The sequence below is a fragment of the Chionomys nivalis genome, chromosome 4, assembly GCF_950005125.1.
Source record: "Chionomys nivalis chromosome 4, mChiNiv1.1, whole genome shotgun sequence".
Lineage (NCBI taxonomy): Eukaryota > Metazoa > Chordata > Mammalia > Rodentia > Cricetidae > Chionomys > Chionomys nivalis.
In genome coordinates, this window is record NC_080089.1 from 83,869,984 (window position 1) to 84,014,162 (window position 144,179).

Sequence of the window (144,179 nt, forward strand, 5' to 3'; positions counted from 1 at the left end):
TTGTCCTGAAAAACAAATGTGATTAAATAAGGCAACCAGAAAAATATTTTCTTTGTTCTGCTGAGAAAATTCGACAGAGCCTGAGGACCCCAGCCAGCCTGGCCATTAGGAATCCTGGCCAAGGCAGGAAAGCAGCCATGCTTACCCTGTCTAGCTGAAACAGCCATAAGACATTTCTGGCCTTTTTCTGCTCCTTGGATAGAAACAACTGCTATTAGCTTCTTTAATAGTTCTGGAGAAGATGAACTCCATCATCTCTGCACATACTAGAGGAATCAATTTTTCTCTGATGGAGCTAGCAATGCTTCTTGTGGAAAAACTATTTTGTCATAAATTTTAAAGAGCACACAAGGAGAAACAATTTGCTAGCTCCAGAATGTACAAAGAAAAAAGAGGGGAAAAATCGGAAGGGAGCATAAGGGAGGCCATCGGGAAATGGGAAGATCCACTAACCACATTCATTCTGAGGACAGTGCTAAGCGGGTGCCGACTTCACGCTCAGCATTTGAAGCACACATGTCTCTTGATAAAAGCAAAAGGAATGAAATTATAAAGCCTGACAATGTCATCACCATAAAGAGCTCTGAAAGTTACTGTCTTAAAATAAGCGCCTCAGAGGCCTGGATAGTCTCACCCACACAAAAGCAATTTTTTTTTTTCTTTTTGTCATCTTCTTATTTAACTACGCTAATCCCCAGCGAAGCAAGCATGGGGTTCCGATGAAGTGCAATGTTGTGAACCATGACATTTAACAGACGAGCAAGCTGTTCCCCCAAATGAGCCATGGCTCTAAGACTGGGCAAAAAATAGCCTGAAATGAATCACATAGCGTACAATGGCACAAGAGATGATTCACCAGGTCCCCAGGAAAGTACGTAGGAGTGACTGGCTAGTGTACTCAGGGTAACACAGTTCCAACGGGCAGAGATGATTGGTCTGTACCACACTGAGCTTGGAGCTGAGGGGGTACCACCGGAAGTGCTGTGATGGACAGGGCCTGACGGAACGGCTCCTCCTGGGATGATGAGCACTGCTCTGGCGGCTTGTCTTCTGAGGCAGACAGGGCCCACTGCACTACACCCTCTGAAGTGTGTGCAGAGGGCTGCACAGCTGGCATCAGATCAAACATCCAGGATCATTTTACTTGTAGGTTACCTACAGGCAGCACTCCTTCCCCAACGTTAAATCTAAACCATCCCTGTCATTTCAGGTTCTTGAATGAAATCTGTTTCTCACAGGATGTCTCTCTCAGTCTTGGAAATAGTATGTGAGTCCCCTACCAAATGGAAACACCTATTTGCATAACTCCTTCTCTTTCTACACACACGCATACACACACACACACACACACACACACACACACCGAGAGAGAAACAGAGACTTCTTTAAAGAAAAAATATCTCAAGATGCAAGTGATAAAGATGTGTTTCCCAGGACTGTAGGGGGTGGGCACAGCAGCACATGAAAATAGCTCACGCTAGAGGTGACTGCTCACTGACTCATGAAAAAGCCCCAGATACTGGTTCCCACAGTTATCCCTTAGGGAAAGAGGGACAGAAAATGTGGTATGAAACATTCCCAGGCAATTACAGCTTCAGTGGATTTAGAGGAAGTTGGAACTGCCTTTCTAGACGGTCACCATGCAATAGCATAAACAAGGTGATAGCCCCTGCCTAACTAACTCTAACAGAAAACATTCAAAATGCACCCCACACATACACAGAAAGCCGAATCCAATGAAAATGCATTGATAGGCTGTGAGTCTACCCTTCTTAGCTTGAACGTCAGCCAACTTTACTTCTTGATGCAACTTAAAAGCAAAATCAATATTGTGATTATTACTATCCACATCTCAACTATAGGTTCCAAAACTATTTTAAGAAATTCGAAAGCAAGTATAAGCAAGTCCCAGGAAGAGTTCCAGTTTGAAGCCCAAACATTAGCACTCTTTGTAACTGGTAAATGAGCATCTTGCTCACATCCATTATAACCCACAGGCGCACCACATCTTTAACTCTTCCCATATGTCCTGGGCTTGCATGGTGACAGTACTGCTGCTCAGCACACTTTTTCACTTCATCTCGAAATAGTCAGAGAATCAGATGCTATTTCTGGCATTCCAGGAAGGACGCCTAGAGTCTGTGCAATTAGCTAACCGTGCTCGCGAGCATCTACAAGTGCAAGGAGAGGTTAGCAAGCCTCGTTTGCTCTGAGGGATCTCCTCTTGCTTCACAATGAGGCTCAGAAAAAGAAGATGACCAGGCACAAGTTCCCACAACCCTCCTGTAAGGCAAGCAGTGGAAAGGCCACCAGGAGCCCTTATTAGTGCCTCCTCAGAGCTGGAAAGTCTTTGAGTCTTCTGGTCCAAAGCATTGAGACTCTAAATGACCAGGCCACTCGGGCTCTTCAGTTTGAGTGGACTTTGAAGTCATGGCATGAGCAGGTGATATTGGTAAAAGCTTCCACTAGATAGTTTATAGAAAGTAGCAGAAAGTCACAGAGGAGAAAGCTGGTTCTTGGAAGTCCTGAAGTCCTACATCGGAGATTACTTTAGTTGTCAAGATGTAATCTTCTTAAAGCACATAGACAATGCTGTGGCATAACTAATTCAGAACAAAATAAAACTGTAGTCTTCCTGGGATTCTCCTGTGCTTTCACCCATGGTAAGTATTGCTGAAACACCTCAGCCCCTCACACCCTTTTTGATTTAGGCCTTTTCAGCTAATGGATGCTTTCTAGGAAGGCAAGCGTTTGTTGAAACCTAGTTTGTCAGCAAGTTCTGGGGTAGGTACATTACTATATGGTTATATTATCCCTGCAATGAAAGGCATTTGCGGCAGGAGATCAATTGCACAAATTCATCTAGAGAATGCAATCATGCCCATGCAATAAAGATGTGATGTTATCCAACCAAACCATCCCACACTTGCTCCTTCCTAAGCACGGCCGTGCAGATTATAAACATCTGTTGGTGGGTTTAGTCAAGTAAAGGTTATCTCGGTGAAGGCAGGTTAACGAAGCAGTTCATCACCTGCCTGATTGTTGGTCTGTTTTTTTTTTTTTTTTAAAGATTTACTTTATTATTACTCATATGTATATGGTGTGCCTGTGTGTAGCCACATGTGTGTGGACATCTTTGGAAACAAGAAGGGGGCATCCAATCTCCTGCGGCTGGAGTTAGCAGGCAGTTAGTTGTGAGTTACCTCATGTGGGTGCTGGGAATCAAACCCACAGCTCAAAAAAAAAAAAAAAAAAAGAAAGAAAAAAGAAAGAAAGCAGCAAGCACTCTTAACTAATGAGATTTTTAACTAATTTCCACAGACCCTTAAAGTCTTCATTCAACGCTCAGAACAGATTGGTGGGATTCCTGGTGAACTGCGAGAGTGCAAGCAGAATTCCTATTTTCTGTTTAGTTAAAACATACAGCGGTTAGCAAAGCCTGACAATGCATTCCCAGTTACTGAGATAGTGTAGATTTGTAGGCAGGTCATAGAATGTGCCTATCTGTGCCAGGTAGAAAAGGAGGCACCACTCTTAAATATATTCTCTTCCTAATTTAAAAAAAAAAATTCTGATCTCTTCAATCAGTGTTGAAATTTCAGTTCTTCTGACAGCAACTTCTAATACCGGCTCACAAATTACACACTAAACTTGGTTCCTTGTGCTGTGACCATGAAGGACATTGATATTCAGTAACGTATCACACACACACACACACACACACACACATCAAAACACAGTGACTGTACTCACCAGATGTGGTTTTATTCCACCTAAATATAACCTTACATTAGTAGCTTTGCTATATAAAGAAGTATGAGAACTCTGCAGTCACTTCTTAACTGAGAGCGTGTGGAAGGGACGCCAACGTAGGGTTCCTGGGGAAGGGCAAAGGGTTGGTTTGCTTTGTGCTCTGACCTCTGTGTGACTTACCTCATCTTCCATCACCGCCAAGTCAGTGACCATCTAAGAATCTACTCACTTCATCTTCTTCTGAAAGCTACCTATAGGATCGGAGTCTCACTGACCTGCACAGGCCCCATTGGCTCAGATTCTCCCTGGAAACATTGCTGGGGTCTGCTTGTGCACACCCCCACCCCGACACCCCATCATCTTGATTCAAGCTAGAGGTATCTGGGAAGAGGGAACCACAACTGAGGCTAGCTAGTCTCTAGACTAGCTTGTAGGCAGGTCTGGGGCATCTACATGATTAACGGTATGAGAAAGCCCAGCCACGGTGGGTAGTGCCATCCCTGGACAAGCGGTCCTGGAGGTATGAGAAAGGCATCTGTCCATAAGCATGGGGAGCAAGCCGGTAAGCTGCACTCTGACATGGCTCCTCCTAAATTCCTACCTCTAGGTTTCTATCTTGAATTCCTGCCTTAACTTCCCTCAGTGAAACTGTAAGATGAAATAAACCCTTTCCTCCCCAAATTGCTTTTTATCACAGCAGTAGAAATCTAAGACGCTGCCTAACCCAAAGTTCACTCACGTGTTTCTTCAAAGTGGCCTTGTTTTCAATACCGGGTCTCTGCTAAGGTTGCCCTTTGATATTTTGATAGTTTCATGTGCATTAAATCTTCTGTTCTCAAAGACTGGCATTAATGGAGTTAATGGAGATAGGGTCCTGATGGTTCTTGCCAACCAATATCAAGAACTGAGCCCTGTCCCCATTTCTTTCCATTGCTTATGCATCAAAGTTTTCAGAGTGTAGGAATGCAGGGACCATTTCCATCTCAGAAGTCGCAGTCTCGTGCCAGCAAGGGCTGAAAACAATCCACCCACAATGTAAGGGACGTAGGTTGAGATCTGGTTAGCTTCCAGTATTTTCCTATCACAACTAATCTAAGAACATCCATGAACAAGTTTTGTGTTAGTATAAACTTTTATAGTTAAGTGCAACCATTGGTCACAAGCTCGGTTTTCCGGAAGAGCTGTACCATTTTTTTCATTCCCACCAGAAAATAAGAAACCCAGTCCTTCCAGGTCCGCATCAACACTCGGTGTTTTTCACTATTTCTCCTTTTAGCCATGGAGGTAGGTGTACAATGATATGCCACTGTGGTTTTAACTGCTATTTTTCTGCCTGCTAATGAACATGTTTTCATGAGCTTACCTGTCAACTCTACCCCCTCATATGGTGAAATAGCAGTTGTTTTCCCCTATTTTGCAATCAAATTGTTTTCATAGCGGAGTGTGTGTGTGTGTGTGTGTGTGTATGTGTGTATTTAGGCCTGGAGCTTGTTGTTCATATTTAGAATGGAGCCTTTCACTGCCAAACATTTTCTACTGGTTGAGGTAAGTCTTTGGTGGCCAGTTTCTTCCTGAGAAGAAACTAAGGATGCATTTCCATGTGCTTGAATAAGGGAACTGGGAGAACATTACCGAGGAACAGGTGGACATGAGGGACATGCAAACTCAGCAGTTTCAAAGAAAATTACATGATAAATGCACATGAAAACACCCAACTTAACAGTGAATTATAAATCATGAGTATTTTACAGATCTTTTGTATTTTAATACAAAAAATCTTTTGCATTTTAATACAAAAGAGATGGAATTATTTTCTCTTACAAAGCAGTTGCCCTCCAATATACCACAGGTCAAGTCTTTCTCCGCTGAGAAACCAGACTGGCTGCAACTGTGATCCGTTTCACCAACTGCCATGTTCTTTATCTGAATCAGCAATATTTCATACTCTGGTCAAGTAGGAATTGTGCATCCAAGTTTGCCAAGTGTAGGAATGCAAGGACTATTTCTCTAACTCAGAAGTCACACTCTCCTCCTCTGGCTGCAAAAATAAATAGAAGACTGAGAATGCTCCCCCTATCACACTAAGGATTGCGGTTGAGTTGCTGGCTGGTGAGATGAAGACGAAAGACTGCAGAGGATGTGCCTTGTTCAGGTAGAGGCTCTGGGGAACCGTTTAGTGTGCAGAAGGGTTTCTAGTTCAGGACGTCAGAGAAAAAACCATCTTCAGACTTCAGTTAACAATCACCTCAGAACAAGGAAAAGAGGATGGGGATAGGTTTAGCTTTGATACCCAACACTGGCATAGCTACTCAGAACTATCTTTAACTCCAGTTCCAGGGCTCTGATGCCCTCTTCTGGCCTTTGTGAGCAATATAAACACAGTGTACAGACAGAGATGCAGGCAAAATGCTCACATATACAAATAAATAAATCCTTTTAAAATGAGAGTAGAAGGATTTTGAGATCAAAAGTTTGAGTTTATTTTAAAGACTATAAAATACAATAAAGACATTATAAGGAAAGCATAGGACAAATTAGAGAGGAGATGAGGAAACAGAGTGATAGAAGCCGAGACCTGCAAGTGTACAGAATGGAGAAACAGAGAAGCAAGGAATGTCCACAGGCTCCGCCTCAATGATTTGGGTAGATGACTCAGGCACAAGGAAAGAATAGGAATAGTAGAAATCTCATTTCAACACAAATCAAAGGCTGGAGAGGAAACAACGAGAAACAGCTAGAAAAATGAACCTCCTGTGCCTAGGAGCTGGGTGGGTAATGCATACAGGACCAATGTGGCTTTGATATCTGTCACAGCTTGGCATTATCTTCAGAAAGGACACCTAGACTTGAGCACACCTCAGATCATTGTTTCCAATTTCCTCTTAGAATATAGCTCTGCTTTTTCCTGAAAACACCTCTGCACTGACAAATCTGGAAGTCTCTGAACTATATAATTGCTTTACTAAGTGGTGTTTTATAATTCTTTTTCTTGGCTATAGATAAATGACAGTTTCAAAGAGACAGCCTGCTGTAGTTAGAGAATCATATTACAAAGAAGACATATTTCAAATTGGCCATTTTTTGTGGTGTGGGATGGGATGTCCTTCTGTATATGTGCTGTTTTTATTGGCTAATGAATTAAGCTGTTTCGGCCAGTAGCTTAGCAGAATAGAGCTAGGCAGGAAAACTAAACAATGCTGGAAGAAAAAAGGCGGAGTCAATGAGAAGCCTTATAGCCACCACAGGAGACAGATGTCTCCACCAGAGCCCACCGTAACTTTGCTGCTCGCCACCACCTCATAGTGATGCACAGATTAATGGAAATGGGTTAGTTTAGGATATAAGAGCTAGCTAAAAATACGCTTAAGCTATTGGCCAAACAGCATTGGAAATGATAGTTTCTGAGTGATTCTGGTCTGAGTGTCTGGGAAACAAATAAGCATGCCTCCATCAACATTTCTGGACTTCACTTTCTTCGGGACACAAACTGCCTACGGTATATGAGCAGAGCTTCTTTAGACCTAATATTGTAAGAAATGGACCTCAACCCCTCAACCCATCTTTGAAAAAAAAAAAAAAAAAGCACATGCACCATGCCCTCCAGGAGAGCCACAGACAAACTGCCCACCCAAGGCTGGGCTTCAGACTGCAGTTGTCTCTGGGGAAAGCAGGATTTTTTTTTTTTTCTAAAAGACATGTCTAGAATTTAAGAGATACAAATTCTAACATTCTGTCAACAAACTGACTTGATTTGACTTGTAGTTTCTTGATTTCACAAACTTTAAGCACATCTACTGCTGGTACTCATTCCCTCACCCCAATACTTTGTACACCATCATCTTTCTAGACTCAAACACAGGGCTTGTGAGTCTTAAAAGGCCTCTCCATCCCTGTGATCACTTCAATTGATGCATCAGACTTTCTTCAGTTCTACTGGATTTTCTTGAATCTATACAACTAGAGATGGATGGGTTACTACAGGAAGAAAGTACTGTTGGGAAAAACTACCATCATCCTCCTGGGTTTTCAAGGCAATATAATAACTGCCATCTTCATGGACTCATGAAAACTACAGCTCACAGCAGGGCTTATCTTTCACTTTTCTTGCAGGACAATTTCTTCCCATATGGAATTTTATACAGTGGCTCACTATATAAAACAAACTATAAACTACAAGCAATTTGGTCATGGCCAATGACGTCATAAAGCTTCTTTACTGATATCTGATGGAGGAAGGTCATTGGTTAAAAAATAAAGAAACTGCTTGGCCCTCATAGGTTAGAACATAGGTGGGTGGAGTAAACAGAACAGAATGTGGGGAGGAAGAGGAAGTGAGCTCAGATGCCATTTCCTCTCCTCTCTGGGGCAGACGCCATGCTCCCCTCTCCCGGGTAGATGCAGGGCAGCTCCTCTCAGAGGCAGACGTGATGCAGCCAGCTGCCAGGTCAGACATGCTGAATCTTTCCCGGTAAGACTAGTGCTACACAGATTATTAGAGATGGGTTGATCGCGATATGAGAATTAGCCAGTAAGGGCTAGAGCTGATGGGCCAAGCAGTGTTTAAAAGAATACAGTTTGTGTGTTGTTATTTTGGGGCATAAGCTAGCCAGGCTACCAGGAGCTGGGGCGGCAGGAACGCAGCCCGCAGCTCCCACTACAGATATCAAAAAGACATCGTAAAATTCATTTTTTTCTCAAGTTACTCAAACATACCGAATAGAAAACAGGATTTTTAGCAGAGTAAAAGTATGTGCTGCCTATCAGTGTGGCACATAAGGGAAATAACTAGGAATAGCCAGAAATCCTTCCCTCGAGCTGTCAATCTAGGGCTACATAGGACAACAAACACACATTCGTAGTGAAGTAGATCAGGATTACCTTTTATTGCATGTTTGCTTACACATCTGCTGCTTTATGGGTTGAACTGAACTGAAACACTGAGTTAGTTTCAGCCAATTTCCCATCAACTGAAATCAAGCAGTGAACTGCCTACATATTCCCAGGGATTCTTTCCCAGAACTCAGGCACTAACATTCTCATTTTATCTATAGACTAAAGCACACATTTTAACATTGTTTTCCTTTTAATTTTAAACACTCAATAACAAATCAAACAGCATACTATAAAGAAGATAATCAAAGTTTACATGTACACATATAATCCAGGCTCACAGAACTTCTGATTACACAGTACTAAAAAGTAACAATAAACAAGCACTCCGGCAAACTATTCGGTAACCCTATGTCTGTTTTAGAGAACCTTAACACTTTAGGAAGCTGATTCTTTCACAATCAGCCATTCATATGGCCTCTGTGCTACCTTCCCACCCCAACAAAACTTCATGAATCCAAGTCTCCCAGAGAAGCTTTGATTGTTGACTAAACTGTCCAGAATAATTAGGAAGAACAGCACTTCACCAGGTCCAATTTCAAAGAGGCCTAAAAAATTAATAGCCCAATGAAAAGGCAACAATAGACACATCTACTGTGCAAACGGAACATTCTGGCTACCAGTGGATCAGAAGTAATGACTGAGGCTCCTGCCTTAATCCCATCAATGTCTTATTTAAAAAACATAAGTGGTAAACTCTTCTAAATTACTCCATACTCTCAAATGAAAAAAAATTTTAATGAATCATACCTAAACTTTATACTTCACCAATATTTTCCTTTGTAAGATAATGTAGAAGAAACAATCCAAGCAATCTTAGCTTAACGTTTTTCCTGACACATCTTCACATAAAAGTTACTAAAATCACAATTTCAAAAAGTTTCTCATTAGTTATACAAACATTATAAACTACAGGAAGAAATCATATCCACTTTTGCTCTGATGAAAACAATGTGCTACCAAATATGCAAGAATGCTTGTGCATGGGTTTTCTTCGTGTCAGTGTAGCGACCACGACCCCGGGGGCAGCGTCCTCTCTCCAGTAAGCTAGCACCCATGCTTGTTCCACATAGGCACGGCCAGAGGCCCCTGTGGTGTCCTTTCAACGACGACAAACTCTTCAGGGTTGCCAAATGCCTCATAGAAAACCAGCAAGTCTTGTATCGCATGCTCCTCAACCTGGGAGAGAGAAGGAAAGAAGATCGGCTTCCTTCTTTTGGAACAGAACAGATTAGTGGGATTAGTAGTAGTCCGACTTCCTTGGAGAGCTGAGGCTTCACAAAGATACCACACGGCAGAACGGAATCAGAAACTTTCCTAGTCCCTCAGCCTTGCTAGAATAATCAGCAATTATTATTCGACCTCTTAAAAATGTTATGTGTGAGTGTCCAAGTGCATGTTTGTGCACCACCTGTGTGTATGTGCACTGTCCTTGAGGCCAGAAGAGAACTTCTGAACTCCTCGAACTGGAGTGAAATGGTTGAGAGCTCACCGATACTAGCGTTAAGAACCAAATTGAGGTCCTGTAGGAGAGGAATACATGCTGCTGAGCCATCTGCCAGTCCCTCAATTTGAATCTTAAAGTTAAGAGAAAAAAAACTGGATTTCTTTCTGGGATCCACTTATGCTGGCGGCTTTGCCCTGTGAGGTATTTTTCTGCTACTGCACAATCCTCTACAACTTGCTGTTGCGCTCTCCAGGGTCGTGAGGCTTATCTTTTCCCAATCTGCCTCTCTCATCTTTCACATATGTCTGTAAAATCTTTCATTTCTCAAATAAATTCTCTTTTCCATAAATTAAGCCAAAGATAATCTATTGTCTATAATCTACAAGCTGAGGTAGAAACTGAGAAGAGCAGCAAACACCATCCAAAGAGTCCAAAGCATTGTCAATAGTAAAAGTAGAAACCTGATCACCATGTGCTAGTTCAAATCAGCCTGCATAACTACAGACCTAGGACTGGAATGAGGAACAGTCCTCAGCAAGCTGAAGCTGAGAGGGTGAGCACTCACCTGAATGAGAGCCAAGGGTTTCTCCCGACTTCTGATGAGCGCGGCTTCTTGTTGCCGCTCTTCTTCTACAATCGATGCGAACGTGACAGGAGCGATGGCGGCAGGAGCAGCCGGCGAGGAGGACAGCCAGGGGCTGGGAGAATGACAACAATGACTTTGATTTGTGTCCTCAGAGTTTTCACACGAAATTTCCTATGAAATATTATTTAGCTGTCCCCCCCCAGGGATTTATTACACATAATGCAACTTGGAAGCTTCTGCAGAAATTACAGAATGGTGAGGTGAAAATACAGAAAAGGAAAATTATTATTTTCCTTAAATAAGAGCTACAGGTTAAATTTTAGAAAATTCTAAAAAGAAAAGGTGTAACAGAAATGATAAAATTAACTCTTGTTTTAGAAAAGAGAATATTCAAACAATACATCCTAGTAACTTCAACTACCCAATTATTCATTTCTTAAATATATATTTGTGTCAATGTGAAACACTGGCCTAGCTTTTGAGGCCCACAGGTAATCAATTTAGCTTACTTGGGACTCTCTAGAACTGGAAAATCAGAAACATGATTGTTTTCTAGTCCTGGAGTTCCATGAGTTGCACATCTGTAAAATAAGTTCCAAAAACTGGGATTAAGGATTTCAGTAATAACTTAGCAAAACTTCTTACTAATAGATACAGCAGAGCAGTAAGCTCCTGACACAGAGACAAATCACCATCTGCAGTCAGGCCTAGCTTAAGGACAAATAAAAAAACAATCTACAAAAAACTGGACCACAGGGAAAGCATCGTAAGAAGCAGTCTTTTCCTAATGATGTACATATATCATTAAGTATGGTAACCAGGCACACATGAGAAATACAAAGGCCTGTGTGAACACTTATCACCGAGTACTAACACACTGTGACATGCTGCAGATGACAGACGGAATGGGAACTAGTACACGGTCTGGAGCAGTGAGCACAAACAAGCCTCACCCTCTGTAAACTGCCTTGGTTGTGGAGCTTTATCACAATAGAAAACTAACTGATACTTGAAGGTATTGCCTGCATTTGCCCTTTCGTTGTGTTGTAGCACACTAGCAAGCCAGTTCTCTAGCCCTGGTCTGACTTGTGAGACCTTCCCTGGGACTTAGCCAAGGAAAGTTGCATTTGATCTCCATCCAAGTTACTTCCATCAGAATACAGACTATTTCCCATTTATCTTACCCTCTTGTCTAGATTTGAAGGTTTAAGAGTCTGTGATGAGCTGGGTGGTGGTAGTACACACCTTTAATCCCAGCACTCAGGAGGCAGAGGCAGAGGCAGGAGGATCTCTGTGAGTTCGAGGCCAGCCTGGTCTATAAGAGCTATTTCCAGAACAGGCTCCAAAGCTACAGAGAAACCCTGTCTCAAAAAACAAAAACAAAAGAGTCTATGATGGCAGAGCAGAGATGGTGAGTAGAGCAGCAAGCTAAGAGCTCTCATCTTCCATCACAAACAGGAAGCAGAGAGGGTGCAAGAGTGTACTAGAAAAGACCCCAGTTACTCTCAAAGCTTGTGTCCAATAACATCCTTCCACCAGCAAGGCCATGCTTCATAAGCCTCACCAAACAGTATCGCCAAGTGGGCACAAGTATCCAAACGCTTGAGTCTATTGGAGACAACTCATTCAATAAGCACATCTCAGATGCTGAAAATTATCCTGGTGGTTCTGGGATTTTTTTTCAAAATTTATTGACGCTTTCAAAGATGCACAAATAATGTAGAGGCAAGAATTACTTAGCTGTTAAGTAACTACAGCAAATCAGTAGTTACCAACTATTAAAGAGAAATAAAGGATAGATATAATCAAAGTGCAACATAGTTATATATGGAAATGACACAAGGTAACCACTATTTTCTACAATTAATATTTGCAAATAAAGGATTAAAAAATCCTTTGTTAGCTTTGCTGGCTAACAAACAAACTAACTAACTAACTAACTAAATAAATAAATAAATAAATAAATAAATAAATAAATAAATAAATCTAAGAAGGTTTCAGACCCAGGACCTACAAAATCAATGTAAACTAAAGCTTTAAGAGTAACAATTGCACATAACATTTCATATTTTACGACAAGCCTCAGTGGTTTACGACAGGACTGTATGGCCCTTACTTCATTCGTGATTACATTCAGAAAGGGCCATGATGCTATGCTGAAGCATCAATCTGGGAACTGTAGATATAGTGCAATAGAGAGCACTTAGCTAGAAAGTCCCCAGAAAAATTTAAAAAGGCAAACATAACTCTTCCTACTAATAATCTTTAATGGCTAATTAAATTAAACATTTCTTTAGTCAAGCAACTTGGGAGTCCATCAAAATTCATTATAAAATATAAAAAAGCTATTAAATAAAACACCTAGAATTTTTAAGAGTTCTAAGCTTTCAAATAATTTAAAATTATTAAGCTTCAGATATTAAAAACAAACCAGACACTCCAATATATAATCTGTACATAATTAGCCTTCTTAAAAAGAAAAAAAACACCAGAAGGTTATCTAAAATATTCTTTAAAGATTTTTGTTCAGGCAGCCTACAGAATGGGAAAAGATCTTTACCAATCCCACATCAGACAGAGAGCTGATCTCCAAAATATACAAAGAACTCAAGAAATTGGTCATCAGCTGGGCGGTGGTGGCGCACGCCTTTAATCCCAGCACTTGGGAGGCAGAGGCAGGCGGATCTCTGTGAGTTCGAGACCAGCCTAGTCTACAAGAGCTAGTTCCAGGACAGGCTCTAAAACCACAGAGAAACCCTGTCTCAAAAAAAAAAAAAAAAAAAAAAAAAAAAAAAACCAAAAAAAAGAAAAAAGAAAAAAGAAATTGGTCATCAAAAGAACAAATAATCCAATTAAAAAAATGGGGTACAGACCTAAACAGAGCACTCTCAACAGAGGAATCTAAAATGGCTGAAAGACACTTAAGGAAATGCTCAACATCCTTAACCATCAGAGAAATGCAAATCAAAACAAGTCTGCAATTCCGTTTTACACCTGTAAGAATGACCAAGATCAAAAACACTGATGACAACTAATGCTGGAGAGGTTGTGGGGTAAAGGGAACACTTCTGCATAGCTGGTGGGAGTGCAAACTGGTACAGTCCCTTTGGATATCAGTATGGTAATTTCTCAGAAAATTAGGAAACAACCTTCCTCAAGACCAAGCAATACCCCTTTTGAGTATATACCCAAAGGATGCTCAATCGTATCACAAGGATATGTGCTCAACTATGTTCATAGCAGCATTGTCTGTGATAGCTAAAACCTGGAAACAACCTACATACCCCTCAACCGAAGAATGGATAAGGAAAATGTAGTACATTTACATTATGGAGTACTGCACAGCAGAAAGAAATAACATCTTGAAATTTGTGGACAAATGCATGGATCAAGAAAGCATCTAATCTACATGGAAAGTAGAAAAAGACAAGATCTCCTGAGTAAATTGGGAGCGTGGGGACCGTGGGAGAGGATAGAAGGGGAAGAGATTGGAAGGGAGGAGAGCAGAGAAAAAGATATAGCTCAATAAAAACAATAAAAAAAATAAAACACTGCCGGGCGGTGGTGGCACACGCCTTTAATCCCAGAACTCGGGAGGCAGAGGCAGGCGGATCTCTGGGAGTTCGAGGCCAGCCTGGTCTACAAGAGCTAGTTCCGGGACGGGCACCAAAGCTACAGAGAAACCCTGTCTCAAAAAACCAAAAAAAAATAAAATAAATAAAACACTAAAAAAGGTTTTTGTTTAAATTAAAAAGTACTGTCAATTTTAGATGTTAAAATAACTAAGCTATTTTTGCTTAGATAATATCTTTTTATTTATAAGATTTTATATTGCTTTATTTTAAAAATTTACCTAATATTAGAACTAATATAATTACAATTGTAATTTTGTTCTGGAGACAGTTTTTATAATGATTAGAAACACAGCACACATTCCCAGTACAGAGACAGAGGGTTAATTATGTGAAAGGAAAATGAAAAACAAACAAACACAGCGAACAAAAACTAAAAGACAAATACAAAATCCTTCCCTTCTGCATTTTAATATCCCCAGATGACCACTGCCTTTCTTTGCTTGCCATTGCCTTGGGGGCAAATAATTTTTTCAGTCACATTTTGTACAGTTACGACCTAATGTGTTGTGTGCAAACCTTCCTCAGCTGAGTCCCATTCTAACCCCTGGGACCACCAGCATTCCTGTCTTCCTGCTTTTCTCCTACTATTTCCTGTTTATGCTGTCTTTTCTCCTACTTTTCAATTTCTTCCTTAAAAATCTCAGCCCACATTCCAAAGCCTGTGACAGTAAAAAGGATACATAACAACATGGCCTGTTTCTCTGCTGCTCCCCTGGTCACACATGAGAAGACAACGGTTAAGGCTGCAGCAGCTGGAGCGTTTGCTCTTCCTAGACTTCCGGTGTATGTGAGCTCCCTTCTCCGTGTCCTCTTCCATTCTGCTGCACCACATCGCCACTTCACTCTGCCTTGGCACTTAACTCCATGTGTATGCACTCCTATTTGTTAACCAGACTTCAAATCCAGTAAGGGCTGGGCCTGCATATTATATTTTTATATATGCCCAAGAGAAGCCAGTACAATGCTATGCCCCTACCAGGTATCTCATAATTTGGTGAGTATTTTGTTTGCCTGCAGTGTTTTATATGTCCTTTTTGAAAAAACTTACTTGTGAATTTCATGTTTTCTATGGCTAAATAAAACACGAAACACAACCTATGTTTTTTTCCATATCCTTATCAACGAGAGTCATCTATATAAATACTATATAAATACTAGTTCCCACATCAACCATCAGGCTATTGACATATGATCTTTCAAGTCAAACTTCCAAAGTCATAGGACAGCACATACTTCTCACAGTTAAGTCCCAATGTGACAGCACACTCTAGTGACCAACTAGCAAACTACAGATCCTTAACGTTTTCTGAGTTCCATGACCAATGGCAACTTATTCAATGAAGAATTTCAATCCTAGTGTACTGTTAGTATTCAAAATGTAAAATACTATAAAAAAATAAACTTCATTTTTATACTTTCAAATTTGTGCATCAGAGATACCCAATAAAATCCACTATATTCAAAACAAATATTACCTGAAAAGTTACAGTTTTCATTCATTTATTTATTCAATCCAAAATACCCATTAAATACCCACTCTAAACACGTATGAGCAACGACTAGCAAAGACAGACATCCTTGCTTTAATAATACTGATATGCAAACAAATACAGCACACGTACATTAAAAATAAACTGGCTTACACCTTTAATCCTAGCACCTGGGGAGGCAGAGGAAGGGGCAGGTAGTTCTCTGTGAATCTGAGAATGGTCTGAGCTACATATCAAATTCCAGGCCAGCCAGAACTCTATAGCAAGATCTTGTTTTCAAACAAACAAAAGAATCACTAGCAACAACCATAATTCATGTAACAGAAGAATGGCAGAAATATGTAACAGAAATTGACTCACCAAAGCAAGGAAGACCCTCTACAATACCCAACTGAATAGACTATGAGGTGGTGTAGGAGGTTCTTCTATCATGTGTTGCTTTCACTGGTTGAATAAAGAAACTGTCTTGGCCTTTTGATAGGGCAGCACTTAGATAGGTGGAGTAGACCGAACTGGATGCTGGGAAGAAGGGCAGTGTGGCAGACGCCATGAAGCTCCTGCCTGAGACTGATGCTGGTTAGAATCTTTCCCAGTAAGCCACGACCTCGTGGTGTTACACAGATTGGCAGAAATGGGTTAGATCAGGATGTGAGAGTTGGCCAATAAGAGGCTAGAGATAATGGGTCAGGCAGTAATTTAATTAATACAGTTTCTATGTGATTATTTCAGGTTTAAGCTAGCCAGGCGGTGGGACACAGTCCGCAGCTCCTTCCACAGCAATGAGGAGTTGAAATCACAAGTTAAGGTGATATAAAGGATAGCTGTGAACAAGAAAAAGTCAAAGATACTATAATACAGAGATTATTTCCTAAGACAAAGTGAAAGAAGCCAAGCTCTGTAGATCCATATTAAGAATTTTAGCTTTTGCTGGGTGGTGGTGGCACACACCTACAATTCCTGCACTCAGGAGGAAAGGCAGGTGAGTGTCTGTGAGTTTGAGGTAAAACCAGAAACACCCAAAGTTTGATATTTGATACATGGAGGTGGGCTGTGGTAGATACACAAAGAGACAAGCTTCAGCCACAGTGGTGAGATCTAAAATAATTATAACAAGCAAAAGTCGGATTTTATGAATGACGCATCCTCCATGGTCTCCACTGCTGTGAAGGTCCAGAGAGTATACAAGCTCTGAGTTGTCAGTGGGTAACTGCAAGGGCAAAGGGGCATGCGGCAGATTCTGGAATCAGTGATTGTATTCACTCCTGTGTGTATATGTGACCATGTCATGTGTGTGGACATATATCAAAGCTTCAAACTGTAACTTTAACATAATATTTACTATAAGCAAATATTTCCAAAACCACTACCAAAAGTAAAAATGAAAACAGAGAAAGAGGAAACGAACTTGTTAACTTTAATCCTGAATGTACAAGAAGCTATAGTGCCTGCCTTATACACATTTAACATCATTTCAGAACATGAAGCCATCACAGACTATTTTAAGGTAGAAAATATATTAGTTTTAAATGTATTACCTCACAACATTTAGGGCCTGAGAGTTTTCAATTCCTTTAAAAACAACTTTTTTGACATGATCTCCTAAACCATGGCCAGTAACAGGTTTTTTTTCTCCTGGTAAGAAATCCCAGAATGACTTGGATGAAGGTGAGGGTAGAGAAGCCCTGCAGAGAAAGCAAAGATCATGTTAAAAACACTTTGCAGAGGAGCATTACAACCAGACAATATATAGTACAAAAAAACAGTCAAAGAATGTAAAAACTGATTTCATAGATTTTTCAGCAAAAACATGTAAATACAGATCAGTTTCACAGATTTTTTTTTCTCCTACAGCTATTTATTCAAACACAGCTTCAATGTACATGGTTGAAAAGGACATGATACACTTAATCTTTTTGTTTGTTGTTTTGTTTGTCAGTTCAATATAAGATCATTTTGAAAGAGGGAACTTCAACTGACAAAATGTCTCTATCAGGCTAGCCTGTAGGAAAATCTATGAGGGTTTTCTTAACTAATAATTGATGCAGACGGGCCCAGCATACTGTTGGACTACCCTAGGCAAGTACTCCTAAACCAGGGGGCGAAGTCAGTAAGCAGCTTTCCTCCATGACCTCTGCTCCAGTTCCTGCCTCTAAGATCCTGTCCTGACTTCCTTCAGTGATGGACTGTGATCTGGCACATATAAATCAAACAAATCCTTCCCTCCCCAAGTTGGTTCTGATCACTGCTTCAACACAGCAAAAGAAAAACAAACTAAGATACAGAAAAACACTTTCATTAAATGACTATTCGAAGAGTATGCAATAAAATAAGAGGGGAGGATATACTCAAAATTTTTACAATTATTTAATTACAAGTTTCAATGTGGCATTGGAATTTTGTTGATTTTGCACCAATGAAAATTATGCCATAAGAGAAGGGAATTACTAGGTACCAAAGCTGGAGATAAACTCTAGATGTTAAAAATTAGTCATGATACTAAAATAGCTACTATAGTTGTGCAATAAATTTGTGTTTGGGGTATGTACTGGCTAGCTTTTTGTCACATTGACACAAGCTAAAGTCATTTGAAAGAGAGACTTTTAACTGAGAAAATGTCTCTATAAGACTGACCTATAGGCAAGTCAGATACTTCATTGATTCATGACTGATGTGGGAGGGCACAGCCCACTATGGGTGGTGCCAACCCTGAGCAGGTAGTCCTGGTTTGCATTAAAGAAAAGCAGGCTGAGCAAGCCAGTGAACAGCATTCCTCCCTGGCTTCAGCTTCTGCCTTGTGCTCTCGCCCAGACGTCCCTCAGTGACAGACTGCAATGTGGAACTGAAAGGAGAGATAAACCCTTTCTTTCCCAAAGAGCTTTCGGTCGTGGTGTTTACCATAACAGCAGAAACCCCAACTCTGACAGATGAATTAAATGACATAAACATAACTCAGCAGAGGAAAAAAAATGAAAAAATAACAATGGCATTTCAAAAGTGAAACACAATGTTCAAAACTGGTTTATTTGAATGGACACGCACTAAAAGTCAATGAAGGATAGAAATCACTGGAATTGATGACTGTGAAGAACAGATGACTGACATTAATTTAAGTCAGTTTTGGTGAGTTATGAGACATTAAGTGGCTAACCTACATAATTAGAGAACCAGAACCAGCAAAGATATACAAAAGGCAAAAATGTAAATCAGACAATAGTCAAACCTTTCCATAACTGGTAGGAAACACAAATCCCAACGACAAATGCAAAAAAAAAAAAACCACCCTTAGGCAAACTAAAAATTGCTTTATATTAAAGATAAAAGGAAAAGTAGGGGCCCAGCACACTTAACCTAGCAGGCAAGAGATCCTGAGTTTGACAGCTAAACTGGGAAAGGGGCGTATGTATGTGTTTGGTGGTGGTGGCCATGGGAGTGCCCTGAATGCAGACAGAAATACAACACAATATGAACATGGCTAGCTTGTTTCAAAAACAATGGGAGTCCAAAGTAGAAAGAAATCATTAACACACCAAGAAAAACAAAAATGTCAATCTAGCCTATATCTCCAAAAAGTTTTGAAGCCATGAACAGGCCTTAACTGTGTTAGATAGAGGAGCAATAGATAATACGATGCACCACAGGAATTACAAAAGTAACAAGAAAGTACTGCAAACAACCCGATGGAGAAAAGTATGATATTTTACAGGGTATGGGCAAATATACTAAAAAAATAAAAACAACTATTACCAAAGATTAAAGGCTCATATGTCCAATAGAAATAAATCTGAAGAACAGGCTAAGTGGAAGAAACCATAAAATGCACCTGTTTCAATTCTACTGAAATTACATATTATATACCAAATACATATATTCTAATTATATTTTGTTATAGATTAAATAAAACTAAACTACCAGCAACAAAGAAAATTACCAGTCATTGACTCTGAGAGGAGAAGGGAACAACAATTATAAAAAGGAGTCTAGTGAGAATATTCTAAGATAACAGTAATGTCCAGTAATTTATAAAAACAATAATATATAATTAAGAAGAGGGCTTTATTTCAGAAATAATAAAAACACCCACCAAAAGTCAATCAATGTATATAATTCATCATACTAAGATGACAGGATGAGGAAATCCCACAAAAAAATCCTATGATCCAGTCAAGAGAGGCTTCACAAACAAAATCCTTAGGTGTGTGTATATATGTGTGTGTGTGTATATGTATGTATATATGTGTATATATATATACAAATCATATATATATATACACATGTATATATATATATATATGATTTGTACATTATTATAAAAACTGCTGGGAAAAAAAAAACCTAAGATTGCTATGTTCACAATTCGGAGCATACTAAATTGTCAATCCTCAAATTGATCTGCAGATTTAAGATAATGAGTAAAAAAAAAAGTTCATAAGTCCTTTCTTTATTTGTTTATATTTATTTTTGACAAAATTCATGTAAACATGTAAAAGACAAAGTAAATAATTTTGGAAAAAGTTTGAGAACTTAATGGTCCCCCATTTCAATGCTGACAGACACTTCTCATGTTGATGGAGTAAAAGAGGAAGAAACAGACCTAAGAGAACTCAGTAACGAGTCTAAATTAGATGTAGTGGTATTTCATTTGTATTTTAATAAAATCTGCCAAAAGAGCAGAGAATAAGACAGCCCCACTGATCACTTGTACAAACAGACAGTGGTGACACACACCTTTAATCCCAGTAGTCACACTAGTTTGACACAGAAACCAGGTGGTAGTGGTGCACGCCTTTAACTCCAGCCCTAGAGAGGAATATAAAACGGGGGAAGACAGCTCTCACACACAGTCTCATCCTGAGATTCCTGGAGGCAGGGTCGCCATTTCAGACTGAGGCAGAGGTAAGAGCCAGTGGCTGGCTGTTTGGCTTCTCTGGCCTTCAGGTTGAACCCCAACATCTGTTCTTTGGGTTCTTATTAATCGTGCTACAGTTAGACCCATTCACCAGCACATGCTGTGTCCACAGTTAAAGTCACTTACTTTAAGTAAAATCTCAAGCAGTAGGAGACAAAAAAACTTCTTTACAAATCTAAATTGGAACCATGAACTAATAAAGTATTTGGGTTAAAAAAAAACACTTTTGTCAAATGCTTTTTCAGCATCTAATGAAATGATCATATGGTTTTTTTCTTTCAGTTTATTTATATGATGGATTACATTGATAGATTTGCGCATGTTGAACCAGCCCTGCATCTCTGGGATGAAGCCTACTTGATCATAATGGATAATTTTTCTAATGTGTTCTTGGATTCGGTTTGCCAGTATTTTATTGAGAATTTTTGCGTCGATGTTCATGAGTGAGATAGGCCTGTAATTCTCTTTCTTGATTGGGTCTTTGTGTCGTTTTGGTATCAGGGTAACTGTAGCTTCATAAAATGAATTTGGCAATGACTCTTCTGTTTCTATATTGTGAAATACATTAAGGAGTATAGGTATTAGCTCTTCTTGGAAGTTCTGGTAGAATTCTGCATTGAAACCATCTGGCCCTGGGCCTTTTTTGGAAGGGAGGTTTTTGATAACAGTTTCGCCTTTGCTGGAGAGGATGTGGAGTAAGGGGTACACTCATCCATTGCTGGTGGGAATGCAAACTTGTGCAACCACTATGGAAAGCAGTGTGGCGGTTTCTCAGGAAATTTGGGATCAACCTACCCTAGGACCCAGCAATACCACTCTTGGGAATATACCCAAGAGATGCCCTATCATACTGCAAAAGTATTTGTTCAGCTATGTTCATTATTTGTAATAGCCAGAACCTGGAAACAACCTAGATGCCCTTCCATGGAAGAATGGATGAAGAAAGTGTGGAATATATACATATTAGAGTACTATTCAGCGGTAAAAAAGAATGACTTTTTGAATTTTGCATGCAAATGGATGGAAATAGAAAACACTATCCTGAGTGAGGTAACCCAGACCCAAAAAAATGAACATGGGATGTACTCACTCATAATTGGTTTCTAGTCATAAATATAGGACATTGAGCCTATAATTCGCGATCCTAGAGAAGCTATATAAGAAGGTGAACCCAAAGAAAAACATACAGTTATCCTCCTGGATATTGGAAGTAGACAAGATTGCTGGGCAAAAATTGGGAACTGGGGGGGGGGGATGGGGGAAAGGGGAGATGGGGAGAGACAAGTGAGAAGGGGAGGATGGGGAGAGCTTGGGGGATGGGATGGTTCGGATAATGGAATGATGGCTATGGGAGCAGGGAAGTATATATCTTAATTAAGGGAGCCATTTTAGGGTTGGCAAGAGCCTTGACTCTAGAGGGGTTCCCAGGGGTCCAGAGAGACCAACTAGGTCCAAGGAGAGAGAGCCTGAAATGGCCCGATCCTATAGCCATACTAATGAATATCTTGCATATCACCATAGAAACTTCATCTGGCAATGGATGGAGACAGAGACAGAGACCCACATTGGAGCAATGGACTGAGCTCCCAAGGTCCAAATGAGGAACAGAAGGAGGGAGAACATGAGCAAGGAAGTCAAGTTGCAAGGGGGGCACCCATCCACTGAGACGGGGGTTAGGGGGGGAGGGCTGATCTATTGGGAGCTCACCAAGGCCAGCTGGAGTGAAAATGCATGGGATAAAACCGGACTCTCTGAACATGGTGGACAATGAGGGCTGCTGAGAAGCCAAGGACAATGGCACTGAGTTTTCATCCTACTGCATGTACTGGCTTTGTGGAAGCCTAGCCTGTTTGGATGCTCACCTTCCTAGACCTGGATGGAGGAGGGAGAACCTTGGACTTCCCACAGGGCAGGGAACCCTGACTGCTCTTTGGACTGGAGAGGGAAGGGAAGGGGAGGGGAGGGGGGAGGGGGGAGGGGGAAGGGGGAGGGGAAAGGGAGGCGGGGAGGAGGCGGAAACTTTTAATAAAAAAAAATTTAATAATAAAAAAAAGAAAAAAATTTTAATAATAAAAAAATTTAAAAAAACACTTTTTCAAAAAAAATTAATCTGGATTTGGCTTTATCATAAATAACTTGTCCACAACACACACATACATACACAATACAAAAATCCAAAGTCCATTTAGAAAAACCACCTTCATTTCCTTTGTAGCCTTGGCCCTAATCCATACACATCTGAAGGTAGGGATGGCACAAAGGACAGGGACATGAGGGACTGGGAGCATTGTTGAAGATCCTGGCAATCAGCTTGCTTATAAATACAGGAGCTCGGTAACTCCTGCTGGCACAGCACAAGCTGTCAGATTCACTCACGAGTCTAGGAATTCCCACATGTAGTAAACAGCACACACCCTGCCAAGTTCTTTCCAGACAAAAACAGTTCCCTGCTTAGGGTAATAAAACTACTAAATAAGAGCAGTTACAGAATATCTCAAACTCGCACTCTCATTAGCCATGCACAGTAACCACCTATAAAGCAGCTAATGCGGCGGTCTAAGCAAGCCCGGCCCTTTCCACTGGTTATGCCCAGATTTAAAACAGTGTCTTGTTTCCCACAATTTTGCTTTCCGAACTCGGGCGTTGGTTATTATCCATTCTAAAAGCCACAGAAAATTTATGGAGAAATATTTGCAGAAACTTATATCCATACAAAAATTAGTCAGGATTTTGTTCCTTAGCCCCAGTAACTTTAATGAATAATAATTTTCAGGTCAAAAAGGCTAAATAACTGCAATTATTTTATATAAGCTAGCTCAAAAGAATTTACATTCAGACATCACACCAGGCCACACAGACTATATATTTTCCACAAGGTGATAGTGAAAAACATATTTCTCCAAGTAAAACATTTGAAAACGAGAAGTGCCCAGATCGCACACACACTCAAAGTTTCACAGTAGTTTTATGATTCAATTGGCTGGAACTTCGTTCAAAGGCAAAACCCCATTCTAGCTAGCGTTTTCCATGGCCACACCTAACTGTAGGTAGCAAGGGCACAACTATATCCTGGGAACATGGAGAATGACTTCATGCATTGTGAACACTGCCCCAACCACAGTGTTAAGGTTTAGCAGGCTCATTTGTGCTTTAGTTAACTGCACATTTTACATTAATCTAAAAGACAAATATAAAAATATCTACAAAAGTCAAACCTTATTAGGTGAATCTACAGATAATGAAATGTAAGTAGCTAAAAAATATACCACCATCCTACATTCATTCTATAAAGCTCACCTACAAGGCAGATTAAAATGCTAACTTTAGATTTATTTTCTACTTTTCTAAACAAGAATATAATTTAAACTCTGCCAATTATTTTTTAACTAGCATGTAAAGGGATGGCGTCTCAGCAGTAGTCACCATACATTACATATATGTTTTCACAGCTCACGTGTCTCACTCAAAAATGAAATTATGTATTATATTGAATAATGTGATTAACTGTACTTTATGTATTTTCTACATAATTAACAATTAAAATATATATCAAAAGCAGCATATTAAGTTTATTTTTGTCTTAAGCTCAATTTAAGCTTTACAGACATATACTAATTCAAGAAAGAAAAATCACAATATTTATTTCAATTTATACTAAACATGCCTCAATGTTCCTAAACACTAAACTTTAACTAATTATTTTATATAAATGCATTCTTTAAATTTCTAACAAATATTTTCTGATCTATGCCAATAACAAGATAAAATGCATATAACGTCACAGGCTGCTAATAATATATTATGTATATTATTCTAAATAGATATCTACACATACATACTTGCATATACATTTTAAAAGTTATATCAGCTTAGTGTTTAATGAGTATAAATAAAAGCAATGTATAATAAATCCTAAGAACTTCCCAGAAAAGCAGCCTTTGAAAGTTCCTAGGCAGTGCTGCAGTACAGCTCAGTGGCAGAGCACTTGCCTTGCACACCTAAGGCCTAAGTTCAATCTCTAGCACCACGGGGGGAAAAAAGTCTTAAGAAAAAATATAGTTGAGTCTAAAGTTATAAAAGAATATTAAACATAAATCATTTATTTTCAATCATTAATAAATTTAGATACTACTTCTGCTTAGAAGTCAAAATAATTTGTATGTTGTCAGTTATATGAATTGTCTTGATACCTTAAGATATATAAAATTAATCACTCATTTGTTTGTACCTAAGTTTTTCAGTTGTGTTCTCATAAAGACTTTGTAATAAGTATCAGTTATATTTAATCATGGCACAATTATTTTTCAAATATCCACATATTTCTGCCAAATTTAATGGCATTTTTTTCCTCATATTCCTTGAACTCTCCATAATAAGCAATACTCCATTTCCTTTGCATTTTAGAAAGATAGTGCCATGTGCATGGGGTTTTTTAGCTCATGCTGCCAATGATCACGGGGGAAGAGTTGACTAAATTTAAACATCAAAATCTGAGGTTTCAAATACCTCATCGCTTTCCCTAAACATAATTATCAGAACAAGATATAAATGCACAGCAGCCTGAGGTCAGCATGACTGCAGCAGTCGGCAGCTACAAGGACAACTGGTCTGTGTGGAGGAAAACAGAAACTGAATTGGTCGGACAGAAAGAGCCTCACAAACTCCTATTTTCCGGAGAAACCCATCGGACCAGACCTTCTGTGGTGTGGCTGGGGTGCCAGATGTCACCTACCGCAGTACAAGGAAAAGTTGACTTGAAATCACAAGGGAAATGGAAAACAGGAATAATAAGCTGTGTGCTGTGCGTAAAGTTTAAACGGTAAAGCACGTGAAGACCTATGCCAAATGTTGAGAACTGAGCACCAGTGGTCACCGCCTTCAGCTTCGAGAATTCTAGCACCTAAATATGCAGACCTTGTCAGTAGAAGCAGAAGTTGCTCATTAGAAAACTAAGATCTTGGAAATAAGGGAAAGACATCAAAGATCATCAACATATGTGGGATCCCAAAAGGGAGACTGTAAGGAATCATACAATTATACACGTAGGCACACAGTATATCCAACTGGAGCAGAAAAGCAAAAGAATCAACATACTAATACAAGACATAAAAATGAACCATAACAGAGACCTCTGAAGCAAACAGTAGTGCTAATCAAACACTATTTTTAACTTTTTATGAATGAATCATACAGTATGGCTTTTTGACTTCCCCTATCAATATATTGCTACATGGTTATATTTAGTCACACTCCCTCCCTTTCATTACTCTGCATCACTGTACTTTTTAAAAATGTTTAGCCAAACATCAATGAGAGATGACAAAGCTGTTATCGGGTTTTAGTTACTGCAGTACTGACAATTTGGACATTCTTGCAGTGTGTATACAGTGTATACGTGGATATCTGCTTCACACACAGCAAATGGGAGGATCATTTACACACTGAAAGGACTGATCGCAGAATCTGAATCGGGAGTACTATATAAAGGCCAAAATCTACCACAGCAAATGAGACAGACCACGGAACATAGGTGCCAAGAAAGCTGTTGCCAGGAAAGATCCTGAAACTCCCTGTCCTTGTTTGCTGCTGGCTTTTAAAATAAGTTAACTGATGCCACTGCGAAATCCATATTATTAAGCTCAAAGTATCCTCAAGTATCTAACAACCCCTCTCACATACAGTAACATCTAGAATCCTGACAGCAGTTTTTAAACCCGGTTTTGCCTGTGTTTAGAGAAACCCCGAGTGCTGCAACAGGCCCACATCAAATCTCCAACAGCTCTTAGCTGGTTTTCATAGTTCCTGTGCCTTTGCTTCCCTCCTCGCTGGCCCTGATTCACACCTATTGCTCCTCTGGAAGGCAGACTCAGAGCAAAATCAATTTTTTGCTATTCTCTTCAAAATAATTTCTATTTTCAGTGGTAGAAAACAACAACCAGGAACAGAGTGACAGTCATGAACACTGACAGAATTCTCCTGTCCCTATCCCACCCTGCCCTCTATCCATGTACCTTTCTCTTAAACTGGGTCCCAAGCATTATGATATGAGCTTCCAAAAAGGGAAACTAGAAAGGAGGCAAAGATAACATTTTACACAACTCATCTTTGGAGATGGTTGCTAGCAATGTGACCACCATGGGAAGATTGTGATGGTGCAAACTCCCAAGGTGCAACACAAAGTCAACAGCACTGCTCGAACAACTGATGGCTGCTTCAGCTGTACTATGGGAAGCAACCAAGAATGTACACAGAAGGACCAAAGGACCATATTATCAAAACTCAAGTTTGCCGTTGTCAAGTTTTAGTGTATTTGTTCCTTAAATTGAAACACTAAATCTCTCTTCAACAGAAACTACAGAATGGCAAGAATGACATCCAAAAGTAAAACATAAATCCACAGTTTTGAAACCATGATGTCTGTCAATACATCTAAAATTATAATAAAACAAACATCTTTTAGAAGTCTGTACTGTACAAGTTCCAACACTTAAGTTAAAAAGCAACAAGGGAAATGAAATATTTAGAAGGACTTTAGAAACACATGCAGGGGAACTCAAAAGCCAAGGGAAGACGCCTGAACTTTAACAATAAGAGCATACCATGCATTCACAGGCTTGGGGGACTTTGAAGGAGCTGTCAGAACTGGTTCCAAGGTATTTGTTCCTGAACTATTTTCTTTGGTGGTCAATGCAATCATTTTCCGTTGCCTCTGAGAAAGTTTGACTCCATGAGAAATAATTTTTCTAAAAATTAAATTAGAGTAAACCAATTATTTCTACTGGCTTCACTGCTTCTAAGAAATTTCAGTTTCCTAAGAAATCATTGTACTTGAAACAAAAATCAAACCTCTTAGCATTAATGTCTGTTTAATCAAGATCATCATAACATGTTTTCTATTAATTTTCAATTGTTTCAGTTTATACTGCTGATGATCAAATAATGGTTAAACATGAACCCCCAGAATACCATATTTTTCACAAGACCCCGCATTGGACTTGTGCATTTCTGCAGTAATGAGACTTTATGATCACTTCAATGACAACTGTCTACTAGCCTTCTAGCATGCAACACCCCACTCCACTGCATTAGTGCATCAGACCAACTCAGTCATTAGCACACAGCTGGCAAACAGCACTGAGGCTGTTACCTATCAGAGATAGGTACCTTTATAATCATTACATCAATTGTATAAATATAAGAGTAAAGACCTAGTATGTCATTCCAATTCTGTAGGACAGAATACAACACAGACATTTGTCTTAATATTTTTTAACCAACCCTAAGTTTGACTTTGGTGCTGCGCCATATTTTTGTCTACTTTCTTCTGTTTCCATGATGGTTCTGAAATCCACAACAGGAGGACTCACAGGACTAAAAGACAAAAATAAATAAATAGATAGATAGACAAACAGATGGATAAAAAAGCATTCATTACTTATAATGCCCAACACCAAATTTAACCGTACCTGTAAATTATATGTAAGACTGATGATAATTAATTTGTAGTCTAGGTAATAATTTTGTTAGCTTCAACCAACCTCAAAAAAGGTATTCTAAATGACAGCTACTCTCATAGATACGTATATGATTACTTTAAAGTCTTCAAGTTGAGCAATAACCTAAAATTATTCTAATAAAACAAAAGCCAAACAAAAGGAGTCCTATGTCATCTAAATTAGGCAAAAGAACTCACTAAATTCTAATAAAAATCTTATCCTTAAAGATAAATGAAGCTGAAAAATCATTTCATTTTCAAAAACAAATGAAATACTCACTACCATCTATTATTAACAAAAACAGGCATTTTTCAGAAAATATGGCAGTGCTCAACAATACTAAAGAACTCCCTCCCACTGGAGGGCGGGCAGCTGCACTGTAAGGTAAAAAAAGAGATCCTGGGGCTATAGGAGTTGCACTGTTAGAGGAAAAAAATTCTACAATCTCCAAAAGTAGCTTTTGTTTTATTAGAATAATTTTAGGTTATTGCTCAACTTGAAGACTTTAAAGTAATCATATACGTATCTATGAGAGTAGCTGTCATTCAGAATACCTTTTTTGAGGTTGGTTGAAGCTAACAAAATTATTACCTAGACTACAAATTAATTATCATCAGTCTTACATATAATTTACAGGTACGGTTTTAATACAAGTGAAATCTATGATATAGCTAAGAATAATTTATATTATATATTCAAGACTCATATATCATTTATTTTCACTAAGAAATTCTGCTACTAGATGTTTTAAGTCATGGCAGGAAAGCTGTACCCATAGCATCTTAGCAATAAGGTTGTCTATGCAAGGCCTGCATAATGACACTACCAGGACCCAAGCCAACATGGGCAAAGGAAGTTTTAGAAGGCTCCTCCTACAGGCAATCGATGGCTGCTGAGAGCAAGGGAATCAGTTTCCTCTAGGGACAAGCTCCCTGATAGGCTATCCAATCCCAAGCTCTAATCACATGTACATATGAGGAAAACTAAATGAACTCAGTAGTTTGTGTGTTTATGTACATATATAAATACATACATACATATGAAGCAATAATAATTACAAAGCTAGAGATCATGAGTTTGAACATGAAAGGCAGGAGGAGTTGTTGAAGAGTAGTGGAAATACGCTAATCCAGTACTGGTGTCTGAAATTCTCAAAATAGTAACAATATAAATTTAAAAATTATAAAATATCAGTATTAAAAATGTTTTAAAACAAAGTCTACTATTATTCTCACTAGGCAATACTTCACATTGATGTAAAATGCTGGTGTACACACTAATATCGAGAATCCTATAACTGCTAAGGACTTTGTGAACATACATGGTGCTGAAACAGAGAGTCAGTCTCACTGTTGACTTTATACCAGCTATTCTTTAAATGTTTATCAAAATAATTAAAAGATGGTTCTAAGTATCACACAACTTACATATCACTGAAGATATTATAATAAATTATACCTGGAGGAGGGAAGGCTGGAAAGCAACTTTTAAGCATGCAGATGATTTTCTCTGTATAAATTAATACTCTTCATTGAATATATTCACTTGGCTAAAACTATACAGCAATCTCTTAGAGAAGTAGAGTAGGATGAAAACCATATCCGTAGTGGCCACACCAGGTTGCGACTCGGGTAGGTGATGTTCCCTCTCTCTCCTGTCCTCCACTACAACTATCTGACTGCACTTAAGACCCACTCCATGAGATGGAACATACGTGACACTGCTTGGGTAGCTAAAAACATAACACTTGATAGGCCACAGGCCTAGGGAAAAGCCAAGCTACTGTCCTGCTAAATGAACAATAAAATGACTCCTTATGGCATTCTGCTATACTTATACATGAGTGTCAGCCATCAACAGAGAAGCTTCCTCCTGCAGCAGATGGAAACAGACAGAGACCCACAACTGGACCATGTGCAGAGAGGAGACTTGGAAACACCTAGTCTTAAATGGCATGCCCTAACCAAAGCTTCCCCCTGCCCTGCAGGTCTACAGGAACCATGTGAAAGAGGAAGTAGAGATCTTTTAAGAGTCAGGGGGAATGGAGGAGAGCAAGGAAACAGCATCTTCCAGACATAACGGAATTGCTGCACAGATGAACTCACGGAGACTATGGCAGCATGCACAGGACCTCCACAGGTCTAAGCCAAAGAGCGTCCCAGCAGTGAGAGGGGAACATAGGCATGATCTCCTGTACTTAACTCAGAAAGTATCTCCAACTGACAACTGCTTGCTAAGCAAAAAATAGTTTTCTCCAATGGAGTCTCATTAGGGAAACAAATCACTCTTAAGCACAGACCCCCAAAACCAGCAGTACATGACCAACACAAATGAACCCAATAGCACTTTGTAGACGTTTTGCCTCATATTGCTTTGTTTGGGCATCTTTTTTAATATTTCCAAACTTTTACTTATATTATTATAGTTTATGATTTTGTGTTTTTATGGCTTTTGGATTTTGGGTGTATCTGTTATGTGTATTTCCTGTGGTTTTTCTTTTTTGTTTAATTCTGTTGAATGTTTTTTTGTTGCCTGTTTGATTTCTAAAGAAAGAAAGAACACACGCATGGAGTTGGATGGGTAGGGATGTGGGTGAGAATCTGGGAGGAGAAACCATGACCAGAATATATCATATGAAAAAAAAATTAAAATAAATAAATAAGAAAAAAGAAAATCCTACCTGCAAGAGCCAGCAACCCAACTGGAAGAGCCTGTAGTGTCGACTCTGTTACTGGGAATGAACTGGGGAGCAGATTTAGATGTCGGTGATTTTTCCCATGGTTTGAAATCTTCCCTAGCACATGCAGGAGGTGTACCATTCACATACGGTTTAGCTCTCCCCTGTGAAAAAAAAAGAGAGCCTAAGTCATAATGGCAAGCGTCTAACTTAGTAGTTTAGTGTGTCTAGTCAGCGACACCCAATCAGCTAACACTTGCCAGTTGTGTTTCTAGGCCCAGCACTTGGCCAGCTCACCCTCATCACTTACTACAAGCTGCTAGGAACACAGGAAAGAAAGTCCACACCTTAAACTTCTACTCAGACAAATAGCAAACAAACAAAAATACAAGCAGTATATATATGAAGCAGTAATATTAAAATTCCTATTTTAGAAATAAAATCCACTTTAGACATAAAAATTTGGTACAAATGCTTTATAATCCACTCTAGGATGTAGTATTTTAAGTAATAAATACTACAATAAAATAATATTGACACTTCAAAGGAGTCTTGAAGTCACAGCTATTGCAAAAGATTCAACTTCCTTCCACTCACTGTCCTGCAGATTAACCTTATGAGAACAACAATTTCCTTCAAAGTTCTGCGTTAAACCCGAACACTTTGTAAGAAGAACAAATTCATAGTCTCAGAAACTCCTAGATGTTCCAATATGTTTTGTGAATACGGCAAAGGATGCACAAAAATGACTCAATTTCTAAAAATGTAACTGTTTTCCTTCCTGGAAAGAAAACTGTGGAGCAGGTATTTAAAGGTGTCCCAAGAAAGCCTCCTCAGAGCTAAGGAGGACTGCGGCAGTTGAAAAGTCATTCAGCCAGCAGCCCAGAGGAACAGGAGAGAAACGACAAAATTTGAAACCAAGCTTACTATCAAAATTATTTTTCTCTTATAAATTTTATTTTAACAGCCACTTCCTAAAATGTTTCTAGAATTTAGCTACAAATATACCTTTCAGAATTATATTCAACATTCAATGTTATATCAATATGTACAGCATCATTATATTTTATATGCAAAAAGATTAGAATCATAAAGGATTAAAAACTGTACTAAAATTTCTACAATTAGAATAATCATATAACTTATAAAAAACATACATTATACATATTATTTTTAGTTTTTTGTTAACACCAGGGAAGTATGAGAAAATCTGAGAGAATATAGTGAAAACGAAGGTAAAATGTAGGCGCATCCAACATGGTGTTAAGGAAACAATGCTTTATCATACCAACCTCGACCTTATCCGAATGGAACCCTGCTATAAAATCAGGTGACTGTAAATCTCTGGGACTACCCACTCCTGCATAGCTTCCTTCAGAGTCTGAGGTCAACAGTTCTGGAAGAGACTCCACAGAATTGGTCTTCCCAGACTTTAATAATCCTAAAATATAAAATAAAATAAAGTAAATAAATGTTAAGCAGACATATTAAGCATATATGCATTTCACTCAGTGAGCCAAAATGAAAGCAAGAAGCTTATAGACCCAGACCACAGCAACACTGAAATGATACTCACTACCCCAGCAGCACCTGCATAAGTTAAGGAGATACAGGCATTACGTCGAAGATCAACATGGAGGAGACAGCAACACAACTGTGGCTCATCCTGTCTCTAAGAACTCATCAATAAATCTCAACAACATAGAACTCCACAGGATCTGCTTTGAAGAGACTTAACCTCCTTCCTCAAGAAAGGTGAGAAGGGAGAAGAGATGATGACTGACTCCACAGCAACCTGACCCCTGCTGTCCCATTTAGCTATCAAAGCCACTGTGCCAGCAGTCAGCCCATGAGCACAGGCTCCTACTGGTCCCACTGGCAGCCTGACGAAGGGTGGTTCCTCAGTTTGTTTTCTATACAAAACAAAAATCTGTCATTTGAAATTTTTAATTAGCTTACCCCCTGAAAGGACCTAAATGCCTTTGTTATCCCTATGTTCAGGTTCACAACGAACATAATACAAAGTAAACTTCTGCTTGATTTCAGGTGATAATTCACACATGTCAAACTAATTAGAATCTATATAGCATGCCCAAAGAAACTTGAAGATGCAGGCATTATCTAAGCTGTAAAAGCTATACAACTGATTAAAAATAAAGTGTGCTGTCTCTTACACATTCAGAAAAGTGCTGTCCCTTTAAGGAGCTCACCAGACACATGGTAGTTCTCTTCTGTTGTTCATTACTACAAACAGTTTGGCAATGACATTCAACCTTGCCCCTACTATCATAGGTATTTTAACTAAATTTTTATTTCAGACATTACACTTAAAATTGTGTGCTTTACAAACCCATTAAAATCAAGAAAATCAAATAATTGATAGACATGGCGGGCAATTATTTTTGGTCAAAACAAAACGCTTTAACAGGACCATTTGTCTAATTTTCAGGATCCGCATCCATGTTAGGTCTCCACACAGTCATTTCTGATGACATGTGCCTTGTGCTCAAATCTTCCTTTTGGTCCCCAATTAACTTTCACCCTTTCACCATTATCTGCTTGGGCTGCAGAAATCAGGCAACATCAGAATGTATATGGAACTTGGCTCAAGAGAACAAATACTATCTGTTCCTTCTGTCATCATCACAGATCTTCACAGGCTTTCCAGATTATTTCCTGAACACAGCAGATGTTTTAAGATCTGTAAGTGTTGCTTCTTGACTAGAGGGCAGGCCTCAAGGTCCCCGCCAGGGAAAGCTGGCCCTTGCTGCTGGGGCTGCAGTCTCTGCTGTGATCTGCTGGACCTGCTCTGCCTGCGCCCTACTTCCATTAGTCCCTGGCTCATTGGGGCATCCAGGAGTTCCTGTGTAGGTGCCGAGAAGTTTCATCGGGACGGGTGAGTGTGTGCTATCCTGGGGCGGACTGTCCAGGTAGAGAGCACAAACACCCCTCCCCCAGCTCCTGCTGCAGGGCTTGCTCTCCTACACACCCGCCCCCACCCCCACCCCCAAACCTGCCTTGTCTGCAAGGTCCTTAGCTGTGGAACAGTTTCCTGCCATTTCACTAAGGCTACCAACCCAGAGCAGTGAGTTCTTGACTAGAGGGCAGGCCTCAAGGTCCCCGCCAGGGAAAGCGGGCCCCTGCTGCTGGGGCTGCAGTCTCTGCTGTGATCTGCTGGACCTGCTCTGCCTGCGCCCTACTTCCCTTAGTCCCTGGCTCATTGGGGCATCCAGGAGTTCCTGTGTAGGTGCCAAGAAGTTTCATCGGGACGGGTGAGTGTGTGCTATCCTGGGGCGGACTGTCCCGGTAGAGAGCACAAACACCCCTCCCCCAGCTCCTGCTGCAGGGCTTGCTCTCCTACACACCCGCCCCCACCCCCACCCCCAAACCTGCCTTGTCTGCAAGGTCCTTAGCTGTGGAACAGTTTCCTGCCATTTCACTAAGGCTACCAACCCAGAGCAGTGAGTCCCTGACCAGAGGGCAGGCCTCAAGGTCCCCGCCAGGGAAAGCTGGCCCTTGCTGCTGGGGCTGCAGTCTCTGCTGTGATCTGCTGGACCTGCTCTGCCTGCGCCCTACTTCCCTTAGTCCCTGGCTCATTGGGGCATCCAGGAGTTCCTGTGTAGGTGCCGAGAAGTTTCATCGGGACGGGTGAGTGTGTGCTATCCTGGGGCGGACTGTCCAGGTAGAGAGCACAAACACCCCTCCCCCAGCTCCTGCTGCAGGGCTTGCTCTCCTACACACCCGCCCCCACCCCCACCCCCAAACCTGCCTTGTCTGCAAGGTCCTTAGCTGTGGAACAGTTTCCTGCCATTTCACTAAGGCTACCAACCCAGAGCAGTGAGTCCCTGACTAGAGGGCAGGCCTCAAGGTCCCCGCCAGGGAAAGCGGGCCCCTGCTGCTGGGGCTGCAGTCTCTGCTGTGATCTGCTGGACCTGCTCTGCCTGCGCCCTACTTCCATTAGTCCCTGGCTCATTGGGGCATCCAGGAGTTCCTGTGTAGGTGCCAAGAAGTTTCATCAGGACGGGTGAGTGTGTACTATCCTGGGGCGGACGGTCCCGGTAGAGAGCACAAACGCCCCTACACTAAGGCTACCCAACCAGAGCAGCGGGCAGGCCTCAGCAACCCCGAAAGGGAGCGCAGGCACCTCCAGCTTGTACTGCAGTGTCGCCTGTGTTCTACTGGACCCCGCCCGACCCCTTGCATTCGGCCTTCTTTACGCGGGTCATTGGAATACCACGCATCCATGTTTTGGTGTTGAGGAGTTCACCTGGAAGGGAACGGTTCCTGCCCCTACACTGAGGAGATACACCTAGAGAGTTAGTCACAGCAAAGACTGGTCCAAGACATCAGGCCTCTCCTGGCTCCATTTGAAGGAAAAGATGGGCAGGCGCCAATGCAAGAATTCCCCCAACAACTTGAAAGGCAACGTGACATCACCAGGATCCAGGAATCCCGAAATGAGAAGTCTAAACCCTAATACAGAAGAATTAGAAGAATTCGACTCAAAAGTGAATTTTATGAAAATAATAGAGGACCTTAAACAGGAGGTGAAAAACTGCCACAACCAATTAGAGATTACAAACAAAAAGGTAGAGGAAATGAATAAATATCTCAAAGATACCCAAGAAAACCAAGAGAAACAAGAAAAAGTAATCAAACAGGTAAGGGAAACGGTTCAAGACTTGAAGAACGAAGTGGAAGTAATAAAGAAAACACAAACCGAGGGAAGGATGGAGATGGAAAATTTGAATAAACGAACAGGAACTACAGAGACAAGTACCACCAACAGATTACAAGAGATAGAAGAAAGAATCTCAGACACTGAAGATACCATAGAGAAAATAAACACTCTCATCAAAGAAAACAGCATAACCAACAAATTCTCATCACAAAACATTCAGGAAATCTGGGACACAATAAAAAGACCAAACCTAAGAATAATAGGGATAGAAGAAGGAGAAGAAGTACAGCTCAATGGTCCAGAAAATATATTTAATAAAATTATAGAAGAAAACTTTCCCAACCTTAAGAAAGATATTCCTTTGAAGGTCCAAGAAGCATACAGAACACCAAATCGACTGGATCAAAAAAAAACATCTCCTCGTCATATAATAATCAAAACACAAAACATACAGAATAAAGAAAGAATAGTAAGAGCTGCAAAGGAAAAAGGTCAAGTTACCTATAAAGGTAAACCTATCAGACTTACACCTGATTTCTCTATGGAAACCATGAAAGCCAGAAGGTCCTGGATAGATATACTGCAGAAACTACGAGACCATGGATGCAAGCCCAGACTACTATACCCAGCCAAGCTTTCGTTCACTATAAATGGAGAAAACAAAGTTTTCCAGGATAAAAACAAATTTAAACAATACGTAGCCACAAATCCAGCCCTTCAGAAAGTAACTGAAGGAAAATCACAAACCAAGGAGTCCAACAATGCCCACAATAACTCAGACATCTAAAGACCCTTCACCAGCACAACTTGAAGAAGGGAAACACACAAACTCTACTACCAAAGAAAAGAAAGAAAGAAAGGAAAAATGACCGGAGTTAACAACCACTGGTCATTAATATCACTTAATATCAATGGACTCAACTCACCTATAAAGAGGCACAGGCTAAGAGATTGGATACGAAAACAGGATCCAACATTCTGCTGCTTACAAGAAACACACCTCAACCACAAAGACAGACATCTACTCAGAGTAAAGGGCTGGGAAAAGGTTTATCAAGCAAACGGACCTAAGAAACAAGCAGGTGTGGCCATACTAATTTCTAAGAAAGTTGACTTCAAACTAAAATCAATCAAAAGAGATGGAGATGGACATTTTTTACTCATAACAGGAACAATTCACCAGGATGAAATCTCAATCCTGAATATATATGCCCCTAATATAAAAGCACCCACTTATGTAAAAGAAACATTACTAAAACTCAAGGCAGTCATCAAACCACACACACTAATAGTAGGAGATTTCAACACTCCTCTCTCACCAATGGACAGGTCAATCAAACAGAAACCTAACAGAGAAATAAGAGGATTAAGGGAGGTAATGAATCAAATGGACTTAAGATCTGTAAGTGTTAAGAACAGTATGATGATACTGTTGGTGTCTGTCCTTACCTTGTTTGTATCTTATTTGAAGAAGGATTTCTTTGCTGTTTTCCTGCCATGTCTACCAGGCTGAGCTAGCTAGCCTGTGTGATTCAATGATTTCTGTCTGTCTCCCATATCCTAGAAGTGCACTGGGATTACTTATGTTCCTGCTCTGCATCCAGCTTTGACTTGTGTTCTGAGGATTATAACTCAGGTCCTCACTTTCACAGCTAATGCTTTTACCCACAGAACAACTCCCTTGCCCATAAGACTTTAACACACATATAAACACACACACACACACACACACACACACACTCTCTCTCTCAATCGAATCATACTATGTAAATCCAATCAAGTATCTATTTCTTCCTTAAGTCATGAGGTAACTGAAAGATTCCCAGTTTCCTAACTGTCCGACCACTTATCCAGAGGTAAAGCCGTCAACAGAGAATACAAAAATCACAGAACGTTATGCCTGGAAAGACCCTAAAATGTATCTTTCTCATTTCTAGATCTCCTGATTCTGACCTTTAATGCTTCATAAATCAGTCTAGGCAGATAATCTCTCCTATTAAGTAATGTGGGAGTCTCCTCTGTGTGTTGCTTGTATTGGTTAACGAGTAAAGAAACTGCCTTGGCCTGATAGGGAAGAATTTAGGTAGGCAGAGAAGACAGAACTGAATTCTGGGAGAAAGAAAGCAGAGTCAGAGTGATGCCATGGATTCACAGCTGGAGGTAGACGTGCTGAAACTTTTCTGGTATGCTACGACCTCGTGGTGATATACAGATTGATAGAAATGGGTTAAATAAAGATGTAGGAGTTAGCCAATAAGAAAGCTAGAGCTAATGGGCCAAGCAGTGTTTTAATTAATACAGTTTTTATGTAGTCATTTCAGGGCTAAACTAGCTGGGCGGCTGGGACAAAGAAGCTGCCAGGCTCTCCTTGCAACAATTAACTATCTTCTGTGTTACTTAAACCCATTATTCTTAACATTATTTCCTTCAATTGTAACAAACATATCAAATACTTCACTGGTAAAATTTAAGCCACCTTTTCCCAAGGAACACAGGTCAATACATAGGGCAGAGTGCCTGTAAATGCTGTGACAGAAAACACACCAGGTCATGTCTGGCTGCCATATGTGGGCACACTACTTCCTGAAAGGCCATACTGGAGTCTCCTTACTTGTGGTCATACTAACATTTTGTATAGTTTAAATATAGATAAGATGAATCTAGAATATGGGACAACATATAAAACAACTAGCCTCAGTGTCTGAGAAAACAATACAAAACAAATAGCATGGAAGACACTGTTCTAGCTAAGAGATACTAACAAGCAAAGGCAGTGCTAACCTTGATAGAACAAGAAACAGTGGTTGAAACAACACTCTAAAAACAGTTTGTTGAGTAACTATGGAACTCTGAATGCAGAAGCTAGCACTGGGTAAAGCTATAGTACTATGTTAACTATCTGATGCTGGTATTGGGGTTTTAGAGGAGAGTGTTCTTAAGAGTTTTATTATAATATTTATGAGAAACAGTGTATCTAGAGAGTATTCCAGGCAGATAGGCTAAAAACAGCTCTGTCAGCATTTGCATTGTGTGTGGAATGTTTAGAGGACAATGGTGGGCAACAAGCAACTGTGCTTCTTACAGAAGATGCAATTTATACAGAGCTGCAATGCAGGAACACTGCCTGGCATGTATGAGGCCCAGGGTCAGTCCTCAGAACCACAGAAAGGAAAGGGTGAGGGGAGAGAAGGAAGAAAATGTGGCAATAAATTAACAGTGAGTCTAAATAGTGTTCATATGTTGCATGTGTGTGCCTGCATATATCTTTTATATTTTCAGCAACTAATAAAAAATTTTAAATTAAGGCTGCAGATGGACCAGCAAGTAAAGGTTCTTGTGATTGGTGAATCATGATGACCTGCATTTGATCCCTGGAGCCCACATAATGGTGAAGGACAGAAATCACTAACAGTTGTCTCTGACCTCCACACACAGACCAAAAATATACTCAAACATACTAACCTGCTGATGGTGGACTCTGAATAATGTCTGAAAGGTTGTAGCCTCCAGAACTGTCAGAACGCTTCCGCGGCTTCTTTTTAGCTCTTGTTTTTGCCTTCTTGAACATTGTTTCCCTAGAAAATGCAAACATAGAATCAAAGGCAAAAAGAGTTTGATCAAGCACAAACTCAAAAGGCAAAGGAACCCTCAGCTTCACCAAGGCAAGATTGAGGACACACATCTGTACCAAGAGGAAGTGAGAACTGAACTGCATCCTGGCTACAAGAAGGAAATCTCAGGTCAAGGAGATTTCTATTCATAATAAAACCTTTACCAATAAATAAATGGAACAGCACTGTACACAGTTACATGAACTATAATCTTCAAATAAAAACATTCTGTGCTGGTGTGTGTGTGTGTGTGTGTGTGTCTGTGTGTGTGTGTTTGTGAGATGCATGCTTGTTTGTACAATGTGAAGGCATCAGGGGTCCTACTCTATCACCTTCTACCGTATTCCCTGCAGACAAGATCTCTCACTAAATCTGGAGCTCTCGATGTTTGCTTGTATTTATTACTTCACACTAACACCTAGGCCCCTGCCTTGAGTCTGCAGCCTGTCTGGCCAGCAAGCCCCAAAGAACCTCCTGTGTCTCACCTCTCAGGGCTGTTGGACTATGAGGACTATGGCCAGCTCTGGGTTTTAAGGGTGGGCTGAGGTCCCAGCTCAGATCCTCAGGCTTGTGCAGCAGTGTTCCTTCCCATGGAAACACCTCCGCAGCCTTTGTGGTAGTTTCTCTACAGTATTTGAGTGAATGTTTAATTGTTTGAATTAAATACTATAAATCAGGAAAGGAAAGTAGGTATCTGTGAGTGCAACAACTGTCTTATTTTAATGAAATATTTAATATCTCATTATATACTACAGTTCTGCAAGTCAGCTGTGAATATATCATTTTGTGGTAGTTAATGAGTTATTTAACTCAATGTTAATGAACTTTATAATTTAATATTGTGTGTTATACATTTTAGGACAATATGTGTAACTTCTACTGTACAAAATGATACCACATCAGGAAAAAGTTTAGAAAGTAGAAGAATACTTCTAGAACTCAAGAATTTTTCCATGAGGTACAGAGCTGTTTGTCTAGCGTAGATGACTTTAACACCCAAAGACTTCACCTACCAAGTTATTTGTCCCACAGAAATAAGTAATTCTATGATGTGAGCTGAAAATATTAATAAGGTATTAGCCTAAAATACTAATTAGGCATTTATTCTATGCAGAGGTTGTCAAAATTGTTAGAACCACATCTTGTTGATGGACTGACTCCAAATCTCAATCTCTGTGGCTCACTGTTGGGGTCTGATTATGAAATATCCTCCCACAGACAAAGTGGCCCCAGATGGAGTAAGGCTCAAAAGCAGGGTCACAGGAAAGACTTTCATAATAAGGAGTCCGATTCCATCAAAGGATTAACAAATTTATGAGTTTACATCTATTCAGAAGTAAGGTTCTAATAGGAGAAATAAGTCACTGGAGCATTTCTTGGAAGAGTGTATTGTGTCCTGGTCCCTTCTCTCTCTCCTTGGCCTTACGAGGTGAGCAGTCTTGCTCTGCCATGCCAGCTGGCACTGTCGTGATACTCTCAAAGGTGCCAGCTGGACATAAACAAATCCTCGGAAGCTGGAGGACAGAGCAAACCCTTTAACCTTTCACAGATTTTTCTTGGGGATTTTTTCACAATGCCAAAAAGCTAGAGGAGTGACCATCTACTGAAGCAGTCAGGGTCTACAAAGGACTCCTGAGAAAATGTCACCCCATCTCTGGCTGCTGCATTCCTCTTAGGATGCCCTCTAGTCCAGCCTGAGTACAAACATGTAGTCTTCTACCAAGATGGAGGAGAGACAATGACTTGGCTGAACGGGGTTCAGAAAGGGATGGACCCATCTGTCCTAATCTTCATGAGCCCGGCTGCCATGAACATCAAGCGTTTCCAAAACAATTTCAAGCATTGTGCCGTCATTACGCTAGAGCCACTGCTTTCCAGCCAACACCAGGCTCATCTCCTGACCACTGCTGGCACCTCTGCTGTTCTTCCACTCTAGTGCAGCAGCATGCCTTTTTAAATGCCTTTACCATAACTCCAGGAGGTTTGGAAGAGAGCATTAAGACAAAAGCACTTGACTAACCTGTATGCCTATTTGAAGGCTACAGTATTTTTATACTTACATGTTAAACAGTTTAGATTTAAAATAACAATCATGTATAATTACTTTGTATTATCTCAAAACAAAACTGCATATTCTTACTTCCTATAAGAGAAGTTATCAATTTATAATTCCAATATTAATATAAAATGTCAAATTCCAACAGGGTAAGGAAGAAGAGAAAGAGGGAAAGAAAAAAGAGAACAATGCTTACGAGTGATTTGGTTCCATATTTATTTCTTCTTTGAAAAAGACATCTCCATCCTCTACTTGCATGTAGCTAATATCTGGTCCGTCTTGGTATGGTGTGATGACTCTTCTCTCCATTGCTGGAATCTACAGAATGAAATATAACACTTTTTAAATACAAAATTTGTGAAGACTTATAAAAATTGATAAAATGTACCACTTATAATGTCAGGTGGTAACATTAACTAGGAAAAAGTCTAGGATGCCTAACAACTCAAATACAATGGGGAAAGTTTTTTAATAGATTCAATAAAAAGTGTATTACATAAAATTGTTGGTGGTGGGGGCTGAAAGGCAGCTCTGCTTTCTTTAAGTGTAGACTAATCCATCTCTCAGGAGTCATGTGACTCCATGCTTTGTACTGTTCTGACCTTTCTAACTAAAACTTTAAAACAGCAATTTTTATTATAAAGAAATTAGATGTATTAATTTTATTATGCCTCAATTTTGATTTTCACACTTATCTGAGACTTGAAAGAAATGCTAGGTTCTAGTTTCTAAAAGTTAATATATTTGCATTCACTATGAAACTATTCCATTGTCATGTCTGGTCTAATACCCTGTTTTTAAAGGTAATTCCATAGCTTACAAAATCTGTACTGAGAAAACAAAAATATTACCATTTTTCGGTAAAATATGGAAAGATCCTTCAAAACATCCTCACTTAAAACATCAAGAGACCTGAAAAACAGAAAGTAAAATTCTAGCTTAAGACTCAAATTTAGCAGCTATCAAGATTTCCAAGTATGTTTATTTCAAATTGTCAAATAAATAACAAAGTTCTTTTTCAAGTTTACATACACTAGCTATAAAAATTCCTTTTGAAATAGGTATAGTTATATGCTATAAATTTTAGGTAACCAGCAAACATATTATATAAATATCTTGATAAAACTAAAGCAAGTCTTTGGAATGGGAACAAATATAATCTTTTCAACTGCAACATGATACCAGATACTCATTTCTCAACCTTCTTCCCTAACTGTACAGACCAACTGTGTAAAGAGTGCTGCAAAGACAGAACACTGCCTTAAGCACCAGGGCACCCAGGTATCCAGGGTGTCCTCGCATTATCACTGCTCTCAATTACCTCCACGACCAAGAGGACCTCACTTTGCTTCTGAGTCTTAACATCTTCCAGAATAAAATGAAATTTGGATTACTTCAATTATATCCAACATGAATTCAAGTCTCACAGGTTCCAGAAAGTATTTTAGGCATCAGTGAAAATTTAAAACAAGGTTTACATCCATTTGTGTGTGTGTGTGTAGTTGTTTTATATATACAAAGTAATATGTATACATACACATGCATTATGTTGTTTTTAAAGCTATTTCTACAACTAGTACAAAGCAACTTTCATATGCAAATTTGTACCGTAAGTTTCAGCACCTGTAGGATAATTACTTACATTAGGTTGCAATGCTAAGTAAATTTTGTTACAGTCCTCCTTTTAATATTTCTGTACGTTTTGTTTTTACTTTTAGCAAACACATACCTGATTAAGAACACTTAACTTGACCTACAAAGTTATGCTTGTCAACTCATGCACAATCACTCAGAGACATCACCACAGCAGGTGCTATCCCGAAGTGACTCAGAGGAAACATCTGTCTCAGGATAACAGAAAACCATGTGATACAGCATTTTCCATTATATTAGTTTTGAAAATATTGGTATTTGTTTTGTTTTTTGGTAGCCTCTTATCTGACCAACTGAATGAGATTGATTAATTTGACAATACAGAAAAATAAACCTGCTCAAGAGAATCACTAATGTCAGAAATGAAACTAAATCCAGAAATCTAATCAGCTTCTAATATATTTTTTAATTTAATTTGAATTTTAAAAATTTAATCACAAAAAAAATGCTTAAATGGAAACAGAATTGTCTTTCAATCAGTCCTAGCTGGTGATTATTAAGACCATTCATGATTCATCTCAAGAGAAAAACAGAGCCCTTTATTTCAGTGTTTAAAAAAACGTTAAATAAAAATCATGTTGAATTTGCAAAGTGGGTGGGTAAGTTGTTATCATTAGCTTTGCTTTATTCATTTCACTGTTGCTGCTTTGATACACATTTCACTATATAGCCTTGTCTGTCCCAGAGTTTGCTATGTAGACCAAGCTGACCTTGAACTCAACAGAGATTCACTTGCCTCTGCCTTCAGAGTGCTAAGATTAAGAGCATGCACCGTGTCATTTGCTACCATTTGTAATGACCAAGATTTTCTCAGCTCTTGCCACCCAAATTAAAAAGGACAAAAATTCTCCAAGTCTTCTCATTTGAAAACAAGAATATTAAGAAAAACTAAGTATGTGAAAATTAATCAGTCTATGGACCATTTTTAGAAAAATGTCCAGTATATATAAAATACTAAATATTAATTATTGTAACTTATCATACAAAATAAAAAACTACATATATATGTGTGTATATATAAAATTATTATAATAAGTAGTATTAGCTACTACTATTATTATTATTGAAATAAAACAAAGAGAAGATAAATTATCTTAAATATCTTAAAATGCAAACTGACACTAAAGATTCCAATTCCAAAAATCTTCGCTCACAAATGTAGTCTCATTTTTCTGACCACTGACTTAGCAGTGAGAAGTAATATTTTATCTTCTTTAGGTGCAAAATTTTTCATTAAAAACAAAAGAATTCAAGTGTAAATAGGCCTGATACACATACAGAATCCTAATGAGTAGGGAGCATAAAACTGTCCTGGGCCACATAGCCAAAACCTGCCTCAATAAAAAAAATAATTTTTAAATTATTGTTAGAAACACTGGAAGTTTCCACGGTACCTCTAATCTTGAAAGTGATGGTTCCTTAGCATTTGTCAAATTCTTCCCACCTTGGTAAATATATATTCAATTTTAAAGTCCAAGTGCATCTTTTATTTATATACAAACATCTGCTGGTGCAAAAATCATATAGCATAGAAACCCAACCAACCTTGCTTCAAGTAAGGCTGCCATATTCAGCCCTATGAACTGTAAACAAGACAGTTTCAACTGCTCAGCATTGTACATTGCTGCAAACTCCAGCAGCATAGCAGCATTCTTAAGGGTAACTACAGAGAAAAGAGATTTGCAAAATTAGATGAAAAGGATTTATTTTAACAAGTGAAATACTTGCATTTTAAAGTTACACAATTTAAACATTTAAAAAAAGAAAACTATCTCTAAACAAAGAAATGAATACTGAGATGAATACAGAAATGAGTTTTATTACGGTATGCTAAAGTAAGTTTAACTGACTGGTTTCGAAGGGAAGAAAGCTTGGACACACAAATTTTAGAGAAAACAAAATACAGAAGGGGGATTAGTGTTAGCTGAAAGCAAATACATAAGAACTACCATTCTTCCCCACAAAAGCCTTGGATATTTTTCACTTTCACCAGTGAACACTCCTTTCCATTCATGTAGCACAAGCATCTTCTCTAACACTAAAAAGACCGGGGGGCATGGCAGTGCACATCCTGTAATCCACACTCAGGCCGAGGAGGGCTTCTATGCATTCACCAGTCTGGGCTACATACATAGATCTTGTCTCAGAACTGACAACTACAAACTAAAGAGGCATTATGACTAGAAGAAACTGACAGACATTCTAAAACTTAACTGATCTATAGTATTGTCCATGCCAGTGCATAAGACTACACAAGAGCCCAGGATTCCTAATGCTTCGTGATGTTCTATGGGACACATTATTCTGCTAGAAACCCTCTAAGAATATTCCATCTGCTTGTAACTACAGCTACCTAAAACTCTCATCTTCTTCTTATACTAAGGTCCAGTCAAGAGAAGAATAAGCTGCTTTCTACAGTTGGTCTTCAGTCTTCTCCCATTTCATTTTTCTTTCTCCCCCAAACTGTCAAAAGTTAAAATCATAGTCAATAACAGTCGCAGTCTCCCTCTGCCTAAGCTAAAACTGCAACCAAAGATGAAATCATCTCAGAAAATGAAAGCAGATCACACAAAAGCTCTCTGTGAACTGCTCATGTGGAAATGATGTGTGCAATGACTAAACACACTTCCATGGAGCCCTTCTGCTAGGAATTCATCACCAGTTAAAGCAACTTTGCAGCAAAGACTAGGGAAAATATCCAAGGAGGTCAGCAGGGACCACTGAGCGAACGGAAACATCTAGATATATACTGTACAACTATGCCACACTAAGTCCTTTACAGTAGCGTCTTTTCTTGATTATGGAAAGAAAATCAGGGCTATTTTCCTATTGTTAATCAAGGAAAGGACAGTCCACAATACTTAAAAAGACAAGAAAGTCAGGCAAGCTCCTATCCAAAAAAAAAAAAAAAAATTAACAGAACTTCTTCCATATTTCCCAAAGCAGCCTCCCGCCTTTCATATCAGAATAAACAAAATTATCTAAATAAAGACAGGAGAGGAGAAAGGGCATTTCAAGACCACTGTGGCACTGAAAGGATCAGTAACACTGAGCTCAACACAGTGAGAACCAAACGGTGGAAAAATGAAAAACACATGGCCTGCATAGCTAAGTCATTTCTACAGTTTGAAGAAGTGGGGCGCAAATGGCAAACCACACATAAAAATTAATATTTACTTTCTAAGTTGAGTATTTGTTTTTTGTTTGTTTTTGAGGTGGAATCTCACTTATGTAGCTCTGGAACTCTCTATGTAGACCAAGAGCTCTGGCCTGGATCTCTCTACATAGACCAGGCTAACTTCAAACTCACAAAGACATACCTGCCTCTACCTCCCAAGTGCTGGAAATTAAGGTGTGTGCCACCATGACCAACGATCTTGAGTTTTTTGAAAAGCAGACACACATAACAATGACGTTTCACCATAATGGAAAATAAAGCTAACACAATAAAGCAGACTGCATTATTCTGAAGACATGGCAGTTCTAATTCTGATACTCACGTTTTTCAGTCAATGCTCCTTCACAGGCTTCCTTTAATCTCGTTATGAGAAGCTGATCGGCCACTACAAGAACACTACAAATAAAATCCACATTTTGAGACTCTAACAAGAAGAAAAAAAGAAAAAAAATTACTGTTATTCTGTAACCATTTTAACTAGTAAAAAGCAAAAAGTTAAGACATAAAGAGGCTTATGATTCTCTTCTACATGTCAGACAAATACAACAAATTGTGAACTCATCAAATAATCTACACCATTCAAGCGAACAACTAGAAAAAAAAATCCCTAAAATGCCTTGAAATTTAAAGTTCTCTTCCTATTAAAATCCCAACTAACGCAACTCAGAACAAAAGGTTTACTCTGGCTTGTAGTTCAACACACAGTCTATTACAGCAGGGGCAGTCAGCGCGACAGGAGACTGAAGAAGCTGGCGACATTGCTACCAGTGAGAAGAAAGTAATGGATACATACTTAGCTCGGTCCCCCTTTTCTATTCAGACAGGACCCCAATCCAGGGAATTCAGCCCCACAGTGGATGGTTCTTCCTATCTTCATTACCATAATTAGGATAATCCCTAGCAGGCACACATGTCCAGAGGTCGGTCCATCTCCCTCCAGTTAACTCTACATTTTGTTACGTTGACAGTAACATGAACCACAGCTATCCTGCGCTTATACATTCCCACAATGGGACCATAAAATCATCAACCTGAAGAGATTATTTCAGTACAAAAGGCTACTAGAATGTCTGACTTGTTTATGATTTCCCACTCCAGTAAGAAATATTCCTAAAACTAACAAGTAGAGAGTCAAGTACCCTGTGCTTCTGTGGAATACCGCAGAGTCATGTAGAGTCAAGCACTGACTATACTTAGTAGTCTGCCATAAATAAATAAATAAGAAAAGGAAGTTGGGAGGGGAAAATGTTGGGAGATACACAGAAGGAGTTGGAGGGGGAAAGCAAGGTTGAATATGACCATATTTCATTGTACATATATATGAAATTCTCAAGAATAAAAAATTTCAATTAATTAAAAAAACAAAATACCATAAACATAGCCACACACCAAACAACAATCGTAGAAATGTATTTTTTTCCCTGATGACACATTTTACATCAGTAACAGACCTATGATGATGGCACGCAATACTATAAAAAGATATGACAACAGAACAAAATAGGCTATAAAAAAGGCTATAAAAATCTATTTTTGAGTAATAATGACACTGAGTTAGAATGAAACAGGATTGTCCTGACAGTAAAATTCTTCCCTAAAACTAGAAAATTAGAAAATCACTTTTTCTGAACATAGCAAGGGCTGGCTGGACGGCTGAGTTAGTTAAACTGCTTATCACCAAGTGTGACAACCACAGTTCAGTCCCCAAGATCCACAGGGTGGAGGGAGAGAACCAACTCCAAAAATTGATTCTGACCTCCAGCACTAGGGTATCTGACTCATCTAGTCTCTAGGGGAACCTTCATAGACACACACACACACACACACACACACACACACACGAAGTAAAGAAAGAGAATATTTCCATTTAAAACAGTGGCAAAAAAAATTCTGAGAATAATTACTTTGATAAAAGTAGTAACTACAAATCCTATACATTAAAAACTATGGCCGCACCCCCATGCCCTACACTCAGGACACTGCTAAAATGGCAGCTTTCTCATATTAATCTACAGGTGAAAATACTGTACAATATGAAAATGGTGACAAGGGCACAATTTTAAATTTTAACAAACAACAGATATGTACTTTAGAAATGAGTAATTTATTGGATGTGAATACCTCAATTTTCAAAAAGAAATATACATATCTTTTTAAAATATATTATTCATTTCAAATATATAAATAACAGGTATATATTTTAAAGTCTCAGTTACACATCAAGTACACAAATCTTCAGAATCTCACTCTCAGTCAAACACATCTGAAGAGACCACCCAGATCTCCTCATGCAGACTGAGATACTTCCTACAAGATGCGTCTATTGTCAGAAAACTACCCTACTATGGACACTTGCCTTCTAACACAATTTGGTTCTCCCCCGCTAGACTGTGATTTCTTGCAAAGAGGGACTTTTCACTTTAAAATATCTGTGCCGAAAAACTAATGGCATAATGAACCCCACGAATGTTCGCTCAGAACCACAGCAAATTAGACTCACAATTAAAGCATGAGTTCTGCTCAACAATGGGAACAAGTTAGTTTCTTCACGAACTTCCTTTTAGTCCACCTGTTTCACTGCTGACATGTTATTAGAAGGGAGAAAGTTCATAGAAAATTTGTCAAAAATTACACTCCTTGTATTCACAATCCTAACATAGAGGAAGTTAGAGAGATGAAACTTCTAACACTAATTTTAACTATAACACATGATTCTAAAAAGAATGATTCAGGGCAATGAAAATGTAATTTTTCTTATTATTTGTAATAATCTGTTACTTATTTTAAATTAAGCTTCTAAAGACAATATAAGAGGGGGCTATGGTTCATGTAGACTTTATCATTCTCCTATTATAGCAGAGCCAGCTAAATTTCCTTGTGTTCATACCTTTTATGACCACAGCTTCATCAGTATAGAGGTAGTCAACAATAACTCTCAGAATCTCAGACTGTATTGGCATTTCCAGAGCTGCACATCTGGAGGCCTATGAGCGCATAAGACAAAATCAACTCATTAATCTGAAACAACAAACTACTACCATATTGTTAGATGATTTACTAGTATGAAAACTTTGGACAGGAAATCACATCAAAGACCCTTGGAAGAATTTATAAAATACAAATCTAAAATAAGACACTTAATTTTAAAACATAACATTAAAAAAAGGGACATAGAAAATTCAGAAAGCAAGACACACAAGGACAGTCCTAATGTGTGTCTCAAAAATGGTGATGAGATTGTGATGTTTTTAACAGCTTTACGACAATAATTTTATCTTCCAAATGCTGGTATTTTCTAGAAAACTTGAATACACATAATGTAACATAAATGAAATGTAGAACTAATCCAAAATACCAAGTTCCAATTCTGAATGTTTTATATAGAACACCCCCACCCCAATCCCCAGGATATGCAGGAATGCCTACACTCTACACCTCACCTCAATCCAGGAGCTGCTCAGCATGCTGCGGAAATATTCTGGAAGAGAAGCGGTGCAGTGAGAAGAGGGGGACAGAACAAACACAGGACTCAGTCGCTAACAAGACTCCACCTACCAAGTCTGGCACAGAGCACACATTTATGACAGGGGAATTCCTTTCCATCCACAGACTTCATGGTAACATCATGGAGAAATGAACTGAAAAAAAAAATTTAATCAAACAAAGATCAATTTTCTGCATATTTACAGAGGGATGAAAAAGTCTATGGATTTGGCTTAACTTTAATCTTAGCAAAATGTTGGCAAGAATATATACACTACAAATACACATGTACCTCACCTCTCAATATCTCAAAAAAGACAATAATAGCCAAATCATTTTTAATTTTTTTAAAAGAGAACTGAATACTAAAACGTCCCCCTTGATTATCTTTTTAATTGTAGGCAAGGAATTAGTGACAATCAGTGGCACACTCAAAGCCCTTTATTCTATTATTAAACAGCATACTGCACGCCAAGTAATCATTATTTTCTCTTTCTTCAAGACATCACCTATAAAGTACCTAATACAAAACTTTTTAACATGTAGTATATATATTCTGGAAAAAAAACATACTAAACAAAACAATCATAATGAAAATACTTAAACAGCTGAATGGGGGAGGAGGTCTGCATAAAACCCTACTTATAAGATTCACAGTTGAAGAAAAAGCAACAAATAAAATCTCTTTCTTAATCCGAATAAAGAAGAAAGAATGATCTCCTCCAACGACGTGAGCAGGCAGTGTCTGTCTAGATCGGTGGCTTCCTAAGCCTCCCGAAGGGGCAGAGATAACCGGCGTCTCCCTTCTCCTGACAGCTGCAAGGAGCTCTACTTCTGTCTTACAAACCAAACCTCTAAATACGCAGGGCTGACCCTCATCTACTAACTTACCATTTTTTCTGACTTAGCTTCAGTTTATCACCAGTTTTCTTCTCAATAACATTAATTTTTTCATTTTCAAATCTGACTCCATCTAACCTATCAAAGAAAAACATAAATTGACAACAGGTGGAGATAGTCTTCTACTAAAACCAACACCCAACAAAAATCTAACCGTCAGGCTTGCAGTTAAACACAGCTACATCATGCTCCTAGAAAGTCTCAAGAAACCTCATTTCAAGCTCTAACAAATCACTCTTCATTGGAATTTAAAATATGCTTAATATCATGGCTGACAAGTCACAAACACAAGCTATCACATGGTCTTTGTGTATTTTCCAATGAAATCACAGTACACAGTCCTCCCTGTCCCAAATACATGACAATGGTTATTCCAGCACAAGCAGCTTCATCTGAAAGCCTTGTTAGAGGAACAGCATATCAGTGCAGGTTCATAATGTGACAGGTGCCACGAGACACTTTAGTAAGTCAACGGCAAGCGTTGATCAACAACACAAGGACTTCACACTGGAGAACGAGGTCGGTGAAGCTGGCCTGTCTGGGGCGAGCAGAAAGGCTGTAGGTCTTTTCAGCACACAACAGGTTATAAGGAACTAAGTCGCGCTCCCTGTTACACACGCACAGCACAGCACCTGAAACCAGCAAACTTTCTGTTCTTCAATTTCAAATGAGGAAGTAAGTTCCTAAGTAGTTAACTGTCCAGAAAACAGCAGTGAGAGAAAGGCGCATATGCATGTACATCTCCCAAAGACAAAAGTGAAAGGAAAGAGAGAAAAGCCAACAACCACTTCAAAGCAGGACTGGACAAGGCAAGTAGACCAAGAACTGTACCTGCTACTCAAATCACTGAGGCCAAATTTCTTTGCAACATTTTGCAACATCCTTACAGGATCATCTTCCCCAACACCTTTTCCCTTTTTGGAAGATTTGTGTTTGTTTTTCTGCCTTTCACTAATTGTGTGAGTTTGGTTGTTTTTGTAAACCTCAAATGCTGCCTTCTGGTTATCATCCGCATGGCAATTCATTTTATTCATATGAGAATCTGAGGAGCCCTTACAGTCTTCTGCCTTTTTGTTCATGAGTATTCTTGGTTTGAAGCCATGAGTTAAGAAGTCACAGGTATCTGTATACATGAACTGTAAGAGGTATTCGAACAAGTCGGGATGGACTTTCTCCACCACAAAGAGATGGCAGCCTGCAGCATCTTCATCTTTCCGGTACACATCAGTCAGTTCTGAAGGAGTACCATCTGAAAGAAACAACTTCTGGAAGAAGTCAGAGCGCACTGCTAACACGTATTTATGAGCAGGGAAGAGTCTATTGCCAACTTGAAATGTCACATCATGGATGTTATCCATTTCATCTGTTTCCCTCAGGAGCTTGCCAAATTCTTCAAAAAAGGATGATGAAGACACAACTGGAATTTCATAAAGGCTAGAAATGAAAAAGAAATAATTACTACTTTGAAGAAAACAAGAAAACAGATTCCAAGCTGATTCCCTTGAGAAGAAATGGCTTACTTAAACTTAGAAATGTCTAATTCTGGCATTTTCTAAATACAAGCATATCACCCCAAAAATGTTAAATATTTAATAGAATATTAAACAACATAACTGAAAACAATAAAAATAAGAAAAGTTTCCAAGTTTTTCCTTTTTTACATAACTTATTTTACAAGTGAAAAAAAGGAACTAAGCAAATAAAGTCACAGATCAAGAATAGTTACTCAAGCAAGTAAAATATATACAATCATTCTACCACCCTGAGTGCTATATGTCTTTAATCGTACCCTGTTCTCTACATTTTATCTATAAGGAAAGTGACTGATGTTCTTGCTTTGCCTTGGACTGGGGGTTTTCCCAGCTTATGACACTTTCAGTGCTAAACTGGAAACCTAAGTAAACCAGAATGGATGGTCACCTGACTCCCGGCCTTCCTCCCTCCCAACAATGCCACTGATGTTCATTTCTCCCTGTACTAATGCAGTCAGAACATGTTTACCCAACATGCGACCACAACACCTCTTTTTTGTCAATTATCACATTTAAGAGACAGAAACTTTTATACCGAAAAAATATTTATAATCTATTCTTCAGAATCTGAGAACCCCAAGTCTAACACGTACTAAAGACAGACCCTTTGTGGGCATATGCATTTTTGTTTTCAAAATCAGGTTATAAACTAGGGGAACACACACTCTCCCCGGTGTAGCCAACATCCCCTCCTGACCACCCTTGTAACACTCATCTGTTGAAGGCCTCTAGAGCTTGGTAACAGCGCCTCAATTTAATTTGCATCAGGAGCTACTGAAAACAGAAGAAGGTCTAATGATTATTCCTTCTAAAAATAAAATGGATTAAAGACAATTATACCTTGTTTTAGGGTCTGACTGTAGGATTGCGAAGTTGCACCCACTTGCATCTGTGCTGACACTAACAGCTCTATGGGCAAAAGGAAGTTTCTCAAGTCGAATTCTTTCATACACACTATTTGTATCAGAGACACAAGACACATCTGGTGAGGAATGATGTAGGTTTGGTAAAATGTCTGCTAAAAAGAAAATAAATGAACTATCATTAATCAAGGCTGCAATGAAATTATTAAAAAGATTTAGGAGTAACTGGAATAAAAAATGATTTGAAAACTGTAAAAGTACACATGAAGTTCTTCTGAAGAACTTAGAACCTCTTCAACACAGATTTGGTGCTGCGTACTCACTACACATACAGACAATTTTCAGTATTGGTCACAATTTCTTCTGCCAGAAAACACCTTCCACACTGCAGCCAAAGTCACCTTTCACACTGGTAACTCTATATTAGCTTTGTTCGAACCTAAGTGTCACCATGAGCTCCCTCCTTTCTCCTTCAGGCACTAGGCAAATACAGGAATGATCACTGTGCAACTGTGATTTAGTGATCACCAATCGAGAGTCAGCAGGACAGAAACGCCCCTACCCTCAATAAGCCAATCTATCAAGTATGATCATACTTTAGAGAAATGACTAAACTAGTCAAATTCAGTCTATAAAAACAAAATATCGAAATGTTTCCAGGTAGACATGGCACTTACAAAGAAATTATTCTGGCTACAGCAGAAAAAATGCTTAGAGAATATACACAAAGACTTTCTTTTTTTTTTTTTTTTTTTTTTTTGGTTTTTCGAGACAGGGTTTCTCTGTGGTTTTGGAGCCTGTCCTGGAACTAGCTCTTGTAGACCAGGCTGGTCTCGAACTCACAGAGATCCGCCTGCCTCTGCCTCCCGAGTGCTGGGATTAAAGGCGTGCGCCACCACTGCCCGCACAAAGACTTTCTTACTTTAATTCCACACACGGAAATAATAAAAGATGATAGGGACTGTAACAATCAGAAGAGGGGAAATAGCAATTAAAAAAAACATTTAAGATAGGAGTAGCACAACTTGGTAACTGTTACATGTTCAGGAAGGGACGGTGGGAGGGGGGAACGACACTGAAGAGCAGCTGAGGGAGTAAGTGGCCATGAATTCTATCTGACTGACCAGAAAGAGTGATGTAAAACTAAAGACTCACAAACCTTACAAGACAGACCTGTGCTCTGCCTACATTTTCAAATGTAGTCTATTTCAGTCTCGTAGACTTTACTATGTTTCCTCTAACACTGTTATTCCCATCCCTATGCTCTTAAGAAACTCACATTACATTAGTTACCTGTCTCAAGAAAATTGGAATAAAAGATGTCTCTTAGCTCTATCAGTTATCAGTGCCTGGGACCAGGGGGCTCATCGCCCACATTTTCATATCATTAAAACCCTTCCCTGGGGCTGGAGAGATGGCTCAGTGGTTAAGAGCATTGCCTACTCTTCCAAAGGTCCTGAGTTCAATTCCCAGCAACCACATGGTGGCTCACAACCATCTGTAAAGAGCTCTGGTGCCCTTTTCTGGCCTGCAGACATGCACACAGAGAGACTTCTGGCCTGCAGACATGCACACAGACTGAATATTGTGTACATAATAAATAAATATTAAAAAAAAAACCTTCCCTGTACCTAGTACATAGCCAATGCACCTTGCATATTACAGACCTCAGTCTGTATCTATAAAGAAATAAAACACAACAAATCAATATTGTGTAAAATTCCTTTTACGTTCTATAATTTTGAGGAGTATGTAACTCTCAGAGTAATCATAAATGCCTGTAAGATATACTGTAAGCATGAAACAACTAATTCATTGGTTCAAGACAACATAATGAAGGACCACGATGTGCCAGAGAATACATCAAATACTAACAACAGAGAGGGGTAGCCATGCCCTGGGTCACGAGTGATCTGATATCTATGGGAGACAGACACACCAAACCACAAAGGCAAATACCACAAACATTGCGGCGTAAGCCTAGTGGTTCCATCACATTATAGACTGACTAGAGTATATAAGCAGTCATATAAACTGACCTTTCTTTTCAGAATTCTTTCTTTTATCTTCAATCCACTTCCCTTTAAATCCTTCCCCGTCCTGTGTGACAAGCAGAATTTCATTTCTATTTAAAGCAATATCAGAGACTGACACCTGGCGTGGATAGGCCCATCGGCACTGCTTCAGAGAACTGCTAAGTGATCTCCAGCAAAACACCTAAAATGAAAGCAAACCACAGCACAATATAAAGCAATACGGCATCAGAACAAGCAAAATTTGAATTGAAAAACAGTGCAGTGCAGTCAAAAATAAAAGTTTTCACACATATTTTTCAAGAATTATTCTTCCACAGAAAAGAGAGATACTTGCAAGCAAAACACCAATGCACATAAAATAAATTTAAAAAAAAAAAAGAGAAATACTACAAAAATCAAGATGATGTTGGAGAACTACACCTTTCAAGAAAGTAGATTAAGCAATATGAAGTACTAAATGTGTCCATGGCACTTCCCCAAAGGAGAAGCTGTTTTCCACATGACTTGCTTGGGGCAAACAGTACTGCTGGAATATTATAGCACACTAAGATGCTAGATCCAACACTAATGTCAGGTAATTACCAAAATCAATCCAACTCACTTTCAAGGATAAAAAGATATACTTAACTGTAAACTAAAACAAGGCCTTAGGTAAAGAAGTCTCCCAGTTTAGGGACTCCTAGCAGCCCTGGGAATAGCACAGAGAGTAGCGTTAAGGTACAGAAGGATCTAAGAGAGGGTGCTGCGCTGTCCTGCAAAACTTCATCTCCAGACACAGTGCCTTTATCTGCTCACAGGCCATGTTCTAAGCTGGAAACTGCTGGCAGAGAAGGGAAGAGCTGTTGACTTGTTTTAAGAAAGGAGCCTACTATACAGTCCAGGCTAGCCTGAGAATTCATGAATCCTGGCCTCATTGTTCTATACACTGGGATTAAAGAGTATCAAGTTAAAACTCATGATTTCCAAAAGACTGACTCTTCATAACCAATTTTTGAAAATAATGGCTACAGCTTGTATTATAAACACACCAGCAGGTGGAGCTTTGCAATTGCATCTTGTGGTGTCTGTTTATCTTTGAGGGGCGCAGTTGAAAAGGGTTTTCTAAGCAGCCCATGCTGCACTCCATCTTCCTATGCAGCCAGCATGGGCTCAGCCTCCAGCGCACTAGGATAGCAGGAAAGCACCACTGTGCCTGTCTGTAGTGTTTCATGAGGGGAGGGGCACTCTGCAGTACTGACAAACACGTCCAGACCTGATTGTTCAACTTTTAAAAGTGAAGCTTCATATCACTATTTACACAATTTAGACCTCACAAAATATCTTATCATGTTATTATTTTATGACAAGAAAACTGGTTTCTTACCCTGTGTATAATTTTATCAGTATTACTAATACATAAAAGTTAAGTATGTGAAATTTAAATATTTAAACTTTATAATACTATTTAAAGCTTAAAATACGTACAATTTATAATTATGAGCCTGTATTAAGTATGTCTTCAAATATATAATTAAAAAATATATTTTAGGTAGGGCTGGTGAAATGGGTTACCAGTTAAAAGTGCTTGCTGCCACGCCTGATGACCTGAGTTCTATACCTGGGGCTTACGTGGTATAAAGAAAGAAAGAGTTCCCCCAACTTTTCCTTAGGCCTCCATAGAAGTGCACCACAGCATGGGCGCACATAAATAATTAAAAAATTAAAAACATTTAAAACTAGTGATTCCATTATGAGATATGTATTGATACATTTCTACTAGGAAAGAAAACTACAGCTAAGAAATAAGACCTAGAAGCATATTATTTATATATTTAATATAAAGGGCATCATAATCTATATGTACATTTACATAAAGTTTTAATCAGGAACAACATTTTTTAATTATGGTCCAAATGTATAATATATTGCCTGTTTACTATTATAAAATAATTAAATAGTATTATTTCTATCTACACCTTTCAATTCTGTTTATAGACAGACAGTTTACACACTAAATAATTCAAACTACTTACTTTTATTTTAATAGCAGTAAATGAAGCTTTAGAATGCGTTTAGCAACAGTCCTGTGACCACTGGTTAGAGACAGTCCTGTGTCAAAGAAGGGAAGGGGCATCGGCAGTCTCCACCAAAGCCAGGCAGTTCACACTATCACATCTCCACAAATCACAGGACTGGCTTTAACATAAATACACACTCACCCTTCCAGCTCCATCCAGAGCAAGGACGCATATTTTCTGATCCCCATTTTCTATTAAATGTTCAGGATCAACCTTGTATTCCATATAACCTCCAGATACAAGAACCTTTTTCAAGTTTAGTTGTCTGAGTGAAAAAAAAAATCGTAAATTAGCATTTTCTGAAGCACACATGCTTAATTTTATAGAAATAACTATTCAAACAATAACTGATAAGGAAAGTAGAAAGATTCTGCCTCTGCTCACTGCAGTTCCTCCCAGGCATCTCTTTCTTCCTACGGTACATCTCTCCTCTCAAAGCCGCTACCTACACCGTGAAAGCCCTACTTCCCTCATCCACGGCCACACGTATTTTTCTGTCTGTCTGATGTGCAGAGCACAGTGCAGAGCCTGCCCAGTGCTACTCTACAGCTAGCTGACCTCTCAGAAGGATACTTGCTTTGAAAAACTAGTATTTTCAAAATTATCATGTAGTAATTTAATCTGTATCGAAACAATTTCTTAGTGAAAATTTGGGACACAATTTAATGTATTCAGCGGAAACTTTAAAATGTTTTATAAATGTTAATTAAAACTACAACTTAACATTCCACAAGCCAACTCTTACCTATTCAATTGGTTCTATGGAACACATGTGATACATTTTCAATGTCAGATAGGGAAGACAGGCTTCAGTAACCTGATGTCTGACTTCAGCTCAGAGCTGGCTTCACGTAAACAACCTGAAGAAGTCACCATCTTATCTTCATTTCATGCATAAGCAATAGCATGTTCACCGTGCTCAAATTTAAATCTGTTTCCAAGAGCTGTTATACTTTTCCAGGAAACAGTTATAGTTGTGCAAAGAATTATTTCCACACTTGCTAGCCCCTACTCTAATGAAATATAATAGAATAAAACATTGCTCAAATATTGCTCTTAAATATCAGTATGAAAAAAAAAGGTTTTCTACAAAAGGGGAATACTTTGGAAAGACCTACGATCACACACTACTGTCAAATCAGATATGGATTAATCAACTACTCCAGACTGACATGTATCAGAAACACAAGATTACTTCAATTATTTTTAAACGCTGCTCTTTGTATCACTCTAAACAACTCACAGGTGACACACTGAGTATGTGTATGAGTGAAAGGTAGAGAGCTACAGCTGGCATGTGGACCCATGTCTAAATTTCATTCTATATTCTTTGATATCGCAAGTAACAGCTAGTTTACTGCATGTTACTATGGCATGCTAAACACAACAGGCTACACTGTACAAGGAGATGCAGCACACCAGTAAGATGTGAAGAGTAAGTCTGGGCAGAGTATTTAAGGTAAACAATTGTTTTTTTTAATTAACAGTGTATAAAATATTAAAATCTGTAGATGACACTGTATTATAAACCAAGAATGAGGATTAGTCTAGTTCTGTGCACCAGATACATTAAAAGGGAAACTGGTGTAGGAGGGCCTTCTGTTTGTGTGTTGCTTTCATTGGTTAATGAAAAAAGAAACTGCCTTGGCCTAGTTGATAGGGTAGAACTTAGGTAGGCGGAGAAAAGAGAACTGAATGCTGGGAGCAAGAAGGGCAGAGTCAGAGAAGCCATGGATCCTCCGCCTCAGACGGACAACAGTTAGAATCTCGCCAGTAAGCCACAGCCACGTGGTGATACATAGTTTAATAGAAATGGGTTAAATCAAGATGTAAGAGTTAAGCAATAATTTAGAGCAAATGGGCCAGGCAGTGTTTAAATTAATACAGTTTCTGTGTGGTTATTTCGGGGCGAAGCAAGCCAGGTGGCTGGGACAAACAAGCGGCCCCTCCTTTCAACAACTAACTTGGTGGGACATAAGTTAAATATGACTCAAAACTATTATTTTATAATTTGCAAACAAAACTTTTCTATGTCCACTGATCCTTGTCAAAAAACAAGAAATCAAAGAAAACTACACTTAGTTATTCCTCCCTTCTGTCATCTCACGAGGCACAGTGTGCACCTAGCAGCTGGAGAGCAGCTGGAGAGCAGCTGGAGAGCAGCTGGAGAGCAGCTGGAGAGTCTTAGACCTTATAATGACAGGCTTCTTTTCCAGAAATATACATACTTCGTCGCCACCTTCTTGCACTGATAGTCTGCAAGTAAGTAAATATCTCCCCTTGTGGTAACACAGACGGTGGCACCATCACTTGCAGCTACCAAAGACATGGCAATATCCTTTTGGTGAAGGGCAGAGACTTGACGAGGGGTAGTGACACACTTTTCTCCATTGGGATCCAGTAAGTGACCTAAAAATTTATACAAATAAGTAAAACCATAAAATACGTATCAAAAGATCAAACTGCAGTTTTCAGATATGGCCATGAAAGATTTCTTACCCAGTTGTCCACCATTCAGTCCCAACGTGTAAACAGCTTCTCGAGTCCACAGCACTGTATGAAACCTGCCTGCTGCTACTCCAATGACAGTCTTTCCTTTCAGGTATTTTGCCTGTATCTGTTCAGAATGACAAGTAAGACTACAGCAGACTAGATATCTAAGGTCTCGTGCAATCTTGTCTAAGACACAGTACACCAGGTAGTAAACAGCCACTGTCTTCTCAACTGCTGGCCACCTCCCAACTAACACTGAGACCAGCTCATCAGAACACACTGATACAGCCACTTTCAGCCACCAGCTTTCAAACTAGTATTGTATAAAACCAAAATCATTACAATTTTAGCAATGTTTTAAAAAATGGTGATTTCTAAATCTGCTATAAGCAGGCTCTCACAATAGCAGCGCGCTTGACATTTTGTCAGGCATGATTTCCTCCCATGAAGGACCACCTTATGCATACCTGGACTCTCCCCACTAGCTAGCTATCATTAGCACCACTATCCCACTCCTTCTGAAACTGTCTTCAAATACTGCCATGTGATCCCTGGGAAACTGAAGCTTCCCTATCAACTTAGGATTCCAAGATGGCCATACTATAACAATGAAACGGAACGCAATCTATTTGTTCTTCCGAAAGAACTACACAAAACTAAACACCCACAAATTAACAGTAAGTTGGAAAATACAGATCTTTCTGAAAGTATCCAACTAGAGACTATACCCAACTATCCTGGAGTAATACTGCTGATCCAGAAGAGAAAAGAGGAAGATTGATGTGCTTAACTAAAACTGTCAATTTATTAATAATTTTAGATACAGAGGATTAAACCAAAAAGGAATTTAATATATAAGACATATAAGCTATAAAGTGTGATACAATAAAAATACCTGTCATGGGTGATGAGTCTAATAAAACAGTAATTTAAAGTACTCCTCCTAGTCCATGTAAGGTTTCTAAATTTCGGGAACAGGCACCTTTTGATGGTGGCCATGTGCTGATTGGAATGGGAAAATAGCGAACTTTGACCCACATACCCTCTTGTCAGCAGGTGCAACATGAGTAGAGACAAAAGAGGAAAGGCTTTTTTCTTAGTGTCTCATTTGTGCAGGTACGGTATATTGATAAATCAAGCTTCAAACTAAAAAATCTGGGACTGGGAGTAAATTAAGTAGTAAAAATCTTATCTAGCTTGCAAGAATCTTAGCTTCACCAAGGACAATGGCACTAGGTTTCGATCCTAATACATGAACTGGCTTTGTGGGAGCTTAGCCTGTTTGGATGCTCACCTTCCTGGACCTAGATAGAAGTGGGAGGACCTTGGTCTTCCTGTAGGGCAGGGAATTTGGACTGCTCTTCAGTATCGAGAGGGAGGGGGAATGGAGTGGGGGGAGGAGAAGAGGAGTGGGGATGAGGGAGGGGAGCGGGGGGAGGGGGCAATATGTGGGAGGAGGGGGAGGGAAATGGGAAACGGGGAGCAGTTGGAAATTTTAATTAAAAAAGAATAAAAAAAATGAGAAAAAAAAAAGAATGTCATTAATTGTGATACCTACCACTGTCAATGTTTCTATTGATCCTCATAACACTAGGATGGAAGTCAAGTATATCACTGATTGTGATATCTACAGTGACTCCACTTGTGGGTTTTGCTTTGTTTTTGACTTTACAGTGGTGTGAAAGCTGGACATTTGGCAGAAACTATAGTTTGAATGTTTGGTGTGGGAGGTCTTTCTGTTTGTGTTGCTTTAATTGGTTAATGAATAAAGAAACTGCCTTGGCCTAGTTGATAGGGCAGAATTTAGGTAGGTGAGGAGACAGAACTGAATTCTGGGAGGAAGCAGGCAGAGCCTGCGAGAGATGCCATAAAGCTGCCAGGCACAGGCATGCTGAATCTTTCCCAGTAAGCCACTGCCACGTGGCGATATATAGATTAATAGAAATGGGTTAACCTAAGGTGAAGAGTTAGCCAATAAAAAGTTAGAACTAATAGGCCAAGCAGTGATTTAATTAAAAAAAAAAAAAAAAAAAAAAAGAATCTTGGCTTCAATCCCTAGCATCAAAAAAGGGAAAAACAAAAAGAAAAAAAATAAATCAAGCCACATTCATCTCTGCTTCTAAACACTTTAAAGTCCAATCTGGGGGCTGCTGAGATGCTCAGGGGTTAAGAACTCACACTGCTGTCGCAGAGAACCTGAGTTCAGTTCCTAGGACCACATTAGACAGTTCACAGCCACCTGTAACTCCAGCTCCAGTGGACTTTTCTGACGCCCAAAAGGCACCTGCCCTCAGGTTCACAGACTCACACACACACACACACACACAAGTAATTTCTTTTTTAATCTTTAAAGTTAACTCTAAGATAATTTAATAAGTGTTCTCCCAAGTGCATAACCTCCCCTGTGCTTTTATTTTTAATTTCAAATGAATGCCAGTTTGTACTGTCATTTTCTTACAGAAAAAGAAAAATACAGGTAGTATAGGAAGCCCTGAGTGCACGAGGTCCTGCGTTAATGTGCATTGCTGACATGGGCAGTCATGTGACAGGCTCTAATTCCTCAGCTGCAAGGAAGCAGCAAAGCCACACCTGGGGGAAGTTCAAGAGCAACGGCAAAGCTTCCCCCAGGAGTTTGAATGTGTTTCTGAACAACTGGACAGTATACGCAAAGGCCAGCAAATACAGCTCCCACCTCTGGATGTTTACAACCTGAGACTGTATACAGAGACCTCTTCAAGGACCAGCTATTCTTGTCCCTGTGCTGCACCTAATACATATGCTGCGGTTGCAGGGTGCTGGTGGTAGTGGGTAAGCACACCACCACTTGATCCCTGCTTTCCTATACATACGTCTATCTGTCCTTTCTTCATTCTCACTACTGCTAGTCAGGATTCCAGGACTCAAGCCGCATAGGTCACATCAGAAAAGTATGTATCATAGCACTGAAGATGAAGTTAACTAAAAAAATACAGTTTCTCCATTAAAAGTTACATCTTTTATCCGTTAAAAAGAGAAGTTTACCTGTCTGGGTACATTACAGCTGGAAGGTGGAGGAATAATTCCTAGTTGGTGAAAAATGTTGAGACCAAATGTATAGACACATCCATCTTCAGTTAATACAACAGTGTGATCCTCGGCAGCTGCCACTTGGGAACAAGTGTGACCAATCAGTCCTTCCACAAGCCGGGGAACCTAGGAAACAGAGTTGACTTTATTTTAATACTGTACTCTACAGTGATTATTTATATAAAAATGTTATGACTAGAAGACTGGCCCTTCCAAAGGCAAAGTCTACATCTCATCAAAGGGCAGGTAATGACATTAAGCAGAATAGCTATAAGACCAGTAGGGTACTTCAGTGAAATAATTCAAGTGAGTTTTAAAACATTTTTTTAAAAACCGTTTATTAAATTTTTTCTGTGTGTGTATGAGTGTGTGTGTGTATGCATAGGCACGTGTGTGCAAGCATGGCACATGTGCGGAGGTCAGAGGAAAACTTGTGGGATTACCTTCTGTGAATTCAAGAATCACTCTCATAATATCAGGTATAGCAGTACCTGTTTAGCCAAACTTTTAAGCCCTACTGTATCCCAAATGCAAAGTTAGTAACGTGAGTAAAAGCAAAAGGAACCTGTGGTGGTTTGAAAGAAAATGGTCCCCAAAGGGAGTGACATTATTAGGAGGAGTGGCTTTGTTGGAGGAAGTGTGTCAGAGGGCTCATATATGCTCAAGCTAGACCCAGTGAGACAGTCTACTTCCTGCTGCCTGCATATCAACATGTAGCAGCTCCTTCTTCAGCACCATGTCTGCTTGCACACTGCCATGCTCTCCACCATGATGATAATGGACTAACCCTCTGAAACCATAAGCAGCTACCTCAATTAAATGTGTTTCATTGTAAGAGTTGGCTTGCATGGTGTCTCTTCACAGCAGTGGAAACCCTAACTAAGATAGAGCCCTTTGCTCTTCAGTATTTTAGGGAAAAAGGCAAAGAATACAACTTCCCTTCAAGATAACCAAACATACACTATTCAATTTTTTGCAGTTACTCATCCTGAACTCAAAGCTCACACCAGCCATTTCCTATCTATTTGACCTCAACCAAATTTTTGACTTTTCCTCATTTTCCTCATCTGAGAACTAGCAATCAATAAATGACTGCTTTCTTAACGTTAGTGTGGTGTACACAATGCAGACAGGAGCGCTTACAGCTGACAAGACTGCTGTGAGGCTCACCGTAAGTACTAACCCTAATTTCAAGTACACCAAATCCTCAAGAAGTGAAAGCTACTAATGTTGTTGCTTTCTTTCCTTTAATAGATGATTTTAAAGAAAAAATCAGCCTTTTCCTGGCATATGATAAACTAGGTTTCTTTCAATTACCTTAAGTTTCAGTAACATAAATACTAACATTTGAATAATATTGTTCACTTTTTTAGATCATGCATATTTTAAGGAAATAAGAACCTATAAAAGAAAGGATTTTATAATTAGTCTAACCTTTAAACTCTTTATATACACATATACATATATTATAAATACATATATTTCCTGACCCAGTATTTGTTATATGTCAAATATTTTTGGATACTTTCACTTTTAAGTTTCTAATTTTTATGCGATATACTAAGAAGCAAATTTCTTAAAACTATTACTAATTTTGAACATTATTTTGCTTTACAGCTAGGGTATAAAAATTAACTAATATTTCCAACTTATGGCTTTACTGATGTCTACTATGTAAGACTCAGTTACCAAGCATGTCTGTTCATCTCCATGGCCTAAGCGTCCACCACGACCATGCCCACAGGTGTAAACCTGCCCTTTCTGGGATAGGAAGACTGAATGAAATTTGCAAAGCACCACCTAAGGAGAAAACAAAACTACGTTATTAAAAGTTTCTTAAAAAAAAATACCCTCTGAAAAGGGGCTGGAGAGATGGCTCAGCAGCTAAGAGTACCGGCTGCTCTTACAAAGAACCCAGATTCAATTTGCAGCACCCACATGGCAGCTTACTACTGGCTGTAACTCCATTTCCTGAGAATCTGATACCCTTATGCCAATGCATATAAAATAAAATTAAAAATTAAAAAAAAAACTCTCTGAAAAAAATCTTTATTTCAATTCTTTAAGTGGAATATTTGTTAATTGTATAGCTAGACAATATGTTTGGGGTGTTCACTATACTATTCTCTTTATAAATGTTCTAAAATAAAAATTAAATTATAATCATTTTAAATTATACCCATAAACACTCCCAGGGGAGGGGAACAAAGAGAGCGATGAAGTGGGAGATTAACACTGGAATGTAAGCTTTTGGTCTTCAATGGCAAAAATAACTGTCCTTTGTTTTCTAGTTTAATGAGGTGTCGAACAGCAAGAACCAAGCAGAGTGTAAAATGGAGAATAAGAATATCAAACAGAATCTGTGTTATTAATAAAAATAGTAGAAACATCGAAGGGTATTTTTAGAAAGATTTGATAATACACAATTCGAGAAGCATTGTGTCCTTTCTTGAATTGTTTTTATCAAATATAGCTTTAATAGCATTATAAGCCTTAAAGAATTTTGTATTTGTTTTCAACCCTTCACCCGCTACTGACACGCGGTTGGCACTCCCATATTCTGCAAGTAAGCAAACTGAAGCAGGCGGACTGCTTCAGCGGGGGATAGAAACAGCAAATTCACAGCAGCTCTAAACACGCCCATGCTTGCAGCTAGCACAGAGGCCACGTTTTTGCTGCTTTCACTGCAGCATTACGTCACTCTCTACACCTTACTACGCTACAACTCCTTCCTTCTTAAGATACACAAAGATGAGAGAGAAAGAAAGAAATCCTAGAATCATTCTCCAGAAAGGCATGGTCCTTTGGAAAATAAGAAAATTATAAGCTGAGCTACAGAAATCTATGGACTACTGAGAGTTCTATAAACACGTGCCTGTCCAAAGTAAAAGAGCAAAATAAAATACTCATTTATTTGTACCACAAATACAATAAAACAAAGTCTAAAAACCAATCCCAAGTTTGTAAAGTTAGAATTTTTGAAAGAAAAAAATTATTTGAGTCAAAACAAAAATATTTGTTTCAATTACATATTCATTTTTATCCCACTACTAAAGAACCCATGATAGCAGAACTTAATGCTTGGAATTTTTGAACAATTAGAAAGGTTCTTCTCTTCAGCTCTCTAGGATCTGTAATGGCTGAGCGTCAATTCATCTGGTGCTGCACTACAGAGCCAGCCCCTTTCAGTGAGTAAAGGCCAGCTCTGCATCTAACTGTGCTCAGTAAACATTGTCAGCCAGCTTCCGCTTCCTGAACTGAATTTACAATCCTCTTCTCTCACACCTGTCCACAGCGCTTCCCTTATTCATGTTCAGTAAATAAAATCTCCTTGATCCTCAACTTCTACTTCCTTTCATTAGCAAATTTTTTTTGTTTTTTTAATGTATTGTCTAAACTTTATACCATCAAGTAGAACAGATTTAATTTTTTATAATGTATATATAATAGGACCAGATAGCACAGTCACACTCTACACTCTAGGTGCCTTAATAGCACCATCATCCCGTCACTGCAGGCATAAGTTCCCCACTCAAGACCACACAATCTAGCACTAACACTAAAAACTCAGAAAAGGAAAACATCTTTCGAATACCATAAATGTGTTCAATCATTAATACCTGTGAACAGATGACTATTTTATGCTACTAGACAAACAATTAAAGGAATGCCGTACCATCGTAAAAACGCCTGGAGGACCTGCTCAGACTGACACATGCTGAGTAGCACTGCCCAAGGGACTACATGGTCGTCATATATTCCACTCCTGCTCTGACAGCTCATCCCCCATGTTCACTACCGACTGACAGCAGGCTCATCAGTCTCAGTCACACTAAGTCCTTTCACTATGGGAAGGTTCGTAGGTCTAGAGACAGCTTTAATGACACCATCATACATTCTCTACATTCTCTAGTCTCTTCCCCTTCCTAAACAAGCTCCTATGCCTAAGCTTTCAAAATTGAACCTTCTCTATAATTAACTTTTTTATTAAAAAACAAATCTTGCTAGTTATGACCCATCAGAGCATGGCTTTCAATTTAAAGAATGTAGCCTTTGTGGTGTTATCCCGAGGCCTAATATGGTGTCATATCATTCAGCGTCCATATAGTTTTTAGTTAAAGACACTAACAATTCTACCAGAAATCATCAAAGCCAGAACTGTCAGAGGAAAGCCAGGCATGCACAGCAATTTTATAAACTGAGTATTCCATTTCAAATATGAGCTAAAGGTATATAAAGACATGTGACCTTACAAGAAGTCAGTAGACTACAACGATCTCCAGGCTACTACTCTGGGTCAGGCAGAAACACAAGTCATGCACAGAGACACACAGATACAAGCACACACAGGGGGTGGGGGATGGTGAAAATTGCAGACTAGAAAAGGCGTGACATTCTAAGTCATGCACTCTGGATTTACCCAAAGGTGAATCGGCTAAACTAATTACTTCAAAACAAAATAGTACCAACAAGGAATAGACACGAATAACAGAAAGGAAAAGAGCAGAGATTAGGACACAATCATCACTATCCAAGAAACTGCTGTGAAGAAGCTTGGAAGCTAGCTTTACACTTAGTTTAAATCTGGAATGTCCTCCAAAGACTCTGTGTAAACGGTTTGGTCCTCAGGTTGGTGTTACTGAAAGGTGGTAGAAACTCAACAAGTGTGGCTGGCAGGAGGCTAAAGATCATTAGGGGAATCCCTCAAAGGGGACCATGGGATAGCAGTCTCCTTTACTTTCGGTGTTTCTGGCTGCTCTTAGAGCAGCGCCTTCCACCATTCTCTCCGGCAGGCTGTGCTATCTCACCAGACCCAAAGACAGTCAAAAAATATGGACTCCACAACTTGATCCAAAACAAATCTTTCCTCCTTTCAGTAAGTCTCAGGCACTTCTTTACAGTAACTGAAAAAATAAAACAGCTCATAAGACAAAGGTGAACTCAAATGATGGGATCTGAGGTATAAAATGTAAAAGTCTTAGCATTAAAGTGAGTACAGTGTGAGCGGCAAAAATAAGAGCTCAGGCTTGTTAAATTAAATGCTTTACAAGACTGCCCAGAGCAAAATGAAAAAGAAGCCTAAGAGGAGAGTGACATGAAAGACAGTCTGAACACACACAGGACAACAGTGGGGAGGAGCACACTGAGGGTGCACACTCTGCGCACATACAGGACGTTTGCAGGAAGTTTGCAGGAGGAGCACACTGAGGGTGCACAGTCTGTGAACACACAAGACGTTAGCAGAAGGAGCAATGGAGGGTGCACAGTCTGCAGAAGTAAAACACAGTGCAGCAGAAGGACAGACAACCATGCAGAAGAGCTTCACATGTTATCAGTGGAAAGGGCACATTCACTCACACTTAAGAATTCAGGATCATGTACCAGAATTAACACCGACCTCCGACACATGACTTGAGAAGTAAATGGCTTAGCACCCCTTACACATACGTCTTACACATATGACTGAAGCTAATGCAGTAAAAACTGTAAGTGGCAAATTCCTAATGAATTTCTTCATTAAGATGTTGTTAGACCTTCAAAAGAATAAAAATGTGCAAAATCCAAGCTAACAAATACTTTATCTTATCTCTCAAAGTACACGGATGATCTTTCAGAATACCTGCTTGACATAAACTCCGCTCCTGGAGAACAGGTCCACCAGCTCTGGGTGATGCTTGCTTTTCTGGCTTCCGTGACCCAGAGTAAAGTTTGTGTTATCGCCCCAAGTATAGACTTCTGTGGGATCTGAAATAAAAGTTAGGATTTTATTCTGTTAGAATTTAAGTGAATGACAATTTAGCCTAACTACAGGAACACAATAATCATCAGTCTACCTGAAATGTGACTCAATAGAAACTAAATTGGCTTGTATATTTATAAGTATGAATCTATTAATACAATGTATGATTCTAGAAAATTCTAAAACTTAGAAAATCCAAAGTAGAGTGAAAGGCTGAACCTGATGTGAATAATCACAGTACTTGGCCCTCACTGAGAGCTAATAAGGTAACATGCAACCTCCAGCTGAGTGAACCATTACCTGCAATGTCTACCTTATTCCCAAGAAATTCTAAGTATAACCTTAGAATAAATATGTGTGTTTATAAAAGTGAGCATAGTATCACTGTTACTACATGTTACTATACAAACAATAACTTTTTTTCTTTTTTAGGGCAATTGAGGAATTGAGACAGGACTTCCAGGGCGCAAGATGGCCTCTGAATTCATTATGTAACAGAGCATGGCCTTGACCTCCTCACCCTGCCACCACAAGTGCTGGGATTACACGTGTAAATTAACACACCCAAGACTAACATTCATTTTTACAATTCACTCTTAATACACAAAATCACAATGATTAAAGAAGGATCCTTTAAACTGATATAAAACTTAATCAAAGGAAAGTTTGTGATAAGTCTTCAGTTTTATTCTGGAAGACTAAAAATATTCTAGAATGAAATTTTGATTGTCACGTACAATGCAGTGGGGGAAGGGCAATGGTTGTGTTCTCACTTGGCTTAGATAGAAACTATGCAATACTTCCATTAATTCTCTTCTCTTCTCTTTTACTGTAAATTCACATTTCTAAAACCAAAAGGGCAAAAAAAAAAAAAAAGTGGAAAAAGTGACATTAATATGTGCAAGTAGGACTTGGGAGGAGGTTCAGTTGCCAAAAGTGCTTGCCACAAAGTGGAGGGCCTAAGTTCAAATCCCCAGAATCCATGTAGAAGCCAGACATGGAGAAAGCATCTGTAATCCCAGCACTTCAACAAGCTGATGAGCAAAACCAAGAAAATTCCAGAAGCTTGGAGAACAGCTAATGTGGGAGATGCCGTGCATCTCAAACAAGGCGAAAGGCAAGAACCAATACTTTAAGTCTTAAAATGTGTGGGTAGCCAGGTGGTGGTGGCACACACCTTTAATCCCAGCACTCGGGAGGCAGAGGCAGATGAATCTCTGTGACTTCAAGGCCAGCCTGGTCTATAAGAGCTAGTTCCAGGACAGGCTCCAAAGTTACAGAGAAACCCTGCCTCAAAGAACAAAAGAAAAATAAATAAATAAATAAATAAATAAATAAATAAATAAATAATAAAAATAATCAACAGATGTGAAAGTAAAAGTCCAAAAGTCCTTTCCAGATATTCAAACAAATAAATCCTCAATATTTTAATCAGAATAAACACTACTAGGAGTTACTAAAACCGCACCTTGCCGAACTATGTGGAGCTATTCTTACCAGTGTTCTTAAACACAACGTGAGTTGGCCTGTCCTTCATTAGAAGATCCAAAGGTGACAGTCCTTCTTTATCTTGTAAATACAAGCTAACACCATGCTACAAAATAAAAATATATATTATCGATTCACTCCAAACCAGTAAGTTCTGCATAAAAACCAAATGATCAACACATTAAAAAGAGAAAAATAACCATGTAATAATTATGTCATAGCTACATACATTTTGCGCTGATATGTAAAAGAACTAAAAATTATAAAATGCTCAATTATTGATAGAACAAGAAAAGAAATAACATTTAAAAGTTTTGGTTTGGTTGTGCGTATGTACACGTGTGTGTTCGCGTGTGCGTGTGTGCATGTGTATGCTGTTGCCCACTGATGTCAAAGTGGACATCAGATCCCCTAGAGTTGAAATTACAGTGAACCACCCAATGTGGGTGCTGAGAAATGAACTCCAGTCCCCTCTTAACTGCTAAGTCATTTCTTAAGGCCCGAAGTAACATTTTAAATCAAAGAGAAGTACATAAGATAGTTTTTCAAGTGAAATACTTCTCCACTGTGGAACGCCCAGTGGCACTACTGGGAGGCAGAAGAACATTTGACAGGTAGGGTCAAGTAGATACTCCTCCCTCTCTGGTCCTGTACTACTGGAGGACTACAGAATGCTGGTTTCCTCCTCTTTGTTGCTCTGTAAATACCCAAGGTGAGTAGAGTGCTCACCACAGACTCCTGGTACTGCCCTAGCACAGACTCAAAGCAATGGGACAAGGAGTCTGAAATCTCCAAAATCACAAACCAAATAAAATTTCTTCATCATAAGGTAATGTACCTCAATCATTTGTTATAATGACTTCAAACCAAACAGATAATGTAGATCTGATTGCACAGAAGGACCTACATCTGGATACGTGTAATTAGGCATGTCTACAGACACACTCACTTTTTACAGTCAGATTTCAAGTCTAAAAACATACAGTAGCAAAGACTGCACAGCAATGGCAGTGTGTGTGTGTGTGTGTGTGTGTGTGTGTGTGTGTGTGTAGTCAGGGTTTGTCTCCTACAATGTGATCATCAGTACCTATCTCTTTCATCTCACCTACCCTGGTCTTAAAAGAAGGGCACTCTGAGAGGTACAACATTCCAAACTATAAACAAGACAAAGGAGAACTCAGTAACTCATATCACAGCTTATTTTGTAGGCGTTACTGCTAGACCCTACTTACCGCAACTATCTCAATCATCCAAAACAGCAAGACTTTGGACTCTTGTTCTCTGGAGCCCCATGGACTACCATACTTCATAACGTATTTATCTTGAATGCTAATGGTACATGTTGAGCAAAGAATATGCCACTTATTTAAGATCAATTCTTTTGTATATATCCCCCAAATGAGTAATTTACAAACTAGCATTGAAGTTTATAGCAGACTTAAGAGCCTGAGTATTTTGTGACAGTCTTCTACAGGCAACAGATGGACTTTATACATGATTTCATCAGAGAGCACTAATGCTCCCGGAAACACTAACATCTGTTTTTGTTTTGACTATGTAGTCCTAAAACAGTGTAAGGTAAAAATTATTATTCCTGGGGTTTAGAGAAAGATAAGATTTCAGATCGATTATTCTAATTAGTTTATAGTTAATCTAGTTTGGTTTTCGTTTACAGGTCTACAGTCACATGGATGTTCTGGCTGTCTCCTCTGTGGAGATCTTTTCACTTACGTTACCACTGTTGGTCTCTATGATGTGCAAAACCCTAACACTACAATATTTTAAAAGCACTTTCCATTTATACTTAATTATTTCATTTTTGCCTATCTCTCCATACTACTATAAAAACTCAGTCAAAAAAAGAGCTCAGTCATGTTCACTGCAATGTCTGTAATGCACAGCTCACTCTATAGCATATATCATATACTCAAAAGATATTTGTTCAAAATACTTTGCAGTTAGTGTGTCATTCAACCCATGCAATTTTGAAATTCTACTAGGTTTTCATAACAATAGGAAAAAAATCAAAGCAAGTTCTTCCAGACCAGTGAGTAAACAGCACTATAAAAATACAACGGCACCAGGCGTAGTGTTGACTTCTGACTGCAATCCCAGCTAGGCAATAGGATTTACAGGTTTGAATTCAGCTTGGGAAACTAAACAGGATCTGGTGTCAAGATTTTTTTTAAAAAAAAAAAAAGACTAAGTATAATCCAGCCAGGGAGGGAGTACTTCCCTACCATTTGTGAGGCCCTAGGCTCACCCCAGGACTACAAATGAAACAATTTAAAGTACACTGCAACAGATGCAGAAGAATCCTATAAACATAAAGCTTTTGGCATTCAATCCCATTATGGAATAAAGGTGTCAAAGCAAAGTCACCTAAAATTGCTACCTTTATTGTAGCTTTATGAAGGCAAAGCGTTTCTGCTAAGGTCTCCTGTATTTGGCAATCAGGGGCTGATAGTATGGACAGTATGGGTGTGTATTTATTGGGAAATTTATTTTGGCATTTGACATAAAATTTCTGTAGTTCTTTTATCAGATGCAAATTCACTGAACCTGCACTTGTGGTTATAGTGTTTTGCTGTCAATGAGTAACACTTAAAGTACTTCAGTGGCCATCAGAGAACTGAAGTGACGCCCTCAATGAAGGACTAGTCCTGCACCCCTTGTCACTGGAAGGAGAACTGCAAGGCCAAAGGAAAGGACAGGCTGAGCAGGTATCTCACAGCATGAGAATACTGAACAGTTTTGGAAGAACATTTTGGTAGAAATGTTTTATCAGTGAAAATTCACTATCTACCAGTAATCAATAAAGCTCTGATAATAAGACAGGCAAGCTAAGCAAGGCATCCGAAGCACAATTTCCTAGCTTCTCAGGAACAATACACATCACACTACCATGAATATCTAAAGCAAATCTAAGTCCAAAATTCAGGCCAAATCACAACTGTTTCAAACGGAAGCCCTAACTATAGACACATGCCTAGCAACCTTTCAGACAGAAGAAAACCAAAGAGCCCTCAAAAGTTCAACAGAATTAGCAGCAATGAATATTCCTGTCAAGGATTCAGAGGTAAGACTGAAGCCAACTGACGTTTTAACTCTTTAGCTTTCCCTACAGGGTGAGAAAAGGAGAAGTGGGGCAGATATGAGGAAGGACTACAACTCCCGTTTTGTAGACACGACTGACACTCCACGCTTGGAAACATATCCAAGATGACTCAGTAAATAGACCACTTACACAATTTAGTTCCAGAAAAAGGATATTACACTACCAGCATACATTAGAAATTATTTTGATAAGAATATGTTACAAAAAAATCCTATGTAAATAATTATTTTTTAAAAATTCAAACAGATGGGGGCTGGAGAGATGGCTCAGCAGTTAAGAGCATTGCCTGCTCTCCCAAAGGTCCTGAGTTCAATTCCCAGCAACCACATGGTGGCTCACAACCATCTGTAATGAGGTCTGGTGCCCTCTTCTGGCCTGCAGGCACACATACATAATAAATAAATATTTAAAAAAAAATTCAAACAGATGGAAATACTAATAGTAAGACTCCTAATTTAACTACCAATTGCTTAAAGATAGAAAGACTTGTTTAGCATCTTCTGGGCCTGCATAAACTTGACAAAATGTATATATAAAGCAAAGTTACATATTTAGAATGCATGATTCAGTATTTACTAGTGCCATAACACTGAGTACTTCTCAAAACACTTCATAATTTGGCTACTCACAAAACAAACCTAGATGGAATCCACTGTGTGAGGAAATTTCATATAAATTAAGCTGATTTTAATTATCAAATTTTTAAACTAAAAGCATTTTATTCTAGTTAAACAAGAAGTAAACATATTATTCAAAACCTTTATTCCTATCCCTAACTGATACTCAACAATCACAACCCTGGTAAAGTAGTCACTGATAATTTTTTTAAACACCTGAAGATATTATTTTAAATTTTTCAGTGGAATTACATTAGACTGAAGTAACTTTAACAGTGGGTTTCGCTGTAAACAAGCAGAAGCCTAACATGAAAAGAAACAAGCGAAGACCTGACCAGTCACGGGCACCAGTTAATCTCTAATGAGGACTCCACTCTGCCTATCTGCAGAAGCAGTTCTCTAAGCCTCTTCGGGTGGGAGCGGAGACTGGACGTGGAAACCTGAGCCTTGAGAACGCTAGCTGCTAGGCAAGTGTTCCACCCCTAAGTGACATCTCCACATTGAACTTCTCTGGTTTTAAGTGCTGCCCAATTCATAAATCATAATTTCATAAATCATAATTTCATAAATTCAAATAAACTGTGTTCAAAGTTTTTCCTGACAGTTACCATACAGTACACATAACATAAAATTGCACAATAGCTTATTATATGTTGTGAGCTTTAATGTCTATTTGAAATTTTACATAAAATGTGCAAATAAATAAGACATATGGGATTTTAAATCTAAAGATAAGTTAGAACAGTAAAAGCATCAAACACATATAAATGTCTCCCAAAAAAATACAACATGAAATAGATTAAGAAAATCACATGCCTGGGGGGAAAGACTTGGTCCTGCCTCAACTTGATATGCCAGGCTTAGTTGACTCCCCATGGAAGGCCTTACCCCCTCTGAGGAGTGGATAGGGGTAGGGGGAGAAGGGAGCAGGAGGAAGTAGGAGGGGAACTGTGGGTGGTATGGAAAATAAATTAAAAAAGAAAAAATAAAAATAAATAACAATTTAAAATTAAAAAAGAAAATCACATGCCTAAACTCCAGCCAGAGAAACAGATCAGTACCCTGCTCTGCCAGCATCAGAGACGCTTCCTCCTGCAGCAGATAGAAACAAATACAGAAGAGACTCACAGCCAGACAATATGCAGAGAGTGAGAGATCTTGGAACACTCAACCCTAAATGGGATGTCTCCATCAAATCCCTCTGCTCAGGGCTCAGGGAACCCTGTAGAAGAGGAGGTGAAAAGAGTCTAAGAGCCAGAGAAGATAGAGGACACCACGGAAGCATGACCTTCTAGACAGAACAGATCAGGCACGCACATGAACTCACAAACATTGAGGCAACATGCACGGGGCCTGCAACACACCAAATGGGGTCCTGGTAGATACATCCCCATCCCTAGCCCAGAATCTAACCCCAACTGACAGTCACCTGCAAATTTGGTTTGCCTTAAGGGAGTCTCACAGGGGAATGAAATTCCCCTTAAGGGCAGGCTATAGGTTCAATAGTAGATGGCCAAAAGAAAATGAACTCAATAGCAACATTGGAGATTCTTTGTCTCATAATGTCATATCCATCATGTCTGGACTTTTTAAATTTTACCTTTATTTTTTAATTTTGTTTTATTTAAATTTTTCTATCATTTTACTCTTCAGGTCCTTTGTGCATATATTATAGACTCTAGTTTGGTGTTTTTTTATGGGATTCCTGAGTGTGTGAACAAGGGGGTCTCTGTTTCTTTGCGCCTTTTCTTGGGCTCTTTTCCTTCTGCTTATTTCGTCTAATCGTACTGTGTTAGTTTTTGTTTTATCTTATTATCCTTTTTTTTCCTTCTCTATACCAGAGGGGATGGCATGAGGGTTTCCCCACTTAGTCTTCTTGTTTTGTGCTCTTTTTTAATTTATTTTTTATTTAAGTTTTCTTTCATCTTACATACTAACCACAGTTCCCCCTCCCTCCCTCCCTCCCTCCCTCCCTGACTGTTCCCCACACCTCCCTCCCACCCAACCCTCCACCCACTCCTCTTATTATACTTTATTTTATTATTATCCCAGAGAAGCCTGTTTGTTTTCTTTCTTTCTTTTCTTGGATTTTTTTTTTTTCCAAGACAGGGACTCACAGTATAGCTCTGGCTAGAACTGTCCAGGTTAGCCTCGAACTCACAGAGATCTGCCTGCCTTTGTCTCCCAAGTGCTGGGAATAAATGATAAACCTGGGATTCAAGGCATGGCTTATTTACTTTAAATAAGAGACAGAAGGGAACTGGATTAGATGGGAGTGGAGACGGGGAGGAGACAGGAGGAAGAGAGGGAGGGGAAACCATAATCAGGATTATAAAGAGAGAAAAATGCTATCTTTTTTTATGGATTCAATTGTAATCTTTATTTTTTTATTTTGAAAAATGCTATTTTCAATAAAAGAAAAAAGTGCATGACTAAATAAGATTTTGAAATAAACTGATACTTACCTTTAACAGAGACCAAACGCAGTCAATATGTCCATAAAAAGTGCTCCTGTGCAGTGCTGTCCAGCCTGACTCCTTGTCTTTCACCAGCAGGTCCACGCCTTTCTCAATAAGCCAATCTAACACTCCTTTCTTCCCGCAGGAGGAGACCAGGTGCAGGGCATTCCGGCCAAAGGCATCCTTGACAGCTGCAGCGTTGTAACAGTGAGTGCAGAGGAAGGCCTTGATCTGGTTCTCACTCCCCTTTGTTACCACAGAAAGGACATCCAGCGCATGCTTCAGGGATCGACATTTTGACGTGCAGTCAGGGGTGGCAGAATCCATCCTAAATGCTTTTATATTGCTTACTCCTTCAGAACAATCACTGAAGTAAATTTTAAAAATGAAAAGGCAAGGACCCAAAGATCTTATTCAGGAAGAATTATCAAGAAGATATGACCCTTTGGGGGTTATAATTTAAATATTCACAACAATTATATAAAACTATATATCTTTGTATAATCTTTTGGCACTTAAATCAAAAAAATTATAAATAGTTCTATAAAGTTCATATCAAATACAAGTTCCTTTTTAAAAAAAAATCCCAGTTTATAAATTATTTCTGAAGTCAAGCACCAAGGGGGAGTGAGGAGGGGCACTCCCCCTCCACACCGTCTGAGCCTTTCAAATATCCATAATTGCGAGGGTGACCTGTAGAAAAACAAAGCAAAAACAAAATCACAAATATAACTCTCTTGAAATATTTTACAACGTAAGCAACTCCACTCTCATTCATTTAAAAAAAAAGGCTATCAACTTTCATTATCCCAAGTATTTTTAACTCTATAAACTACATCCCCAGAAGCTATAAACACATTTACATGTATGATCTTCAAGAGAATATCTTCCTAAAGGTCATCACCTAAAACTACATCATAACTGTTAACTAAAACAACCAATACTTCACCGGTTACTCCATTTTACTTTAGTCATGGTAAGAAATGTGTCTTCTCACCGGAATGGCCCCTTGTCGTGGAGGAAATAATTAAACTAAAGGTATCAGAAAAACTGGAGAGCTATCTGGAAAGAAATAATTTTTGACACTTTACATCTATATTAACATAAATTCTAGATGGCTCGAAGACAAAGATAAAAGAATGAAGCCATGAAAACACAAAAGGGTATTCTTTTAAAATCACCACGTACAAAAATATAATCTGAAATCTCAAAGTATAAAATGATGACAAGATTCAATATAACTCTTAAAGCTACATAAAATGTTAAAGAAAAGTAAGGGAAACCTTCCCTAATATGTAGTGCATTATGTAATCTTTTCCTTGGTATCTGTTCTTTGGTAACAAGGAAAAAAAACAGTTACAAGTCTCTTCCGAGACAGGTATGAGTCCACTGTGCATGCATGGCAAACTTTGGTACATTAGATACAAATATGGAAGAGTCTAAGTATATCATCTTCATACCCACCTGAAACCACAATCAAAGTCAGAAGTCTACCATCTACCTGGCTTTCTGATAACAACTATTCTGATGAGTCATCTTTTAGAAATGAGAGCAACAAACTACTTGGATTCTAGTTCCAAGCCTGTTTCTGAAAACCTATACAGTTTTTAACTGAACACAGTTCCACAAAAACAAACAAGCCAACAAACAAACAAAAACAAAACAACAACACCAAAAACCACCCACTTCAAAATCATAGTTTAAACCTAAAAGTGTCTTTGAAATTTAACTGACACCAAGAAAAAGAACCAATGCTTGAAGTAGTTTAAAATATTAAAGCTAAAATAACAATATTAGCGAAATAGTCAAGTATTACCATTGAAAACAGTTAAGGGTTGAATACTTTGGAAATCAGAAAAAAATAGCAAACTACACTGGTTTGAATGAGAATGGCCCACATGTTCATATTTTTGAATATTTGGTCCCAAGTTGGTGGAATCATTTTAGGAAAGATTATGAAGTGTGGCCTCAGGAAAGACATGTTACTGGGGCCAGTTTTAAAGTTTCAAGACTCTAGCCATTCCCATTATCTCTCTCCACCTCCTACTTGCAGGTAAAGATGTAACTCTCAGCTCTTCTTGCCACTACGCCTTTGCTCTGCCATGGTCATAGACTCTAACCCTCTGAGTTGTGTTGGTCATGGTTTCTTAGCAAAGCAGTAAAACCGACTAAGGCAGGAGCCTAACCAAAGGAACAAATAAATTATCAAGTCTTTGTTTTATATACGACATTTGAAATGCTGACATGAAACAGCTGGCAAAGTACAGTTAGCTAGGTTAGCTACTGGCAATGGCTCAACCCCAACAACTGTCCTGCCACAAAGATTTTAGTCAGCCAACATTGAGTCTTGAACAATGGTTCCCAGGCTTTATATTCATCAATAATTAGGAATATAATTATATTTTAAAACAAATCTAATCACCTACTACCCTAATATATTCCCAACAGAAGAAAGCAGAAAAACACTGCCTCACATGCTACAGTTTTATCAACAGTGATCAACAGTCTCATCCGACTGCGAACCCTGGGGACTAAAGCTATCAGCCTGACAAGGCATTGTTCACTGCTGTAACCATGGCACAAATATGGAATAAACACTTTCTGATTGGACTTAAGGCTTGCTCCATAAGACAGAACTCACATCTGGTACCATTAATGGGGACAATTAATGGTTGGCTAAGTCATAGGTTCTAGCAAAGAATCCTACTATCCTGCTAAATGAGACCACCATTAAACCAACTTCTAAGGACTTCTCATTATATTCATAGATCAGCGCATCTCTCAACCTTTATCAGAGAAGCTTCTTTTAGCAAAAGACAATGATTAACACAGAGACCCACAACTCATCAGCATGCAGAATAAGAGACTGTGGAGTGCTCAGATATTTGATCCCATCCTCCCAAGGCTCAAGGATCACTGTGGATAAGGATGTGAAATAGTTTTAAGAGCCAGAGGTAGTATACAACAAAACAATGTTTTTCTGGGCACAACACGATTGTTGCACATATGAATTCACAGCTGCTCTGACTGCATGCACAGGATCTGAACCCAATAAAGCCAGACAAAACCCTAGCATGGAGCAGGGAGGTAATCATGAAGTTGCTTCCCTAGCTAAGGACAATTGATGGTTAATAGTGAGAAAGTCAGTTTCATCAGGAGTGTGGCTCCTGAGAGGCCACCCATGCTCCAGTAGGTGGCCATGTGCATACAGGCAGCAGTAAGTTGTCTAAAATGGGTTAAAGAAAAAGAAAAAAAAAAAGACGACATTAAAGGAAAAGAGAGAATGGTGATAGGAAGGACAGGGAAGGGATTAGGGATTAAAGGGGAAGAAATGGGGGGTAGTCAAAAGACACTATATGTATATAAGAAATTCTCAAACAAGAAAAAATATTCTTGGAAGCCTAGGTAAAGAGTTTCAGATGAGCAGTAAGTATTTGCGGTAGTATGAATGATGTCTGTGAGCCACCACCACCTGGATTGGTTTCTGCATTGATCTTGTGTAGCCCAAGGTAGCCTGACCTCTAGTGGCTTTAGCTTTAACTCGTCTTCAGGCAATATTTTTTATCAAAATACAAATAATATATCAGTCCACTGCATCTTTACTAATTTAAATGTTACAAGCTACAGATTATGAGTCATAATCAAAGAGAAGTTTTTATAAGTCCAAACATATTTTTTAAACATAAGCATTTACAATGGTTAGGACATTTAAGTCTTTTAATATTGTAATCTAATGTTGTTCTCATATAACATTGAATTGGAAACTTGGTCCAATTCAATATCTTGTTTTAATAAAAGAATATTTGCCCAAAAGTTAAGGAAAAAGTAAGTGATCTGGGTGTTACAAAGAATTACTCCCGTGTAATAAGAAACTAGTTTTTCATTGAAAGTAACAAGTCATACCGACATCATTTAATAGGTATATTCAGTCTAGAATTTTATAATCCAGAAGCATCTTGAAAGTTAAAAATGAGGTGAAATCATTACACAAAAATTAGCATATTGAAAGTCCTTCAAACGAGCTTTATTAAAAATTAAAACCAACATATCCAATTAATTTTTGTCTTGAAGCTGCGATGTGACTTAAGTTCTACAAAAACTTTCTTAGAAAACACGTTTCTAAAAAAGAAGTTCTGTCCACATATACCATGAAGTAGGTCTCTAAAACAATAAAAACAAATGAAAGTAATTCAACCAAGAAGGGCGGAATTGACCAAAAACGCCTGCGATTGTGCATTAGGAAAGTAGTTTACATTATCTATTTAAAAAAAAAAATAAGCACCGCCCTTTTATCAGTATTTCTGACAAACTTCTTGAAAGTCCTGCTTCAAGGTAGAAGGGGAAAGGTGCCACTCAACTTTTGCTCCTTGAAAAACATCCCCTCTGGCTAACACAACTCCAGTTTTCAGACCACGTTAGCACGTCAGATAACGGAGTCATGAACACGGCCAAAGGTCTGGGTTAACCATTTCCCCTCTGAACTAAATCCCCTTGCAATCTGACAGCTACCAACGAAAGGGGTCTTTATCCTATCTCTGCAGAACGGGCACCGTCCCCTTCCACCCAGCAGCAAATCTTCCTGCGAGCCCCGCGTGAACTCAAACTCTGGAAACTCCCACTCAGGCTTTAAGAGACACGGGCGCCTCTAGGAAGGGCTCCAAGGGAAGTGACGCCAGACAGCGCTCGGAACTAGACGGGCAGCGTCGCTGGAGGGCGTGTCGGGCGGCAGGGCGACGTAGCACTTCGTGGGACCAGGCCATTCATTAGCTGGAGGGGGCGGCGGGGCTGCGCTCCCAGGCCACCCGGCCGTGCCACGCGGCGCGAAGCTCGAAGCCACCCCTCCGCGAGTCCCCTCCCCGGGCCCTGCTCCCCCCCGCCGGGCTGGCAGGACGCCGTCGCCTCCGCCCTCACCAGTCGCTAGATGAAGGTGCGCCGGGGGTCTCCGCTGGGAAGGCGCGCGGCCGCGCAGGGACTCATCTTCAGTGAAGGCGACCGGGGACAACGAAGGGAGCCAGGAACCGGGCTGCCTGAGTCGGCTCCGGAGGCGGCTGCAGCGACAGCCGCGAATGCCGGCGCCGGGACGGGGTTCGGGGGACCTGGGCTAGAGCGGGCGGGACTCGGGAATAAGACGGGCGCTGATTGGCTAGAGTTCGTGTATGCCCCACAGTGATTGGTCGGGGCTTGCCCACAAGGCCTAGCGTGGCAGCTCCTCAGCTGTGGCCTTCCCCTAGCGTCCCAGAGGAACTTGACCCTACCGGCCTTGGGGCTGTGGACACAGGCTGCCGCCTTGGTCTCAGAGCTAGTTAGTGACCCTCTCGGTGCCAGACGTCATCCTGGTAGATCTGTCTCCGCGCAGGTCGAGACTCGGAAAGGAGGATAAAGCTGGGATGAAGGAAACAAGGACCAGGCTGGATGCCCAAGCACCCGTCACCACTCTGGAAGCATAGGCATCTTAGCAAAGTTGCCTCCCGTACCCCTAGCACTGGGGTGACTGGAAAACCAGAGGTGTCCTCTCCCCAGGAGTCGGCCCTGCTCCTCTGTGGGCCCCTGTTGTACCCGGGTTGTCTGCGTGTCACTTCCTTTGTCAGAAGGCCAGCATAGCTTTTTCAGATCGCCACTGTGTGACCAGCTGCTAATTTGAATCACATCACTCGGTACCTGAGGCCAGGCTTGCAATAGGTTTTCTCCCTTTAACTCTTAACTCTAAGGCCAGTTTAAAAGTTGGAAACTCGTAAGGAGGAAAACAAACCAATAATAAGTTCAGAATGGGAAACATACTGCTGCTGAAGACTGATAGAGTCGCCTTAGTAAACGTGTTCAGGGAGGAGCAGCATGACTCAGAAAAAAACACCACTAGGAGTTGGTTGAACCTCTGCCATGTTTGAGTTGCTGTATGAGCCACTGGCGCTATTAAACCAAGATAAATTCGGTATCTTCTTACACTGGCTCAGCCTGATTACCTGTTTTGTAGACTTTCTAGGACGTTAAATTGCTAGATTAAAGTAAAGGCGAAATGAAAACTGAGACCTAGCTCCCCGATCTCCTAGTACAAGGACTTTTTTTTCTTTTCCTACTTCCTACTTTGACATGTAACAAAACCCAGTCTGTGTTGTATAAACAATGACTTGAAGCTCTGTATGGAAATCACACACTGACGAACAAAGAAGCCCAGTGATCCAAAACTAATAATGTAAATAAATGTGCTGAGCTGAGTTCACATCTTTTATCTGTCTCTTCCTTAGATCTGAGTAAGTCATTGAGGCTTTCTGGAGCCTTATTTCCTCATCCGCAAAGTGCATTTGACGTGGTAAGACTGTATCGATAGCGTTGAATAGAGTGCTAAACACAGTAATAACACACACACATATGCACGTGCGCATGAGCTCGCGGCTAATTTTATACATAACGTGTGTGATTAGCTGAATTAGTCTTAAGTATTCATTCATCTAGAAGTTGCCATGTCTTGTAAACATCGGGGGTACAAAATGTCCACATAGCCATAATCCTATAGATAAGAATTAAGCGCAACTTTTACAATTATGTAGAAAGATATGCTACAGTACTACAGAGTTCATCTGACTTCCCAAAGAAATGACAAACTAGGTCAGAAGTAGAAGGTAACTAGATGAAAGAGAAAAAGAAAGAACATAGTCATGCCAAGGAATGTATTTGAAGTTGGGGATGGGGCACAGAACTGGTCCTGCTTCAGCAAGTAGAGGAGAAAATATTAGAACACTACTTACAAAGTAAAACTTAACCTGCCACAGAGGTCATGGTGCTGACCAAATTGGGAGATACTCTGACGTAATGTTATTGTTCCTGGCACAAACAGCATAAGTTTCATGTTTTTATACACTGTTGGTCCCGAAACGAGTGCTAGTTCATGGCACCAATAGGTGTCATAAATGTAGTGGTTACAGGTGGCCTGTCAGTTTAGAAACTCCGTGCTAATGAAAACATAACCTTTTACTCTAGACTGAAAGCAAATTACTCAACTTTAACCCGAAGGTGAAAATTAACCACACTATACCAGAAAGTAAATATCTGGCTTACCTTTGGATGAGACAAAAAGACTGTGCTCCAGCTCTTCTATTTTTTTGTTGTTTTTTACCCATCTCTTTTGCTCTCCCCTTTTTTTTATTTTACTGCAGGTTCATCAATATAAGTATTTTTCCCTTTTATGCCTTTGTCTAAACATTTATGGTTGGTTTGTTTTGTTTTGTTTTAACCACTAGGCAATCTTTTTCCTTTTGGGGCCGACTTTTCCTACTGGCATTCTGTTGCTCTCTTTTTATCTTTATAGTATACTTTTAGTAATATTTTTGATTTTATACTATTAGTTGTAAAAGCTTATGTTTTCTGATTTTATTTCCATTCTTTCTCTAATACAGTATTAACTGTAAGTAACTGTTTATCTCATACCAGATTCTACATTCATTTTGCCATTTTCTGTTTTATGTCATTGGTGATATACTACTGAGATTTAATTGATTTTTTTGGTATATTTTTATATTTCACAGTTTGGTGTTGCTGTTCCAATAGTTTATCTTTCTCTCTCTGAGTAGTACGGGGTATTGCGCACTCAGGAGAAGGATTCTCTATAAGAAAATTCTCAAATACAGCTAAAATACATTGAGAGATATCCCAACGAAGGGATGTAAAAACCATAACATAAAAAGACAAGAAACATGAAAAACACAGCAACATAACTCCCTTAGAGAGTCCCCTTAGCAACTATAATTCCTCGATTATTGAATCCAAAGATATTGAAGTTGGTACAATGTCAGCTAAAGGTTTTAAAAGGTTACTAGTAAAAATATCAGTGAACATAAAGAGGATACAAACAAGCAGATGCATTCAATCTTTACCTAGAGAAGAAAGTAAGGGACACAGAGGGGGAAAACTCAACAAAATGGATGAAAAGCAAATATAGATTAAAAAGTAGTGCTAAAGAATAATTCTCACCAATCAACTTAACCAAGCTGGAGAAAGGGATCAGAGATGGAGGGCAAGGTAAAGGATTACTGCATCTAAATATCAATAAAACAAAAATAAATAAGCATAACCACAACATTCAAGGGCTCTGAAATATAGTCAAGAGACAAATCTGAGGAATCTATGGATAGAAGGAACTGGTAGAAAAATTAAAAATCTAGAAAATCTACTCACTGAGATTTTCTCAATTCTAGAGAAAGAAAGGGACGCTCAGACACAAGTAAATTAGAACCATGAGTAAACTTAACCAGAAAAAAACTTTTTCATGACATTTTATACTCATTCATGTTGAAAACAAAAAGAAAATATTAAAAGTGGTAAGAGATAAACTCTAAATCATCTGCAAAAGCAAGCACATCAGAATTGCGTCACTATCTGATGAGCAGCCCTAAAATCCAGAAGAATTATACTTTTCAAGACCTGAAAGGAAAAACTCTCAACCAAAATTGTTACATTTAGGAAAAGTGTCTTAAAATTGATAGAGATGTAAGGATGTACTAAGACAAACACAAAACACTATGGTTCTTTTGTTTGTTTGTTTTTTGGCTTTTGAGACAGGGTTTCTCTGTAGCCTTGGAGCCTGTCCTGGAACTAGCTCTTGTAGACCAGGCTGGTCAATACTATGGTTCTTGATCACCAATCTGCAAATGACACTTTATGAAAATACTATACATAGAGGAGAAAGATAGACTTAAGCACAAGACTAAACACGAGAGGAATAATTTAATGAAGTAAGAAGGAATCTATCATGTCCAACATAGTAACCAGCACACTCCTAATACAGACAGGATTGAGAGATATCAGGGGAGAGGCAGAGAAACCTGCTATGGAATTAACTAGACAACCCAATAAGAAAGTCATAGGATTTAATAAACATCTCTATAATAATTTTAAATATAAATGATCTCAACTCACTAATAAAGAGATGCTGCAGACTAGCTGGCTAGTTTTTTAAAAAAAGATTTGATTAAAAACAACTAGATTTGATTATCTACTCTAAGAAACACACCTCACTGGTAAACACCTAGGAAATCAGAATCAAAGAATGGAAATCAGTTTATCAAGTGAGTGGAAGTTGAAAATAGCCTGGCATAACAGTACTGACATATGGTAGAATAAATTTTCTTTTAAAAAAACATATTTTTAAAGTCTGCTATGTATCAATAAAGGATACAGTTCATCAAGGTCTAAGTACCATCTATATACACACAGGTAAGTGTAGTTCTCACCCTTCATGTAGGAAGTTTTGTTTTGCAACAGATGGAGACCATCACAGAAATTCTCAGCTGGTCAAAATGCAGAGAATAACTGGCTATGGAGTGCCCTGCACAACTGATATATCGAAAGCACAAGGAGTAAGCCGCTTCCTGAGGCTTAGGGAACATCATGGAACAGGGGGTGGAAAGAAGGTAAGAGCCAGAATACCAGAGCATCTGCTATGTATGACAAGATGTTGTATGCATGAAAACTTGGCAACATACTCAAAAAAGAACAGCACAATGATAATTCCAGTTGACACATGAACATGGTCAGAAAAATCTTTCAAGGTCCTACCACTAGATAATTGCTACAGCAATTAATGACTATTAAATGAAGAATAATCAGGCTTATCCATAGATGAGGTGCTGATTGATTTTCTAATCCCAATTGATGAATCCTAACAAATCATACACACACACATGCCAATAATAATTAAAGAAGAGTAATGAGTTTGAGAGGGAGTAAGAGGAGACGTGGGACAAGTTGGAGAGAGTGTTGGGCAAAAATTATGTAAACATAGTACTCATGTATGAAATTCTGAAAGAATATTTAAAAATAAGATAATATAAGATATAATAATTGAAATAGATATGCACCAAACACTGGGGTTCCAAATGTCGTAAAACAAATTCTAATGGATGTAAGAGGCCTGCCAGGTCCCAATACAATAATAATGGATGATTCTGTTCTGGTGGAAGCTTCATTCCAGCCCCTGACATCCATAGACCCAAAGAGTCTGGAATGTTCTAGTGGAAGTTTCACCCCTATTCCCATCCACCATCTCTCTCCAGATCCTGCCACATCTCAGAAAGTCCACCAAATGATAATCCCTCCCCCCAGAAATGCTCAAGACCACTCCCACAGGGTATTTAAACTGCCCTCAGAGAGTAGGCACGTTTTTCTGGTCTTCCTTTCCTGTCTCCTTTCTGGGGGGCTGGGAAATCATCCAGGAGCATTGTATCCATCAAACCTGAGCTTTTTCTAATTGGGTTTGATTTCGTCTGATTTGGATTGCTATGTTGTCAGAGAAGCTTACCAGGGTACAGAAACTTTTCATCTGGAGGTCCCATCAAGGGGCTGGTTTTCCCCTACTGACCTGGGACCACATAGTGGGAAACCACCCTTCTCCCCTACGCCTGCTTTCCACCAGGCTAAGATGAGCTTTCAGCTGGGTTAGTTGTCCTTTCCAACCCATTGCCTCAAAGGCCCAATGTAGTGGGGAGCTGCTGGCTGTGTTCATGCCGCCCCAGCTCCCGGTCGCATGGCTAGCTTATGCCCCAAAATAACAACACACAAACTCTATTCATTTAAACACTGCTTCGCCCATTTCTGTTCATGTGTGTAGCACCCCAAGGTGCGCTTACCGGGAAGATTCTAGCCTACGTCCATCCTGGGTAGGAGCTTCATCGCGCCTGCTCTGGAGAGGAGAGCATGGCGTCTGTCTCTCAGAGGAGCTGCCCTGCATCTGAGCTCACTTCCTCTTCCTCCCAGCATTCTATTCTGTCTACTCCACCCACCTAAGGGATGGCCTATCAAATTGGCCAAGGCAGTTTGTTTATTGACAAATGACCTTCCTCCATCAGCCCAAGGCCTCCTGCACTTTTAGGGGTGTCCCGCCAGGCCCCCGACCTGTTACCAGGACAAAGACATGCCTTGTCCTATAAGAACCCTTCTTCAGATGTTCTGTTTAATGGAATAGTCCACACTACCCTTTTTTGACCCAGAGCCTACCACAGTGGATGTACTGGGTCCCAACATGAACTTGTGAAATGGGCACCTGCAATTTTAAGCTAGACCCCCCAAATGCACTTGGGCTGCCATTTACAAAATCTTTTTAAATTAGGGCTGACACCGTATGTCCCGAAAGCCTGATTTCTCTGTACGCTAAGGCCTGGCCTCTGTATGTTCTTAACAATGGGACACAGCGGCCACCAGAGCCAACTTTTGAATTTTCCATCCTCTGTGACCTTGAAATTTTTGCCAGCATGGGGACAAGTGTACAGAACTGGACAAGTGTACAGAATTCTCATATGTCCATGATTTCTGAGTACTGGGCTCCCCCCGCCCTTCCTTAGTAGCTAGTGTCTCACAGCACTGGTCTTGTTGCCTAGGGTCATGGTGCCTCCAGATTCCTGCCTATCTTGGAAATGGGACCCTAAAAATTCCACCCTGACCATGCTGCAGGAGACACTGGCCCCTCCCTCATTCTTCACCCCCTCCCCGCAATCCTCCCTACCCAATCCCCTCCTTCAGGGCCACTTGTTCCATTCAGTGGTCAACATTCCTCTCATTCCTCCCCCATCCACCCTTTCACCCTCTCAGGGACAAAAGTCAAGGGCCAACATCCTCTTCCTTACCTCCCTACCCCCCCATGCCACGACCACCTCCTGGTCCCCTTCTACACATTGACCTAGTTCTCTTTCTCTCTCTCTCTCTCTCTCTCTCTCTCTCTCTCTCTCTCTCTTTGGTTTTTTCGAGACAGAGTTTCTCTGTGGTTTTGGAGCCTATCCTGGAACTAGCTCTTGTAGACCAGGCTGGTCTCGAACTCACAGAGATCCGCCTGCCTCTGCCTCCCAAGTGCTAGGATTAAAGACGTGCGCCACCACTGCCCGGCTGACCTAGTTCTCTTGAAACCTCCCAGGTCTCTTCTCATACCCCATCTTGCCAACCCCTTGCCCTCCTCTGACCTCTCCTAGAGTTAGCTGGAGCTGATAGAATTGATGGAAATTCATACTCCCTTCCCTTTCAGGACCGCTCACAAGTAGAAATGTGGTTGGCTTCCTTCTCTGCTAAGCCTAATGTTTATATCAGGGAGTTTCGTTATCTGTCCCAGGCCTGTGATCTGACCTGCCATGACCTCTGTGCCATCTGGGTCTCCATTCTCACTTCCTAGGAGCAAAATCGAGTTCTGATAACAGCAAGACAGTATGCAGACCAGAGTATAGCTCAGTTTACTCGACTTGATCTAGCCTACCCAGTGGGAGCCACGGTCCTGGTCACTCATTTCTCAGTCAGCACTAAATATTAGAAAGACATTTTAAAAACTGAGGAAGGTCCCCAAAGTCCCATATAGCAGCTGGTGAAAATGGCTTTTAAAGTTTTCAATGCCCAAGAAGAGGCAATCCTCCCAACAGGCCCAGCTGCAACAGAAGGCTACCCTCTAAGCCCAAGCCATAGCGCCACCCAGAGGCCCCCATAACAAAGACAAGGGAAGCTGACCACAAAGCTCCATTGCACCAGAGCTCAGACCAAGTCAACTCCCCCGGGGAGCCTGTTTCAAATGCAACCTGAAGCCACTGACCTAGCAAGGGTATGCCCTATCTGCAGACTGCCTGGACACTGGAAATCAGAATGTCCCCATGCGGGCTCATCCTCTATGCCACACCATCGAGGTCCAGCCTCACCAACATTGGCACCTGAAACCCTTCCAGCCTTTGAACTACTCAGCCAGGTGGAGGATGCAGCCTAGACTTGGAGACTCCTCTTGCACTCTCTGAGCCTAGGCAGGCAGCAGGTAAATCCATTACTTTTCTACTGGACTTGGGAGCTACCAAGTCTGTTTTGACATTACACTCAGGGCCTACAGTACCCTCTCCGATTTCTGTCACGGGAGTGAATGGTGATATTGCCATGTGCGAGAACAGACCACAAGATATACAATGAAACCCACCTTAAGAGATTTATTAATAAAGAGAAGGGAAAGGAGGAGAAAAAAGGGGAGATGCACAGGCCTGTCTGAAAGCAACACGGTGAGAGAGAGTGAAGTGGGCATATCCACTTTTTAAAGATCGTTTAGCACATGCGCATAGGGGCTTACATAATCACATCATGCATAGATTAAGTGATTACGCTGCACACAGGTTACATAGGGCGTGAGGCCCTAGGCTGAATAGGCAGTTTGCCTGAATGCTGATGGCACATACGAGACCGTGGGAACCAGAAATGCTAATGCCTAGGAAGACTAAGCATTCTGCCTGAATGCTGGTGACCATGGGACCCCGGATGTGATAGAAATAACAACTCACCCTTTTGTTTATTAACAAATAGGGAGGAATTAAGGGTTGCAGGTGAGCAGGAATGGGGGCATCGGGGCTCTCAAAACTGCTTCAAGCTGACTTGGTGGGCATGAGTCATCTCTGGGAGGCTTCTCCTGAGATGGTTGGGTCTTCCCCCTTGTTTGAACTCTGTAGAATCATCTGACTGACAACTTGGACCTGAGAAGATGCTGGCGAGACAGAAGATGAAGTTTAAAAACTTTTCCTTAGATCCTGGTAATTGAGGTAGGAGGGTCCCAAGATGAAGGGGGAGGGGCAATCCCCAAGGGTCCCAAGGTGAGGGAAGGGGATTCTGAGATCAAGGAAAAGTTGAATGATACTTACCTTGAGTGAATCTGACCTGCTCAGGTGGGTCCAATTCGACTCCCTGGAGCATATAAGAATTTTTAAGTTTATAAACGAGATAAGTTTTTAGACACCTTAAGAAGCGACCAAAGGGAATTTAAAGTCCTGAGCTCGTGGCTATGATGATCTAGAGGTGGAATGTAGAGTTTAGTACTCTGCTAGATTTGGGTTAATAGCTTATCAGAATTTTATTGGGTAGTGTTAAAGTTATGAACAGTCAAGAAGGGGGGGATTGCCAATTACACTTTCTAATCTCCGCCTGAAACAAACCATAAGGCACCTGTTTCTTTCCCATCACCATGGTCCAGGAGACACAGGTGACTGATTGCTGAAGGCAGTCAATAATAAACTTGTTATAATCTGTTTTGTGAATCTCTCTTTTTGGGTCTGGGGGTATGAATGTCTCTGGAGTGTTACTGTAACTTACCACCTGGGCATCTCTGATAGTATTTGCACCTCCAGCTCTGTGGCTAATGGCAGTCCCTGTAAAAACACCTGAGTAGTTAATTAGAAATTTGAATATGTCATTAGAGACACAGGGAAATTGATAATGAAGCAGGATGTGTTTGGTAGAGGCAGGAGGGGGAGTCAGGAAGAAGAACATATAGGGTTTCTGATCCAGTAGAGTTGAATGCAGTTGTGGGTGATGTTAGGGTAAAATGCTGCAAGTCCCAGAGTGGTGGCAGTGAGCAGAGGGCCATTAGACCATGCCACAGGTCCCCAAGGGGTGGCAGGCAGCAGGCAGCAGGTCCTGAGAACATGGCAGGCCATGAAGGCAGCTGGGTCACAGGCAGGAAGCCGTGTGGTGGGTAAGAGACCGAGATGAATAGGTACACCATGCAGAATGAAGTTGGATATTTATTTAGTGGGTTATAGAAGGGAAAGGGAGAAGGGGGAAGAGGAGAGAGAGTGAGAGAGAGAGAGAGAGAGAGAGAGAGAGAAACAGAGGCAGAAAGGGAGAAGTGGGGAGAGGGAAGAGACAGAAGCTGCCTCAGAGAGAGAGAGAGAGAGAGACAGAGACAGAGAGAGAGACAGAGACAGAGAGAGAGAGGAAGGGACTCAGGCTAGAAGCTGGGCAGATGGGGAGGGAGAGGGTGTGGCTTGTCTCTTAAAGGGACAAGACAGACCACTACATTCCCATCTATTTTTTATAATAAAAAAAGGCAGGAGGTTAGGCACCACAGGTTAAAGGAATTGGGGTGGTAGATTTTCAAGACTGCTTCCAGCTTATTTGTGACATCGTCTTGGGGGGAATATGAGAAGACTGGGTACTGATCACATCCTGGGGTAGCTGGTCTCTTTGGTCCTGTCCTGTGTTTGTGGTATGGAAATATCTGGTGTCTCTTATACATGTTTAAGGTACTAGCAGAACAAACAACAAAGTTAAGTTTAGGAAAAAAAATTAGGACAAGGGAATTGACAGGGGTGTATCTGAACTGTTTAAGGTGGATTCTTCAATTCAGCTCCCTGGAACGCACAAGAATTCTTTGGGTTTGTGAAAACAGAAGTTTTAGACAGCAGCAGAATGTTTGTGACAGATGTTTTTGTACAATGAAAAGTATTTTTAAGACTATGAAAGACTATGAGAGAGAAATTTCATAGTATGTATTTGTCCTCACTTCTTTATAATTTGTAGGTATATACCTTAATAACTTGTATTTATATTTTGTTGAAATTTGTTTGGTGAGGTTGTCCTTTTAAATGACAAACCTATCAGCTGTCAAACTGCATCAGAGACCTTTGAGAAGGATAAAATTTTACTTGAGTTATTGATTAAAAAACAACAGAGAACTTCCTTGATTGGCACCTAGAGCTACTCCTGAGGGTCCTCCATGGTTGCTGAGGATTGTATTTGCCTTTTGCTGTTTAGTGCAGGGCTTGCCAGGCTCCAGAAAAATCCTGTGGGCTAAGAAATCTGTAGGAAGATAAGTCTACCTTGAACTGAGCAGCTATGCTGTCAATTCCAGTGATTCTGCCCATGTCTGGAGATCTTCAGTTTAGATGAAAGGAAGTTTTTCCCAGTGGTCAGTGCTTGGCAGTTGAAGCGAATTACAGATGGATGTTGTTCTGTGCCCATTTGTCTTCTGTCTTCTTTGGAGGAAGTAGAGTGCTGCTGCTAGGAGCCAACCTGTGTCTTTTTGTTATGAAAAGTCTTTTAATAAATATTTAAATGCCATATTTCCTAGATTTCTGAGCAGTTGAAAACTGTTTATCAGGTATAACTACAGTATAAGAATCTGCCTGGAGAGCTGAGTCCAAGCTTGACTGTACTGGCTCTCAACTTAACAGGTAAAATTTACACTTGTAAAAAGACAGAAAGTAGAAAAAAATGCTTGCAATAGAAGATTAATGGCAGAACCTAACAATAGTAGAGAACAGCTTAATATATTTTAAATCAAGGTTGGATTTTATATATATATATAGCATTTTTTATAAGAGACTTAAAAAACATACCCATTTAAAACATGAGACTTACTGTTTTGTAGTCTGAAATGAGATACAATGAACAGACAATTATCACATTTAACAGTAAACATAGGTGTATTTAAGTTACATGTGTGCACACACACACAGAGTAAACAGGAATTGGGCAAAGTGGATGCTCTTGGTGGGCCCTACCAGAGGCATGCCACTGCATAAAACACACATGTAACAGAGTCAGCAAGAGGAATTTAGAGACAAAAACATAAGTAAACCGGGACCAGGCAGGGAATACCTCAGTAAAGATGGTGGAACTTGGTCACCTGACCTCAATCAAAGTGGCAGTGGTCACATGTTGCATGGAAGAGAGATCTAGAGGCGTGATCCACCCTGTTGCTGAGCCTCCATGCCATAAGCTGTGGCAGGGAGCAAAAGGCTGGAATTGAAAACAGTTGCCTCATGGACTGGCCAATCTTATTGACAGCAGTAGCGGTGTCAGGTACAGACTGAGGAAAAGTGGAGCCAGTGGAGCTGGCAAGACAGCAGCAGAGTGAGGGTTTATACCATAGCTGAAAATGTGAAAACCCATGAAAACGGCAACACCAAAAAGCTTATAGGGGGATGTCTCTCAGCATCCTTTATCTATAGGCCATGTGTTAAAGCCTGACTGGCTCTCCAGTCTTTGGTGATTTGGAAGCTAGAGAGGCGAGAGGCCACTCCAAGTGGTCTCTCATGGTGGAAAACACTGATGATTAATCCATCAAGAACAAGAAAAGAAAAAAGGAGAAAAAATCCAAGGAACCCTGGGCCCCCAGTCAAATGCACCACATAGCATGTGCAGTGCTAGTGTGGGAAGACTGACCACAGGTCATCTGGTCATGTTTTTAGCTATGGAAATCATTGAAGGGCTCAACCATAGTCATGAAGGCTGTGGTTGGGGGCTGGAAAGGGAAAACTCACCACTGAAGTTGCAGGTGTGCAGAGAGGTCAGTGCTCAGGCAGATGGAACATGTGTTTGTTGTGGAAAAAATACCTGGTTTTGGATCTCAACCCTGGGAGAGAGATGGGAGGGCCTACTGGATCCAACAGCACCAATGTAATGGTTTAAGTAAAATGCTGTGAATTCCCTGAGGGATTTAGAGGCAGAAATGCTGCAGGTACCTGAGCAGTGGTGGGCAGTGGGTACCAAGACCATGGCAGGCCATGTGGCAGATGAGAGACCAAGACGGATAGGTACACCATGCAGAGTGAAGTTGGATATTTATTTAGTGGGTTATGGAAAGAAAGGGGAGAAAGAGGAAGAGGAGAGAGAGAGAGAGAAACAGGGGTAAGAAAGGGGAGAAGTGGGGAAAAGGAGAAGGGAGATAAAGAAGTTACCTCTTCAAGAGAGAGATGGAAAGAAGGGACTCAGGCTAAAAACTGAAGATCAGCTTGCCTCAGTGGACAGGGGAGGGAGTGGGCATGGATTGTCTCTTAAAGTGACAGGATAGACCATTACAATGGGTATCATGCTGAGTCTAAAATCTTTTCTCCAAAGATCACATTATTCCACTATGTGACCTTGAAAACAGAGTGAAATGAAGATTGATGGATGACTGCTAGTGGTGAGGGAGAAGACAGGTATGATTATAAAGGAGAGGTGTGGAGGAGATCATTATGGCAATGGAGCAGTGTGGTATCCTGATTGTGTTATGGATTTATTTACCTATGCAATTATACAGAACTGTATACATACACACACACCAACACAAATTTCCTTCTTTTAAATCTGTTCCGTTTATGTAAGAAGTAACCACTGAATGACACTAGTGGATGGGTTGAAAGGGCCTTTCTGAGCTAATTTTGCAACTTCCTGAGAATCTTTGCTCTTTTCAAAGTACAAAGTAAAGAAGTGCATGCAATTTTTAAAGGTCTCTGGATTTAACTGAACCTAAATACAGTGCTGAAAGTGTGAGGGTAAAATCTTCCCTCCCTCTCTCTAGAAGCAAGAGTGGAGAGTTTCACTTGAACCCCTGTAGCCTAATCATTACAGTTCCTCTACCCTCTGTGAGGCTTTCTTAGAGATTTGATAAGCTCCTACATCTTAATTAGTTACTTTTCTGCTTACAACAGACAATGTGGGTTCTTGTTTGCTGATTTGAATGCTGATTAATTTTTATCCTGATAGTTTCAATTAGCTGTCATTATCTGCTAAGAGATTTAGGACAGTGATAAGTAAAGCTAATTTATCTTCATACACTGAAGCCACTGATGAAGTTGATACAAGCCAGGAATTAATTAATGGATAGTTACTATGCCTCAGGAATATCATTTCTGTGAGTCTAATGACAGCAGCTTTGTTAACCCTAGCAGCAAAATGGACAGGAGCCCACGTTGCTTTGTGAATATTGGTGGCCCTCATTCTGTTGTCAGCCTTTTGTGTTATTCTGAAATTCTCAGGAAACTGGAATGTTTATGTGTACATTTGTACTGAGGTTGTTAATTTTTCTTCCTTTTTATCCCCACTAATGTAGTGATATACAATATTGTCCTAACCTCATTTTGGAAACGTCAAAGCAGAAACAAAACATCTAGTCAAGCCCCACCCACAGTCAACAGCAGAGTGAGAATGAACACAAACTTGCTTACTTCCTGTCAGGGTCCAGCCTCAATAGGTTTGCACATTCCAGGGGCAAGCAGATTAGAAATGTTAAGTAGGAAGAATAGATATTAAAAAACCACAGAGACATAGGATAAAATCAGTGTATTCTGAATACTGAATATACCCACATCTATTTTCCATATGCTTATATACCCCAATCTAAAGGGGGAATAAGAAGGCAAAAGACTGCTTTAACGTGACATGAAGGACAAACAGAACAATCACTTGATTTAACGCTTGAGATATCAAGCCACTAGAAATAAGTTAAACATTCTGATGTTTTAGGCTGGGATATGCAGTGAATACACCTTAGACCAAGTATCCTGTAGGCAGCCACTTCCTGGGTCAAACCTGCCTGTTTTAAAATGAAGGAGCAGTGCCAGGCGATGGTGGCGCACACCTTTAATCCCAGCACTCGGGAGGCAGAGGCAGGTGGATATCTGTGAGTTCGAGACCAGCCTGCTCTACAGAGCTAGTTCCAGGACAGGCTCCAAAGCCACAGAGAAACCCTGTCTCAGAAAACCAAAAAAAAAAAAAAAAAAAAAAAATTGAAGGAGCAGGAATAGACTTGAATTCTCTGATCTTTGGTTAAGTTGGAGCAGATCTACCTCTATGGGCCATCTTAACACTCAAAACACTAACCACAACCAAGGTCAGGATATCTTGTTTGTAGCCACACCTTAAGTCATCTGTTGTCTGTAACTTGGAAAGAGCAAGAGTAGCCTCAGACTCTCTGACCTTTTAGTTAAAGCACAGGGGACCCACATCTGTGGGCCTCCACACTTCACCTCAGTTGTTTTTTTTTCCTCTCATATTCAAGATACCCTGTCTAGTGAATGGTGCCACCTACTATAGGCTGAGTCTCTTCCTTTGTTAGTTAACAATCATAATGGTTCCACAGACTTGCACACAGATAATTCTTCACTAGAAATCTCTTTCCAAGTGTTTCTAGAGGGTATCAAGTCGAAAATTAAAACTGTCCAGCATAGAATCTGTGTTGGTGTTGGGACTTTATACCCCATGCTCTTAGATTGCAATTATGAAGAAATTTATAAACTTTACAAAAAATAGAAATACAGACAAACATAACTTGAATAGAACTTAACAATGGCCCATATAGAAGTGGTTGGCTTTATTTTCCCTTCCTCTTGGCTCTAGTATTTGTTAGTAAAACATGTCTAGATATGCACTTCCCAAAGTCATACATAATTGCTTTGAAGGAGATGCCACAAAATGGAATTGGGAGAAGGGATGTCAGGGGTGGGCACTGCTTTGCTTTTGTTTCTTCTCTTCTCTTTTCAAAGTCTCTGCCATGGTATGTTTAATTTTTTTTTTTTTTAAAGATGAAAGGGAAGCTGAGGCAGCTCCATGACGACTAAAGGTCACCATTTTTTTCCTATGTGTCTCTTTAGTATTTTCCACTTATGAGCTGCTTGAAACCTTGTTTCCTATTTGTGGCTCTGATTTTCTACAATTATGGGATTATAAATAAATATAACTAAAGCATAAGTGTGCAAATTCTATGTGTTTTAGTTGTATTTATTTATATTCTCTCTGTTTAGTACTTTTCCTTAGTTTATTAATTTGATCAAATATTCTAATAATAAAAGTAAGAAACAATCCACACACTAAATCCTTGACTTTTGACTGTTGCCTCATTTACTCATGGCTAAATGTTAGTTGTCTTTACACAATGTATACCATGACAAAATGGGTTCAAAAAAGGTCACTATGCACCCACAAAAATAAACCCAGTCCCTCTTCAGCTAATAGATGTAGTGTGATGATCTGTCATGCCCTTTGAAGAAATAAGCCATGCCCACGCCCTCCCCTACATCCACCGAGGAAAGCTGATCTTCAGCTTTCAGCCTGAGTCTCTTTTTTTTTGTCTCCCTTTTGAAGAGGCAGCTTCCGTCTCCCCCCACCCTGCCTCTTGGCTCTTCCCCCTTCTTCCCTTCCCCTCCATAGCCCACTAAATAAATATTCAACCTCACTCTGCATGGCATGCCTATCCATCTATCTCTCACCCACATGGCTCCCTGCCTAGGATCAGCCACCTTCAAAGACCTGCTGCATGATCTCATGTGTCATCCCTGCCTGGGACTGGCTGCTTTTGGGATCCCCTGCCTGCTGCCTGTCCCTACTCTGGGATCTATGGCATAGTCTCATGGCCCCTGCCTGCTGCAGCCACTAGGGATCCTGCAGCATTTTACTTAATCCATTACATTGGTGCTGTGACTCGGATTTGAACCAAGGTTGCTGCGGGATATATTAAAATTTCCAAACATAGAATTGTCCCATTGTCTAAGTCCATATCCTTAAACTATGCCCTGAATTTCTCAAAACAAATACTACCACCTTGAAACTTCTTGGTTCTTCAAGATGAGAAGCCTCCGTGTTGCAATGAGCAATGAAGGCAATTTGTTTAATTAAAGGTATTTTCTTGGTTGGTTCTTGCCAGAAGTGTTACTTTTGTCTTTACTATATCTAGGTACTTTCTAAAATCCATACCTGTGCCTTTTACTATTTTTATTAATTACTTAAATATTCACAGAATGGTTTCCTTGTATCCAGACTTATTTCTTCCAAGGCACATCCTAGAGTCTTTTCCAGAACTGTATTTCTGAGATTTGGATCTGGCAGTATCATCTTATGCCCTAATTGCTTCAAAATAATTCTTTCATGTGATAGCTTCTGGTTTGTTCTCCAACTGTCTATTAGGCATCATCTCCCCATGTCACTGACCAGTTTGATCAGTTTGCTTGTGACTCTCCTAAACCATTTGTCTAAACTTTGATTCATCTTTTGGCCTTTTCTGAGTCAGGAAATCTTTGTCTAGATAACCTTTATTTGTTCTTCAAGACTTCAGTCAGTCTCTTGCTCAAGTATTTCTTCAGAGAAGCCACTTTGAAATTCTATGGTAGTCAGGGTTTTGTGCTGTGATTGCCTAAATCACCCTGCAGTATGTTTACTTATTTGCTTTCCCTGTGAGGTTCCTGAAGTTCAGAATCTTATTTTACTCATCCTGATACCCTCCAGCAGTGGACTTTATCCAGTGTTCCTCAGCAGTGTTTAGAAATGCAAACTGTGAAGTGAATTGTTTTGCAATTTCTGGAGGTGAAAGCAGGGCAAAGAGGACAGGTTGTTCAGGAATTGAGGGCTTTTTTGAGGAAGAGCCCATGGATAATCCACATCTGTGTCCTGGTAGTGGGGCACGGGGTCCCCTTTCAGGTTTTTGTCTCCTTGATAAAAAAATTAAAGGAAAGGCACAAAAAGAAACTCAAGGACAATTTACTGGAATTGAAAAACAAACAGCAAGGCATACAAGCTAGTGATATTGGCAAGTTCCAAGTGGAAGGAGATGGAAAACTGACAAAGATAGTGCAAGATAAAAGATACACCTTGGTAGACCAGCTGGACATACCAAGGAAAAGGAACCAGTGCCCAGAGACATTGTTTATTTTAGTCCTTATTGAAGGAGCACAGTTGGTCTCCTCTTCTGGCACTTGAGTTTTAGGTGAAAATGCAACAGCCCATTCTTTTGGATGAATGAAGGTAAAAATGATTTACCGTAGTATTATTTAGCCTGGCTGTTAGCTAGAAGTTGCTTCCTATAATTGAAGGAAAATAACTAGCTAGTTTTTTTTATTGTTGCCAGCTTCCCTTCTAGTCATGTTATCTTTGGGTCAGCTTAAGGCCTTAATGACTTTTAATGTGGCTGTTATACTTGACTTTCAGTTTTTACCACTCACTAAACAGCCAGGGCTGCTCAACTTCTCATCAATGACAGCCCGAGCTTAAAAATGAGTTGCCAACACTTTGGAGATTTTCCTGTATATTGAACCCTGTCTGCTTTTTAAACTTTTTAATTTCTTATCTGTAGGGTATTGCTAACCAACAGCCTGTATTTTGTCTCAGAAAAACTGACACTTTGAACTTCATGTCTCTCAAGTGATGCCAGGAAAGGAGATAGCTAAAGATGGCACCTTGACTCACTTTCTTCCTGATTCATACCCACATACCATCTTGAAATATCACAGACCACCTATTACCAAGGATTCTCTTTTGAAAAATACTGGTGTTACATCCATTGGGAAACCAATAGATTCTCAATAGGTGCTTGTTTAAAAAACATGAATAAAAATCTAAAAATTATTGAGTATAATAAAGAAAAAACATTAAAAATTGCAAATAAATAAATGGGAGAAATCAGCCCAAACACTATACTTGTAGATCAAAGTGTAACTTAAAAGGGGGAGCATTGAAGGGAAATCATTATTTGAAAGGACAAAAATGTATTGTTTCTGTTCTATCCCCCAGAAGCTGTGAGCAATGAAACTTAGTTGTAAAAACTAAGTGGAAGCACAGATAATGCCATCTGGGGTGGGGACTGGAATTCTACCTGATGGGAGAAGAACTTCTTTGAGGCGTCTCAGACCACGTGGCCTATGCCATTTCCCTCACCTTTTGTCAAGGCACCTTTTATCCCAGTTCTGACTTGAACTTCATGTTCAACCATTTAACCTAAGACCCATTACTTGCAGTTTATTGTTGCTGCAAATTAAAATCTGCAGGGAGCAGCTATGCACTGTGGTTTTATTGGCTAATGTAAGTACAGAGTGACTCACATCTTCCTTCAGGGAAATCTTAGGTAGGAAAAACTTTTCCAGTGCTCAACTTTTCCTGGAATAACTTTGTCATTAAAGATATAGGCATTGAATCAAAAGCTAATTGACTCAAACTGTGAATAATTTAATCTGGAATTCTAGATCCATTTACTGCACAAATAATTGACATCAAGCATCTTTTATGTAGGGATGCCAACCACTTCTGAGTTCCAATGCACTTATTTCTAGTTTTGACAGAAATATTTTAAACTCCCCCTGTCTATTCACATCGTTAATGATATCATGAAAGCATCAGCGTAGGGGTCGGGAGATGGTTCAGTGTTAAGAGTACTTGCTGGACAAGCCTAAGGATCTGAATTCAATGCCCCACACCTATGCAGAAAACTGGACACGTGCACATGCCTGGTCAGTAACCAAGTTCTGTTGGCAGTCTAGACAGGAAGGTTGCTAAGGTTTGCTGGTCAATCCAAATGGGCAAGCTTTGGTACAGTTTGTCTCAAGGGAAAAAGGTAGAAAGTGATAGAGCAGGACACTCAACGTCTTCTTCACAACTATCAGTAGTCAGCATTCTCCTTCGGCCTCAGAGAACACATAGGTGCATGCATGCATGCATGCGTGCGTGAGCACACACATGCACACACAGAGGGGGGAGGGAGAGAGAGGGGGAAAGGGAGCAGGACAGGGAGAGGGAGAAATTTCAGTATAACACCAACCCACACATGATCTAAGCTGTGTTTCAAAATATAAGAGGCATCCTTAAAAAATTTAAATGCAAGGGCTAGTAGTTAATAGCACTGGTTGTCTAAAGGCTCAGTAGTTAAAAGTGCTTGTAATTCTTCCAGAAAGCCTGAGTTTAAGTTCCAGTATCCACACTAGGAAGCTTATAAGCTTCTGAAACTCTAGCTCCAAAGGATCTGATGTCCTCTTTTAACCTCTGTGGGTACCTGCACACATGTGGAATACAGAATATAGACACATACACATAAATTTTTGAAAAATAAATTTATTTTGAGTGGTTCTATATTTTTATTTTTATGTAATTAGTTATTGTGTAATTACATAATTTCTGCCCTTCTCCACCTCCCAAGTCCCCTCCATCTTCCATGTTCTCCATCTCTCTCAAATTGGTAGTGTGGTGGGAGGCTGCTCATTTGTTTCCTGGCCGTGTGAAATAATCACACAGAAATTGTATTAATTACAACACTGCTTGGCTAATAGCTTAGGCATCTTTCTAGTAAGCTCTTAATATCTTAAATTAACCCATTTCTATTATTTTCTATTTTATCACGAGGCTTGTAGTTTACCGGTACCAGCACATGGGCATGTTTCTCCTCGGGCTACATAGCATCTCTCTGACTTTGCCTACTTTCTCCCAGCATTCAGGTTAGTTTTCCTACCTAGCTCTATTCCGCCCTGCTATAGGACCAAAGCAGCTTTATTCATTAACAAAACACGTTCACAACATACAGAGGGGAATCCCACATCACCTTCCCTTTTCTGTCTAAATAAAAAGGAAAGTATTAAATTTAACATAGTAAATTTACATATAGCAAAACAGATATCAAGCAAGAATTACAGTTACAATATTTATATCTACTTTATCTTCTATCATAACTAAGAAAAACTATAAATATATATTTGTCAACTACATCAAAGACTCCAGAAGGATATAATATTACCTAAGTAAACAGGAAGTGCATTGTGAGCAACTTCCAAAACTTTAGAATTGACAGAGACCTCTTGCTACCTGAACAGTATCCAAAGTTCTTCTGTAACATTTCTGCATCCATCCTCAGTCTACAGGCCCATAGTATCTGGCAGACTTTTCCATGAAGTAGAAAATTTCAAAGAAAGTTCTGCTTATATTGGCAGTTTGTCAGTCACTTTCTTCTGTTTCCTACAGAATGTCTGGCAGACTCTTTCATGAAGCAGGAACCCTGAAGGACTGCCTCATCTTCTTTAGGCAATTTCAGCAGTCATTTTACTGTGGGTCCTTAATGTCCAGGACATATACAGCATAACATCAAGCAGTCCAGGCAAGAGAAGTTTCTTGCAGAAATGGCTAACAAACTCCATAAGGAGCCTCTTCAATGCACATCATCCTCTTGAAGTAGATTGGTGCTGCCAGGAGCAGACGTGTCTCCTTGTCATGAAAAGCCCTAAGATATTAAAAAACTTTAAATGCCATACTCTGTTGGTCTTTGAAAGATATGAAGAATATCTACTCATCTGAAATATATTTTTGTACATCTAGAAAATCTAACTAACATGACTACAAGCTTGACTATTATAGATGACTATTAATCTATATTTCTTAATTATACATTACATTTTAAAATGAACTGCACAAACACAATACTTGCTTTTTCTTACTGTTTCTTTAAAGACTTTTTTATTTTTCTAAATTATTTACTTTTTTTAAACTGTCAATATTCTTTTTCTCTCTCTCCCAAGCCTACATACATTTTATGAACACACTGTGTCTTGTCTAGGGATCTTTTATGTCTGAATCTGTCCTATTGGATATCTATAATTCTTTTCTGTCCAGGAGGACTTCTTAAAATCCTAAACTGCATGGTCAGGACTAAGGCTGCTTTGCCTTTAGGCTCTGCCCAGTCCAACATGGTGGAGGTCCACTCAGTGAAAGCTCTGTGAGCCATGCTAACCATCCCATTTTCAGGCACATAGTGAGTCTATTTTGCCATTAAGCAAATTGTAGCACTCTGCTCACAAACCCCATTTAAATGTAAGACATCCCTAAAGAACCAGAGTTCATGCTGCCAGCACAAATTAGGAAGCCTTCTCTTAAAGAAACTGTGAAGTTTTTGCCACTAAAACTGAGTCAGGAAACCTCTTAAGGAGCTGTGACTCTGCCTTCCTCCAGCAAACAGAGCCTATCTAAAAATATGTGGCTACCAACAAGCTCCAATTGACTCCTATTTCTGTGGGTCTAGAAGCCCTCTTTTTTTTCTTAAACTTTTTTAGGTCTTATGTGGATCTATGCTCCAGATGGTGGGTACCATTCTATAGTCAGAGGCTGTTTGTACATTTCCTGGCCACCCAGACCCAAAATAATCACACAGAAACTATATTAATTACAATATTGCTTGGTCAATAGCCTAGGTGTCTTTCTAGCTAGCTCTTATACTTAAGTTAACCCATTTCTATTAATTGGTGTATCACCATATGGTTCTGTTAGGCGTTCAGTGTCTGTCTCCTGCAGTTGCTACATGGCTTCTCCCTGACTCCACCTACTCTCTCACTATATCTCTTCCAGCCTGACTATATTCTTCCCTGTCATAGTCCCAAGCAGCTTTTTATTCACCAATGGCAATAAAACATGTTCACAACATACAGAGGGGAATCCTATATCATGGTAATCTCTTCTTCCTCAATTAGTATGATTACATATATATTCATCTCTCTCTATATATATATGTATGATATATAACCTGTAAATCTGCTTTTGTTGTTTGTGTGTATGTAGTTTTAGGGCTGACCACTTTGTATTAGATAACCAACCAGAGGACTCATTCCTGGGTAAGAATAACTTTTTCTCTCTCAATAATCATCAGTTGCCTATGGTTCCTTGTCCTGGAGTGTTACCTGTGAGAATTTTTACCCCTGCCAAGTCAGGAGTAAATGACTAGGAATATTACCATTGTAGAGATATCACTATGCAGTCATTTCTGTGGGAGACTGTTCCACAACAGGCTTCCTGGTATTCTGCAATGCCTTCAACAACAAGGTGCATACCTTCACCTACTGAGTGGCAACCAAGGGCAACAAGCATAGTCTACATGTTTTGTGAGTCACTTGAAATATAACAATCAATCATTCTAAAGGAGGGTTTTTTTTGTGCCTAGTACTTAAGAAATTTTGGTAGTCTACAGTTTTTGTGGAGAGCCCTGTCAGCCCTAGTAGTCCAAATGCCTTTAATATATATGTGTATGTATACAAGCATACACACACATACACACATATGTTCCTAGACTTACATTATTTTGTATGGTTTTTGGTAAGTATAAAGTAGTAAGATTCCTTGAGGCTTGATCAAACAACCTTGGTGTTATTTGTCCCTCCTCCCTCCTTTTCTTCGGTATTGACCTCCCTCCCTACTCCCCAGTTGGGACCCTCCTCCCCACTTTTTCAATTCCTGCTTCATATCTTTTGTATCCTGTTTTCCCCTTTGCCCCCTCTATAATGTCTTGCTTTCTGTTGTTACTCCATGTCATTTATAAAAGGTAAGAATTTATTTCTCGTGGTGAGGTGGTGATGGTGTACTTCTTTAATCCCTGCACTCAGAGGGCAGAGGCAGGCTGATCTCTATGAGTTTGAAGCCAGCCTGGTCTACAGAGCTAGTTCCAGGACAGTCAAGACTACACTAAGAAACTCTGTCTTGGGCTGGAGAGATGGCTCAGTGGTTAAGAGCTCTGGCTGCTCTTCCAGAGGTCCTGCGTTCAATTCCCAGCAACCACATGGTGGCTCACAACCATCTGTAATGAGATCTGGTGCCCTCTTCTGGCGTGCAGGCCTACATGGAGGCAGAATGTTGTACACATGAAAAAAAGAAAGAAAGAAAGAGAGAGAGAGAGAGAGAGAGAGAGAGAGAGAGAGAGAGAGAGAGAGAGAGAAAGAAAGAAAGAAAGAAAGAAAGAAAGAAAGAAAGAAAGAAAGAAACTCTGTCTTTGGGGAAAAATTATAATTCTAGAACCTGGAAATCTCTGAATCAAGGGGGTCTTCATGTGGCAAGGGGTTCCTTATTGTGTTGTATTGTGCCATGTGATAGGGAAAGGAGGGAGGAAAGAGGGATAAATGGTGAGGGGAGGGGTATAGGAGGGAGAGAGAGAAACTTACCTTTATCCACTAATTTACTCTTCTGATAACACAATCCTGACATGATGACGTTAATCCATTAGTAATGATGGAGGCCTAGTAGCCTGATCACCCTTTAAAATCTTATTTCTCAACACTGTACATTGCTGTAATAAGGGTGAAGTTTCTGTCTTATTCACTGTTCCATTGCTATGAGAAGACATCATGACCAAGACAAATTAAAAGAAAGCATTTAATTGGGAGCTTACAAACAGTTCCAGAGAGCTGGTCCATGATCTCCATGGCAGGAAACTGACAGGCATGGTACTGGAGAGGCAGCTGAGAGCTTTACATTCTGATCTATGGTTAGCAGGCAGAGAGAAAGAGACAGTGGGCCTGAATGGGCTTTTGAAACTTCAAAAACCCACCCCTAGTGATACATCTCCTCTAACAAGAACACACCTCCTAAATCTTCTCAAACAGTTCATTAACTGTGAACCAAGCATTCCAACATGTGAGTTTACAGGGCCGTTCTCATTCAAATCACCACAGTTTCCATCTCAGATAGTGTGAGGAACACATTTACAATATGTGTATCAATTTAATCCTCCTATGAATCAGTTGTAGGATCTTATTGCTTCCCTGGTTAGTATAAGCTGTATAATTATACATTTGTATGAGAGTCATGACTGTATCTAGTTTAAAACATTTTCCTTTAATGTTAGTACTTTTCATGTGCACATAACTCTCAAATAATAAATAACATATCTCTTCCCTTCTGCCTTTATTTGAACATTTTAATACATACCTCAAACTTCAGAGTATGGATGAAAGTTCAAAGGTTCAAAGATAGAAAAACAAAGGACAAGATAAGTAATTTTGTCTTCATGGATAGTATTGGAAAATAGTATACTAAGTGAGAAATCCAAGTCCAGAAAGACAAACACAACATTTCCTCTCTCTTTTGTAGAGCCTATCGTTGAATTTTAGATTTGTATGTTTAACTTGTAGGATCTTTAGGGGTCAGAAATCTAGACAGCAGGGCTTCTCAGAGAGAAAAGGGAAGAGGCCTTAATCGGCGAGAGGAGAGTAGAGCATATTCGACATGAAAGAAGAGCACAGGTTTAAACATTTGAGCAGAGATGGGGAATGGGAGAGAGGGAAAGGTGGATGGAGGGCTAATCAAAACTAAGAATTATGGACATACAACCAAACCTTATAGAAATCCAGTACTTTAGAAGTTAACTAAAGATATAAAAGAGAAGTTTAAACAGATGTTCTGAATGAGTAAACAATGCCAGAAGATAGGAGTTAATTAAATGAAAAATCTCAGTGCTAGGATACCTCCTTATCAATTATTGGTGAGGGAGGCCTAGAACCTTCTCTCCACACACACACACAAACAACATAAACTATTGCCATTGATCATGGTTGTTCACTGCAACTAGATGGTAAGACACTACTACTGAAGATACCACATACTTTTGTAGAAGGAGCTGTGGCGGGCTGCGTTCCCGCCCGGCTCCACATGGTTAGCTTTACCCGAAATAATTACACGGAAACTGTATTTTTTTAAACACTGCTTGGCCCATTAGTTATAACCTCTTATTGGCTAGCTCTTACATATTGATCTAACCCATTTCTAATATTCTGTGTAGCACCACGAGCTGGCTTACCAGGAAAGATCTTAACCTGCGTCTATCTGGAGTGGGAGAATCATGGCGACTGCCTGACTCGGCTTCTTTCTCCCAGCATTTTGTTCTGTTTACTCCACCCACCTAAGGGTTGGCCTATCAAATGGGTCTAGGCAGTTTCTTTATTAGTTAACCAATAAAAGCAACAGATAGATACAAGACCCACCTCCATCATACTTTGGTTGTAGAACATGAATAAACCAGTCTGGAACTGAGCAGCAAACTTTGTCTTTGCTAGTTAGCTTTCACAGTACCAGAAGGTGGTGCTTCCTTGGCATTCTTATTGAGTGTAAAACCCTGCATACAGATCTGACAAGCAAGCCCTGCCCACTGGTACAATAGTGGCATAAAAGATGGTTGTGTTCTTCTGAAGTGGGGAGAAGACGTAAAGCCCCACCTGAGACCTTTATGTGTGTTCAGTCTCCAGGCAGCCAACAGGCACAGAGGCCAACCATGAGCAGGTGGATTCCTGGAGGGGAGGGTCCTATCAAATAAAGTTAGTCTCCTCTCTTACCGAGTCTCATTGTTCTTCTTTTAAGAGCAGGACCATAAGCTACCTTTGTTCATTTTCTAGTGCAGTAATAAATGTCATGATGAAAAATAACTCGAGGAGGAAGGGGTTTATTCGGCTTACACATCCTGATAGCAGTGGATCAGTGAGGGAAGTCAGTGCAGGACTCAAGCAGGAATGGTGGAGGAACATCACTTCCTGACTTGCTCTCCATGACTTTGCCCACTTCCCTTTTGTACTCTGGTGTACTCCAGAGGCACCATCCACAGTGGGCTGCGTCCTCCCGCATCAATCATTAAAGAAGAAAATGCCCCACAGACTTGCCCATTGGCCAATCTGATAGAGACATTTTTTCAGTTGAGGGTCCATTGTCCCAAGTGATTCTGCCTTATGTCGAATTGACAAAAAACTGACCAGCAAAGTATTTTATAGTTTTCTAGAAAGCCCCAGAACTACATAGCATGAAACAACACTGAAGAAAGTCTCTTCCTCTTAAAAGAAAAGATTCCCTAGGAAAAGTTTGAGTGAATGGCTCGAAAAGGAGCGATATCAACCAAGGATTATGGATTATTATTACTTCAAATAAATTTCTGTATATAGTTTAAGTGTATGTGCACACATGCATATATACACACACAAGAGAGAGAAAGAGAGGAGCTTTTTTAGTTTCTGGTTGGGTATTTTTTTTTTGCCATTGTTAAGTTCGCAAGATTGTGTATTCATCACATCAGGATCTTGTATCATAACAGGATCTGGTTATGCAATTAAAAAATAATTAAACTGCCTTCATATATTGATGGGAAAATTAAATGATTACATTCTAGGAATATGCTGCTTAATCCTGTTCCGTTTCTAACATATAATAAACTTGGCACTTGCAGAGAAGGTTGAAAGTGAATGCTGCCTGGCGCTCGTCCACAGAACTTCCTGCTGTGGAAGATTGGCCCCTTCAAATAACACTGGTGTTTAATTTAAAAATCTTTAATCAACGAGGATCGCAACAACCATTTAAACTCCACGGCCTGTCAGTTCTAACCACCAATTATGAAATCATGGCTAATACCATCTACAGAATAAGAGCCTTTGAGTTAAGAGTCTGGGGGCGGTGTTGGGAGAGATCAAGAGCTCACAATGTCGCTTCTGAAAGGAGAATGCTGGAGTAGGTTAGCAGAAATCACAGGCAAGGTGTCAGAGTCCTTTAAACAGAAATGCCTCTAGACCCATGCACCTCAGCCACCTATTCGCTTTCTAGTCCACACAATGCACGTGCTTAGAAATCTGCCACTCTGAAAAAGAATACTCACTTTTGTATCATACTAATGGAAAAAAAAAAAAGACAAAAAAGCCTTTTCCCATGGTCACAGAACCCTGGAAGGTAAAATTGAAGGAGGAAGATTCCACGGATGGGTTGTACTGGGAAGGTTAACAGACGTCACGTGAAGTCTAAAAGTCATTTCTTTAATTTTCTCCTACTAGTCAAGACATTTAAGGCTTTCCCAGCATGGTTTATGTTTTAATTTGCTTTCATGTCTATCAGCTTATCTACAAGACCATGAGACAGTGTAAGAAGGCATAACAGCAGAAAAGCCCTGCCTTGAAAAAAAAAATAACAGGATGAAAGATTCTGAGAAAGTCTAGCTCTCCAAAGGCAAAGGGAACACACCAGCTGTGTTTGTGTGTGTGTGTGTGTGTGTGTGTGCGCGCGCGCGCGCGCGCGTGTGTAGGTGGCAACTGACACTGGCAGATTTGGTTGGCTAGTGGCTAGTGAGAACCAACGGAAGAGAGGCCCCAGGAAAGGTGGAAAGGCTTTGGAGACCCTGCAGCCAGGAAGGTGGGAAAAGAAGAGAGAGATCTCATCCTAGAAGCACCTTATAGTTGAAGCAAAGCCATCTTCAAGGACAAGCTCAAGGTCTCTGAAGGGGCAAATGAATTCTTAGAAGCGCAAATCATAAGAAGTTTCTGGTCTGAGTATGATCGTCAATGTTTTCTTTCCATGTGGACAGAGCAAAGGTTGTTACTGATTTCCAATCTTGCCAATAGTGAGTCAGCTTCTAAAACCTGGTTATCATCCTCATAGATGCGTCTCTTTAATAAATATAATTGAGACACCTTTTAAAGACTCGAATGCATGTCAAAGTTAAGGAAGACAGATTTAAGTCGGAAGGGTTTAAAACAGACCAGTGCAGCAGTAGCTTTTGTTTTGTCCGATTACTAACTCTCCCCTAATATCAGCAAAGCATGTCTTTTATATACTTGTGAAGGGCAGGGGTGAAAGTACAGGAAAGGCCAAAGTTCAAAGGCAATGACTCTTCTAAATATTAAAATAGACTAGTCTTTTTCCTACTCCACAAAACAAAGTAGACTTTCAAACTCCTGATGACAGCAACAAGAGACCCCAGGATGGGAGAGAAAAGTGAAAAAACAATCCCAGCCGAAACAAATGGAGAAACCAAGCCAAACTAACCAACTAGCCCAAATCCCCCAAAACCTTGGAGATTTTAAACCAGACCCAACGGGATGGGTTTTTTAATCTATCCTCCACTAGATGGCACTATATAAACACAAACCACTAAGGCAATCCATTTCATCTTTTTTTTTTGTTTGTTTTGTTTTGTTTTTGTTTTGTTTTGTTTTTTTGTTTTTTCGAGACAGGGTTTCTCTGTGGTTTTGGAGCCTGTCCTGGAACTAGCTCTTGTAGACCAGGCTGGTCTCGAACTCACAGAGATCCGCCTGCCTCTGCCTCCCAAGTGCTGGGATTAAAGGCGCGCGCCACCACCGCCCGGCTCATTTCATCTTTTTGAAATTGTTAGTTTATTAATTTAAATAAATCTTTAGTGATAAACCTAACCACCTTACAAAGCAATACAACAATCCTTTATGTCTCTATCTATGAATACTGGCTGGCTTTGAGACTGCTTCAAAGGTAGTTTTAGGGTTGTTACAGGGCAGATAGAAAACAGAATAACAAAAAGAGAAGAAAGTTGGTAATAGAGGAGAGGGAAACAGGAAAGAGCAATAAATTCATGAAAGAATGTATAATTTGAATTTTCTTTGGTTCCCATTAAAACTGCTGGAGCCTCAGTAGATTGTGGGCTTAGTGTTCCTCCAGTAATACCATAATTCATTCTTTTATTACATCATGAGGGCTGGAGATGAAAAGACCCATGCTAGCAGAAGACTCATGAAGAGATTACATATGCAAATAATTCCACAGCACTTGGACCGGGAGAAGGTTTGTCTTGTAATATTTCTTTTAATTCACACACTGAACTCTTTGGTGGGTTAAAGCAAAATTGTAAGATGAAAAAGGACAGAGAAAGAAAGAGAATAATTTGAAAGGGGCACATAGAGCTGCGGTAAAAAGTCAGACTATGGATAAGTGCCGTCTGTGCCGTTTCTTTTTTTAAGTTAAGGGAAGAGTATAGAATTTAGAACAGTTTAGGGAAGAAAGGTTAAGTGTATTTGGAGCCTGGGGAATTGAGGACATCTGGTTATAATCACAGAAAAATAGTATGGGTGTGACCTGGAGGCAGGGACGGGTAACCCAGGTCACCTGCCTTCCTGAAGAAGCAGGCTGACTGTTTCCCCCGGAGCAGTGGGGCTGTATTTCACACAGCTTGGGCGCCATCTACTGCTTTCTCTCTGCACCCCCTGCCCCAGGAAATGAGCAGACCCGGCAAGAGTTTTAGGATGGCAAAGAGCTTGAGAAGACCATCTCCATGCCCGAAGCAGCAATATGTGTCCAGTGATGCCAAGGAGGAACGGAGAAAAGTAAAGACGACTCGGGGATGCTGGTTTAACGACCTTCCCTCCTGCACACAGCCACCCAGTGAACTCTTTCCTCTTCCTTTGTGTTTTAGCCTACAAACACTGACTCCTTTCTGCAAAGGTCAGCCTGCTGTTCAGACAGAATGTGTGCCTCTCAGCGACTGGGAATACCTTGGTACCAAGAGCACCTATTAGAAGAGGCAAATAGGAAAGCCCAAACAAAGGATAGGTTAACCACCACATTTATTTTTGATGACAAGAACATAAATTTCACTTCCCATTTGCAATAATTCCATGATGTTCTGAAGATACATTTACATCAGAAAAGGACTTCCTAATCATTTGAATTACTTTAGAGAGGACATGGCTGCCACGAAAACTATGGAAAAATACAGAGCATGACATTTTTTTCACTCTCAGTAATTAAAGAAGAATCTAATACAGAATGCTGAATTTCAGAGATTGAAGACTTGTGCTTCTGCCCACAATAAAACGTTAGGTTACTACTTTAGAAAAGCTTTGGCTCATTAATTTTGACACAAGTATTTAAAATAATTTAGTTTCCTCGGTAAATGGTCTGTAGACTCTTCAAAGTGTTGTTAGCTAAAATATTATTAATGTGAAAATCCACTCAACATGTCTTATAATTTTGCTGAGAAATGAGACGTGAATGCTGTGTTTTATGATAGGGAGAGCTAGAGGGGGGAGAGAGTGTGGCTCAGCAGTAACTCAATTTATGGGAGTGCCGCGGAGAAAGCAGATCACTAGAAAAACACCCAATTTCAACTTTGCTGTCAATTCCCATTCAGCTGGTTATCTTAGTTCCTTTCTATTGCTGTGACAAAACACCATGCCCACAGGCAATTCATAAAAGAAAGCGTTTAATTGGGCTTACAGTTTCAGAGCGTTAGAGTCTATGATGGTGGAGCAAAGACACAGCTTCAGCAATGGCTAGGGACTCACATTTGAAGGTAAGCAGTGGCAAAGAGGAACTACTGGGAATGGTGAGAATCTTTTGAAATGTCAACGCTCTCCCTCCTCCAGTGACACATCCTTCAACAAGGCCATACCTCCCAATCCTTCCCAAACAGTTCTACCAACTGGGGAACAATTTTCAAGCATATCAGCTTATGGGGAGGCATTCTCATTTAAATCACAACATTTATTCATGAAAAACCAATGTTGTGGGGGAATAAATACCCTGAAGATGGCTGCTGATATACTATGGGCAGCTCAGTAAGTTCTAACACAGTGAAGACTCAGGGCAAACAAAGAAAGGGCTAGTTAGTCTAGTTACAAAAGAAGAGAAGTATAGCCGCAGTTGAATGAACTCCGACAGAGTGTAATGTTTTATAGAACTCCAAGGAAATATTTGGGGGGAGTGAAACTAAGGGCGAAAGATTCAGACTGGGAGGATGACTCACTCCTCCTCACAACTTCAGTTCCTCTGGCAGAGCGAGAGGTGCCAGGTGGATTTTCTGCTGAGCAGGGCTGGCTTTCCACGGGAAGCTCGTTCTGCCCCCTCCTGCAGCTCTCTTCCTTTTTTTTCCCCCAGGTTATTTACTCCATAAAGTCATCCCAAGATCCTCAAGAACAGCTTGCTCCAGGCCAGTTCCTAACGTGCTCCTCTGACTCTCACCAACTTTTACCTGAACTGTTTCGGGTCATTCTATGGTTTACTTTACAATGATGTGTGTCATATTTCTTATTGAAATAGGAGATCCTTATAGGCAGTAATCTGGTCAGCCTTTGTGCTCCAATAACAAATGCCCAGATATATCTGTATCATTTCCTCTTCATACAGCACTAGGAACTATGTTCCACCTGCACCATGATGCTTCCCGATCTTTCTTTGTAACCAAGGGCCCACTTAATGAATGTTGCCAATGTCTTCCTTCATCCGGGATCTCAGTAAGTTTATGCTAACCCAGGTTGCACTAGTGAGCCTGCTTTATGTCCCAGAGCTAGGATGATCAATTGCCTTCTTTTTGTAGGACTGAGAAATTCCCAAAAGAAGGATCTTCAGGACTACATACCACATAAACTAAGACCATTGGTCAACCCAACACTTCTCTCCCAGTCTTCATGCTTACACTGCCGTCAGAGCTCTCCTGGGCACGTCTTCAATGTTCTTGTTTATCTCTCTCAACCCATGAATGGTTCTCAACTATGGGTCATGACCCCTTTGAGGGGGTCACATATCAGATATCCTGCATACCAGATATTCATATTACAATTCATAACAGTAGCAAAATTAGAGTTATGAAGTAGCAATGAGTAATTTTGTGGTTAGGGGGTCACCATAACATGAAGAACTGTATTAAAGGGTCAGAGCAGCAGCAAGGTTGAGAACCACTGCGCTAGAGAGTCTTGTCTATCTGTGTTCCTGATAGCTACATAGTGACTGGTACTTTTTTCTACAAGTCTTTCTTTCTTTCTTTCTTTCTTTCTTTCTTTCTTTCTTTCTTTCTTTCTTTCTTTCTTTCTTTCTCTCTTTCTTCCTTCCTTTCTTTCTTTCTTTCTTTCTTTCTTTCTTTCTTCTCTATCTCTTTCCTTCTTTCTTTTTTAGAAAGCTTCTTTCATTTTTACTATTTTGGAGCAAATGGTTCCTGGGTTTCCACAGTATTTACCTTCTCAGTTACTCTGAGGGCAGTTTCAACACTCTTTATTTCATCCACTCTGGGATAACCAAAAGCTGCAATTCTATTCTGGTCCACTGTGTCTGACTAATAAGGGAATAAAGGAACATATTACAAACCCAGGGGATATTGACTCCCGTGTTCGTCAGGACAGATGCAGACCTGAGAGGGGTAGATCTAAGGAGCTGTTACTCTTTACGGCAACTCCAGGGCACTGGGGTGGCACTCTACAGTCACTGTTTTCTTTAATCCTCCCAGCAAACTTCAAGTTTTGATCACCTTCATTTTATGAAGCAAAAAATTAAAGGTCAGAAAGACGAAATATTGCTCAAGGTCACCTAGTTCACGTGACAAGGACATTTTCTGCTTCCAATGCACATTTTCTTTTGTTTGGCTCAGCTGAATCTCTGGATTTTCTAACTCAGACGATGCTAGGCTTTCAAGGGGAAACAACAGCAGCCTGGAGAACTATGTCTATGTGTGGATTGAGGCGGTGAGGCAGAGAGCAAAAGGCACTGCTTATCGCTAAACTGTCATCTGGATCATTTCTCCAAGCTCTCACTTTCTCAGACATGCTAGGTTTGATACACATAGAGAGAACACAGGCTTAATTTCCTGCTTATATTTATTAGTGATATTTGAGTAAATATGATCAGGAGAGAAATTTCTCATTCCAGATCACATCTGTTATCCAAAATAATTCGCTTATTTCAATATTTAAAGTGTTCTTTCTAAGAGCTTTCTCTCTCTCTCTCTCTCTCTCTCTCTCTCTCTATATATATATATATATATATATATATATATATACAAATATACATATATATCTTGCTCACTGTGTACCTGAGAATTGTATAATTGTTTTTAGGAAAGAGGAAATCCTAATGTGGGTTATAATACTATACACACAAACACACACATACATGCACGCACAATTTGATTAGAAATCACATGTGATTTATCTAATTATGATTTCTTTTTAAATCAGAGAAACAATGGGAGTCTATAGTTTTTGATTTCCTGCCATAGACTGCATGAAATTTATTTTTATAAAAAACTTAGGAAGATAAAAGAGGCATCTTACTTTGTTAGCCTTTTAAATAATTTTAAAAGTTTTGCTTGTTTCAAAAAACAATAGTCAATTACATAAAGAGTTTTGCCTTTAACACTTTCCACTAAAGCTTCCATGACAATGAAATCACTGCTTCAAGGCCTACAAATCTAGCTTTGTACACTTGATGATTGCATACTGATATGTACTTAATAAGTGTAGCAAATGATTCCTTAATGCTTATTATCTACTTTTATATTTTGTCTGTTCTGGAATGAATTACTGTGAACTAAAGATAGCTATCAATTTAATTAAACTGTAATATGGCTGATTTTTTTTAAATAAGGATATTAGTTGGGCATTGATACTTTGGGCATGTATGCTTAATTTTCATTAATATCAGAAGAAAAATGTATAAATATTTATACTTGTGATTCTCCGGAAGGTGTTTAATATGGAAAAGTGAGATAATTCAAAATTCTGTAGAAACCATTAATTGTAAAACTGCTCAATGTACAGAGAAGTGGCTAACTGCGGAAATACTGAAGCCCAATGGGTGGGACAGCCTAACTCAGACCTTTCCTTATATGCACGTTTCTTGGCTGCTTTGATTTATTCTACTGCTGACATAATTTACACACTGATTTTTATCTATCACGCATTTGTGCTGCCTTTATTCCAGCAGTGGTAGCATCCACAGAAGGATTGGGCAGGCCACCATTCTCAGAACCGGGGATAGAGGGAGTTGTGGTAGCTGCCTGTCAACTTTCAAACTAAATTGTAGCAAGGAGCTCCAGTTTCTCAGAACCATCTCAAGTCTTCTCCTGATCTCAGTCACTTTACAATAAATATCACACACACACACACACACACACACACACAGAGAGAGAGAGAGAGAGAGACAGAGAGAGAGAGAGAAAGAGAGAGAGAGAGAGTCTCCTATGCTTTCAGTAAGCCTCTCTGGGGCTCTGGGAGTAATACAGAGTAAACACAGACTTTGTGGAAGACCTGAGCACATGCACCTTCCTTCCTACTTTCTGAGCATTGGTCTTTATTCATCCCCCACATTCAGAAAAGAGCCAAGGGGGCTGGAGAGATGGCTCTGTGGTTAAGAGCATTGCCTGCTCTTCCAAAGGTCATGAGTTCAATTCCTGGCAACCACATGATGGCTCACAACCATCTGTAACAAGGTCTGCTGCCCTCTTCTGGTCTGCAGACATACACACAGACAGAAAAGAGCCAAGGTGGATACAGGGCAACAAAGAAGAGGTTCCAGGGATTACGATAGTGATAGTCTGTCCAATGACAGTGACCACAAGTCACTGGGAAAATGAAAAGAGGAGTGAGCCCATTGAAAGACCCAGTGGAGAAGGACATGGCTGTGCCCGAGATGTAAATATTGTCATAGAAACAGAATGGTGATGATGGCTAAAGTACTTCTAAAGAGTCTAACTTCCCTTCCCCTTGGCAACAGAGAGAGAGAGAGAGAGAGAGAGAGAGAGAGAGAGAGAGAGAGAGAGAGAGACTGATGTTTGCATTCCACAGGAAACTGTTCCTCTAGTACTGATGTCTTCTGGAAGGTGAGGTAATGCCTGAGAAACAGGGCAAAAGGCTCCAGAGATGAGAAAATGTATTCAGAGCTAAGAGGAAATTCTTGGTCAATTTCGAGATCCGTATACAAGGGAAAGCTCTAGAAAACCCCCAATGCTGAGAGTAAAAGTGATGGCAAACCCAGGTCCAGAGTGAAACCGGTTGCAGCAGAGGCTCTCCTGAGGCTTTCTCACACAGAATCATGGCTGCACTAGACAGACATACTAGGCAGTGTTTCCTATTGATTAAGCCCTTTAATATATTTCTGTTGGAAAATTTCTTGTGCTAAGATCAAATATTTCTTGGTCTGTGAAAGGCAAAGAACAGGAAGGGAGCAACTCTGAATTCGGCTGCATGAAATTAATTGCCCGCAAGTCACTGATCAAAGATTGATAAGGCTATCCCCACCTATGTTACTGATTTTTCTGTTCTTCACTAATTGTGTGTCTAGTTATTGATTCAGTGTGCCATTTTAGCCAAGAATCTGATAATCTATGAAGTTTTTGTATGAAATGAAGATCAATTCCCAGCCTCTTGTGCTGTCACCTCGCCTAATAAAAAAATCTTGTCATTTAATAACTAACAGATATTTTTTTCTGGTAAAATATTTTTCTTTTATTCCTGACAGAATTACAGCATCACATATAATAATAGCACTAATAAAACATAGAACTATATGCACAGGTATGGAAGAGAACTTGGTAGACACAAACCCATGAACTGGCCTCAGCAAACTCACATTTGGCTGAATTGTTTGGAACTGGGAATGATCACGTCCAAAAATATTTTAGAATTGGTTAGAAAAAATCCTAACATGGCACAAAGAAATCCAATTAGGTCAGATTAAACCGAAATAAAATGCCCATGTTTTATTAAGCGCAGCGCCCTTGGGTGGCCTAGACCATGGCAGGGGAGACAGGAAAACAGGGAGCACATGCAAACCCAGAAACATGCCTTCCTCCTCTGGGAGCCCACTTAAATATCCTGTGGCATGCTGGGATTTGGAGTCCAGACCAATGCAACTCCCAGGCCATGGGGCTGGGATGGATTCCAGGAGCTGGGGTTACTCTTCCTGACTTAACATTGTTGTTTTATAAATATACTCCTACAGAACAAGGGAGGTTTGCAAGGCACTATTAGAGAAAAATACAAGAGAGCAATGTTCTTCTCTAGTAGCCAGGGTGATATAATTCATAGATGCCGTTTTCTTGGTTACAAGGGTTTCCCCCATGTATTTTTTCTCAATAATAAAAGAATATTTGAAAGCTTACCGAGATAAATGCATTCATCATCTCCTTTAATCCTCAAAGGGCCACATTTTATAGATAGAAAAATTCAAAAGAATAATTTCTCCTCTGACTACTCGAATGCTAGGTGGTAGGGCTTGTGTGGTGAATATAAAATATGTTCCTTTCTCTTGAAACTGAGCTGACCTTAGTGACTCACTTATTGCTAACAAAATCTACCGGGAGTGGCTCCTGAAGCTTGGTCAGGAAAGGTCATGCAGCTTCCACCTTGCTCTTTTGTGGTCCTTTTCTAGTAGAAACCAAGGGGTATATAAGAAATCTTATCTTCTTTAGAACTTCATTCGAGGGAAGCCACATGTAGGCACACTGGCCAAGAGTTCAGTATCAGTTATCAGGCATGGGAGAGAGGCAATTAAATGCCCAACACTATGAAGTCATCCATGTCTGATTACAATGACACAAGAGATGTTTCTTCTATTTTTTATACTTTTATTTTACTTTTATATTTACATTTCTTTTTGTAAAAAAAAAATTCTCTCATGGTAACACACACACACACTGTTCTTTAATCTTTAATCAAAGTTCTCATTTCTTCCTTCCTTCCACTAAATCCCTTCTTCTCTCCCATGTAAGACATGGACTGCTTATGTTTGTACCTTTTTTATGTGTGCATGCATGACCCACAGTCTTAATAAGGATTGCCTGCATGAGCATGAGTGGGGGATTATTTACATGAAGAAAGGCAATGTATACAAGTGGCTATGAGGAATATGACGTCTCCTCCTCCAGCAGTCGTTAGCCTCTAGCTCCCTGAGGAGGGATGGAGCTTCATGAGCCTTCCCCCATCCAACATGAAATGCTGATAGAACCAGTCTTGTGCAGGTAGACACTGCTGCTGTGGGTTCATGGATGTAAATTCCGTGCTATGTTAAGAATGACAGAGTTTTATAGATTTTTTTCACACATCTCATCCAACTCTTAAACTCTTCCTGTTCTCTCTTCTGTGATGTTTCCTGAGCCTCGGAGAGAGCTTTGGTGCCCTGTTTAGGGTCGAGTAATCAACAATCACTTATTCTCAGCACACTGATCAGTTATAGGGTGTATGTATCAACTATTGCCTGTTAGGAAACAGACATTTCTCTAACCAGGAATAAGAAGAGCACTAATCTATATGTATAGATATAAATATCTAGAAGGAAGTTTAATACCATTCCAAAAAAACAAACAACAACAACAAAAAAAACAAAACCCAAAACGATAGTAGTATGTTCCCCTTGAGAACTTTTGATAATCAAAGCCGTGGTCTTTGACTAGGTTTACATACCAAGTATGCACTGTTTCTGTGTAGTTGGCCTCAAATCTAATCAGAAAGTGCGTCGTTACTTCAACATAAGTAATGTCGTTGTTGCGCTAGTAGGCTGCTCTTGCCCGCTAGGTTGCTATTATAGGTTGCAAGTGAGTTTTCTCCTTCAGTAGTTTCCACTGCACTTTCCAGCACCTTGAAAGCTGACTCTCGGGGAGGAAGCTTCCAGTCCAGTTCCAGCTTGAGTGCTCTACGTACAATAAGAGCGTGAACGATTTCTAAGGATACTGCCTGGTTGCTGTGCCACGTCACTATGTGTTACAGGTATTCACTGTGTAGTCGTAACAACCAGAATAGCTAGCAATGGAACCTGGGTGTGTTTGACTCCAAACCTCAAGGAAATGTATGCATTTCTGCCTCTTTCAACATTTGATTCTGTTACTTTATAACAAAATCTAGTATGAGATGCACTTAAGTATATGATTATATATTGAGATACCAACTTTGGCATGCCCATGATGCTTTGTGTTCTACAAATGATTTTCTGAGTTCTCTTATCTTGTCTTTTCCCAAACCAAAGAATTACCATTTTACAAATAATATATTTCCATTCACTCAGTAAATATTTATTGATCACCACTGTATGTTAAACAGATAATAGCTCCGATTAACACACCAAAAAAAAAAATAGTACATGTAAGATTAAGAACATTGCTACTGACAAAGGGTAGGAAGAAAATGAGGAAACACGCACTTAAATACATAAGACTCAATCTGAGAAGAGCTCTCCACTAGAAGGTAGTGCAGGGAATTCTAGGAGAAAATTAAAAATTTGGTTTTCTAGGCAATTAGAGGACGAAAGGAAGAACAGAAAAGGACAAGGACTCCCAAGGTTGGTTTGTCTATAACCTTAGCTTCCAGTCCTTAATACAAGACGTCCTCTCACCGCTACTCAGAGGGAGGAGGGTGGACAGAAGAAGAATCTCAATGAGGACAACAGAGATGGTCCTCTTGGTAGGCATGTCAGTAGATAATTTGTGAAGAGAGTTTCCAAGTTAAAGATTGTTTTCAGTCTACCAGACCTATTTCAGATAAAAATAGCTCATCTCCATTTTTTCCCCTATAAGAATGACTCTTAAACTTAAGGCAATTTTTCTTTTCAGAGTGAAACAATGCTTCTGTAGATCCATGATTTCCTCACTAAAAAGAAAGAAAAAAAAAGCTTTAAGGAAAGAGATTACTATTCTAGCAGCATTGATCTACAGTTTACATAAGCTAAATATTTCTTTGTCCTAATAGTATGGTCTATTTTAAAGGTAATTTAAAAAACATATTGTGTTTCTTGGGCTAGCCAACAAGAGAACTGAATTTACCCTCAATAGTAATTAATCTAAAAATGAGCACATGGTCCAAGATCAACCAGACTCTCTCTTAAGAATTAGTGTGAATGCTGGAGAAGAAGGTATTTTAGTTGGAAGTCCTGAACTACAAAGACCATGGAACTCTAGAATGCCAGGAATTACCACTGTTATCAGGGAGACAGTCAGTCTACATAATAAAGAAAGCTAACACTAAAGTTCACTGGTTCTCTTCTGGAAGCTAACGACCTTTATAGTAAACAAGCCAATACATTAAATTTTCTCCCTGCCTGACTTAATCTAGTGTGAATTAAGTTTCTGTTACTACCCAACATTCCTTTCTTAGTCAAATTCACTGTCATATACGAATTCTTAATGGTTGGAACAGATTTCACCATCCATATAATCAACCCTAGCTCTGCCCTTATTCTGACACCCCCTCACAGTTTCTCAGGCCAAGGTGATTATTAGGGACAAAGGCTTTGGTGTGGTGAGCCCACAAGTATTATACAGTAAATCTATTGGACTATGGGACTATCCAAGGTAAGTGTATGTGTACACTCCACCTGGAGAACCTGTTTTTGCAGAGCTGCAGGGGACATCTGTGCTTTAGATAAGTCACTGTCAATTCTGTGGGAATCTTGTGAGATCACGGCATTTCCCCCTTCTATAATATCCCAGCAGTCTATAAACCTGACTTTTCCTGTAGGGCAGATACCTCCCCCCACACCATGAAGTCTTGGTGTGAAAAGGATTCAGTCAAGTCCTTGTTGCCATAGCCAAAATCTACATAAAAAGAGGGCCTTTATTTACAGGAGTCACTGATAAGAAAGGAGCCTCATTGAGGGGAAAGTACATGTGCTCAAACAGCAGACTCAAGAAGGTGTAATTTACTGGTCTTCTGTTCTGATTCAAGAGGCTACTAATATTCTGTATTTACTCTTCAATTTGGTTTCAACTAACATAAGATCATAGCCCATGAAATTAACTGTTTATACAGGGAAAAGGCCTAAGTCACTAAAACTAGCTTTAGAGCAAAAAATTCTCACTTGGGCACCCTGCTGGAGTTAAAAGCAGGGTTCCAAGAAGAGATTCCTTTTAACTCAATCAGCTAGAAGCTAATGTAAATCAAGCCCACAGGTCAGTATAGCTACCAACACTGTGTTCCCAGCCCCAGGGGAGCTTCACAGCCACGCCTCCTCTGAGACTTAAGGCACCTCCTTGCCGGATGCACCAGCTTTTGTGACTCTGAAAATCTTGCTTGATACTGTTGTAACCGCCTATGGGATTGTTAACTAGCCTGTATGTTTACATAAACTGAAAGCTTTGTGGGCCCTTAACCTTTTTTTGACCCCTTTCTCCTTACCTTTAACCTTAGCCATAGCCCTTACCCTTATGCCTTATTTTTATGTCGGATACTTTGTCCTTATGCCCTTATCCTCATCTTCCCCTAAGAAATGAAGAAACTTGCAGGAAAAACATGCCTAAGTCAGTCAGTTTGTTTTGCCCTTCAGATCCCATTCCCAAGCCCATCTTCGCTTGTCATAGAAGTCCTATTCTGAACCCCAAGAGAGTGCTGAGGCCGGCCGGTCCTCAGTAGTTCCCCATACTTCGGCATCAGACAAGACGGAGTTGCACTGTCAACTCTGCTAAGTACAGGCTGTGTTATTCAAAGCTGAGCTGTGTTCTCCAGATACATCTCTGTAAAATGGGACATTGTCATTTGCATCTTTAGGTTTATTTTGAGATGATTCGTGTAAGACATTTAGCTCAGCCCTTAAGGGAATTTTAGGGTCTAGATAAATATGGTTCCATCTAATCTTTTTAACATTCCTTCTACAGGCATTCCTGAATGCCAAGTATGTGAAAGCAAAGACTTGGGAAGCAGGTATATTCAGGGATGTTCTTTTTTTTTTTTTTTTTTTTTTTCGAGACAGGGTTTCTCTGTGGTTTTGGAGCCTGTCCTGGAACTAGCTCTTGTAGACCAGGCTGGTCTCGAACTCACAGAGATCCACCTGCCTCTGCCTCCCGAGTGCTGGGATTAAAGGCGTGCGCCACCACCGCCCGGCCAGGGGTGTTCTTTAATACATATACTTTATTACATTGATTTACCATTTATTCTGAGGGAAGTGGACACATGTCAGGGATATGTGGGATGTTCTTTAATACATATACTTTATTACATTGATTTACCATTTATTCTGAGGGAAGTGGACACATGTCAGGGATATGTGGGATGTTCTTTAATACATATACTTTATTACATTGATTTACCATTTATTCTGAGGGAAGTGGACACATGTCAGGGATATGTGGGGAGAACAGCAGACAACTTTCAAGAGTCAATCCTCTCCTACCATGCGGACTGAACTCAGGTAATCAAGTCTGTCAGCAGGTAGCAAGAGCCTTTACCCCTTGAGCTGTCTTACAGGGCAAAAAAAATACTCCTTCATTTTATCCTATTTTATCCTAAAACAGATTGATAGGATAGTGGGTGAGATAAAGGGAAAAGAGTCCACAATAACCTAAATTTGGTTATGAAGACCACAGGACTAGGGGAGGTGAGACAATATGCTTTAGTGTTGCTTGTGTGTGCATGTGTTTGGGGCTGAATGCTTGGGACTGGCTAATCTATCCGGGACTTGTCCCTAGAGAACACTGATTCTTCCTGTTCTTCCTGGGAGAGTTTTTTCCCCATCTGAGAATTTCCTCTTTTTTCTTCTCAACCCTCCCCCCAAAACCCCCAAAACAAATACATGTCAAATCTTTCTATTATAGTGTTATTTTGCTTTTTTTTTTGTTTTTAATATTTATTTATTTATACATATTCTGTCTGTGCGTATGTCTGCAGGCCAGAAGAGGGCACCAGACCTCATTACAGATGGTTGTGAGCCACCATGTGGTTGCTGGGAATTGAACTCAGGACCTTTGGAAGAGCAGGCAGTGCTCTTAACCACTGAGCCATCTCTCCGGCTATTATAGTGTTATTTAATATGCAAACTGCACTGCAACACAAAAGTACAGTTTAAAAATGAAAACTACGGTTATATTAAAACCTTGACTTAAGCCTTACCATGACCTACCACCAAGACCACCTCAAACAATCCAAAAGGATCTATCTATCCATCCATCTTACCAAACGTGCATATTTTTTATATATTAAGATTTTAGTGTGTGCATAGATATGCATGTGTGGTATTTGTGTATGTGTGTGCAGTGTGTGCATATATACATGTTGTACACATGCAGTTGCATTTGTGAGAATTCACTCACAGTGCACGTAGGAGGAGGGGGCAGACTCAAGACCAATATCCTTCACTACCATTTTCCATTATTGGTGAGTGAAGTTCTCACTGAACCCAGTTTGGATAGGCTGGGTCCCTGCAAGCCCCTGGGATCAGCCTGGCTCTGCCTTCCCAAAGATGGGGTTGGGTTATTCATGGGCTGCTATGTCTAACTTTGTATGCAGATAATAAGAATTTGAACTCAGATCTTCATGCTTGCACAAAAGGATTGTACTCACTGAGTCATCTCCCCGCTCCAAGAAGTGAGTTTATTCATGGCAGTTTGGGAAGTAAAACACTATCTGTACATAATCACTTTATGCCTGGTCTCATTCTAAAAAAGTATACAAAATTACTTAGTTGATTTTGTAAATGACCACACTTGTTCTTGCTTTCAAAATTTCTCTAAAAAAATGCAGACCTGATAATTGTTCACAAGTTATGATACCAAATATGAGAATTTTTCCCTTTTCTATTTTGTATGCATGTTTGTGTAAGAATAATGATGCCACATAACTTTCCAAGATCACCATTATAAAAACATAAAGTTGCCATACAACCCCGGTGACAAAGAATGTGTTTTTTTCACGGGGTCTCACCAGTGAACTAGCCTAAACATTTCGGAACTATAGACACAAAGCAAAATAAAACAAATTTGAGCAAAACACCAACCATAGCACGAACATATTGGAATACACCAGTGGGTTTATTTTTTATTTCCATGCTTCCAAAAATCTTCAGAAATCCTAAATTCACCCCTTGCCCTTCAGTTTTCCCTCTGCCTCTCTAGGAATGCTATTTTCTTATTCATGAGACATAACCTCAACTTCTTTTGTGGTACCAGACATCATAGAAAACCAAAGCCAGCATATCCGGTGAGGTGTGCCAGTGACTGCAAGGGCTGTTTGCATAAGCAATCCTTGCTGTCACTAGAGACTGGAGTGTGTAAACACAGTGCAGCCCAGGTAGGAGATGCTGATGGGGAGAAGCATTCTCCCGGGGCTTCTCCCTATGTGACCTCGGTTTCCGGCCACTTGCTTCTTTCTCATTTAATATGAGGGACTGGAGTTCTAGTTGGCTTTACCTGACACAGCTCAGAGTACCTGAGAAGGGAGACTTAACTGAAAGAACTGAGCAGCTCTGACTAGCTCATGGGCATATCTGTAAGGGATTACCTTGATTGTTGATAGAGGGAGGAGGGCCCAGCCTACTGTGGGCAGCACCATTTCCAGGTAGGTTTGTACAAGAAAGCTAGCTAAGCGTGGGGCTGTGAGTGTTTCTCAATGGTTGCTGGTATATTTTCTTGGCTGTGAGATTTTCAGTCAGAGGTAACGCGTGGAATGACAAGCAGCTGGGCCTGCTAGTCCCTTTGTGAGTTCCTGTCCTGCCTTCCTGCAATGATGGATTGTTACCAGCAAGCTGAAATAAGTTCTTTCTCCCTTAGTGGCTTTTGGTCAGAGGATTTTAACACAGCAACAGAGAGAAACTCGATTTTTTTCTACCATTCTGCTGTCTCCATCTCCTTCTCTCTTCAAAGACCTATTTTCAGATTCTCAGTTGTTCTCAGACCTCAGAGGAAACAGGTATCCCTAAGGAATTCATTACACACACACACACACACACACACACACACACTTTTTTAAATTGAAAAATAATAATGTTGTGTACTTATGGGGCATGTTGTGATATTTTTCTGTGTATGTGCATTCTGGAACGATCAAACCAAGTCAATGAACACAGTCATGCCTCATATGGCTGTCATTTCTTTGTGAGATGAATTAGAATCTATTGTTTAGCTGCTGTAACTGCAGCCATGCTGCTCTGCTAAAGCACGCCATTTCCTTATTCCTCCTTTCTCACTGGAACATTGTGCCCTTTGACTGACATCTCCCCTTTCTCTGTCCGCCCTCTCCCCACCAGACTCTGCTAAAGAGCTTTTGATTTTATTTCATCCATAGGTGAGTTTTTGCAGTGCTTGTTTCTCTGCACCTGACTTATTCCTGTTAACATAATGTTCTCTAAGTTAATCCATGTTGTCAGAAATGGCAGAATTCCCTGTCTTTCAAAGCGTGAATAAAATCCACAGTGCGTCCCTCATTTTAAAAAGTCAACACATTTGTTGATGCACACAGGAGGGCTCGATATTCTGGCTATCATGAATAGGGCTGCAACAGGAGGTATCGTTCCTTTGATATGCTTATTTCAGATCTTTTTAATACACAACCAGAATTAGAATTTCTGGGAGACATGGTAGTTCTAGTTTAATATTTTTTTTTTGCCTGTGGGGAGAACCTTAATACTGTTTTTAAAAATGGCTGATTTAGTTTCCAATACCAACGGCAGTGTATAAGACTTTCCTGTCTCCCACGTCTTGCCAACACTTAAGCTTTCTCATCTTTGCATGTGTGTGTGTCTCTGTGTGTGATATGTGTGTGTGTGTTCATTTGTGAGTGTGAATGCACATATTCATGTATGTATGGAGACCAGAAGAAGGTGTCAGTATCCAGCTCTATTGCTTTCTGTTTAATTCTCTTCAGAGGGTCTCTCACTGAGCTTGGAGTTATGCTATCAGGCAGCAAGCTTCAACAGTACTCCTGTCTGTGCTTTCATGGTGCTGAGGTGAAACATGTGCAGCCATGGCTTTTTACATCAGCTCTAGGAATTTGAACTCAGATCCTCAGACTTGCATAGCAAGTCTCCTCTTCTCTTTGATAATAGCCAGTCTAATAAATGTGAGGTTGTATCTCATTGTAGTCTTAATGTCTATTTCTCTCAAGCCTAGCATTCTTTCAGGTATCCTTTGACCACATTTTTTTTTTCTTTTAATAGAAGTGTCTTTGGCTGCACACATTCTGGAATACTTATTTCTTCTATCCTAGATATTTTGATTTAATAGGATGATCTGGGTCCTACTTTCTGCCTTTTAAATATTCATCCTAGATATTTGTGTTATAATGAATTTTGAAAGGAAAAAGAATTCTCTGTTACTGGCTGCAAAATAATTTCTCCAAAAATCATAAAAATTTAGATTTCTAATATATTCCATGTTGAAAGAATATTCAATTTGAGAAGTCTAGAAGTCTAGTGTTGTGGAGAGTTCTGACTGAGAAGGAATATCATTTTAGTCTAATGCCTTCATTTCATAGATGAAAAAACAGAGGCTCTGAGTAGTGACCAAGGCTATGTAAAGTTTGTCATGGAGAAAGGGATAGAAATAACGCCTGGTTTTTACTTTTTGTAGGACTCTGGAGTTTCTAATTGTTTCTACAAACGTAGCTCCCATCTATTTAAACACAGAGAAGGGATTGGTAGTCACAAGAGCAGAAGAGAATGTGGTACATACAACTGGAGAAAGGTGAGTCTAAACCCAAGGTGATTTTCAACTTTCCTAACACTGAGACCCTTTGATAGGGGTCCTCATGCTGTGGTGACCTCACCATAAAATTATTATCATTGCTACTTCATAACTGTCATTTTGTTATTGTTGTGAATTGATGGAGGAGTTATTTTCATTTAATAAAGAAACTGCCTTGGCCCATTTATAGGCCAGCCCTTAGGTGGGTGGAGTAAACAGACAGAATGCTGGGAGAAAGAAGCCGAGTCAGGAGTCGCCATGATTCTCCCACTCCAGACAGACGCAGGTTAAGATCCTTCCTGGTAAGCCAGCTCGTGGGGCTACACAGAATATTAGAAATGGGTTAGATCAATATGTAAGAGCTAACCAATAAGAGGCTGGAACTAATGGGCCAGGCAGTGATTAAAAGAATACAGTTTCCGTGTAATTATTTGGGGGCATAAGCTAGCCATGTGGGCGGCTGGGTGCCGGGGACGCAGCCCTGCCGCTCCTATTACAACAGTGAATAGTAATGCAAATATCAGATATGCAGGATATCCAGTATGTGACCCCTGTGGAAAGGGCCCTTCATCCGTTAAATGGATTGTGACCCACAGGTTGAGAACTGCTAGTCTAAACAGTGAATTTTTATGCATTTAATTAACTGCAATTACACCTTAGGGCCATTCTGGCCTTTCAAATATTCTGCATAAAGCCTTTGCTTTCTGCCCAGCAAGGTTCTATTGGGTCGTACTGTGGCATCATGATGAACAAGGCAGGTATGCCACGAATGCCAACACCGTTCATTGGTTCCAGATGCACATGGTAAAAACCTACAGCAGAAGCATGACCTCTGGCTTTCTTTGTTTCTGCTCAACACTCCTGCTTTTTTTTTGTTTTTTGAGACAGGGTTTCTCTGTAGCTTTGGAGCCTGTCCTAGAACTAGCTCTTGTAGACCAGGCTGGCCTTGAACTCACAGAGATCCGTCTTCCTCTGTCTCCCGAGTGCTGGAATTAAAGGTGTGTGCCACCACTGCCTGGCTCTCCTGCATTTTTATAAGATAGAAAATATCTATTTCAAAGTTGAACTGCTGGTGGTTTTGTAGGAAATTTATAGAATTTTTTTTAAAAAAACATGGCCGTTTATTTCCAAGTGGAAAAATTACAAACAAGAGAATACATAGATATATTACACAAATTATGCTGGCCTGGTTTCTTAGAATAACTGCCACCCCAGATGTTCTTGTTCTGCAAGAGAAATAGTCACTGGAAAATAAAGTGCACACTTAGAACGTGAAATCTGGCATCTTTTTCAAAAAAGAAACAAACCATTAGAATAAGAGACATAGGCATTCATTTATTTACTTATTTTTCTAACTGTTTCACTTTGAAGAAGTCATAAAATGACATAAGATAAAAAGTTATAAGATGATATAAAATCCTACTGACACAGATGTCAACTTCCTCCATAGGTCCAAATTTTGATTGCCAAAAGTTCTGAAAATGCTAAAATTTATTACAATAATTATATCCAAATGTGACTTTTAGATAAAGATTTATTTTTATTTATGTGCAAAAAGAAATAAGTTTCCATAAAGAATTGAGCATACAACATCCTTAGCCATCAGAGAAATACAAACCAAAACAACTCTATACAAGGTTCCATCTTATACCTGTAAGAATGACCAAGATCAAAAACACTGGAGAGGATGTGGGATAAAAAGAATACTCTTCCATTGCTGGTGGGAGTACAAACTGGTACAGCTACTTTGGATAACAGTATGGTGATTTCTTAAATTAGGAAACAACCTACCTCAAGACTCAGCAATACCACCTTTGGGTATATACACAAAGAATGCTCAATAATACCACAAAGACATGTGCTCAACTATATTCATAGCAGCATTGTTTGTCATAGCCAGAACCTGGAAACAACCTAAGTGCCCCTTGACCGAAGAATAGATAAGGAAAATGTGGTACATTTACACAATGGAGTACTACACTGCAGAAAAAATGACATCTTGAAATTTGCAGGCAAATGGATGGATCTAGAAAGCATCATATTGAATGAGGTAACCCAGACCCAGAAAGACAAATATCATATGTACTCACTCATAAGTGGCTTTTAGATATAAAGAAAAAAAACGAAAAACAAAGCCAAAAAACAAAACAAAACCAAAAAAGCCAAAAAAAAAAAAAAACGTACAATTCACAATCCCAGAGAACCTAGACAACAAAGAGGGCCCTAAGAGACGTAAGACAGACATACGTGGATCTAATGTACAATGTACATGGGTAGTAGAAAAAGACAAGATCTCCTGAGTAAATTGGGAGCATCGGGACCATGGGAGAGGGTAGAAGGAGTGGGGAGAGAAAGGGAGGGGACCGGAGAAAAATGTATGGCTCAATAAAAACAATTTTAAAAAGGAAAAAAAAGAATTGAGCATTTTCGCATTGAAAAAGCACAGATGGATGATCTAGGGGGCAGGCCCAGGCGACGGAGGCACCAGCGCGCAGGCAGGCCCAGGCGACGGAGGCACCAGCGCGCAGGCAGGTCCGGGCGGTGGAGGCACTGGATGCAGGATAGTGCGGGCAAGAAACAGTGAAGCCTGCACTGAGAGCAGATCGCCCCGCTACAATTAAATCAAACCCATTAGATAGCATCGATAAGAGGGGATGGGCAGACGCCAAGGCAAGAATTCACCCAACAATCTGAAAAACAACATGAAAACACCAGAACCCAATGATCTTACAACACAAGGTCTTGAACACCCTAACACAGAAGAAGAGGAAAAAACTGACTTTATGAAAGTAATAGAGTCCCTTAAACAACATGTAAAAAATGCCCTCATAGAAATGGATGAGAAGTATAACAAAAAATTTGAAGAAATGAGTAAATACGTAAATGATAGCCTGGGAAACCAAGAAAAAACGATCAAACAGGTAATGGAAACAGTCCAAGAATTGAAAACTGAAATGGAAGCAAGGAAGAAAACACAAACTGAGGACCAGCTGGATATGGAAAATCTAGGTCAATGAGCAGAGACTACAGAAACAAGCATAATCAATAGAATACAAGAGATAGAAGAAAGAATCTCAGATTCTGAAGACACCATAGAGAAAATAAATGGACTAATCAAAGAAAACAGCAAAACCAACAAATTCTCATCACAAAACATTCAGGAAATATGGGACACAATAAAAAGACCAAACCTAAGAATAATAGGGATAGAAGAAGGAGAAGAGGCACATCTCAAAGGTCCAGAAAATATTTTTAACAAAATTATGGAAGAAAACTTTCCCAACCTAAAGAATGAAATTCCTTTGAATATTCAAGAAGCATACAGAACACCAAACAGACTGGATAAAAAAAAAAAGTCCCCTCGCCATATAAAAATCAAAACACAAAATATACGGATTAAAGAAAGAATATTAAGAGCTGCAAAGGAAAAAGGCCAAGTAACTTACAAAGGTAAACCGATCAGACTTACACCTGACTTCTCTACGGAAACCATGAAAGCCAGAAGGTCCTGGATAGAGGTACTACAGAAACTAAGAGACTATGGATGCAAACCCAAACTACTATACCCAGCCAAGCTATCATTCACCATCAATGGAGAAAACAAGACATTCCAGGATAAGAACAAATTTAAACAATACGTAGCCACAAATCCAGCCCTACAGAAAGTAATAGAAGGAAAATCACAACCCAAGGAATCCAACATTGCCAACACTGTCTACAATAACTCAGGCATCTAGCGACCCTTCAACAGCACAACTCAAAGAAGGGAGACACACAAACTCTTCTACCAAAAGCAATAAGAATAACCAGAGTAAACAACCACTGGTCATTAATATCACTTAATATTAATGGTCTCAATTCACCTATAAAAAGGCACAGGCTAAGAGATTGGATACGAAAACAGGATCCAACATTCTGCTGTTTGCAAGAAACTCATCTCAACCACAAAGACAGGCATCTACTCAGAGTAAAGGGTTGGGAGAAGGGTTTTCAAGCAAATGGTCCTAAGAAAAAGGCAGGTGTGGCCATACTAATTTCTAACAAAACTGACTTCAAACTAAAATCAATCAGAAGAGATCGAGAGGGACACTTTATACTCATAACAGGAACAATTCAGCAGGATGAAGTCTCAATCCTGAATATCTACGCCCCTAATATAAAAGCACCCACTCATGTAAAAGAAATATTGCTAAAACTCAAGGCAGATATCAAATCCCACACACTAGTAGTAGGAGACTTCAACACACCTCTCTCACCAATGGACAGGTCAATCAGACAGAAAACTAATAGAGAATTAAGAGAATTGTTGGAGGTAATGAAGCAAATGGACTTAACAGACATCTATAGAACACTCCACCCAAATAGGAAAGGATACACCTTCTTCTCTGCAGCTCATGGAACCTTCTCGAAAATTGACCACATACTCGGAAACAAAGGAAACCTCCACAGATACAAAAAAAAATATGAGTGTCTACCTGTGTTTTATCAGATCACCACAGATTAAAGTTAGAAGGCACCAACAATGCTACCCCCAGAAAGCCGACAAACTCATGGAAACTGAACAGTCAACTGCTGAACCACACCTGGATCAAGGAAGAAATTAAGAAAGAAATTAAAGTCTTCCTTGAATTTAATGAAAATAAAGAGACAACATACTCAAACCTATGGGACACGATGAAAGCAGTGCTAAGAGGAAAGTTCATAGCACTAAGTGCCCACTTAAAGAAAACAGAGAAAGCATACATTGGGGACTTAACAGCACACCTGAAAGCTCTAGAAAAAAAAGAAGCAGACGCGCCCAGGAGGAGTAGAAGACTGGAAATAATCAAAGTGAGGGCAGAAATCAACAAAATAGAAACACAGAAAACAGTCCAAAGAATCAATGAAACAAAAAGTTGGTTCTTGGAGAAAATCAACAAGATCGACAAACCCCTATCCAAACTAATTAAACGACAGAGAGAGAACACGCAAATAAATAAGATCAGAAATGAAAAGGGGGACATAACCACAGACACAGAGGAAATTCAGAGAATCATTAGATCTTACTACAAAAGGCTGTATGCCACAAAACTGGAAAATGCAAAAGAAATGGACACGTTTTTAGATAAGTACCATATACCAAACCTAAACCAAGACCAGGTGAATGATCTAAATAGACCTGTTAGTCGCGAAGAATTAGAAACAGTTATCAAAAATCTCCCTTCCAAAAAAAGCCCAGGACCAGATGATTTCAATGCAGAATTCTACCAGAACTTCCAAGAAGACCTAATACCTATACTCCTTAATGTATTTCACAATATAGAAACAGAAGAGTCATTGCCAAATTCCTTTTATGAAGCTACAGTTACCCTGATACCAAAACCACACAAAGACCCAACCAAGAAAGAGAATTAGAGGCCTATATCACTCATGAACATCAACGCAAAAATTCTCAATAAAATACTGGCAAACCAAATCCAAGAACACATTAGAAAAATTATCCATTATGATCAAGTAGGCTTCATCCCAGAGATGCAGGGCTGGTTCAACATACGCAAATCTATCAATGTAATCCACCATATAAATAAACTGAAAGAAAAAAAAACATACGATCATTTCATTAGATGCTGAAAAAGCATTTGACAAAATTCAACACCCCTTTATGATAAAGGTCTTAGAGAGATTAGGGATACAAGGGTCATACCTAAATATAATAAAAGCTATTTACAGCAAGCCGACAGCTAACATTAAATTAAACGGAGAAAAACTCAAAGCCATCCCACTAAAATCAGGAACACGACAAGGATGCCCACTCTCTCCATACCTCTTCAATATAGTGTTTGATGTTCTAGCAATAGCAATAAGACAACATAAGGGGATCAAGGGGATTCATATTGGAAAGGAAGAAGTTAAGCTTTCGTTATTTGCAGATGATATGATAGTATACATAAGCGACCCCAAAAACTCTACCAAAGAACTCCTACAGCTGATAAACACCTTTGGTAATGTGGCAGGTTACAAAATCAACTCCAAAAAATCAGTTGCCTTCCTATACACTAAGGATAAGGAAGCAGAGAGGGAAATCAGAGAAGCATCACCTTTCACGATAGCCACAAATAGCATAAAATATCTTGGGGTAACTCTGACCAAGGAAGTGAAAGATCTATTTGACAAGAACTTTAAGTCTTTGAAGAAAGAAATTGAAGAGGACACCAGAAAATGGAAGGATCTCCCTTGCTCTTGGATTGGGAGGATCAACATAGTAAAAATGGCAATTCTACCAAAAGCAATCTATAGATTCAATGCAATCCCCATCAATATCCCATCAAAATTCTTCACAGATCTGGAGAAGACAATAGTCAACTTTATATGGAAAAACAAAAAATCCAGGATAGCCAAAACAATCTTATACAATAAAGGATCGTCTGGAGGCATTACCATCCCTGACTTCAAACTCTATTACAGAGCTACAGTATTGAAAACAGCTTGGTAATGGCATAAAAACAGAGAAGTCGACCAATGGAATCGAATAGAAGACCCTGACTTTAGCCCACAAACCTATGAACACCTGATTTTCGATAAAGGAGCTAAAAGTATACAATGGAAAAAAGAGAGCATCTTCAACAAATTGTGCTGGCAAAACTGGATGTCAATATGTAGAAGAATGAAAATAGATCCATATCTATCACCATGCACAAAACTCAAGTCCAGATGGATTAAAGACCTCAATATCAGTCCGAACACACTGAACCTGATAGAAGAGAAAGTGGGAAGTACTCTACAACACATGGGCACAGGAGACCACTTCCTACATATAACCCCAGCAGCACAAACACTAAGGACATCATTGAATAAATGGGACCTCCTGAGACTGAGAAGCTTCTGTAAAGCAAAGGACACTGTCACTAAGACAGAAAGGCAACCCACTGACTGGGAGAAGATCTTCACCAACCCCGCAACTGACAAAGGTCTGATCTCCAAAATATATAAAGAACTCAAGAAACTAGACCATAAAAGGTTAATCAATCCAATTATAAAATGGGGCACTGAGCTGAACAGAGAATTCTCAACAGAAGAAGTTCAAATGGCCAAAAGACACTTAAGAACATGCTCAACTTCCTTAGCGATCAGGGAAATGGCAATCAAGACAACTTTAAGATACCATCTCACACCTGTCAGAATGGCTAAAATCAAAAACACCAATGATAGCCTCTGCTGGAGAGGTTGTGGAGAAAGGGGTACACTCATCCATTGCTGGTGGGAATGCAAACTTGTGCAACCACTTTGGAAAGCAGTGTGGCGGTTTCTCAGGAAAGTTGGGATCAACCTACCCCTGGACCCAGCAATACCACTCTTGGGAATATACCCAAGAGATGTCCTATCATACAACAAAAGTATATGCTCAACTATGTTCATAGCAGCATTGTTTGTAATAGCCAGAACCTGGAAACAACCTAGATGCCCTTCAATGGAAGAATGGATGAAGAAAGTATGGAATATATACATATTAGAGTACTACTCAGCAGTAAAAAACAATGAGTTCTTGAATTTTGCATACAAATGGATGGAAATTGAAAACACTATCCTGAGTGAGTTAAGTCAGACCTAAAAAGAGGAACATGGGATGTACTCACTCATATTGGTTTCTAGCCATAAATAAAGGACATTGAGACTGTAATTCATGATCCTAGAGAAGCTAAATAAGAAGGTGAACCCAAAGAAAAACATATAAGCATCCTCCTGAATATTAACCTTCATCAGGCGATGAAAGAAGACAGAGACAGAGACCCACATTGGAGCACTGGACTGAAGTCTCACGATCCAAAGGAGGAGCAGAAGGAGAGTGAGCACGAGCAAGGAACTCAGGACCGCGAGGGGTGCACCCACACACTGAGGCAAAGGGGATGTTCTATCGGGAACTCACCAAGGCCAGCTGGCCGGGGTCTGAAAAAGCATGGGACAAAACCGGACTTGCTGAACATAGCGGACAATGAGGACTACTGAGAACTCATGAACAATGGCAATGGGTTTTTGATCCTATTGCACGTACTGGCTTTGTGGGAGCCTAGGTAGTTTGGATGCTCACCTTACTAGACCTGGATGGAGGTGGGTGGTCCTTGGACCTCCCACAGGGCAGGGAACCCTGATTGCTCTTTGGGCTGACAAGAAGGAAGACTTGATTGGGGGAGGGGGAGCGACATGGGAGGCGGTGGCTGGGAAGAGGCAGAAATCTTTAATTAATTAATTAATTTTAAAAAAAGGAAAAGAAAAAGCACAGATGTAAAAACCAGGTGATGGGGCCTCCTACTGATTACTCTGAACAAGCTTTAACTTCTACTTGCTTCTGTGTAAAGTCAGAATTATACCCCAAATCTGAAACACTGTCAGCAAAGTTTCTTTAAGCTCATAATTACATTTAGCAATTGATATATGCTTATTTGTGGTAAAAAAAAAACCAAACAAACAGTATTTAAAGTACTGGGTCAAACTACCTTTTAGTATTAACTGTTTCTGGTGAAAGAGCAACACAGCTCTTTGCAACTATACCATGCCCTTGGGCATTTCAGCAGGGTTACTCAGTTCAAAAATCCCAGCTCTCAGATCTATAGATGCTGTCTTGTTAAAACTGCCAAATTTCCGTTCCAGGAAGGAATTATGGCTCGTGGGAGGAGGAAAGAAGTGAAAGAGATTTTGTAGGGAAAATAAAATGACCAGAGTTGAAGGGTGACTCATCATATAAACAAAAGGTTACCTCTAGCAGGATCACCCACAATGTTAGAAGCTATCATAGTTTAAGTCTAATCCATCATATGAGAAAAACAGCCGCAGTAGTGTGAGCATCATTTAGACGGCACTGATTGTGGGATTGAAAGGGATACAGTTTTCGGGAGCTTACAAGTTGCTTCTGATCTCCAAGGAGGTTTAGGAACTAAAGCCGTAGATGATCTAGAGTAATAATTCTCTTTCTTTTGTACACATTGGAATCAAGAAAGATTTTTAAAATTCAGGTTGCACTCCTGAAATCTTTATTGTAGCTGACACCAGAATTTTAAAAATTTCCCCATATTTCTAATGTGTTTCCATAGTTGAGAACAATTGATTGAATTTTATGACTTATTCTGGGAAACTATCCTCTTGAAAATAAGTATAAATTAATCTATGCATGTATAACTGTGAATACTCAATTCTACCTAACAAATACTTATTGAGCATCTACAGTCATGGATGTGATGTGACCACATCAACTAATGAACATTTTATTACATTTATTTATACGTGTGTGTGTATGTAAGTGTATGGATACTTAGGTGTTATGGCACATTATATGGAGGTCAGAGGAAAATTAGTGGGAGTCAGTTCTCTTCTTCAACCATGTGGGTACAAGGGACCAAACACAGGTAGGTCATCGGGTGTGGCAGCCAGTGCCTTACACAAAGAAAACCTGCAGTTAATATGAGCTAATATTACTATGAATATACTAGCAATCATCATTATTTCATGTAATAATATTATTACATGTTACTAATTATTCATTATAGCGGCCATTTATTTAAATTTAGCAACTTATTTTTCATAGCTGATAAAACCTGCCTGTGCTATTTCTTTAATAATTTAATAATTTAGTATTTTGACTTTTGATTGTTTTTATAAAATCTTTACGATTCAATGAATTTCCTTAAGGTTACATTTTATGGAAAATTTTGTCGAAAGTTTTCTTCCACTGAGTGTTCAATAAACGCTTTTTAAATAAACAAATGAATCCAGAAATAGTTGTATCTAATGGGGAAGATAGAATAAAGTTCCTTGGAATCATAGCTATATAGGAATACTTCAATTACTAAACTATTAACTATAACAAACTTCAAATACTTAAGAAGAAAATAACTATTAGTAGTTTATAAATTTAATTTCATTACCAGTCCTATTTTGAAAACATATTGGGTTATTACCAAGAAACTTACATTAAAATACAGCTTGAGGGCTGGAGAGGTGGCTCAGTGGTTAAGAGTACTGCCTGCTCTTCCAAAGGTCCTGAGTTCAATTCCCAGCAACCACATGGTGGCTCACAACCATCTGTAATGAGGTCTGGTGCCCTCTTCTGGCCTGCAGACATACAGACAGACAGAATATAGTATACATAATAAATAAATAAATATTTAAAAAAAAACAAAAAAAAAATAAAATACAGCTTGAAATTATTTTTCTTATCAGCAGCATGCTTCATAATTCTGTATCTTTGAAAAACCTAGTGTTTTTTTTTTCATTGCAAATTATACTCTAGGCCTAGTAGTTGAGGATTACTTTCTTAATCCCCTCAGAATATCAAATTGACCATCTTCCAACTTGATCTAAATGATGAAAGGAAAAAATAAAATCCTGTATCAGAAAAGATTTTGTATCAGAGTTATTGGAAGGAAGCAGGAACGTGGACAGAAGACCCATAGGACAGCTTGGCATTGGGTCATCCCAGCATCAGGACGTGCCCACACCTTAGGGTCAGGGTTAGTTTTAGGGCAGATTGCTGTAGAGAAGGTAGCAATATCAAAGGCAACCATTAAGTGTTCCCACCTCTACTGGAGTTCTGTTTTCTAATCTTCAGTGTTTGCCAAAATTTCTTTCTGTATATTAAAAAAGCAGCCCTTGCCCAAGAGCAGAATGCTGACTGAACCCAGATCCGCAGGGTCCAGGCATTTGTTGCTGAAAAGATGATTGATTCTCAGGACTGGCAGGTGCAGGAAATGCTGTGGATGAGCCACGGCTGCAGCTTGTTGCGCACTCTTGACCCAGATGTCCACTTGACCTTATGCTCGTGTCTGATCTGTAGGAAAACCCTAGCTCTCTATTCTCTCCCGTCTCTGCTTAGCTTCCGATGCTGACCATGAAATGCCTGAGTCCAGCCTCATTCTCTTTCTGGTTTCTCTCTCTGCTCTCTTCCTTTTGGAATAGCATAAAAATGAATGAATTCCCTGGTTTATTTTGCCAAAACGGCTCAGAAGAAGGAGAAAAAAAAAAGTCTGAAATCTTTCTCCCCAATATTTGATAGAACTGCCTGTTAAATAGATTTAGCCGAAGACTACCTAGCTGTACAGAGAACATTTTGAAAAAAAATTGACACAGAATTCAGGCAGCACAGAAAAGCAGTGACTGACAAAAGCCATGATTCCACTGTATCGTCTCTGGCAGCTGTGCAGCTGCCTTGCTTGGAAGCCACTACACGTCAATAATCCTTCAGTAGATAAATTTCAACGGCCTTCCACAAGTACGCGGCTTGCCTGTGTGTACTTCTCTTTTGTTGCACAAAGGTAAAAGGTATTGTGCTTTCTACCCTGTAGGTGCCTATCTTCATCTACTTAGTGGTCGTTACAGGCTGACCTGTATCTCCTGAAAGGTACATTGCAGTCCTAACCCCCGGTACTTCAGAAAGCGACATCATGTGGAAATCTGTTGGCTGTAAATATAATTAGTTAACATTAATCTATATTGCAACAGTGGATTCTCTGTCCAGTGTTACTGGCATCCTTGTAAGCAGAGGGTACAGAGACGTAGAGGGAGAATGACACCTGGGGACAGATGACATGACAGAGGCAGACAGACTGTGAGGCTTGCTGACAAAATGCCAGAAGTAAGGGAGAGACAAGAAAGGATTCTCTGCTCTAGGTTTCAGCAGGAGCACGGCGCTGCCAACATCTTGATTTTTGGCTGCTAGCCTTTAAAACTGGTAGTGAATTTGTGTTATTTTAAGGCACACGGGTTGTGATTCTTTGTTTCAGCAATAGATCTTCCCACCTCGCCGTAAAGTAGTATCATCTACCCACTGCACAGTATTCCTTTGTATGGCAGGGACACAAATTGCTCAGGCCACTGTGTTCAATCTTTGTCATTAAGAACAATGTAGAATTAAAAACACTCACATGTAAGTCCCACATGTGTGTGATAATTGGGAGTGGTGAGCACTTCAACTGAAGATGCGTTTCATATGAAGAAAGTAAGAAATTATTCTGATATGAGTTACCTGAGTGCCCACAAACAGAGGGTGTCACAGAATTGTGCTCAGGCCAATTACACTGCTAGCTGGGATGCTTTGTCCTGCCTCTTCCCCTTCCCTCATCCAAACTGTTCTCTGCTACATAACCTTTGACTCTTTTTTCTCTGAACTTCTGATACACTGAAATTTTTATTTTTAAATAGTTTTCTCTTTAATTTTTTTTTAAAATTTATTTATTTATTATGTATACAATATGTTGTCTGCGTGTATGCCTGCAGGCCAGAAGAAGGCACCAGACCTCATTACAGATGGTTGTGAGCCACCATGTGGTTGCTGGGAATTGAACTCAGGACCTTTGGAAGAGCAGGCAATGCTCTTAACCACTGAGCCATCTCTCCAGCCCCTCTCTTTTAATTTTTTAAATGATTTATTTATTTTTATTTTCTATGTGTTGACATTTTGCCTGCCTTCATGTCTGCGTCAGGGTGTCAGATCCCCTAGAATTGGAACTACAGACATTTGTGAGCTGCCATGTGGGTGTTGGGAATTGAACCCTGGTCCTCTGGAAAAGCAGCCAGAATTCTTAACCACTGAGTCATCTCTCCAGCACCAGCCATCTCTCCAGTCCCTACCCTGAAATTCTTAATGCCATAGAGTGATTGGAAGAAGAAAATCAAAATGAAAGTCAAAAACCTTGTCTTGTTCTTGCAGGCAGTTGTGCTACCCAAAGACAAGGGCAGGAGGTTGGTTTTGCCTTTGCTTTAAATCAAGCTGTGACTGTCAGGGCCTCAGCCCACATTTCATTCCTGACACACACAATGATGCTGAATCACATGTGTGCTTTCCTTGGTAATTGCTAATATTTCCTCTTTTGTAATACCACACAATAGTGAGCATTGCATTTTCTAGAATGATACCACTCAATGAACCCATATTTGTTTAATGCTCTTGTAGGCTAAATGTCTCAACAATGGAATTCCTTTATTTCCTGAAAGTAGCCTGAGGTTTTATCTTTCTAGAATACAAATTCTACCCCACCTCTTCATCTTTCTTTCTCATATAAAAAAAAATTGTTGGGGAGATATACTTTAGCTAATGGGTGTCAAAAGAGATCAGCACACGATACGTTTAGCTGTCAAAGACAGTCCATGGCAGGGGCCACCCAAGGAAGGAAGCATCATCTGGTTTCCCTGGTTCAGGAAGACTTCCCCACAAGGCAGAGTTTCAGATTAGTACTTTGGTCACATGATCACTATTCTTAGTATCCTTAGCTTTGGTGCCTGCTAAGGATTGTCAAAGCTAAGTGTAGGATGCTGTTTCAATGGTATAACTGGTGAAGTGTTAGGAGTTCTGAGTCTTTGCACATCTTTCCTAGAACATTCCAAGGTACTTAAAATTCTTACCTTCAGAGTCAATGCTTTAGTGAATTCTCTGCCTCAAATGTAAATAGCTGGAAGGGATAGCATAATAAGCCCTTACCAGTCATTAGCCAAACAGTGGGACATTGGCCTATCTGATTCCTTCCTGGTGACAATAATTGACTAAGTAAGTGAGAATTCACCAGAGAGTCTTTCGCTGGGTTAGGCTGCTCTTTGCCTCCACCTAGGCCACACATCTCCTTCAGCTTCTTCTTCCTTTCCAGGACCTGAGGTCCAGAGCTAACCTGAGAAAGCCAGCTCTAACACAGGAGAGATCAGGGAACCAGCTAACAGGCCCTCTTCACTGCCCGCAGAATGAACTGTCGTCAAACTCACAAGAAGGCTTTTAAATTTTTCTAAGCTTCCAGTTTACCAAGTAGAAGGACAATTGGCAAAGCTCATATCTGGAATTGGAATCTATCAACACAGCCTTTAAATCATTGCTTTAGGACTGGGACTGATTGGGCTTAGAGCCAAGCTGTGAAGGTGAAGAGATCCTTTTCTCCCACTTTCCGTTTCTGTGACCCCTGTGTGGGCACTTATCTCTACCCATTTTAGAAGGCGCTTTTCCTTTTTCTAATGGTCACAAGGTAATCTGGTTTTTCCAGAGATCTCCTGAGCTGCTGGAAACAGAGCTATCTAACTTGTAGTCTCTGTCTGTCTGTGTATCTGTCTGTTTCTGTCTATCTGTCTCTTCCTTTATAATTTTATAGAATCAGAAAAACTGTTGGAGAGAGGCAATGCCCAATCTAGGCAAACCTGCCTAGGCTCTGGCTCACTTCCTTGAAGAATTCTCATTCATTTTAGGAGTAAAGAAAGGACCCCATGTTGGAAAGCATTCACTTTCCAACAAATTGTAGGTGGATTCGTAAATTAGATTCATCCAGAGATGTTTCAATCCACATATTACTTTCTGTTATTGATTTATTGAACTTGTCACATTATCTCTCTGTGAAATTTATCCTTTATGAGAAAATCTTCTCTAAATAAAGAAGTTTCCACTTTTTATAATAGTATTATTTTGATTCAATTACTGGGCCCTTTGCTACTGCCTAAAAACTATGGGAGTCTTTATCCTGGCGGGGGGGGGAGGAAAAATTTCTCTTTGGATGCTGTTTCCTACAAAGTAAATGCTTTATGTCTTTCCTTCCATGCCTTAAAGATTATAGTATGTATGTGGTATGTGTGTGTGTGTGTTGTTTGTTGTTTTTCCTTTTAGATAGGATATCACTACGAAATGACCAGACTGGTCTGAAACTTACAGAGATTTGTCTGCCTCTGCCTTATGTGTGCTGATATAAAAGGCATGAGGAACCACACTGGGTGCATTCACCTTGCATTTTGAGACATGGTCTCTCCCTGGTACGTGGGTCTTATGGAGTAGGCTAGGCTAGACCCTGAGATCCTCCCAGCATTCAGATTGTAGGCACGTGCCACTACACCTGACTTTTATGTAGACGTGAATGTTTATGTGGAATGAATTCAGACACTCGTGTCTTACTGCCTGAGTCACCTCACCTCCCTACTCGAGAAGCTTATTTGTCCTAACTTACCATTTTATCCTCAACTTCCTATAACAATTTCTTTTTCCATAGCAACGTATTTGTTGAGCGAATTTGTGCAGGGCATACACACCACATCTTCCAGCAAGTGATACCTTTTCCAGTCTTCATTTTCATGGCATTAATACTCTACTGGTGTTTCCACATTTTAAAATATTCTATCTGGCTTTACTGATTGATCTTTTTATATTACGTCAAAAGTGTTGGTGTAATTTGAGATTTCTTTTCTTCTAAATGCTTTCTCTGTGTGGTTTCAGTGACTTCCAAGTACTCTACAGTCAATTCAACACTGTAACTGCAGTGCCCCTTTCTCTTGAGTTCCAGGTTTTTCTCCACATGCAGACACCATGAACTAACACTTCCAAATCTTTATTTGTTTCCTCATTTTAAATACATTTTATATCAACATAAAGGATCGGAGAAGATAGCCAAAGTAGTAACAAGTTACCTTTCTTCTTTGAAAGTTAGAAACAGGGTGGGGGTGGCCAGAGAGATGGCTCAGAGGTTAAGAGCACTGGTGATTCTTCCAGAGGTCCTGAGTTCAATTCCCAGCAACCACATGGTGACTCATAACCATCTGTAATGAGATCTGGTGCCCTCTTCTGGCCTCCATGCATACATGCAGACAGAACACTGTATACATAATAAAGCTTTTTTTTTTTTTTTGACAGATGAGTCTTTTAATAGAAAAAAAATACATGTGCAACAGTAACAACACACATTTCTTCGAATCCAGACAGCTCCGAGTTTCAGTTTTTCACCTTGGGAGGTGGCCTGTACACACCTACAACCACAGCGTGGTCCCGTTCGTAGGGCTCAAGTGTCAGCTGCTCCTGGGGCTTCATATTCTCCTGCTGCATCTTCTTTACTTCAGAGGCAAACACAGCTTCTGCTGAGGCTGTAGAGTCAATGCAGTTCGCCTTAATGGAAATCACAAAGTGTCCTCCATTCCTCAGGAAGGTGTAGGCATTCAGGGCCACAATCCGGGTTTGGTCTGGCTGTGCCACATAGGCAAAGATCACATCCACCATGGCGATAAGCATTCGGTATTTGTGTGGGGGTCGGGTATCTTCAATCACAGGAATAATGTTGGTCCTCTTCTTGGCCAAGTTGATGAGGTCACGGCCGGAACGGTGGGAGAACTCAACTGCATAGACCAGACTATCCGGGCCAATGATGTCAGAGACGTGAGAGACGGTGGTGCCTGAGGCTGCCCCAGGGTGGAGCACCTTGGCCCCTGGCTTGATGTGGATCTGGTCTACGCCACCCAGGATTGCTGCTGCCAGCTTGGAACGGAAGGGGTTCCAGGCTCGGTATTCAATTTTGTCATCTCCCTCTGAAAAAGAGACTCTTTTCTCCCCATACACAGACTCTCCAGGGACCAGATTCTTTGTGACAAGGGCATCCTCCTTTCCGCGACAGATAAAGACGCCTTCATGCCGATGTGGTTCAACCATCACATTCTTCCCTAACTGGTTTCCTCTCTTGCCTCCCCGGCCCCCACCTCGACCCCGGCCGCCCCCAGACTGGAAGCCTCCACCTCGTCCACCTCCTCCTCCACCTCCTCGTCCCCTGAAGCCTCCACTTCCACCTGGACCTCAGCCTCCACCAAAGCCTCCTCGACCTCCGCCAAAGCCTCCTCGTCCGCCTCGTCCTTCTCTACCACCTCTGTCACCACCAAAGCCTCCTCTGCCACCAAAGCCACCCCCACGGGGGTTGAAACCTGGCTTCATCACTGCGTCTGGTCGCGCGGCTCCGGCAATCAGCGGCGTCCCTCACTCCATATAATAAAGCTTTTAATAAAAAAGAAAAGAACAGAAAAGAAAAAAAAGCTAGAAACCGTTGGCCTAAATGTCAACAAGTAATGACCAAAGGTTGCGAAGGGTGAAAAGAAGTGTGTACAAAGAGAGATTGGGTTTGATTAGTGCTCACTGTAAGTATTTCTTGAACTCTCACACTGAATCAATTAGCATGCATAGTTGATAACAAAAAATCAATTAAAAATAAAGATATAAAATCTAATAGACCATTAGACGTTTGTTAAATGAGCAGATGCATAACCATTCACCAGTCAGTTCCATAAGAACTGCTTGTTTTCTAAGGTTTCCATAGTGCTTGCTGTTCACCAGACATTACCGTCAATGGATTAGCCATCAGACAATAGTTACTCGTCACAATCTTTTTTTGTTTTTGAAACAGCTATGGCTATTTTCACATTGGACAGTTGGAGAAACTGGCATAGCGAAGCAGACTGGCTTACCTGAGTTTATACAGGTAATAAATGGTAGACCAAGGGCGGCATTTCAGACTCTTTCCTTTAAATCCACAGCCTGAACATCGCTCTTCCTTCCAACGTCGCTATTGTTTTCTCTGCCTTTCTGAATTATACTCAGCCTACTTACTTTGTCCATTATAGCACTGATTTAATAGTAACTAAATTCATGAAGTTAGAGATGTACATCTAACACTAAACACACATTCTCAGCTTGATTCAACCTCTCATCTCAATCTGCAAAATTTGAGAACCAAAATTAGGAAAGAATCTGAGGAGACAGTGCAGGTGAAAGTGAGGTCCACTACACAATAGCATGATATTAATAACAACAGGCTCTGGTAGCTCAAAGCTAAATCAGACCTCAGATCAGGGTCTGCAGCCCTGGTGAGTGTCGGCCCTGTCACTGGAGTCATAAGCAGCATTCGCATGGAGGACAAAAGGCTGAAAGGCAAAACCTTCCAACCTAGAGCAACCAGAGTACGGTGAGTGGATGGTCTGGACCAATGAATGAGTGAATGTCAAAAGAATGGGTCCACACTGAGAAAAACACTAAAGTTGGAACATAGAAAGAGATTTAGGAAGGTAAAGAAGGAGACTGTCGATGTGTGTCAGCAGAGCAGATAGAATCCGAGAAAGCCTGGCAGAGACAGACTGTTTCAAGTCACTGTAAAGTCACTCAAATGTCTTCCACTCCATGGTAGAGTAGAGAGGTTTTTGAATTGGGTGTTAAAAAAAAAAATCCCTGTGTTATAAGTTGGTTCTGACATCAGTCAGAAGTGTGGTCCTGGGGAAAGCAATGAAAGCTTCCTGGAGTTCATTTTTCTCATGTATAAAATTAGAGATTTCAAACTACATCATTATTTAGTTACAATGTCTACTGTCTTTACACAGTATCTTAAAGATTGTGTGTGTGTGTGTATGTGTGTGTGTATGTACATGTAGGTACATATTATATGCCCGTGTATGCACATGTGTGTTCAGGCACGAAACCCAGAGGGTGAAGTTGGAATTTCTTTTTTAGAGTATGTCCCCACCTCATTTTTTGAGATAGGGTCTCTGACTGAACCTGGTGCTCAACATTTTGGTTAGAC

At 39.9% G+C, this 144,179-nt stretch overlaps 1 protein-coding gene, 1 long non-coding RNA gene and 1 pseudogene across 3 annotated transcripts; 1 reads left to right on the plus strand and 2 right to left on the minus strand.

Annotated features, from left to right (window-relative positions):
- Positions 1 to 6,326: 6,326 nt before the first annotated feature.
- Ibtk (inhibitor of Bruton tyrosine kinase) lies at positions 6,327 to 81,018 on the minus strand. Of its 2 annotated transcripts, none has more exons than XM_057767099.1 (29): positions 80,823 to 81,018; positions 75,918 to 76,604; positions 69,727 to 69,823; positions 68,110 to 68,234; positions 64,179 to 64,289; positions 62,445 to 62,615; positions 59,430 to 59,547; positions 59,159 to 59,339; positions 57,072 to 57,195; positions 54,877 to 55,054; positions 52,815 to 52,989; positions 51,274 to 51,876; positions 50,434 to 50,520; positions 49,615 to 49,697; positions 49,500 to 49,537; positions 48,947 to 49,043; positions 46,382 to 46,483; positions 44,427 to 44,544; positions 42,080 to 42,140; positions 41,425 to 41,546; positions 39,024 to 39,136; positions 32,173 to 32,321; positions 30,884 to 31,044; positions 27,986 to 28,078; positions 27,307 to 27,450; positions 17,337 to 17,483; positions 11,186 to 11,257; positions 10,656 to 10,788; positions 6,327 to 9,822 (listed from the first exon to the last, which is right to left on the minus strand). In XM_057767099.1, exons 2-29 carry the CDS (start codon positions 76,236 to 76,238, stop codon positions 9,691 to 9,693), a joined length of 4,056 nt encoding a protein of 1,351 aa, XP_057623082.1. In that variant the 5' UTR covers positions 76,239 to 76,604; positions 80,823 to 81,018; the 3' UTR covers positions 6,327 to 9,690. The 2 variants fall into 2 exon arrangements, with proteins under 2 accessions (XP_057623082.1, XP_057623081.1); XM_057767098.1 differs by having other exon boundaries at positions 52,815 to 52,992.
- On the plus strand, positions 80,643 to 82,128 carry LOC130872821 (uncharacterized). The gene is made up of 2 exons (XR_009056994.1): positions 80,643 to 80,838; positions 81,268 to 82,128. It is a non-coding gene; the product is annotated as an uncharacterized LOC130872821 (long non-coding RNA).
- A 59,434-nt stretch (positions 82,129 to 141,562) lies between these two features.
- Positions 141,563 to 142,546, minus strand: LOC130873811 (rRNA 2'-O-methyltransferase fibrillarin-like; annotated as a pseudogene).
- Between the last annotated feature and the right edge of the window lie 1,633 nt (positions 142,547 to 144,179).

Coding starts and splice junctions, on each gene's coding strand:
- Ibtk (XM_057767098.1), bottom strand. CDS start 76,238: ATGGATTCTGCCACCCCTGACTGCACGTCAAAATGTCGATCCCTGAAG. Junction 10,789..11,185: donor CCAGTTCTAGAGAGTCCCAA/GTAAGCTAAATT, acceptor TCATTCTCCCAG/CCCCTGGCTGTCCTCCTCGC. Junction 9,823..10,655: donor AACCCTTGGCTCTCATTCAG/GTGAGTGCTCAC, acceptor TCTCTCTCCCAG/GTTGAGGAGCATGCGATACA.